General features: G+C 43.9%; 1 protein-coding gene across 3 annotated transcripts; it reads right to left on the bottom strand.

Moving 5' to 3' along the window:
• Positions 1 to 29,789: 29,789 nt before the first annotated feature.
• Positions 29,790 to 132,631, bottom strand: PRDM1 (PR/SET domain 1). 3 transcript variants are annotated; one of them, XM_072855592.1, is made up of 10 exons: positions 132,465 to 132,631; positions 131,915 to 131,939; positions 131,718 to 131,811; positions 130,935 to 130,973; positions 52,712 to 52,960; positions 45,826 to 45,945; positions 42,402 to 42,654; positions 33,475 to 34,583; positions 33,038 to 33,166; positions 29,790 to 32,628 (listed from the first exon to the last, which is right to left on the bottom strand). In XM_072855592.1, the coding sequence occupies exons 5-10, from the start codon at positions 52,892 to 52,894 to the stop codon at positions 32,053 to 32,055; spliced, it is 2,370 nt and encodes a 789-aa protein (XP_072711693.1). In that variant the 5' UTR covers positions 52,895 to 52,960; positions 130,935 to 130,973; positions 131,718 to 131,811; positions 131,915 to 131,939; positions 132,465 to 132,631; the 3' UTR covers positions 29,790 to 32,052. The 3 variants fall into 3 exon arrangements, with proteins under 3 accessions (XP_072711693.1, XP_072711691.1, XP_072711690.1); XM_072855590.1 differs by lacking the exons at positions 130,935 to 130,973; positions 131,718 to 131,811; positions 131,915 to 131,939; positions 132,465 to 132,631 and adding an exon at positions 54,519 to 54,631; XM_072855589.1 differs by lacking the exons at positions 130,935 to 130,973; positions 131,718 to 131,811; positions 131,915 to 131,939; positions 132,465 to 132,631 and having other exon boundaries at positions 52,712 to 52,993.
• Between the last annotated feature and the right edge of the window lie 10,738 nt (positions 132,632 to 143,369).

Genomic DNA, 143,369 nt, shown 5'->3' with positions numbered 1-143,369 from the left:
TTTCAACTTTGAGAGTGGAAACATTGGTTTAATTTTCTAGAAAGTTAGACACTGAGAGATTCAGTTACCAATAGCTTTTTGTAAAAGATCAAATTACTGTAAACCCATCTTTCCTTAATGAGAAGTTCATGTTTACAGTATATGTATTGGTATGCAAATGATCTTTTAACTTTGATAACAAGCAGTGAGAGATTTTAAAGTAAACCCGTGAGCATGTTTTGTCATTTAAAAACATGCACAACTTAATAATTTACAAATACTTTTGATTTGTATGCTGTCACTGAATACTCCAGTATGTTTATTATTCAAACCAGTTTTCATAGACTAGCAATGATGTAGGATAATTTGTCTCAGGATTTGTCATGGCATTTCTTTGTGCTCATCTAAATTTTTTTTTCCGTAAGAATATTTTCTTAATTTAGTTGAAAAAGTTTTAAAAAAAAAAAGTAAACGAATGTTGCAAATGATTGTATCCTGCTGTTTATTCCCATAGACTAGAAAACAGTTAAATCATAGAATGATGAACAGATGTATTGCTTTTTAACAGTTTTGAATTTTGGAAAGCTGAGGCTTTTCCAAGCTAATACTTCCTTACATCTGAGTTTAGTTTTCTACTGTGGTCCCTGAGCAATCAGTCTGAAATTTGGAAGCTTCTAATATCATTGCACAGATTTTTCCTTAGTTTAGCAGATGTATTTTTAGGTTATTGGATTGCTTTGGTTTCTAAATGTTACCATTGCAGCTGCTACTAGGACTCTACCACTTTTTTGTGTTACACTGAATTCATCAAACTGTGTGCTATATTGTTTTGTCTACAGTTTGTGGCTGTTTGTGGCACAAGACTATGTTTATAGTAGACATTATCAAATATGTCAAATATTATCAAATATAAAGAAAGCATGACATTTTTCTTTCAAAAATAGTAGCTGTTGAAGTTCCTACTCAAAGTCTTGGCTTGCAAATGTCCCACTAACTCCCAGTGCTGTTCCCATTCTGCTTTGTTTCCGTGCTCCCTTTATGGTAGGATACTTACCTGTATCTGAAAAAGAAGAAAATGAAAATCAATCAGACAAACAAAAACCTCTTTAAGAAGCAAGAGGAGAGGGATCTCCTTGGGTGAGAATAGAATTGAGGCTAAAAAAAGCCCCAAGGGCAGAAAAAGTCAGTAGACAAATTTGGTAGTGTTTTAAATGTAAATGAGGAAATAGCATTAAGGAAATGGAAGGGAAAAGGTAATAGTGAAATAAAGCTATGCTGTATTCTGCGGGTCATGAAGAATTTTTCAAACAAAACAAATCATGCTGATCTGTGTTTATGCAGAATTGAAATATAATATTCTTACAGTGGGATGATTTGGTTGAGTTATTCTAATTTCCAGTTCTGTTTGGAATTTTTGTTACAGTGTTGGATTGGCATTTGTAAACTTTCTTAGGCAGACACATCTAAATATTCTGGAGAATTTCAAAGTCCTGACAATGGATAAAGCAAATATTTTGTAGAGTCTTCATATTAAAAAAAAAAAGTCTTTTGTAGCGATAATTTTTCCATTAATCAGGATAAGAGGCAGTACATTTAAAAAACTGTAAAGATTGTATTTCCTTTGTTTTAAGGTAAGCTGGAGTAAGTCACTGGCTATTTTAATATATTCTACACCAGCATTTCAAGTATACAGCTCTCTTCTCATGGCCCATATTTGCTAGTAAATCCAACTTTTAAGGCCTAGCATGGAATTAAGAAATAGCTTGGCTTTAAAACATACTCTTTCATCTTATTTTAACTATTTAAACTTTATTAAAAAATAAAACAGAGTTTGAGTCTGTCTTTATTTCCAGCTAAATAAGGATCTTTGTCATGGAGTGACAAAAACATTTAATTAATATTTAATAAGTAGTAGCTTCTCAAAGAGCTGGTTGGGTTGTGTATCTAAAAGCACATCATCACAAAAATGAAATGGCGTCTTTGCTTTACCTGATTTAAATCACATTTTTGTAGTTTGTTTTACTTAGCATGTGAATAACAATAGCAAAAGAAGGTGCACTGTGGCTTAATTAAATATTTTTTTCTTCACTTTGAAATGCTGTAACTTCTGGAAAAAAACAGATTTGGTCTAAATTGGTCAGAATCTAACATAGTGCTCACTAAGTTAATTTCAATGCTAAGGAAAAGTGCCAAATACATGTGCACACACTCCTCTGCATTTAGAATTTAAGTGTATCTGATAAGCAAGTTAAGTTTATAGTTTAAAAAAAGAGCAAAACACAGAGCTTGTTGCTATCTTCACTGTATTTCATGTTGTTTGGCAATGGCTACCTCTGTTTTTGAATGTTCACTGAAGAAAGAGTGAATTTTCCAATGATTTCTTTGCTACCACTGGCTGTCACTCAGCCCACTGTCAGCACACAAGGCGATGCCTTTTCATGAAGAGCTAGAAATGGGTTCTTTTAGCTTTAATTTAATTTCCATTAATTCTTTGTCAAAAAAAAAAATAGGAGCATACTAAAGAAAATAAATTTGTACTGGTAAAAAGTCAGATGACATTGCCACTACTGGAAAGAATGTGAACTTGACACCTGAAGGCCTGGTAACCCTGAAAAAAGGAGAATGGGAAAAGATGTTGAACTGAATATACAGAGTGGGCATAGAGACTAAGGAGAAGGATTTCTGCGGGGAAATGAGTAGAGCTCGTACAAGGGTATGTTATGCTGCTAAAGCATGTGTAATCCTGGGTTCCCATTAGGTACAGAAAATTCAGAAAAGGGGAGGGAATTGTTTGCCTGCAGGGGCAGCAGTTCTCACATGGAATAGCGTGGGGGGTTCTGACCACCCCTGTGCGGAAAGGAGAGTTTTGGGCTGGTATAGGGACTGTGCTACCTTAGTGGCAGAAATGCAAATACTGCTGGGACTATGTATTGGTGTGATTGGGAAATCTTTCAGGAATGTGAAGAAATATTAAATCTTAAGAACAGATCAGGCACAGGAGCATGCTATGAACTAGCCATTAATAAATGTATGGAAAGGAAAACTATTGAGCTACTTCAAGTTACTTCTCCACTAAGAGTTCTGTGAGCTGTGGAGCACGCCGATGTGAAGGTTAAGTTATGAAAAGAATGAAAGCCGCTTGCCTGTGACAGCAGTCATTGGACTCAGTACTGGGAAAGTCCTTTCAGTTCTGTGTTCCTGCGTGTTTTGCTCTGACAGCCAGATACCTATCAGCTGATGAAGGCTCTTGATCATCGCTTCCAGTATTATTTATATCCTGCATAATAATTATGGCCTCTTTTTTTTTTATTTCCTTATATGGTGAATGATGTCTGAGTGACAACTCCATGTTTATAGCACTGACAATAGCTGGTGTTTTTTCAGTTTTGATATTTAGAAAAATCTGCATCTTGGCTGTACAAGTATATTAGCACACTCTTAGAAGACTTCTAGGGCTAAAACATAACTCTTCACTTTAGAAAACATTTTAAGCAAATGTCACAGCTTGCCAGTGATAATTTACCAAATCAAGGGGCTGGACAAGAAAAGGATAGATTAATCCCTTTCATAGGTACTTTCCAAATTGAACATTTTTACTTGTAATGATTTTAAACTCTCCAAAGAACCTAGATGTTAGTTTGCTTGGAAATTTAGCAGTAGCTTACAAAATGTATTTATTCATATGCTACCATATGTAGATGTTAAAACTGATTACATACTTGTATAAGTCTAATATTAATATTGATGATTACCAGATTATGCCAGAAGGAGAACCACATTAGTGATTGTGAGGTCTCCTGTGAGTGCTGTTGTTCTGGTGCTGCAAATGGATGAAATGTGAAGTTTGAGTGGATCTCTGGCACGTACTACCACTTTTTCCAGCAAAAACAAAATTACTTTGTCTTTACTGAGAAAGTAATGTTATTTTCTTGACATCGCAAAAGCGTATGTCAGGGGAAAATATCTCCCCCCTGCCCCCCAAATATTTCTGATGCAAAATTTGTGGCTGTATCAGAATAATAAGGCTTTTAGAAAGTGACTTCAGCCATTGATTTTAGCAGTCTCTGTTTATTTGGACAGGAGAGAGATTCCTGAAGTGATTTTTTTTCTTTCCTTAGGATGAGAAAGGGTATGCACAGAGGTTCTTAGAGTATCACATCACATATAGAATGGATTTCTGCATTAAAGCAGGTCGGTGCCTATTCTGCGTTAAAACTTCTGGTTTTGAGACAGGGATGGTGACATTTCAAAATGTCACACTAAACCTGAGTAATATCTCTTGAGAGAGAGGTAAAAAGATGTGAAGTTTCAAATGCTCAGAAGTAGATTTCAGATTTCTATACTTTCAAGTTACACTATCAAATTAGCTTGTGGAAGAAGAGTTTAAAATGAGAGATGTTTTCTTTCCTTCCCTTGCCTTTCATGTCTCCACGATTCAAATAATTAAGTTCTTTTAACTGTGAAATGAAACACTAGTTTCTCTAAACAATAGATTAAAGAGCACGAAAGAATACAAAACTTCTTTCAAATAGCGCTATGCAAACAGGTACATGAAGAGGAGGTTTGTGTAGTTCAGGCTTTTATATGTATGAAATAACTAGCAATTATATGAAGTTTAAAGGTATGGTTTTCCACATGGTTTTAATAGTATTTATATGGTTAAAAACCACCCAGGGTAGAGAGAGAGGCAGTCAAACACCATGTTAGGGTTGGAGGAGCCTGACTTCACTGCACTTGAAACTGCCAAAATGCGTCAGGTGTTAAAATAGCACTTTCCACTGAAAATGTTTAAAGCCTTAATCCTTCCATCATTTCATTAATATAGGTCAACAGATACAATAAAATGAATATGTTGTGGGAACAAATGTGTGATCTAGTTACTAATACGCGTTATATTCTCACCGTAGCATTCACAGTAATCATGAGTATTGTACAGTGGAAAGGGTAAAGCCGATACATGATACAGTTTGCATCTGTCAGAATTTGGAGGATCTCTTGCTAGAGTTCGGCAAATGTGTTTTGTAAGTTCACATGCACGTCTTCAAAGCTACTAGAGGTTAGGTCCTCCTTCAAAGAAAACCAGGCTGGGGGGGGGGGGGGGGCAGGACATTTTTGTTAGCTTTGTAATTACTTATGTAAATGCAAAACCCTGTTACAGGATTTTTTAATTTTTTTTCTTGTACACTGACAAAAACTTCACCTGCTTTGGTTGAAAGGCATGCAGAGAGAGTGTGCATGTGAAAGCTGATGAGGTCTTATTTCATACAGAGAGAGAGAGAGAGAGATAAGATTTTTCTTTGTGTATATCGAGACTTTGTTGCTTAGGGTCAGTAGTGCCCCAGATGCCATAAAAAGGACAACTTCTAATTCTTTCAGCTAGACAGAGGCACTCACAAGTATTTTCATCGCTACAGAACTAAAGATCAGAATGGAAACTCTCTGGCTGAAACTTGCACCTTACATGCTCTTCTAGCTATAATTAAAATAATCTGCACTTCAGAGGTTTGATTTCCATCAGTCATATATGTACACACGCCCTCACTGGATTTTTTCCACAGTTCAAAATTAGTGAAATAAGCTGGTGTTCCTTCATTTTAAAGTTTATCCAAGTCTGTACAAGGCAAATGGGAGGCTGGGACCAGGCCATGGGAGTGGCCCTCGAGCTCTGAAGTGCCGGCGTGACCCAGGAAGTTATACAGCTTGTTCATTCACTATTTCCACTGCGACAATTTTATCATACGAGTTCTGTCCCTTACTTGCAAACTCTTCTTTAATTTGCAGCTTCTCTGTTTTTAGCTGATCCTTGACCTCAGCTGACTAGAGATGAGGCTGAACCTGCCCCTTGCTCTCAAGCGCCCGTCTCTCCCTTGCGGGCTTGCTCTCAGTAACGGTACCGTGAGCGTGACTAAAAGCCCCATCTCTGGAGCACTCCGTGACCCTTCTCACACAGCTTCTCCTTCAACATCTGAGGCGTGAGTTTGTTTCTGCTGGCTGTTACCACAAACTGGGTAGCCTTGTAGGAAAACAGTGAGAGAAAGGTGCGGAGGAGGGGAGAGGGAAACGAGAAGAATTAAAAAAACGGTGAAGGTGGGGCTCGAGAGAAAAATACTTCGTGGGGAGTGAAATGACAGAGCTGGATTCTTGATCTCACCCGGGTTTCTCGTTCACTCATCATCTTACCGCTCCCACCGCGTGCTTTCCTTTCCATCCTTTCCATAAATGCAGTGGTGCGCTGGCTTTCACCTGCAAAGCGAAATGTCTGGCACCTCTGGTGTCACCGTCTGCCGTAGCCACTGCCTTGGAGCAAGCGGTATGCTCGAGAGGGTGTGTCTAACCTTGTTGTTCTAGCACGTCGCTTAAGAAGGCCTTTATTTACAAAAATTGTTTCAGAGCTTCTCCCTTTGCAGCAGATCCTAGGCCTGGGCCTCGTTCAACTGCGAGGAATCGGGAGGTCCTGCACAAAATGGAGACGCGGTTTGCACAGGCACTTCTTGTTACTCTTTTAATAGTTTGTGTTGTGGAAAACCGAATCGTCAGCATTGCTTTTTTATTCAGGGAACGGATGATGGAGTCACTCGAGGACCTTTGTGTCATGAGAATTACTGTTTCGTGGAAGTTTTACTTTATACTGTTATGAATGTTTCATACAGAACAGCAGAATACATTTTCAACATGTGTAATAAATACCAAACCCAGTTTTGGTCACAAGCCTTTTCTGTTTCATTTTCCAGTCAGAATAAGATTCCATTATATTGGGTTTAGTTATAGAAAAATATGTCGATATTCATAACCAGGTGGTATAGACAGTACAAAGAGGACATGTCCGTTTTAGTCATTAGCATTTCTGCCCTTTACATCCTGACACCTTCGATAGGAAGGCACACAAGGACTTCTGCCTTTCTGCTGAGGCGTGCTTTTGCTGAACCACCCAGGCAGTTTCTCTGCCAGTTTGGGGGATCTGCTCCCTTATGGAAACCGTCCATTTTTGTTTTATTGTATATAAATTTATACTTGACAGCTGTTGAGGAAATCACTGGAACAATAGCCATAATGGCAATTAAAAAAAATCAGCTTAATTTATTGCTCAAATGTCCTTCACTAAGAAATCATAATGTCGGTTTTTAGTGAAATTAGCGATGTCCTACTTCTGGTTGTGCATTCAATTATTTCAATGGTAAGAGGGCATGATCCTAATGGGTCAGCTTACAATTTCCTTGAAATATATTATGTTTCTTAATATGCCAATAAGAGGAACTACTTGGTCTTTATTTATTTCTTACTGAAACTTGAATGCATTCAAGGGTTCTGCTGCAATTGGCTTCCTCGGGGAGGTGCAGCAGGAGTCGTGTCCTCTCTGGCCTCCATAAATCATATTGGGGTTGCTGGTTTTTAGGGGCATGGGGGAAAATATTTCAGTTCTCTGAAGCCTACCTGCTTGCGCTCTTCCTGCCCTCCCCAAACTAGATGCCACAATTTTCCATAATCGAGCTCTTCCTTTTTCATTGCCTGCTTTGAACAACAAAGCAAGTGAACTATAGCTACTGGGCGTAATGATGAATTCTTCAGCTATCATTTCAGGGGGCTCTGAAATTTAGGTCTTTCAAGTTTTTGAGCCACACCTCTGACAGAGACTTGGTCTGGGGTAACCATGCAAGCTTCCAGCGAGATAACACAAGGTGTAAATTAAATTCTCTTTAAAAATTGGCACTCAGGTAAACGGAGCTATCCACAAAGGCTGTTACCTACCTTTGTTCACACTTGTTTCACTGTCTCTGTGTAATAAGCTTTCTGTAAACTTTCAAAAAGCAAACCTAATGGAGATTGTGTGATGGTGTATGGAAGAGGCCTATTGCACAACTCCCCTCCCTCTGCCCACACCAAGTCAATCCTTGCTTGTGTCACTGCAGGCAATTAACAGCGCTTCAAAACCACATGCGGCTCTTATTCCAAAACACCATTTGATGGTATCAGGAGGCTTGAGAGTTCAAGAAGAAAAAAATGTTCATTTTTTAAAGGGAGTTTATTCATCATTAGAAGATGCTGAAATAATCAAAGGCATTGAGCGTGCAACATCAGCAAGTAGATCTTTGCTGCAAGGTATTGTCTGGATGGGATAAAAATGCATAATTCATCTTTCATATAATATTTGCTTGAAATGAACTGTAACATATTTAGGTGTTCTGCTTTGATCATAATGTGTTGTGAGGCGCTACGCTGAAATGAATGCGGATACCATCGATAAAGAAGATCCTCATCATCTTAACGTATGGGCATGCGCCACAGTTGCCACATAATAAACAAGGGCATGAGCTTTTCAGAGCTGCCCCGATAGGGAACTTTTACCTCCTGTTGTCGCAGGGTAAACAGGTTGCTTGTGTCTCTGAGAGCAGCAAGGTGCTTTCTCTGGTGTCAGCCGGGGAGGGAGAACGTGAGGATGAATAATTACTGTGGATTTGGCGGATGCTCTGTAACCACACATGCATCTTGACCCGATAGTAAGGAATCCGAGTGTTTATCTTTACCTGCAGGATTTCTTCTGAGTGATTTTGCTATTTATATCAAACCGGATTTTCAGGGATTTGAAGTAACCTTAGGACAGGGATCTTTTCACTGACTAGCATTGGTGCTAATTATTTGAAGCTAATCGGTGGCTGGTATTTTTATTTAATTTCACTGTGCAATGAGATACGATTAAGTGTGAATGGTGTGGCTGGAAATTTCTTGCAAATAATTTGAGTTTAATTTGCAATGGCAAATAGGATCACAGGAACAAGAGAACACTACTGCTTGTGCTCTCTTTCTGGTCGGTGTTTTGGTGGATCACTGTTTGCCTGGAGTGCTGGAGTATCCCTCTGCCACTCGGATCACGTAGTCAGGGTGTTGTACCGGTGGGAAGATGATCTTCCCCAAAATAAGAGCTGACCTAAATCTGAGTCTGGTTCTTCTGAATTCTGTCACTAATGCACTCCCCAGCCTCTTAGCTCCCCCAGCACAGCCACATTGCTGCTTGCTCAGCACAGTCTGGAGCCTTATCTGGATTCATTGCCTTGCAGAGATAAAGTGTGCTATTTAGTCCAAAAAAATCCTACCTCAACAAACGAAGAGCATCTTAAAAGTTCTTAAAACTACAGGCAGAAGCCAAGAGCTAGGAAGGAGCTAGCAGCAACTCCCATGATGTACCAGAAAGAGAGGAGCTCAAATCCTGCACTTTTCATCACTTCACAAGCTTCTCGATGAAGCAGCAGAAAAAGGTTTCTCAATGAGTTGTCCAGTGTTTGGGAGGGTGGGAAGATAACTAGGGATCTTACTGCTGCTTATGTTAATGTCAGTACTGTCCACTTTGCAAGCAGAGTTTCTCAGCTTGTGCTGTGAAATCTGCCGTCCTTCCTCTGCAGGGATGAGGAAATTCAGCTGCCAGGAGAACTGTTATTTCAGTTTTACTGGGAGAATGAATTGGCAGAAGTTTGGGAATAAAAGACAATGCTTAGAAGGCTACTTAATCAGAAGGTCCTTCTCAAAGCCGAGTTTGATCCTGCTGTGGAGCAGGCGTTGGGCAGAGCTGCGGTTATGTTGAACCATCTGCTGATACGTCGGGCGAGCCTGCCAGTAATATCTTGGTGATGGTTTGGAGCTCAGAAGGGACAGGTGCTATCATATCATGCTTTGCAGTGCAAAGTTTAACGGGCGTGTGATATTGAATTCACAAGATGGCACAGTTTGGTGGTAAATGATGCACAGGCAGTACAGTTTCTTTATGGGATGACTCTTTCATAGCATGGTACTCCATTAACATGAGACGTATTGTTTTAATTATCTCAGCTGACGTTCCTCTGAAACTGCTCGGTGGGTAATTTTAATGGACGCGGTATGGAAATTGTTGCACCGGCAGGTACAATATCTGTTCATCAACATTTGCTTACAAATGTTCCAAGCAATCATGTATGACACCTTCCTGCAAATGAGGTAATTCCTGCTTGGCGCTTGGGCCTCTAAAGAAGAAAACTCTTACAATGTAACATTAAAGGCAGACACTTTGTTTTAATCACTTGCCAAAACAGCTGAAAACAATTATTAATTAATAGGAAACACTGACTTTTAACTTCACAAGCTCTCCAAAGAAGTGTCTGTGACAACTCGCATCTGGATTTATGGATTATGTGGATACAGTGAAACTGGGCATCGTACCGCAAAGGTTGACTGCTTTAAATTCATTTTAAGTGTACACATAGCGCTCTTAAAATTAATATGTTTATAAACCTAAATTGGTTCAGTTGAATGCCTTTTGTTCTCCTTCTGGCTTCATCTGAAGCAACAACAAAAAGCTGTGCTTGTTTGTGTGTTTAACCAAAATGTTAAATGCAATTAATCTACCAAAAGCACACAAATATTTTTTGAATAATAGAGGCGCCCCTTTCACAGTGTCTTTGGTATTTAGCACTATGGTTTGGAGAGTAGAAGGCAACTTTTTCACATCTCATAAATAAAATTTAAAAAATCTTTTGCTTGGCTTGTTTAATTTGAACCAACGCAATGCAGCACCCTCAGATTTTCTTGACTGCTTTGATAAGGCTGAGGTTAGTATGTATGGTTAGGGGGAGGCGGCATTCCTAGTATTTTAGATTCTGGATCTTACTTTCCCTTCTGGAAGATATTGTGTCTGGCAAATGCAGCTCCCAATAAATAAGAAGAGGGGGATGAATATTGCAGTCTGAGACAGAGCTCCTCTTTGATCTGACTTGGAGGGTGATTATGTGGGGATGCATCGTGCAGATCTACTGGTTTTGCCTCTTTTGTCAAACAAAATAATAGAATTCCTTGGCCTGTCAGAAACAGAGAATATCCAAAATATTTCAACAAGATCAGACCACAAGAGTTAGTTTGTTATCTTAATTGAGAATCTTGAGACATCCCAATTATTTTAACAATGGGAGAGTGGCTGCCTAGCCTGTCTGCTTCTAGCCAGTCCACTTCTCAGTTATTGAGAAATTCATGGGGAATGCTGTGACAAGTTTAGTAACTGCAGATTTTTCATCAGTTAAAATCTCTCTTCTAGCAAACACGAGAGCTTTGCTTTATGCATTTGCTACTGAGACTCTTAAAAAAAGTGTGTGATCTCATCTTTTATTTAAAATTCTGCTAGTCCTGCTAAACCAGCAACTTGGTCTTTGCCAGGTAACTCAATCTGAGCTCGTCTTCTGTGCATGGGACTGAGCCTTAACTGCTGAGGATTGGCTGGTCACACCATGTAGCTTGGGTGACTGACAATTTGGGTGCATCCAGAGTCCATGTCTGGGTATAGAGAGCCAGGTACCAGACTTCATCCATGTCATTTGAAGAAAGGTAATCTGTTTCCCTCTTTGGCTTGCTTACTTCTCAATAGTTTATAATGATTGGGAATCTGCATAGCTGTCCTTGTCCTTTTGATCAAGATACAACATCATAGCTATGCACCAAGCTATGGAAGACAGAGAGATGGGTCCATCTAGTCCTACATTCATGGTTAAGACAAAAACTGGCACGGTGCTCAAAGGTTAAGTTGTGCCTTCAGATAATAATGCTTTGTTTCTCCTGGTGTGTCTTGCACAAAGAGACTGGACTGGCCCTTGTTTTAACAAATAGTTAGGGCTTAAATGGCTACAGAAATGATGCTGACAACTGGTTTCCCTTTCCCTTCTCCTCCCCACCCAGTGCTGTGCTGCTGTTGGAAAGGGGAGTGGATGGTGCAGACATGTGGATGCAGAAGCTTAAAAGTCAGATGTATAGGAATGAGGGCCAGTGCCAGTGCACTGACGGAGTGACATCTCTGCTCTCGTTCATAGTGGTCAATAATCTCAATATCAGTGACCAGCTAAATATCTGGGGATTTTATGGGCTGAACTATGGCAACTGCACTACTTAAATTGTTGTTTGTACCTGCTGAAGTCCTACACATTTATCCTGAAATTACTTTTTATTACAAACGGTGGCTGTTTGCACAAAGAACTTCATAATCTCAAAGCAGCTATCTTTCTGCAAGTAGTTAGCTGGGTCATTACCAGCTTTTCCTCAAAAGAAGGGGAAAAATTGACTAGTCTGATACTTTTCAAATGCAGATGGAAAGGAAAGAGTAATTTCTGCAGTGAGTCAGCATTTTATGTACTTCTGTTCTCTTCCACCTGCTGCTTGATATACTATTCAGTCTGGAGACCAGTACTAAACATCCACCCTACCAGGCGTAGCAGAACAGTGAACTGCACTTGTGGCATCTCCAGAACATTGTGACCATTCACAAAAGAAAGCAATAGGTTGCTTCTGGTTACTCACTGGTGCATTAGATTTCTACTAGCAGAACAATTTTCAGGTTTCTAAGTGGCGTGTGGCAGGTGGAAATAATTGCTTTCAGTGTGCTCTGGGGTATTGCTACCTGAACAAGAAAAAGGCAGTCCTGCTTCCCTCTCCCACCACCCAGGGTTTAGGATATGCCTAGTTGGAGTGCAAAGAGGATCTGGGTTGGTTCCTGAGTTTCATTTTGGTGTTTTTCATTATTTCCACAGATGCAGTTGAGGGATAAATGTAAATTCCAAATGTCAACTTCCAGGGAAGGTGTGAATCTGATCTGTGGTGGCACTTGTTGAGAATGAGTTGAGAGTACTCTTATTTCTAATGCTTGGGTTTTCATGAGCTGCGATGATTCAGGGTTTGTCCACACCGGTGAGGTTCCTTTACTCGAGCATTGGTTTGTGCCTTTTGAGCAATGTCCTTTCCAAAGGCTGTGCCTCAGTGCCTAATCCCAGGCACAACCCCCAGGTAGCAGAAACTTTCCCCAGCTTTTGAGTTTCCTAAACACATTCTGGGATTGCAGCATCCTCTTATGCTTCTGCGTCTAAGAAGTTGTTTGGATTTGGTCTGTTCCTCTCCAGCTCTTTGGATCTGCCACCTCTGTGGAAATAATAGTATGTTAAAATTTAAAAATTAAAAAAAAATTAAAACATGAGGAAATTATTAGATATGCCAACCTCAGAAGACAACTGCTGATTACAGTACGCCTTTCTGTGCTGCCCTCTTTTTGACTGCTGTTTTCTGTTACTATGGTAAAAATTTGTGTTATCCTCAGTTTTATCCTATGCTTATGGGAAATGGGAATCAGCAGATATCTAGGTATAGAAATCCAGCATTAAACAAGCGATTTATGCATTTTCTGCAGTTGTCCAGAAAGTAAAATGCATTGTGCTACTGCAGAGGAGTTCTCACAGTGCTCCTTTAAATCAACAAGCTGTTTATTTTCATTTGGCCATCTTTCTTAGAATGCAAAAGTGACTGCTGAGTCTTCTTCGTGGCTTTCATCTGTATTTGTGGAGCATTTTGCAAATGAAAGCTGGGGGTTTTGCTGTCCTTGTAAACAATATTGCAAACCCCAGTTCCAGAACAGAGAAATTCCTCCCTGTCCACACAGGTGGAATTCAACAGATGCTGAATTTTGCAGTTGTTTTATGTCCCACAGCATAAAAGCCACAGTACGAATATCGAGGAAAGGCCTTTTTCCCATCAAAACTCTCAAGCAATCTTACCAGTGAAGCAAAGCTGCTCCCCCTGTCCTGAAGGGAAAATCAGTTAGAGCCAGGGACTTGGAAGCAATGAATGAATGAGAAGGTTTGGTCTAACTGGTCTTTTTCCTTCCATGAGATCAGCAGAATACTATTTGCTGTGGTATGTTGTTGAAATCTTCAGTTGTTATGAATCAGAGCTAAAAGAAGCACTAATACTTGTTCTTATTTTTAAAAAGAAAGAAAGGCTGATTTGAAGAAAATCAGTGGAAAAGAATGCAGGAAGCTGCTGATGTGGAAAATTTTCACACCATGCCAAGACCTTTTTACCACGTTTTTTTCTTTAAGGTGTCACTTTGCAAGGTTCTTGCCTATTGCATGCTGATGATAATGTTTTGCTGCTGAAGCTGGAGGAAATGAGGCTGATGAAAATTTTCTGTGTGAAAACCTGTAGAAGTTGACTTCAGAGAAATGTCCATGAAATGCAAACGTGACAGAGATGTTCCTCGGATAGATGTTTCAGCTATCAGGAATATGAACTGCGCTGTGAGCATTTCCCTTCTCAGATTTGCACAGATGGAGATAAGTTGATTCAAAACAGAAGGATTTTTATGAACAGATATTAGCTTCAGCCATAGCTGAGTAAAGAGGAAAAAAGGTAGGTCACATTCAAAACAACGGAAACTCAACAGCTTAATTATACACTACGAATGGTCCTACTTCTTCAGTCAGCAAAGATGGAAAAGTCCTTTGTTAAATGTTATCAGTACACACGAAACTGCGCTCTTCAAGCCAATGCCAGCTGTTTCTGAAATCACAACAGCAAATACTGCAAGCTACGCTACAATTTCTTTTCCTGAAATCATGTGTTTTAGCCTGCAAGTGAAACTTAATTGGGTCAAATGAAAAGGTTTGGATTTGATAAATGAGTTGGTATATATTTTATGAACTTTTGTTGCTGTTCTGCCTCTTCAGTCAAGAAATACTAAAAACTTTGGACAAGATGAGTTAGTGAAAGTAATGCAACAACTTAGGTAATGTAACTTTCATGATGGCTAAAGGATGGCTCAACATCAATTACACATGATCAGTAATAAGAGTAAGCTAAAATTATAGCCTGACAGTGCTTAGGAGGAGACTTGGAGGATGTGTGTAACATATTTCCCTCCTTCCAAAACTTGTTGGACTAGCAACCTGACTACAGGAAAATCATTGTAATTTAGCTTTTGTTAGCAGTATCGGCAGTGGAATCTAGGGCATAAATACATTGCTTTGTACATATCTCAGCCCAGATCTAACATGGGAGTAAATTAATATGGGAAAGTTTGCACTGTTGTCTCTTCTCCTTTTCTTAAACAGGAACAGTTCAGGTTTGGTCATGCTGGAAAGCAGACATGCTTAAACACATTACCTGTATTTCATCCCAATATCCTATCGAATGGAGAGATGAGCCCGTGTTTTATCTGGTCTAACGCAGGGATGCTCTGGCAGGTAGCAGGGCTGCTCGCAAGCTGCCTCAGAGGAGGCATGTGGGGGAACTCATGGTTCAAGGTTTCAGGCTGGGCACAGGAAGGCAGCTCCCATTGCACCCAGCCCCCGTCTGGGACGAAAGCAATCGCCACCCTCAGGGCTGTCCCCCATGCCTCATGTCTGACACAAACATTCCCATTTCCTGCAACCCAGTCACTGGGAAACATCTGACGCAGCTCATGAGCTTTGCTTTGTGGTGTGTCTGGGGCAGAATTTGTTTCCTCTGGTAGGTAGAGACTACAAACAAGGAGTACTGTGGGTCTTGGTTTTAAATTTTGGAAGAGTAGGGTAGCCAAGCTGTATACTGGATGCATTTGGTTCTGGCTCCTGTGAGCTAAGGAAGCACTCGTGGTGACATGTTTTGCCAAATAATTAGCATAAGCAGACTCAGGCCAGCCCCAAGTGTGCCACTGGCCGCTTTGGTGGCCCTTTTTGCCCCACTTGTAAGAAATGAAGGAATCGCTGTAATCTGAAGAGCCAAACGTTTGAGTTTGTGCCAGCGTGCACCTGTTAATAGGGCTCTGCTGAGGTCTTTGACCTCCAAACGTAGATAAGCTGCTCTTGCGGGTTAGGAGATTTGAAACCGCTGGGCTGAAATCCAGCACGTTACAACCCAAGCTCTTTACCTTTTCCTTGGTTAATAGGTGCTTGAACTATTTGGCAGGGAGCCAATGAGGTCTGCTAGGCCTGCGATGGGGCAAGGAGTTACGTTAAAAGACCCAGTTTCTAATTAATCCAGGGCCTTTGTAACTCTATAAGTGGCTTGCCCAGAGTCATGCCAGTGCAGGGTCACCTTTGTCATCTGAACGCAAGATGGGGTAGATGAGGCCTCCAGTTCTTCTAAACACTGAACTTCAGTACAGATCATTAGCGTTTTGAAATTATCCACTGAAAATTGCTAGAAAATTATCTGCGTGATTATATCTTGAGCGGCAGAAGCCAGAGCAGAGGTAACTGGCTGATGTTTCTCTTTTGGGCTGGAGTTCAGCATTGCCCCGTGCTCTCTGCTGAGGCTGTTTTTTGAATAAAATAGAACTTTGCATGGAGCTGTTCTTGGTGTAGCTTGTGTTTAGAGGAGACGAGAATGAGGGAGAGCTCATAACCAAAATTTAGCCCAAGGTTTTTTCTTCTTTCTGCATTTCTGATGGTGGGTACTGGATGTGGGGAAATTGCTTTGCTGCACCAGTCTGGAAGCGTTAGTATAGCTTTGATGGAGGTTGCGGGAGATGGCCCTTGCTGCAGATGTGCCTTGGCTTTACTAAGCCATGTGATTGTTTTTTATATGCTCTTGGTTCACGGCAAGTATTTTTCAAAGGTAATCTGTACCCTCTGGTGCAGAAGGACGTCACGAAAATATGATGACCTGGTAACTCTAATATGACAGAGCTTTTTGGTGTAGTAGTATCACAGTGAATACCCCTTTTCAGCAACTGGGATGGGGTTTGCTAGCAAAAGGCCTGATTAAACAATACTTGTATGGTCAACTGATCAACAGATTCAAAGGCATGATTAGCAGCGCAGTGCTGGCAGTGCAGATTCCTCTGCTGCTGGTTGCGACTGAAACGGCGATCATCTGCAATAAATGGTGATTCAGTGCAGACCCTTGATATACCTGCTCGTTGCTTTAACAATTCACCCTTACAGGGGATTTCGGGTCCCTCAAATTTTACTTGCTCAAAGAGAGTTCATTTAAAACAAACCAGGCCAATAACAAACCTCACACAGGAAGCTTATTTTGGTCGTTAATATAGTCTTCGTAAATATAGTGTGCTTGTTAATATGGTATAAGTTGAGTTGAGATAAAAGATCTAAGAAACAGAACTTGGGTTGCCTGAGTCCTGTGTGGTTATGTTTAATGAATTTTCACTTAATCATCCATTAATATGTATGATAAAAATAAACATGGCAATTGAACAGCACAGTACTAAATACTGTTCTGAAAGAAAAACACATTGGGCGAACTAAAACAACTGCATTTCTTAATCTACACGATACATTTCATTTAAAAGGAGAATTTATAGTGTTTGAAATATCCTACCACATACTGAAACTTTTAGTGTAAACTGCCACTTTCTGACTATCACATATTGAAATACTTGTGGCGCATAGTGAAATTTATGTTACATAGTGTAAAATATATAGTGAAACCGAACTGATGTATAATGAGACACACATGTGCCTGCAATGACTTATCAGTTCCATTATTTTCTAACTAACATTCTTTTCACGATCAAGTTTTTCTGGGTCAGAGGAAGACAATGGTGAAGACCAGGACAGGTATTACAATGGAAAGTGTAGACCCAAACTTGCACAAAAACCCCATTGAGCTGAGTTATCCTTTGTCCTTTCCTGAGGTAAATTCTAAATGCAAAGTCTGCTAATGGTTACAACATTTCTCTCTTTCTCTGCCAAAGCTTCATTATGAACATCAACATCACCCCAGCCGGAGAAATACCACCAGCCACAAGTGGAGAGGCTGAGTGCCCAGTTCTCAAGCAGTTTTTACTGGTACAAGGCTGCCACATGAGAGACTCTGGTGAGGTGTGTGGAGCCTTGCAGGAGCACCCAAGCGCAGGCTGGATTGTTCAGACCCATTCAAGTCTCGCAGGAGGGGGCAGCTGCGCATCTCGGACCTGACCTCCTTCATCCACCAGCACTCTGGGCCTCCTGTGAAGGGTCAGGGTGGATAGGCAGCACTGGTGGTGGCTGTGACCTGCAGAACTTCCTTCTCTACTGCTTAGATTTGATTTTTTCTGGCTTAAGCCAGGTCCTGACTATGCAGCCAAGCATCCCTGTGGGGTGTGCCCCACTGCTGGCAGAGGAGGACTGTGGCAGCCGGTCCGGCAGCTGGTGGCCTCCCGGCGACCTGGGGTGCTCCTCTGCGGGGCTGTCATTTCAACATGCACTTGCTCTCCAACCTCAGTGACAGTTTGGGCTGAGGATGTAGTCTCCTGCGGTCTTGGACCGGGAGGTGGACTGCGGTCTTGCAGGTCCCACCCGGCGCGAGGCTGAGGGACTTCTCCAGCCCTGCCCACTCCTAGCCAGAGCTTCCTGCCGGACTTGGAGCACAAACAAAGTGCTGCCTCCAAGAACTGGCCAAAAAAGAAAATGAGATCCCAATGCTGCTCAACCAAAAGAGGGGGAAATAAACCACAAATCTCACATCTGCTTGACCAGTCCTACTCCAAGCTCCATCGGAGGGGTTTCTTTTATGGGTTACCTTTTGCCTGGTTTTGCACCAGTGCCAGTACGACCAAAGTCTCTAACAATCAGAAAGTGGTAACAGCAATGAAGTTCCCTCTTTGTGATCTACCTCGATAGCACTCAAGTCAAGCTGTGTTTGTCCCATCCTCGCCATTGGACTACTGGCCTTTTGCTAAACCAAAATAATCTAAACCATACTGAAACTGAAAGAAGACCTTCCTACTTCACGGCTGTTGTGCAATCGATGCTCATCAAGGATGGTTGAAGGCACAAGACAAAACACACCCTGCATTTGAGGGTAAGGTATATTAACCTTTCCACTTGGAATGCCTAATTGCTCAAATATTGCCAACATTGTTCAAACTGCCAGATATGTTAGGGAACAGGCAGAACTGGAGGGACAACTCTATATAAGGGGTATGACAAATTTGTTGGGTAAATTGTATGGGAGTGCTTAACCCTTCTTTCTGTTCTGTTTTTTGTAAGGACAACTGCCAAGTAGGGTTGATCATGACTAATTCACGTGAGGAAATAGCACAGAGAAGTTAAACAGCAACAACCAGTTTAATTTCACTTGTTACCAATAAGGCCTAACTTAAGTTTCAGAAGGAGATGAAAGGTAAGTTTGCCATTTGCTCTCTATGTTTTAAAAGCTGTAGGAGAGCTTGAAGAGAGATGTGCTCTGCATTATTAATGCCACCTCTGTCTTTACAGCAGGGGGAGGAGACAAACAATTTAATGCCTATGTGTACCAGGACAAAAGGTCTGCAAAGCATTGAACTTGTCTTTTGTTTTTGTTCTTCCCCATTCCTGGCTTTTTTAAATCATTCTAGAGAGGTACGTTAGTTATCCCTGAAGCAGGGCAGAGCATATACGTGCTCCTACACGTCAATGCCGAAACTGACCAAGATGATACAGAAATGATAAAGAAGAAATTGTCTTGAGGGAGAAGGAGAAGTAAGCAGGAAACATATCTTAAGTGCCTGAGCATCAACTCTAGCAAACAACATTTTAGGCGTGAATGTTTCACAGGTGGTACAATCACCTGCTACCTCTTTTTTTGATGTATCTTCTATCTCCCCTGAATCAGAGGGCGCGACAATGGTGACAGTGGGCAGATGAGGTACTACCCATTTAGACAACATTGTAGAAGATGATTTGTCGACAGGGAAACAGAAACCTTTCATAATGCTAGGAGGAAAATCCATACAGTAATCCCAGAATAATAGATTTTTAATCCTTGGTTGTTTCCTTGTATGACACAAACTACTGAGTGTCATCCACCCCTTTGAACCCCTCTGCAACTTCATTGAGATGGACCATTTCCTTTTGAAAGATGCTCGGTCCAGACTGAAACATATACCATTTTCTTCATCTCTGTGACTAGATAGTTCTTTTACTAAAGAACGACCAGCATAGAGCGAGCAAAACCACTGCGTCTTTTCAAAGGCAGTATACAGAATTATTATCCCTTTGAGCTAACTTCAGTGCAAGCCAAGCACATGACTGAGCTTTCATACGCTCAGGCTTAAACACAGTTCTCTCCATTTAAAATACTTCTGCATAAAACAATCTTAATTTAAATGTCCACTATGTGGGTTGTAGATGAAGACTGTCCAAAATCAGGCTGCCAAGCTGGATCTGCCCTCTGCTGAGCTACACAAGTCGCTCTGAGGAGGCTGAAGGCAAATTGCTCTTGCTTACATTAGCAGCTTAGTAATTTTCTCAGCATCCATGGAAAAGCTGGTGGTTATCGCTTGCCAGTGAAGGGGACACTTTGCTAGTGTGGGCCCAGTTATTTTCTTCCGTGGCTGCCTGTGTCCAGCCATGGAGATGTCAGTGTGCTAACAAGAGCACCAGCTCCACACCACTGGGTTTTCAGCTCCAGGGAGAAGTATTAGCAAAGTAAAATGCATGAAAATAAGGAAAACCCTAAAAAAGGGAGTAATTTGGCAATATCAACCCAGCAAAACGCTGAAGGTGAGCTTTGGCAGAGTGGCAGCAGACTTCTGAGGAGCCACAAAGCATTGTGGATGTTATAGTTTGTCAAGTCATGGGTGAAATTTCATGCTTCAAAGTAAAGTCAGAGATGAGAAACTCTGGGCCTTCCAACGTGGGAGAGCTGAATCTATCAAAATAGTTTCACTTTGCATCTACGGACTGTGAAAAGATGTTCTTCCTTTTTTTTTCCCCCTTCTCTTAGTGTTTAATCTCACCCTTGTCCTTAGTTGCGTGGGTCCCCTCACTTAGGAGGCACTGAGTTTTCCAAAGGCAGCATTTCAGTGCTTCCCTCCACCAGGAAGCCTCCCTCTGGGGAGACTGAACAAGCCGGTGGCCACCTTCCCCCATGGCTGGCATGCTGGCAGGGCTGGCAGCACCGGCAGGGAGCCAGGAGCCCCAGGGACGCTCACCGAGAAGGCAAGAGGACGGGGCTGGGCGCAGGGAAGGGGAGGATGAGAAAGGTAACAGGGATGGAGAGAAAGAGCGTGGGGGCTCACCACCCACCCATGCTAGTCTACACAGCAGGTGACAGGCTGCTCCTGGCAGCAGTGTGACGGCCAGCAGAGCTGGTGGCTTCATTCATGGAAAATGCCAATCCTGCTGGGTTGTACTGACATACCCCAGGCCAGCCACGGCGCAGGACAAATCTCACCGATGCACGTGCTTTCTGAAACCCGGGAGCTTGCCCAGGCGGCCTGTGAGAACAGCACCGAGGCGGCAAGCTTGGGCACTCGGAGGTCGAGAAAAGCCAGAATTAAGGCTGTGTCAGGCCCCTATGGATGTGCGTAACGATGTGGTCTTTACAGGATGCGTGTTACCTTTCCCCACAGCCTTTGGCATTGGGAACCAAAGGAGGCTCTAATCTGTAAACCCCACATCTTGGTGGTGGTCTCTGTTGAAAGGGGTGGGGTAGACAGAGGGGCTGTCTGCGCCAGTGAGCTGGGTGCTGCCTGGGAGAAACATGTTTTTCACTGGCTGTTACCCAAGGAGTTGTGCATAGCACGGAGCAAGTCACTTTACCTGAATGTTCACAGGCTGTGTAGTATAGTACTCTGGTTTTAGGTGCTTGGTTTGAAGGCATTGAGGATTCCCAGTGATCCATGAAGTTAGGATGAGCCATGCTACAGTCAAATAACACTTCAGTTGGGATAAACTGTCCTGGGCACCCAAAGAGAATATTTGACTTACAGGTCCTGTATTTTGTTTCTTTTTCTGTCATGCATAGGGATACCACCTTCCTCTCCCACATGGACCTTGAGTGACACAGGTGAAGCCTTCAGCCACCCTCCCAACGGGCCCACCAAAAGCACCGAGGAGCAACCGGCCCTGGCTGGAGAGTGGGGTGGGAGCACAAGGGCCAGAGCTGCATGGCCAGCGATGGAGATGGGAGGAGGGGCAGGCAACCTGCCCTGTCCTGTGCAGGACGAGCATCTCCCACCTTGTGCACTGAGTGAGGTAGAAGTCCTGTGGGAAAACCAGTGCATGATCCAAAACCAGCAGCGAGGGCTGCTCCCGAAGCTTATGCGTGGATTCTGGCATTTCAGAACTTTTTGGTGCTTGACATTGCAACCTTGCTCATGTAGCGTTAATGCTGGGAGAGGTGTACGTATGCGAGCAAGTGAAAGTAGCATCAGCGTTTTGATAAGAACAAGGTTTGCATCAGATACAGACACATGTCCGACCCGATACCTGTTTGTTTCTAAGTGATGTGAAGGGAAGGCCCACTTCGTTTCAGCACACTTCTGGGGGCCCGGGCTTTTAATAGCGTGTAATATTTCTGGCAACAGATGAGAGCTAATATATTGTGTTTAAATCTGGGATGAGTTGTTGACCAGCTGTGGTCTATGTGCAGAGATATCAAATGCTTTTCTTGGGATAATGTCAGTTCCAGCCTGCAACCCACATGTGGGTCAGAGGCAGCACTGAAGACCGGCAAAAATAACCCGTTTAATCTCACGAAGCCATCTCTCTCCCGCAGTGCGTTTGGTGCAGTTGTCCTCTAACGATTTGAACATTTCAGAAAGTTCTGGGTGAGCTGGCTCCTTTTTCAGTGTTGCACGTCGGTCGACACCGGTGGGAGGTTTCTGCCCTTCTGTCTGCACCAGAGAGGTAAATTAGTTTAAGCAGAGGCACGAATTATTTGCATGCAGCTGAGGTGGCGAATGTGTTATCTTAACAGCAGAAGAGGAAATGGTTCTCTATAGATTATTAGTTACTGAAAAAGCAAAGGCATGTCTTTTGTTGCCACCACACCACTGGTCTGACTGTTGAGTAGATACGGATCAATATCCCCCCTTCCTCCTCTCCCCCCTCGCTCTTCACATTTTCACTTAGGCTGAGGTGAAGAGGTTTCACTTTAATTTATGTCATTCTTGTATTGCCAAATGCCATGCCAGAGCAACCGAACCGGGTGTGATCTGACTCTCTGTTGTGTGCTCTCACATGCAATCCCCTCGTGGGAAAATGCTGAGAGAAAATGGAAATTTAAGCTCTGCACCTAGCCACTGTGGTTTTTTGGGTTTTTAATAGTGCTTCGTTTGTAAGCTCCTTGGGGCAGAGAGAGTTTTTGTTGCGTTCAGGGTAGTCGTAGCCCATAAGTGAGGACTTCTAAATATTATGGTATTACAGATAGTACTATAAACAACCTGTTCTCTCCACAAACAACAAAAATACATGCTGTTACATATCGGAGGATCTCAAAACAAGGTACAAATATTAGTCTTACACCACAACTTACACAAGTCTTGTACCTATTCTACAAATGAGTCGGGCGTTGTATGGGAAGGTCAACTGACTTCTTCCAGACCTCACTGCCAGTTAGTGAAGGTACCAAAACCAGAACCCAGCCGACTTGGCTCCTGGGTCCCTGTCCTTGCTGCAAAACTGAGCTCTGGCCCTGAAATATGGAAATTTCTAGATTAAAAAAAAGTCTCTTTAGATGTCCATTGTTAAGATAACCTTAAACTTGGATACATTCTCCTGCGTAGATGCCCATCACTGCCTTAGTGTTTAGATTGATCTAAACAATTAAATTGAAAATTAATTAAAAAAAAAAAAAGAAATGCATTAGGAATGGCATCAACAGGCATTCCTGGACTTAAATACCCCAAATCTGGGGGAAGTGAGAACCTGAACTCTGTGGCTGGGTCCATCTCTGAATGTATTTTTGGAGTCAGATTCACATGCGGTTGAGGTGTTCCCTTGTGGCTAACAGGCGCAGATGGAGTTGGCGGGCAGGAGGCCAGTGGCAAAGGACTGAGATTTAGGATGTTCATGTCTAACAAGGCTCTTAGAGTGTTTTGCAGGGGTGTGTGCTGCTTCAGGAGAACGTGTTTGATGGTCACGGGGGGCCCTTGTTTTCTGGCCTCCTTAATTTGGACATGTAGCTGAGATTTTGAAGGAAACCAGAGAGCACTGTACCTTCAGTATGATCTGCACCTTCAGCTCTTCAGCCTGCCTCTCTGTTGGGTGCTCGCTAGCAGAATGAGGATGATAATCCCCCCCTAGACAGCAGAAGGGCCTGTGCCACGTTGCCCCTGCCCTCGAGGAGACTGGGCTGCTTGCGTGCGGCAGGGCAGAGGGAGCTGTACCTGGAGCTACTGCTCCACCTCGTCTCCTGGGCTCCTTTTTGAGCTCAAGCAGGACAAGTGACTCTGTAGCAAACGACACAGTCATTCCTGAATGTTGTATCTGGGGGGGGGGATTATAAACCTCAAGCAGATCTGTGGGAGGGAGGAAATCTGCACATTGCCCTTAGCTGCTATGTAGGTTGTAATTTCATTTCAGAAACACCCAGGTATTTTATGAACAAGGCTCTTGGTGAATTGCAGTCCATGGCACCCAAGGAAGGCGAGAAGAACCTGGGCATCCCAGGGGAACTGCGCTGAATTCCTCCTGAATGGCTCCAGATGCAGGGGGACATCTTTCTGCAGATTTCATCAGCAACTGCTGAGGCTGCAGTGGGGTCTCTCTCTGCAGGGAACAGGCTTTTCTCGAAGGTGATGGGCCACCGGTGCTGCTGCCATGGGGCCGGTGGCCACACAGGACCCCTAGGCAGGAGGCAGAGGGATGGAGGACATGGGGCATCACTCAGTCACAGCCCGTCTGGGGACAGCGGGACAAGCAGCATGGGCATTGGTGTGTCGTCTAAAAGACGGGCATTTTTAGCGAACAGATTTAAAGATAGCATTGCTCATTTGGAAATCAGCTGCATGGCTGAGCACAGGGACAGTTGAGACCACGAGTCTTTGGATCCAAACTAGAGCCGCTTCCCAAGGGCCATGGAAGTACCTGCCCTGCCCTGCCCTTCCCTTGCTGCCGTCTCTAATCATGGGCACAATTTTGGTCGGTGGCTTGAAGCCAGGCTTGCTCAGGGCCAGCCCAGGGAGGAATGGGGATGGGCAAGGCCCTCCTGCAGCTGCCCAGTGCTGGGGCATTAGTGCAAGGGGCCAGAGGAGGTGGTGCAGGGTTTTAGGACAGTGGGGATGTAAGGAACGAGCCCCAGCCCCGGGGTCCCGGCTCTGCACCCCAGGGTCCTGGCCGGGGCCTCTCGGGGCAGTGCCAAGGTTGCGGCTCTCGAGGCAGCTTATTGCCCTGCTGATTGGGGCGCAAGGGTTTTGGCAGACTGGGATGCTCTTAGATGAGAAAAAGCTCTGGTTGTCATCACACTTGCTTTTCTGTGCTTAAAGCATATTTTCTCAGTTTGCAGTGTCAGGGGGCCGGGCGCATGGTGAAGCTATTTGGATTCTGCGTTGATAAGGCGAGTGCAAACTGTCCCCGCAGCTCTCGAGAGCAGAATCAAACTGAAACTTACCACTCAGAGTAGAAAGCACATAACACCCACAGCTACAGACATGCACAAATTGCTGCAATATAGGTTAGGAAAGGAGCCCTCTTCTGCACCCTCTGGTCTCATTAAAAACACACACACATGCACACACACACACATAAAATCTTCTCTGAATGACTATAAGCACCAGTGCGTGTTCTCTCCTAAACACCCAACTAACTTGTAACGGCTTATTAAAAAGGCAAATTTTCACTTTTCATGTATCCTTGCTCCCTTTCGCACCTGGTTGCAGTTTCTACAAAATTTTTAACTTTTGTTTTTTTCATGACCGGTTGCGAGTAAAGTGAGACCTTTCAGAGACACCACCCAGCCTGGTTAACTGGGTCCCTGCCTGGGGACATGGCCCCAGCACAGCCAGATGAAACCAAACCTTCCCCGCTTACTAAAGAATTTCTGCACGGGGCTTTGAGGATGACAAGAAGAGCAGATCTTGTCTGTAAAGACATGCAAGACCTGTCCTTTAAGAAAAAAAGGTCATCTGAATACACAAGGTAGACTAAGGACAGGGGAAAGCAAATGTTGCCTGCAGTTTGCGGAGGGACTGTCCTCCCGCAGAAAGTTTTGCCATAGGAAAGCTGTAGGGAAGCTGGGAACCTAGACTATAATATCCAAGAAATCCTGTACGCACTGCTGCCTGCCGCGCTCTTCTTCCTGCCCAAAAGCTACTCCGCGCTTTGCTCACTTAAGTTAGGATTTACCGTGTAAATCCTGGTAAAGGCAGGAACGTTGGGGTGTCCCTAACCCTAAGCCTGCTATCACGTTGTGATGGCCGAGTCCTCATCACAGGCGAACTGGGAAAGAGGTCTTCAGCCTTTGATTTTGCTGTGCGTGGTTTCAATATTGCAGGAATCGCTTCTCTTCGCAATGCAGTGCAGCCACTTTGGGGCAGGAATGCTGTAAGGAATCTCACTCGCTCCTTGGATAAGGAAATGATCAAGGACTTGCCTATTCACAATTAATGGAAAAAAAGATCTGAAGGCCTTTATTAATCATTGCACAATAAGGAAGTCATACTGGTTTGGCTCCCTTCAATAGGGCTATTTGGTCACACCTACCTAAGTGGTTTGGCATCCCAACCATCTCCCCACACGCAGCCGGGGAGGAGGGAAGGGCCACTGCGCCCGTGTGCCACCAAGGTGCCTGGCCACCAGCTTGTGGGGCAGGGAGAGCTCTGAGTGCCCATGTCCCTTTCCCGGGGCGGGCAGGCATCTCTTTTTAGGGATCTCTGCCCAATGGACACACCAATGCCACCCATCCCCGTGCTCTGGGCACAGGTTTCTGGCCCAAGCCCTGGCATCAAAAAGGAGCAGAAGTTCACGCATGCCCTGTGCTGGAGTTTCCTCCCTGCCAGCTGTGGAGATCCCTGCTGGGCAGGGTCTCCTCCCAGGGGTGCGGGCCACCCACCCAGTGACCGCAGCTCCTTGCCCCACTGCTGGGCTTCTGCTCGGGGCCCTGGCTTACCTCGTGGCAGTCAGTCTGTTTAACCCCCAACTCCAGAAAGCAGTTTGCGGCCAGATGTGATGGCTGGCAGGTGGCTCTGATGTGCCAGGAGACAGACGTGCAGGTGCTGGGCTTTGGCTGGCACATGGGGCTGCATCACCCTGCCCTAGGAGAGGGTGCCAGGGAGAATTTTATAGCGAGTGGCAAGACAACATCAGCACGGGATGAGAGACGCTTCAAGAGCCCTGGCTGTTTCAGGTGCCTTTGCTAGGTGAGCTTGTGCAGGATGAAGTTTGCAGAGCTGAACAGCCCAAGCCAGCTGAGCGTGTGCTGCCTGGAGATGGAAAGCATCACCTTATTTCCCCTGTGCTGGGCTTAGCCATTCGACTTGTGCCAAGCTGCAAGCTGTCATGGTGGAGGTAAGGAAGCTTGGCTTTGAAGCAGAAGATGAGCAGAGGCGATGTCTGCTTGCACGCATCTCTAAGCAATCGACCTCTGATCCCTCTGGCACGAGACAAGAGTACAACTTTGCATCCAAAGTAGGCACCAAGGCAGCAGGGGCTTGGCGAGAATTAGCAGTTCTCCTCCCCTTCCCTTTCCACCATTGTCCCCAACCTTGTTCAAAAATGAGTGAAAGTGGAGTCCTGCAGCGTGTTGGACACTTAGGAGCCTTCAGCCATTGCCTGCAGTTGGTGTAAATGTGGCTTTGATGGGTGTGCAAATGTGCTATTTGCCAGCACTTCCAGGTGCTGCTGGTTGCAGGATGGACATTTTTCAGCATCTGATGAAAAATTAAACACCCGTGTTCTTGGGAAGTGTCACATCTTTGACAAAAAGTCATGTTTTCCCGCTGTTCAGGCAGGACTGGTTAGTGCTGAAGTCGCCAAAATTTCCGTCTGTGTCCCCCACATCCCGGCCCAGGCAGCTGTCTTTTCCCTGCCAGTCTACCCCGACCCTGCACAGAGGAGAGAGACCTCTCTCTCAGTGCCAGGGTGGCTACCTCGATGCCATCGGTGACTTTTTCTTAGGCCACCGTGACAGCTTGTGTTTTTCAGATACCTGTCCTGTGACGGGTGCATTCCTCAGCTGCACTGCATCCACTCAGCCCTGCCTCATGCAGTAATTAACCAAGTGTTTCCTGGCTGCCTTTAATTACAGCCACAACTATTTCCCTCACTCTAACGTAACGCCTCTGAAGGACGGCAAATGTTTTGGGCCCCGTCCTGCGCGGAGTGCAGTCCCAGCATGTGTTGGGACACCGCTGTGCACTGGCAGCCGCTGATTTGAACCCGAAGGGCTCATACCCCCTTGGTGAGTCACGTTTTTCATTTTCGACCTCAAGGTCGTAATTGCCCACGCTGGGAATTAGCGGTGTCTCCCCAGCACCCAGCTGAGATACGGGGTGTTATAAACCAGCCAGAAGGGCACGATCCTCCTTAAATCTGTGTTTGAGTTCCTCTCAGCTGTAATTTGCCCCATCCCGTGGCAAAGCAGCTCAGCTGGCAAAGTCTTGGGAGGAAAGTGCAGATCACCTTCCTGACCACATCACGGTTAGTCCCCCCAAGTTTTCACGCCGACGGCAGCGTGGCGGGCATCCAGCCCACCCGTGGGCAGCCCGTGGCTCTTTGTTGGGGCACATGGCCTCGCAAGGCTGTGTCTTACAGCAGCACCCAAAAGGATGAGCTTTCCCCCCCTCCGCACCTTGCTAACACTGTTGCGGTTAGCCGACCTGGTGGTGGTGGTGTTGCCATGGCTGAAACCAGCTGTATTTCTGGTCGCAATACGTGCCTTCAGCGGCTTCCAACCGGCGTGGGGGCTGCCAGAAACCAACGCAGCAGCTGCCGGGCTCAGCCTCGCGAGGCTGTGATCTATAACGTGCATTGTCTTTTTATGTAATGTGTTTTATTAAACATCTTCTAAAGCTTACAAGTGTCCCCAGGACATAACTCTCCAGCGCAACATAATGCTTTGCCAAGTAATGAAGTATGATTTATGGTGGTAACGGTTATCCTACTTTTTTTTTTTTTTTTAAATTATTACAGCAATAGCCCTGTCGAATATAGGAATATAACATGTTGCATTTGGCACGTTTATGACAACAGTGCTCTGGTTTTCTTAACTCCACAGTTCAGTGTTGGCCGTATTTCAAATTCTTGAGACAGATGTTTAAATGAATTTTTTAAGAGGACAGTGAAATACTTCTAAAACATCATACGGCGCTGAGTGTCTCAATATGAGCAGGAACATTATTTCTTTAACGTTCAGGTAGGGCAGGGCAGCACATGGCCTTTCTGGTTTAGATCTCACGGTAAACGATGGAAGTAGCAAATGTTGAATTAACTTTTCTGGGGCATCCTGGCCTGTTGTTACTTTTTGGCTGAGGTGGTGGTAGGCGAACGGACACTTGACCTTCTCCCGCATTTAGTTCGCATTTGTGTCTCGTTTGTGAGCAGTGAAAACAGATCCACATTTGTTTTGAATGCAGTTCCCACCACGTTGATACAGGACTAAGTGGTCTCACGCTGACATTTTGAGTGTGTCATTGTGGTCCCAGTGGTTAGGGTTTCGGGCCAGAAATGACAATCATTTGGAAAAATGTAAATGAGAACCCTGGTCACATATCTGCAAGGCAGATAGCATTCAAGTATTTCCATTGAAACACTGAAAATTCTTGGGTTTTTAAAAAAAAAAATTTTTTTTTTTTTTTTTTAAGGTATTGGCTCAAGCCGAAGAGAGCGGCATAATTAACAAAGCTGGGGTATTCGGCTCTGGCACTGTTGCTTGCAACTTTCAATCATGGAACATCAGAGCCCACAAAGGCAGAAGTCGGCATTGTTGGAGACGTCATCGCTCTCAGCGTAGCCCGTGTTTGCGGCTGGGAGGGGAAGGCGCCCCGCAACGAGGCTGCGCACGCAGTCAGTGCAGAGAGATTGAAGACAAGGGAAGCATCAGTAAAGTAATGAACACTTATATTTAATTTACATTTGACAATTTGCACATAAATAATGATGTAAACCAATACGTAAACATATGATAGTTTGTTGTTCTAGCAAAGTAAAAAGCCTGTTAACTTTGGTCAGAGTCTTTCTTAAGAGAGACAAAAAAAAACCCCAAACACTGTTGATTGTTGCTACATTCACATGTAAAACTTCTAAGGGAAGGGGAAACAGTAAAGAGAAGTAACAATTCTTAAAGCTGATGCATATAAATTCTTGTATAATTTGTATCAAATACAAGAAAGCACTACAGGCAAATAATAGGAAAAGTGTGTGTCCAGTGACAGAGTAGTGATACTTTGGTTTATCCTACAAGTAAGTACTATATTTATGAACTATTGCTACATTTAAAAGATGTCAGCCTCACAATTTGCAGGAGTGGAAATGTAATGAACTGTAGTCCTTCAAAAGCTGTGTTGAGAGACTTGTATTTCAGGATCGTTTGGTGTTTTTTTTAACAGAAGGCATTAAAATGAAGTTTGCTGAAAAAAAGATCACCGAATCCTGGACTGCTGAAGTAGGCGATTTTAAAATTTGTAAGAATATAACTAGACAAAAAGATATACATGGAGGGGAGGTGTGTAATAATGCTACTTATACTTATGCCAGTTGACCGTGCAACACGTCAATGGCAGGGTAAAACGAGGAGAGGGGCTCACCCCAACTCACTTCCATCCTGCCCTTCACCGTGTTTTGTGAACACACCACGCACGGGTCGTATGTGGCTTCTTTTCAAGTTCCTTCAGTTACATTTTCTGGCTGTTTGTTCACTGACCACCCGCCTCCTTCCCCCCAGTACAGACTGCCGGGAGAGCAGGGGACCGATGACCCCCACCAGGGTCATTCCCACCGAATTCGCTGAGACGCCACGTGTGGGTGACATTATTCACATAAGGTGTTTGCAAGTTCAGGGTTCACCTGGAGAGCTGTGCATGCGTACTTGCAAGTGATGAATGCCTTAGTACAACCTTCTGGTTTTGAGGTCATTGGTAATATGCAAAACTGGATAACATCTGATTTTCACACTTAGATGAAAAATAGGTTTTATTACACGGTTTGGCTCACAACTTAAGTGGTATAAATATATATACATATACATATATAGTATAGTGGTATAAATATATCTATAAATATACATGTGTTCTTTGCTACACCTCAAACATCACCATCGCATCTTTGGGCTTAGCAAAACAAAAAGATAAAAGGACGTGCATTCTATCTTTCCCTGTGCACATTTTGGTTTCTTCTCTAAAGTAGCAAAGCATTTAGATAAAACAGCATTGTCTGCACCACTGGACACAAGCACTGAGGTAATTGTTGTTCAACAACTTTGCAATGCCCTTTTCTTCTTTAATTAAATTAACAAAATGTACAAACACAAATACTGAGAAAAATCTGAGTCTTACAGGAAGGAAGAAAAAAAATGTATGTGCCAGGAAAGGACTTTGTTCCCCACTGCTACCCAGGCAAAGTGGGAGAGGAAATACAAGTAAAACCGAACCCCTTCTTTCTCAGGGAATCTGACCATCTTTTTTTTATCCCTGGAAGGCTCTGGCCAAAAAAAAAAACAAAACCAAAAACAAACCAAGAAAAGAGAGAGAGAAGAAAGAAATCTGCCAAAACCCTCGTTTTAGGCAGAATATTAAGAATATTTGTGTGTTTTGCTTTTCAACTGCTTTTGGAAACAAAAGAATGTAAGTGAGATTTTATTTTGGAAGAGCCAGTTTAAGCTGATGCATTCCTTTGGTCATAAAGTTACATGACAATTTGTGGGGCTATAGCTGTTTTCTAAAAACCTGTGGTATTGTCCATAGCAGGTAGGTGTTTGCTGTGCCACATCTGTTCCCGGTAGAGCTGCAGGTAGAAGAATCTCTCTCCTGTGCTCAGAGAGGCAGGAGTAGCAGTTTCTTCCCTGCTTGCTGCTACTCTGGGATTTCTTTTTCCCCCCCTTTTCAATCCCCAGGGGGGCGATTTGCACATAAAAGTACACAGCATTTTTTTCAAACCGAGGGATCTAGGATTCTGTATGTCAAATGTCCAACTGGCAATACAAAAAACCACATTTGTTTGAAAGACATGGGTACATAGAACACATTTACTGAAACTCCCATCTTAGGTTCTTAAAACAGATGTGCAGAAAAAATATCTACAAAGAATGGCCATAAAACAAAAAATAAAAACATTTAAAGTAAAAATTACAATGAATTTTCCAGTCATTGTAAACATTTTCCTAATTATTGCTTTTAGAATGATTAATTGCATAATAAATTATGAAGTACTATCATTGAAAAAATAATTATGGATAGATGATTGTCTTTTAGTAACTGGCGAGGCAATGCACAGTCCTTTGCCTCTTTTTATGCCCTGAGAAAACAGCAACTTTGGAGTTCCTTCTTTCAGCTGGAGAGCGTAGGGAGACTACTGTAAGCCAAGATTGCTTTGCAGCATTGAAACTATGTACAAGCAACTGCTACAGGCACCCTGACTTGCCAAGTCATAAATAAAAAAAAAATCACTTTGCCAAAAAGTCTTAAGGGTCCATTGGTTCAACTGTTTCTTGCTTGACCTTTACAGGTAACAGAGGTAGTGGGTGACCGTGAGGCAACTTCATAATTGACATATCTGACGATTCATAAAGGTTGCATCCTGAGGAGATAAGTCCATTTCCCAGGTTCCTCTGTAGAGATACTTTCAGATTAGCTCCTTCCATCTCCCTCCTGAGCATGGTCAGTATATCCTTCTCCACGATCGATGTTAAGTCGATATTGTCCTCCACTTCTTCCAACTTGTCGGCATTGTCACTGATGTCAAACTTCTCGATCTCCTCGTTGATTCGATTCAGGTCCTCCATGGAGAGGCCGGAAGCAGGGGCGACAGGGCAGTTGCCCTTCAGATGGACCTGGAGGCTGCAGAGGTGAATGTAGCTCTTGTGGCAGTGGATGCATTTATGGGGACGTTCCCGGGTGTGGAGACGCTTGTGCAGCTTCAGGTGCACAAACTGGGTGAATTTGGCCGGGCAGAGCTTGCACTGGTAAGGCTTCTCTCCAGAGTGGAGCCGCAGGTGGGTTTTGAGATTGCTGGTGCTGCTGAACCGCTTGTGACAAACCTAATGTGGGGGGTAGCAGAGAAACAGTGAATGAGTGGGAGGGGATTTTATGGTTTAAATCACAGACACCTAGGAGGAGACGGCAGGATGAAGCAGCAGCTTTTTATATCTTCACATTTTCTCACAAGGGGAAAAAAATCCCCACCTTTTTTATTTAAATATTTGCTGAATAGCATTTTAAGTATGGCTGATGGCAAAACTGTATCAGGCAGATGTTGCTCTAGCAGACTAAAGCCAACCCTGCTGTCTCACAGACGCTGCTGCACCAGGGCTGGAAAATGGCTGCGATATGGACTCCAGTCCTGAGCAGCCAGGGGTTTGTAGCACAGCCCATGCCACACAGGGTGTGCACGGGCCCGGCCGTCTCTTCGGCCTCCGAGGGAAGTTGTCTCTGTGGTGTGTTACATACCTGACACTCGTGGGGTTTTTCTCCCGTGTGTACCAGATAGTGCTTCTGGAGGTGAGCCAGCTGCGTGAAGCCTTTATTGCAAGTCTGGCATTTAAATGGTCTCTCTCCGCTGTGTACTCGGAGGTGCACCTAGGGAGAGACACAGCAATTAACAATTTGCAGTTTCCAGTACCGTAACAAAAGTACTTTCAGATGTTTCCTAAAGTTAGTGGAAGATTCCCATTGCCAAAATACAATGTTATCTAGTTAATTAGGTGGCGCCAGTATTAAAACACTCTCTTTACAACCATGCTTTCTTGCTGGGGGATGCCGTGTTAAGCCCAGACTGATAAATAGCCTAACAAGCAAGGGAGGCCTGTCCCTACTTTTCCTAGATAACCTACAGGGAGAAACCAGAGCCTTCCAAGAAGGCTCATTTCTTATTCTCCACTGCCTACCTTCAGATTGGAGAGCTGGCCAAAGGTCTTAGAGCAAACGTTGCATTCATACTTGATCTTCCCATTCTGCTTCTTCAGTGGGTATGGGAGGGTTTTGTAACCGGTCACATTCCTCTTACTTTTAATGAGATTCATGGCTTCTTCACCACCGGTGGCAGCCAACACCACTGAGGTAGGTTTAGGTTGCATTATGTGTTCTGAACTGGCTGCTGTACCAGCTGTGGGTGACCCGCTGGTGGGGCTGCATGGCTTGTCCTTCATGCTGGCAGCAGCGCCCGTGATAGAGAAGGCACTGTTAGGTGCTGGTATGAGGAAGTCTCTCGGATGATCAGGCTGCAGCAATCGACGGCCTCCTTCACTGGGCAATGAACTGGGGAGCGTGGTGGGGTTCAACATGTGGTGGGAAAGGCTACCTCCGCTGAGCAGGTTGCCATAAAGAGGATACATCCTTGGGAAGAGATTGAAATTGTTGATGCCATTGATATTGTTCAAAGCGCTCAGGTTATTACAGCTCATACTGAATGGAGGTAACAGGAATTTGGGGTAGTGGGGGTTATAGGATGGCAGAAAGGCAGGTGGGAGGTGGCCAGGGGGTGCATATCCAGGATAAGACCCCAATCCTTCTGAGCCATATGATCCGTTCAAGTAAGAGTATGGCTCTCTGTGCTCTTGGGAAGTAGGTGCCAGAGGCGAAACCGTGACCCCTGGACTGCTGTGAGGGCTTGAACTTTTTAAACTTTGGTCTGGGCTGCTCCTCCCAGAAGGACTTGGTGTAGTAGATGTCTGGATGGGCGAGTGAGTAATGTAGCTGGGTCTATCCATCCCATATGCTAAGGAAGCTTTCAGATAGTCTTCTGGAATGTGAGGTCGGATCGGGTAGACAACTCGAGGGAAGAAACACCTCTCTGGGCTGTAGTTCTTACGCAAATCATCCAAGTCTTTTTCTGGAGTAACTGGTGAAATGTTGGTCTGGAAGAAGTCTTTTCCTTTTGGAGGATTGGATTCCATTTTCAGGATTTCTTTCACACTGTGCTCCTTCTTTGGGATGCTTTTCTGACAGAGCTCCTCTTTATCAGCACTGTGCTGCTTTGGATTAACGTGGGTTTGTGCTGAAATACAAAGACAAGGTAATGATTATTTAGATATGCCACCATCATTATCTCTTTTCAAAACACAGTCTAATTCCTACATGTTTAGTGGGAAGGAAGGGCCACTCTCAGAGGTGAGCAATCATTTAACTTGCCAAAAAACTAATTTCTGTGTGAAGAAATGCCTGCTGGTATTAAGTGTTAATAAAAAGCACTGTTAATTTAAGGGACACCAGCCAGTCCATACAGATCTCGATGACGATTCATTTGCAGAGCGCCAGTCTCCACTTCGCAAACTGATTTCACCTTTCTTTCCCCTAAAATTTGACTAGCTTTGCTGTTGAATGTCTATTTAAGCAGTATTTCTAATAAGCGTGGTAACAAGCATTTGTTCACAATACAGGTTTAACAGAAGGACTTTACAGAACGCAAGCTCCCAGAAGTGTTCCTCAGTAAAATAACAAGGCATGACAAATCGGCTTTTGCCAAACCGCAGCAGTCACTTCACCAGCCAGTTCAATTACTTACAGTACCAAAAAAACATGGCTGGCTAGGATGAAAGCCTTCTTCAAAGAGAAGGTATTCTCCATCAGTAAACAGATCATTACTCATTAAATATACTGCTTAGGAACATCTACAACAAAGCAGACTATTTACTGCAGATTTCTGTGGCATTCAGTCTATGCAAAACTCCTCTGCTTACAGCTGTACTTTATAAAAAAAAATGCTGAGGCAAAGCAAGAGAAAGCAAGACTGGTTGGCTCTAGCTTAAACTGAAACGTACTTTAAAAAAAGAAAAGGGCAAAAGAAATATGCATTTAGAAGGAAATAGAAGCTAGCATCCATTCGGGTCAGTTCAGTGCATACACTGTTTATTTGTATTCAAAGACTCTACCTTGTTATCTGGACATCATATAATACAAACAGTACACTGAAAGATGTCTTCAATAGAAAAAGAAGTCTGCTTTTATCTAATCTCCTGAAGTCAGTAGTTATATAATCTTGAAATGATGACTTGTAAGATATTTTCTTATAGGGGAAAAACTACAAGAAGGTTTCATATTCATGGTTAGTTATGTGCAAGGTTTTCCATCAGGAGGTACCAGTCAATGCCAATAGGTATGTGACTCAAAAGTATCGCAGCCCTTTAACCAGATATCTACTTTTGTGACTGACTGTTCTTACTTCACTAACTGGGATGAGAAACAGCTATTTCTGAATTTTTGGAGGACCAGCTGAACCCAGTGAGGAAGACAGGAACAGGCAATGACCATGCCGCTTTCAACGCGGATTCTTTGCTTCACTATTCACTACTCTGATGGAATCTCGCATTTGGCAACATTACCCTATAAGGCAATGAAACAGCCATTTATTAAATGTATCCAAGAAAACAGCTGTTTTCAAAGCATGCTCCTACTCACAGCAATCGACTTTTACAGTAGCATCCTTTTTCAAATGGCATTAGACTAGTAGCAAGCAAATTTAGTTTGAGATACGTGGGCAGTTTGTGTGTTTTCAAGTTGCAATGAAATGCAATTGAACACAGTTATGTTAAATTAAAATATTTATGATAAAACATAGGGTGTGTTGTACAGCAAGCACGTACACACATAAGCGCGCAGAGAGCTTCCCCATTACTTCTCTTGATGTTCAAGTTTAATGCAGAGCTGCTTAAAAAATAAATTAACAGCGTGTTGCATTTTCTGGCATTAGAAATCACCTGCTTTATTTCGTCATTTTGTCTGTACTCGTGGACTGGTAACTCATTTTCTAAGTGTCCACCCAGATTTTTAGGTATAACAGAGGTCCTACTAGGTTCAAGAAGCTCCACAATGGCACTGTGGATAATATTATCTACATCTTATCAGCTGCCTGTCACCACGCCAGCGCCCCAGAGCAAACATTCCCGGTGACACTATCAGCATCGGGAAGTATCAAGACTGGGAAGTACTGAAAGCTGGGTGGGGGCGGGGGGAGGGAAGCAGGACTTGTGAAGCCTCACAACAGAAAAAATAAATAAATACCACCTTATCAGGCCCATATCAGTTTCTCAGTGGGGTCTGTCAAGCAGGAAGTTCAACTCGACACTTTTCTCTTTTAAAGAAAAAAAATCCGGGGGGAGGGAAAGAGGAAGGAGAAGTGCTGGTGCTGCTGGAAAAGTGATAGAGAAACCGGGGCTGCTTCAGCTGGAGGAATGGCTCCTTCTGTCACAAGGTTAAACATCAAGCTGGGGACATACGTGCCTTATGCGCCAGAGCAAGCCGGCAAGTGACAGAAAGGAAGCTCACACCGAGAACGTAACTTTCTTTGTGCAACAGGCTCATGTCCCCACTTGACAGACTAAAGATAATTGTTTTCTCCTTCCCTCCGAAGTTCCTCGTAAAGCCTCCCCTCCTGCTAATTTCCATGTGTAGACAGAAGTTGCAATATTTAAAGATTATTTTTCAAGTCTAACTGTGACAGCTCTTTAGTTTCCAAACTATCTTCGGTCCATAAATCCCCTCTTTGTGTTTTCCCCTATTACCTGAGCACAAGGAACACTTGGGAGCACCAGAGAGATCAAAACAAACAAGTGTGTCAGCACCATGTAAAATAAGAGAAGGGGCCAAGAAGAGGTTCTTATGTTTTATACTGAACCTGGATTTAAACCAGGGCTGAAACTGATTGAGAAGTTTACAGCCTTTCTTGTTGCTCTTAAAGGAGCCATACTTCAAAGTTAAAGAGAGAGAAATGTTATTTTTTTTTAACTTGTGATTTTAGATTTAAGTTCCTACCAATCACAATGTCTCCCTCTTGCTCTTGAAATGCATTTCTCCCTCCCACCCCCATAAAAATGTATATACACTAAATATAGGTGCATACTCTTCCAAGATCTGTCTAGTTTCTGTGGTCAGACAGACACACAGAAAAGAGGTTCATGACAAAACAAGAACAGTGCAGCTGCATTTGTAAGTTACCGATCGGGGGTGGGTGGGGCGGGGGGGGGGGGGGGGAAGAAAAAAACCCAGACGTGCCTCTTCAGGAGCCTGATCCTCTTCTCACCAGGGCCAAAATATTATTTGCTCAGATCTGAGATCAGTGAGTGTGTGCAAGAGGAAAAGGGACAAAACTCCTGTTACTTTTAAGTATTAATAAAACTTAAGCGGAGGGGCTGCTAAGTCACTCCAATGTGGGTGTTCCAGCTACAGACTGCTGCATAGCTGTAGGCTTTGCTCTCATTTCTTGGGCTCCGATCTGTAGCCTGAGAAAGACTTCATAAAAACAATGACCTGTTTTTTCTAAAAACTTGAAAAACGGTTGTAGGCAGAGAGTAATTTCAATAGTAATTTCAGGAGTGAGATGGTACTGAACACTTTGAGTGGTGGAGCTTAATTATGCCGATTCACATTTTCGATCTAAATTAAGCACCTCTTTTGCTAGTAGAAAGAGAACCTCGAAGTTGTGAAGCAGGCAAAACAAAGAGTGTTTCCACTCAAAATGAGAATGGAGACCAACATTTAGAAGTATATAATTTGATCACCTGTTTTCTAAATGTGTCTAAGGCAGGGTGACATGCCTTTGAAAACACATTGCTCAGAGAAGGTCTTTAAGGGAACCTTCAAATAATCCTCAATATTAAGTCAACTTTAGCCCCCAAATTGTTGTTTTGTGAAGTCAACCTTTCATATAATTTCAAAATCATTTTCCTGAGCCCTTTTGAAGATTCCAGGAGGCATTTTTTTAAGCAAGTGCAGATGTTTCCTCTCAACCCAAACAGAAAAGCTTCAAAACCAGAAAGTGAAACTGCCCATAAACAAAAGGGAAAGCAAGCGGCAGGGCTTAGCTAACGGCCAGCGTGTCAGGGCCAGCAGGAAGAAGAAAAAGAATAAATCACGTTTAAGAAACAGCATTAAAAAGTTAATCTTCATAGAATCCGAAAGATTTTAAATACCTCATTAAACCTGTTAATGAAACAAAAAGATTCCAAAATGTTTTGTAAATACGCAAATTGTCTTCCCCCCAACACAAACTTTTTTTTGAAGCTTGACTAAAACATGTCACCTGCCCATACTTGACTGAGGAGACAAACACGGACATGAGCAGCAGGAAGTTGCATCATATGATTGCAATACATGAACATTATTATCAGATAGTCATGTCCTGAGTCAATGTAATTGTTTGGGGTTTTTTAAATTTTTTTTTAAAAAAACTGTTACCCTCTTCACCTTCCATCCCAAAATAATCTTCCTATGATGAGGTAGGAATGAAATGCGAAACTATGTGGGACCCCCAAAGCAAATTTCCTTGGTCTGTTTCACTAGTCCAAAAATAAAATATCACAGACTAAAAGACAATCTGAAGGCCCAGTTGAATGAGGTTAAGCACATTTAACAAACTACCAAAAATTGATTTTTTGGCCAGCAGAAGATAGAAATCTTGTGCCATCGTGCTTAAAACCATTTACTGGATAACGGCACCATCTGAAGGTCACGTATCTCAGATCTTGATAGAAAACAACATCAGTGGCCTCAAAACAGGCAGGAAGGAGAAGGGGATCATTTGAACCGAGACTGAGTTTCCACTGCTGGGATAACACGGAGTCTTGCCTCTACCACTATTGTGCAATTCCTTGCAGGCACTTCAACATCCACTCGAAGTTACGTAGCTCCACTCAGAGCTAATCATGGCCGTGAAGGTAGTAGGTGTGTGCTTCAGCGTCTGAAGGACTGGGTCAAAGGCCCCAATTCAAGAAAACACAGAGGACAGGGTTAAACCCATAACTAAGTACATGCCTAATTGCTGTCTTGAATCTGGATGCTTTCCTTCTACAGCACAAATGAACTAACGCTGGAGAAGTTACCTTTAATTTGAAAGTTTGCTGTTACAGACGCAAGTAGATGTTATATGTGGATGTGTAAATATATTTATGCTCTAAATTGGTGGTTCTCTCATTCTTGAGGCCACTAATTACAGGAAATAAAGCCAGAGAAATTCTCTGATACATTTTTCCCCAGAGGCCCATCCCGCTAGGGTGCTTAAAGAGGAACTGAGGTGCTGAACTTCCAGACTGTGATCCCCAAACCCCTGAGGCACCTAAAGCAGCTGCCTGTATTTTAAGTTGGCAAGACTGAGGCCACACTAGAAGCTCTCTGTAGGTGTGTGTCCCAGGTGGCCTCTTCTGTGCCAGGCCAGGCAACCAGCCAAGGCATGGCTCTTCCAAAGCCTCCCGCGGGCACCGGCACGCTCTGCACACCCAAGACGTGGTGGAGGGAGGCAGCTGGGCACAACACACCATGGCCGTGGGCTGGCAGCACTGCTGCCCCACACTTGTGCGGGCACATGTCCCAGTGGGAGGGAGCCCTGACTTCAGCCTGCAGTGAGACCTGGACCCCAACTTTCCCTCCCTCTTCCTCAGAGGGTGCCAAAACCAGCAGCCAGGAGCTGGGAGAGGCGGCGATGCTCGCCCGCTCCTCTGAGGGAAGCCGTGCCACTTTAAACACCAAATTATTAGCGATTCATTTGGCTGGAGAGGGCTTTCCTGACTTTCTAGCAGGTGCAGGAGGTGACCAGTGGGGGGTCCCCCCAAGCAAGACTGTGTTAAGATGTTTTGATGGGGCAAAGCCCCACATCTGCAGCAGGTGCAGGATGCTAGCTATCTGGGGACAAGTCTTCTGCACTTTATTCATAAATGAACACAGCGTGAGGGCACCTTGTCCAGGCTTGCGCTAGAGAGAGAGGCTGGAGAGGCAGAGGGATGTTTGCTAATTTTAGATTTAACTAGAAGAAGTGGCCTGGGAGGAAGGGGAAGAAGAAAACTGAACGGTGCTGACATTCACTTTAAACTCATCTGGTTCCACTACTAACGCCAGAAAAACCATCCCTGCTCACACTGTTGCTACAGGGCCTTCAGCAAATAAGCATCTTGGGAAACCTCTGGGTTTTTTTCCATATTTTTCAAGAAAGGGCACCAAAACTTCAGAAAACCTCAATCATTATGGTACCTGTAGGGTTTCCAGCCTAACTGCAGGCCTTAGGCTTCAATGTGTTTGTCACAAAGATGAGGGGAAAAGATTAAAAAAGTGAGAACTTTTTCTCATTTTTCTGAACTGCTATTTTCTTTAGGTGGAGGGGGCTAACAAAATTTCTAAATGGTTTAAACAGAATTATCTTTAAAAAGAAGAAGGGATATTTCAATCTCAGCATCTGGAAAGATTGCTCTTTCGAATGTTAAGGCTGAACTACACAATTGTTGCTCAAGATCCTGTCTCTCTAAATCCACGTATTGAGCCTACTTTTACTAAAACGGATTATTCTGCCCATGTCCAGACATCCCCAGTTTTGACCTGGGTAAGAGTAACCAGGTAATTAGTTGACACTTTACAAATACATTCCTTGCTACTTCTGCAAGGCAACCTAAGATGCCAGCAGATGCAGGAAACTGAGGCTGCGTTTGCGTATCCTCCTAGCTGGTGGTCAAATGTGTCTGGCTGGATCTTTGCAAACTCCTCATCTGCAGGAACCCTTAATGCTGTTGTCTTGTCCCACCTGCAGGCCCCACGGAAAAGCCAACAGTTCATCGTATCAGGAAATAAAACTGCACAGCCAGTGGTGAAATGACATATGTGCAAAGATGATAGAATCCGTGAGATTTTTTTTTAATAGGGAATATAGCAGCATAGGACATCCCCTCCCCCTCTTCCCTCTGCCCTTAAGAGAAAGCAAATTTTCTTCTATAATTTGTTACATTTAGTAGGGAAAGACCAAAAACTGGTGAAAGGATGACATCCATGGAGGATAGAGGTACTTTTGATTAATCTGAATGTGTGACATCATCTTCATGATGTGGGGTTACATTTTAGCTCTAATGATCCCCAAAGTAACACTGATTTTATAACCCATTATTTGTTGCCAAATAACAGCAAATAGTCCTTTTTATAAAAAAACCCTGATTGCAGTTTTTCCTTCAAATTTCAGCGTAGGCGCTGGCAGAAGGACAAACGAATGCTCTGCTCTATCTCAGAGCAGCTAGCAGGAGGGGAGGCAGCCTAAGAGTCGAATGAGAAGTCAGCAGGAATCTCTCCCTCTCTCCAAGGGGCTCTGGGTGAGGTGCTAGGCAGTGATTAAGCTATGAGTAAAGCACTGAGGCTGGAAATGGTCAGCAACCGCAGAGAAACACAGAGATAAACTCCTGGAAATACCTCTTCCCCCTGCTACCAGTGCTATTATTTTTGAACAGAAAATGAAAGCTGCGATATACAGCCAAGAAACGGGGACAAAATACACTGAGCTTGAAAAACAAGTAACCAGATGAGAAGACCACAAGAGGTTTGCTCCCATAAGATAAGTAAGCATAGATGCAAGGCTTGAAGAGCATTATGCAGTCAACATATATTTTGTCAGACACCTAGACAGAGTCATGGCATATGGCCACTTCCTTGTACAGTGAAGGCAGCCCTTTGGGAGCAGGACTGGACAGCCTTTAGTATACGCTGTCCAGTATAGTCAAAACAGACTTTTGCTCAACGCCCTATGAGATCTGGACTTGGAAAGTCTGAGAGTGAACAAACATCTATGGTTCTGAAGGCAGAGAATATATTCAGGTTGTTTGTCCAGAACTCCATCAGATAAGACTCAGATTGCAAACCGGTAACTGTTCAGATTTTTTATAATCTGTTTACATTTGAACGGGCACAGGGAACTCATTCTGTTGTGCTGGGTTTTAAATTCCCCTTTTCCACTCTGAGCTACCTACGGTGACACAACAAATGATGCAGCTGTGTAATTATACAACTTATTATTAGATCGTATAGGCAGAAGAGACATTACTAGCATTCCTTGTTTATACTGTAATCCACTTACTGAGGTTCATCATTGTCAGCTCTCTGGAGAAGGGATAGTGCAGCCTCTCTGCAAAGTCTCTGCAATACCACACAAGCAGCTCTTGGTTAGCAGGGATGGGCTTGATGGTGTAGAAGTAGATGTTCATTCCATTCTGACAAGCAGCCAAGTTCTGTTCCTGAACTGAGTAGCCAGGGTTTACATAACGCATCCAGTTGCTCTTGTCCTCGTTAAATCCGTCAATGAAGTGGTGAAGCTCACCACTTGAATAGATCTGGAATAGAGAGGAAGTGCCTATGAATATATATATACACACAACATGCAACACGTGCGCACAGAGTCCAGAGGGGAAAAATGATAAGCTTTTTTTTTTTTTTAAATGAGAAGATATTACTGAAATAAGAATTCAAGCTGGGTCCCCCCCCTTTCCAACTACGATATCCTCTGTGTTAAGAAAAGAGATGCTTATTCAAAGGTTAAGTCCACAGTCACCTTTTCCATTTCTGCTTAGCCTCTGTGGCTCTGCTAGTATGGACAAATCAGACCCAAAATCTGAAAGTACTCTCCCTGCATGAACAGTCTACCTTAGAGTCCTTTTCCTGGTTCTATGATCAACAAGTGGGTGACGCTAATGACTGCAGGTCTGAGTGCATGCTTGCATTAATGCTTTGAGTCACCTGTGTATAAGACTGACTGGCTGTGCTACGTCAGAGTCTTTCTCGCCTTTTTCTATGGCCTCTGTACTTGCAGTTTCCTACCACCTCCACCCAAAGGTTTAAACTATGCAAACATCCTCCACCCCCCCAGAGTCCTAAAGCAACACTTGCTCATAGGCGGACTGTAGCCCTTTTGTAGAAAGGCTGGGTGAGGCAAAGATGAACTTCACCTGCCATAACTTAACGAAGACCTGGAGAGGGGCCAGCCGATGAGAAATCACTTCTCCTATCGAGGGACACGTTCTGGCTTGTCCGCATAGGGTAAAGAAAACATGAATCTGAAAACTGCTCAGCAGCTTGAGGGGAAAGAAGTCCCAATCACTGAGAAAAGCTACTGTTTCTTAAAGTGATAAGAATAGAGAATTATTTAAAAAAAAAATCAAGAAAAATCCAGGAGACACATTTGTTAAAGACACATCCCTTACTCTTGGGGGGAACTAGCTCTGTGCTGGATGAAATGGGGTTCCTGGGTTTTGCAAAACAGATGACCGAGCAAAAGCCAGACCTTGAAGTGGGAGCAGCTTGCACCAGCGACGCACCTCACTGAGCAGGAAATGCCTTTCCGAAGAGACAGCTTATCTCAGGGGGAAAACACTCCATGGCGTGTTCCTGCCTTTATGTTCACACCACTGTCTTTCGCACCTACCTGGCCAGGCAGCGTGCCCCGCGAGCGCCTGCCGGCCGGCTGGGACCTCTCCTCTTCTCCCTGAGAGAGCCACCAGCGGCGAGGGGAGAGGCAGCCTGGCCCTTTAACACGGGCCGTAAACACCAGAATCACTTTCTTTAAGAGTAACTTCCTGTAAACTGAGAAGGGGGAAATATATGTGGCCTCATCAAAGCAGCTTGCGAGAGATTTTGCGGTGTGTTTGTTATGAGAAAATGGAAGGGAGCTGGGCGAGTTGTGCTGCATCAAGAGGAGCCTTTGGGTTTCTCTGCTCACCCCAGCTCGCAAACTTCCAGGAACGCAGGGCTCCGGCGCTCAAAACCTGCAGCCACTTCCCAAACCGGCCCTCCACGGCTCCCACAGCAGGGCCACGGATGCTGCCGGTCGCCGTGCTCCGGCTCCGGGGCGAAGGCGCCCCACGGGGCTCCCACCTATTCTGGGGAAGGCGAGACCAGATGTGCTGAGTCACGGCACGGTTCCCAGAAATGACGTCAGCCCCGGGCGGCCCCGCTCCCCTCGTGTGGGCAAGGCGCAGGCAGCGTCCCCCCGCGCGTGCAGCAGATGTTCCCGCTCCTGCCAGCAAGCCCAGGATGCCTTTAATAACATGTGGGAAGTTATCTCCCACAATTTCCTTTGCATATGCAAGCCTGTTTCAGACCCCTAGGAAGGAATTCATTTTCAGTGCAGCAGCGTGTCTTGAACGAATCAAGAGATTATAACAGGGAATTTAACGATGCTTAGATGGCTCCTAGGATATTATTTCCGAGGATCCCTCTGCATTAAGGCTTAAAATCACATCAAGAGAATGATGTCACCTTTCTCGCTGCAATATATGAATGAAGTCCTGCAAGATGGTTAGCAGCCCCTCTTCCCAATGTTTGCCATCTTACTAGCAACTGGCAGGGCTAGGGCTGGCATACCAGTCTCTTCCTATGCTGGGTGCAAGCTCCCGAAAAATTCAGCTAAAATAAACATTTTGTAGCCTTATGAATGTGAAAACAGTCGCCTGCTTTGTAAAAACACTCATGCAAATAACTGCCTGTGCAATGCTGTATTACATCGCACAAAGACAATCCGAGAAAACCAAAATGATGCAATTAGGTAGGAAGAAAGGGGTGTGGGGAACGCTGGTGCTTGCCCTGGGTTTCACCTGGATATGAGGTCGGGATATTGCTAAGGCAGGCAGGCACCTGGGCACAGAGGCTTGGATATACTCCCAAATCCACCGATTTAGACACAACCTAAATGGCTAGAAGGCAGCAAAACAAATCCATGGAAGGAGATGGGGCTGAAGGAATGTTCTCTAACAATTAATAATGGGTCTGTAAAGGAGACTGAGGATTATGTCAACTGATAAACTGGAAGCATATTCCCCAGCATAGACTTCCCAAGCCAAAACAAATTGGCTGGTGCTCCCTTCCAGCTTATACTACAGAGTACAAATTAGGCATCAACTCTAGTGTTTGTCTGCCATTAATGGATTTTTCTCTTCACTAAGATCTGTGGGCTGCTCTTTTAACACTTTCTGAAGTGGACTAGAAAAGCTTATAACTTGAATGATATACGCTGAAGACCACCACCACTGTGTTATAGCAGTCCTATTCAAAAACCCAGGTAAAAATGTCACAAAATGTATCGTAATTCCAGAGTAAAAGATGATGCAGTACTTTCACAGCTTCTTCACAGCTGGAAAAACCAAGGATATGTGACATTTGCATAAACAAGAATGACTTTCCACTGTGAAGAAATGCAAAATAACCTGTCCCTACAGCAAGCAGCAGAACTATTTCTTTATACAATCAAGCACTGATCTGTTTTGGAAGACAGATCCGGGAAGGGCTGTGCATCTCCCCTGCTCTCTCCACGCACGCAGTCCCTACATCCAAGACAGCCATGCTTTTACTCTGCTTAGTTCACCCCACTGGCTCTGTTCGTGCCTGGCAGGGTACAGAAGTTGCCCCCTGCATTCACACAGGTCTGAAGCAGGAAGTGACCCAGCTTCTCAGCTGTACTCATTTAGTGATCTGCTTACTGCAACAACATGGTGCTGTTTTTTCCTGCTTACCCGCCAAAAGTATTTTCTGTTCGCATTCTTGGGAACCGTATCGCTGGTATAGATCTCTCCTACCAGGGGTCCAAAGCGTGTTCCTTTTGGGATGTACTCTTTGCTTATAACTCCAGTGACCTACAAGAAAAGCAGCACAGGATCAGACCATCACCAGTAGAAATCGAAAAGTCTTCCCTCATCTCCCCTGTCCCCCAAACTTAACAAGGTAAAGCAACTGATGCAAGAAATTTTTATTGACAGGTCAGCAAAACGGAAATAAATTAACAATCGTGTTGGGTATGGTACGACCAGCTTTGTTAGATACTAGCATCTTACCAAGACACACGGAAGCCAAAGATGAACACCGCCTGAAAAATGTGTTTTGTGGAAATACATTTACAAGAAGAAACAGTAAGCGAAATGTACAGAGACTGTCAAGTATCTTCAGAAGTTATTTCTCCTATCAAAGGCAAACCCCAAAAGTCTAGTTCCAGCAAACAAAACTATTCAATAGCTATCAATCACTTCACTGCTACAGAGCTCGCTTTTCTAGTAAGTTAGGAACTGGAATGACTGCTCCTCCAGATCAAAATGAAACCTCCTGCCCCACCCCCCCTTCTTCGCTCTATACCCATCCAGATAGCTAAAAGGAGAACAAAAAGAAAAGACAACCTACAATTCTCTCACCAGCATACAGTGGCATACAAAACAGAATATGAAATGGCTTTGGGACATGTACTCACAGATCACCCTCTTTTATATAAAGGAGGCAGCAGTTCCGGTAACATGTCAAGTGGGTTTGGTCAAAAAGGCGTAAGGGCTTTGATGAAAATGCTCCACTATGCTAGGTCTAAGAAATGTACTCTAGTTTTTCAGCTTCCTTCTTGACAGTAATTATACCAAAAAAAGTCACTGACCACAAATCAGGAAGCAATTCATCATTATTCAGAAGAACGTGCCTTGGAGTAACCCTTTGCAAAACACTGCTGAGTTATTGGTTTTGTCTCTCTCTGTTCATCACCAATCTTCTAAAATTTAATGTATCCAAACAATGTTAGAAAACCAACAATTTTGTAAACCAAAACCCCCAAGCCTTTGCAAGATTGATCCTGCTGCTCAGACAGTGGAAAAAAGGAAGGTAAAAAGACCATTAATTGGTATTATAACCAAACTTTCATGGTAAAATGTATTAATCATATTCCTTTCACACATCTTGCCACTTGCCTTTTTGCTCACCGGGATTTCAAGAACAAGACAGGAACAGAAGTGGTTGATGAACACCGAGAGTTGGGATTACTGCTGTCTGTAACCCCACAAGGAATCAACGTTCTTACCAAAGCAGATTAGCACTCATCAGACCCTGCAGATAGCTCACTTCAGTGAGCATTTGATTTTCTTCATAACAGTCCTTCACAGCAAAGGACAGCAAAAACCCTGGACTGTAGACAGCACTTCACAAATTAGCTAAGCCTTGTGATTTTCTCACGCTACATTTTCTTCTGTTGTATCACCCTTGGTGTGAGAGAGGGAGAGGGACAGACAGATAAATACTTGCCTGTGGATTGGTCAAGATTAAAAATCCCAGCAAACAACTAATGCCTAGCATAATTTCACATTAAATGTCAAAATAAAGGGGACAAATAACAGCCATGGAATCAAGGAGGTAATCCACCCGGAAACAGATTGCTGGGTGTGCATGGTGGCTGTTTGCGCTTGTCTGCGTTTCAACATGTGTTTCAGCACACTACAAAAAAATTAAACGTCAACAGTAGAGGCAGTTAAATGCTCCATTGATCTGTGCATCTGGACTGAAGAGAGAGAAAAGGGACTTCCAGAAATTTTCCTACACCTACCACAAGCTGAAACAAGCTCAGTGGCTCAGTTTTATTTTTGTCTTGCTTGTACATTTCTCATAGAGAGCTGAAAAAGGCAGATGTTCTTCTCATCTTCCCCATATATCTTCATTTACATCCATCTGCCCTCTCAAGAAAAGTTCACAACCAAGCTACAGCACACCCTACCAGTTTTACTGCATGGTAGCTCAAGTTTTTTCATGGTTTTAAAATATCATGGCCTTAATTAAAACAACTTTAATGAAATTCTCAGAATCTCTAGAAATCACTCCTCGAACTAGTCAACTTGAAACACTGCACTGGTGTCTCTGACACAGCAGATACTTTCTGATATCCACCTTACATGCAGTGTTTGTTTCTCCCCCAGTGCAGCTGAACACGAAGACGATTTCTCACCCTGTACCCATCAGAAGGTTATTTTGGCAGAGGATGTTCTGCACATCCGTGTGTGCCAACACTGAAGTTCTGTTAAACCAGACTAAAGCTGTCCAGACGACTTTTAGCTGAGGGTGGCTTTCTGGTCAGCAATTCTTGGCCTCCGTTATGCCCCCACAAGCTCAGCTGCTGTGGTCGAGGAGGGGTACCCTCCAGGAGAGGGGTGCTGGCAGTGCCAGGACAGGCTGTCAGCAGTCCACCTGTCACAGCCAAAACGGGCTCCTGCCCTACTGCAGCTTAGGGGCGGGTGGCTGAACAAGAGGCCACAGAAGTACAGAGCTGCCGAGGGCTTGTAGGCAAAACAGTGAAGGAACTCCACGTCCAGAACTGAGGGGAAGCCGCCGCCGAGCTGCCGAAAAGTTGTCGCAGAGAGGCATTTCAGACTTGTGTCCACCAGGTGTCCTTCAGCACATTGCTGCCTCTCGGCGACGAGACCTTCCGAAACAGCCTCGTGGCAGGGAACCACAGGGGAGCATGACCTGAGCTCGCTCCCCACAAATAAAAGCCTACTGCCCTTGTGCAGCCTCCTGGGTCTAAACCATGCCATAAGGGAGCAAGGCGCTATTTTCAGAACAATTTCCTCTCTACAGACGCTTACCCCCTCTCCCTTCAAAGCTCCAACTTTCAACACTCTTGCAAGCAGGCCGCTACCACATTTTTCCTTGCAGTAAAACAGCATTTCTAGCACGAAGATGAAGTCAAACGTTTGCCTGAAGCCGCAAGGCCGGTTCCTGGCGCTGCGGGCAGCTGTGGCTCCTGCCGAGCCCGGGCTGAGCTAACCCGCTCTCCCCTCGGTCTGAGCGGGACGGGATGCGCCGAGAGGGGCCGGCTGGCGAGCGGGGGCCGGCTGCAACCTGGAGGCGCTGCAGCGGCGGCGGCCAGCCGGGCTGGCGGGGAGAGCCCGGCCGCCTGCGGGCTGGCCCGGCGGGGGGAGCCCGGGGCCGGGGCCGGGAGCAGCCCGGGGCGGCGGCGGCGGCCCTGGAACTGACCAGGGTCCTAATGCGGCGCCGGGGGCCGGGAGCCGGGCGGCGGGCATGGGCATGCCTGGGGCCCGCCAGGCCTGCTCAGCAGCCCGGTGGCAGAGCACATCCATCGCCCTGCCCGCAGCCCCCGGACAAGAGACGGATGGGCCCCGGTTCCAAATTTGATATGAAAAGGCGCTTTGAAAGACCAACACTCCTATGTCTTTGTTTGGGGAGAGGGCACTGGAAGTAAACAACGACCCCTGTTAATTCTGCAAGGGGAGGATATTTTGCTTTTTGCCACTAAACTGCTTTTAAAAAAAAAAACCCACACCGAACAAACTCCTACTGGCTTCAGTGAAATAACAGTACTCTCCAAACGCAAACAGGGAAGGCCATCATGTGTCCTGGAATAACACTGATTCTTTTTTTTTTTAACTACTAGTTCTACAGTTACACAAGCCCGCATAAATTTTACCCCTTCGTTCAGTGATCAGTTTTCTAAAAGGGATGCCGTGAAGTAGAATGCTTTCAGATCACTTCCTCAGTAATTATATATAAAAGAAATAAAATAAAAGTGATAGGGGAGAGCAAGCGTCTGAGGTCAGCAAGGCACGCTTTGCAACAGCTCAAAATCACTGCTTTCATTAAAATCACTGATCCAGAGTCTGTCTCTAAGGAACAGCCTTATCAGAGAAATGCAACAAGTAGTGGGTTTGCTGAGATATGTTCCTCTCTGTCAAGCTCACAGGCAAGGATGAGGCACTAGTAATATTCAAGACAGCAGAATAACTGGCACTTTGTATCAAGAAGGGCTGTTCGGGCTTTAAGGACTGAGACCAAAGGGAAAAATTATTGAAAAAAATGTCTTTAAATGTCTTCATGAAAAAGATTATTCACATATGGCCTTCTAGAGTGTGATTTTGGCACTGCGTTTCATCATTTTTTGTCAATTGCTAAAACTGGAGGAAAGGATAAATAATTCACGCATAGAAATAAATAAATGGCTTCATGTAAATCCAGCAGCCTAAAATGTTACGAGCAGTAGTAACTCATTTTTTAAAATGCTGACACATACTGTGAACTCATAATGAAAAATGTGTCCTTCAGAAAAATCCCCGATCAAGATCCAAGAATAAACAAGAGTATGACGTGTCATGGACTCCCTTGCAAATTCAATAAACCTTTACAGAGGAGCTACTCGCTTCGCAAAGCATGCAAGGAAAAGAAACACAAAAAGCAACCCTCCCCAAACAACAGCAGTTGTACTTCCTCCCTCCTAAGCAGGCACGCAGTACTTTTCCTACTCCAAGTGGAGATATAATACTAATCGTGACAGCGCTAGCATTTCATGATCTAATCATGACAGTATTAGCGTTTCACAAGCAATGTATTATGTATGTTTTTGTCAATAAACTGACTCAGCATTTAAAACTCTCAACCAGATGAAGCCACAGCTCTCCCCAAAGTTAACAATGGGGACAGCTCACATCTGAAACCCACTGGCAAATATGCACGCATGCATCCCCCGAAGTCTTACCTCATCCTTTCGCAAGTGAAAAAAACCCACCCTATCGAGCTGTCAGGACTCCAGTGGTTTTCCATGAGGTCAAAACGAGAGTCAGGCTCTCTCGCTGACCCCACAAACATTGATGTGCAAGAGACACACACACCCAGTCCTGACTCCGCTGAACAAAATCAAACTTGGAAGGCAGACAGAAAAAAAAAAAGTTTCACGTCAGAAGTTGCTAGAACGCAAGCGGATTATGCCATCTGCAACAATTTCACCCTGCAGACAACTAGCAAGCGAGTGACCTCTCTGTACATTCACAGGACTGTAGCTTTCACTGAAGGGGGGGAAAAAAAAGGATCAGATCGGCCCTTTCTTTCAGAGCTACCTTAGAAAGAGCCAGGGTTCCAAAGTTCCTATTGCTCCTTATGGTAGGTGTTACTCAGCGCAAATAGAAGACCGGGGGGAACTCTGGAGAACAAAAGGAGGATGTCCTATATTCAGACTCCCACTAGCAGGGAGCTGCACAGGTCACATTTTACAAGGAAGAACCAAGGATCTTTCAATGACTTCTCTCTCCCCCCACCTCTTATACAGAGATGGCTGCAATCCTCCTACCCTGATTCACTGACCTGAGCTATAGCGTAAGGAAATTACACCTCGGTGTTTCCAAACACGGCGCTGGGAATTTTGAAAGCTCTTCGGACATCTCCTGCCACAGCAGCAGGACTAAATGCACGCAGAGAGAGCAAGCAGTCTGAGCAGCCAATCAGTCACCAGCCGGCTGCCGAGGATCTGCCCGAGCTGTCACGCTGCAAGCTCATCCTTCAACCAAGAAATCCTTCCGTATCACACAGCGGAGTCGCAGCTTTATCTCCCCCCACTCCCCTGCCAAAGTAAGACCTATCTAACGATGCAATAACACAAAACAAGGTTTCACACTTTTTTCCTGGAGCGTGTCCTTTCTCTGCCAAAGTTCTGCAGGGCAGGGCGGATGGGAAGAGAAGAGTGATTTTACAGGAGAATTTAGCTTTAACCTCTTACCAAACCTACTAGGCACTGTATTAGGCACTGCCAAGCTGAATTCCACGGTGCAAATACCCTCCAGCTGGGGGTCCAGCCCTATTTCTGTATGCAGGATAAAACAAGTGCCTACTTGGGAAGGAAACATTTGATAGGCACAGATGAATGTACCTCTTCTTTTCAGCTCTGTGGTCAGTGTGTTTAGCCAAAGTAGAAGCACAGGTAATAGCTGCTATACCACAAGTCTCAGCTCAAGGAGAAATGAAGGGTTGTCCCTTGGGTTATTACCCTACCGAACATCACACCTAGCTATAATAGCTACTCTATATGAAGGAGTAAACACAAAACCAAATTGCTCATCCGGGCTCATTTCTTTCCAACCCTTCTGAAACAACAACAAAGAATGTACCCACTCCAGGGACAAGGATAGGACAGACTCGCACGGCTAGCTACCAGTGAAGATATTGTCCCAGATAAACAAAAGTTAATTCAAGCTACGGCCACCCTTCAGTCAAGTTTGCTATAGTTCTACCATCACTTCCTTAACCGGTATGCCGGAGTTTTTAAGAATTTAGGAAGTCAGGAATACGGCAAGCTCACAAAAAGAATAAAGCAATTTCATAACCAAAGGGAAAACAAAAAGAAATAATTAAACACACTTCCAGGAATTCGCTTTTTTTTTCTCCCTCTACTTTTTTTAAAACTATTTATTGGACAACTGAGGCACTTTAATCTCTGAGCCAGAGGCAATGAATGGTCCTGGCAAACAGCAGTCTAGAAATTGGCACAGAGAACTACCCCACAGTTTAAATATGCTTATTCAGATGCTGTTCAAATTGTGTGAAAATTTAACTGTTTGCGAATTGGTACAGAACCAGTTTCAGGGATAGGCTGGCTGTGATCTCCAGTGAAAATATTACACAACAGATGACCAGCTCACAGTTTCTTAAAAGACTTATTAGGGTCCCATCTCAAAAGCCAGCGGGCAACATTTGTTGATGGGGTGGGTGTGTGTGTGTGTGTGTGTGTTAAAGAATGGAAGCCAGGGTGAGCACACACTTTCCAAAGCGCTGTGATTTGGCTTGTCTGACTCCAACCTTCCCCAGAGCATTGCCGCTTACCTCTTTGCAGTTAGATGCATATTTGAAAGTCAAGTTCCTTGGCAAGGAAGCCTCTGCCTGAGTTAGGGTGCCTCCGTCGGCACTGGGATCCAACGGGTGATCATTTACAATGTATGTGCACTTCTCTTCAAAATCAGCTTCCGTCCACAGAGTCATGTCAGCATCCTCCATGTCCATTTTCATTGTCCACTCTCTCCCTTTCACCAGATTCTTGAAACTCACAGCGTCCGAGCTACACTGTGTGGCAGCCTGGAAAATAAGAAAACAGCCTTTAATCCTCATTGTCCTTCAGTGTTGTGGTTTCCGTTGAGACAGCGTGACTAATACAGTAGTCTGTGACACTTTAAAAGCGTATGCAGGATAGTTGGTACAGTTGAGTAATAGCCAAAAAGCAGTGTAAACGAAGCTGCTCTGACTGAAGCAGCGTCTTAAAACGCCAGCCTTGGTAATAATGAGGAGGGAAAAAAAACAAAGAAGAAAAAAATCACTAGGCTGACAACCGCTTTACCTTTTTCAGACCCTTTCCTTAATACCTCAGAGAGAAAAAAAATATTCCATGTTGAAGAAAAAGTGGGGTCATGGACGCAAGACCACTTAGTCGCCTGTGGAAAAGCTGCCTCAGAAAAGTGTCACAAACAAGGAGAGGAAGAGGAAAGGAGCTGCTGTCTGCGTCTGAATGAAGCTAAAAATGGAAAGCGCATGTTGGAAGAGCGGAACCCAGCCTTGCCTCTTCCAAATGGGGAAGCCTGAACTTTCCCACCGGCTTTCAACACACAAACAACTTTCAAAACAACCTGGCCCCCCCCACCTCCTCCTGACGTCCCCTTATCCTTTGGCATGGAAGGCTGAGAAAGCCGACATCCTGCCAGCATCACTGCAGCAGCAGCAGCAGCCCCGCACAAAGCACTGCAACACGTTCCCGGGGGCCGAGAAAGAAAAGAAAAGGACCAGGGGAAATAAAAAAAATAAATAATTTTTAAAAGTTCCTCTATCCCTTTTGATTTTGATGGTACCTCCGAGAATTACTAGCTCAAAGCACTGGACAGGAACCTCACAGGACAATTCCACCAAGCCCTTCATTCAGCCCCTCTGTCTATTCAGGAGAGAAGCACTGTTATCAAACCTATCCCCAAACAGGTCCTAGGTCGGGCTCTTTCCGTAAGGTTCATTAGGGACCAAAATCTGTGCCTACGCCGGTAGCTGGGAATGACGTTCAAGCCCGGCATAAAATCCCTTCGTTTTTCCTTTTCGGATACGCGGCTACTGTGAAATTCACACCCCTCCTCCGGGAAAAACGAAACGCCAAGACTGAAAGAGCACGATCCCCGAGGAAGAGGTTAAGGGCTGACTGACTCCGCGTTAACGGGAGACCCCCGAAGCCCCCCCGGCGACCGCCTCTCCCGCGCCGGGGAGGCACGGCCGGGGCGCCCGCAGCCGCCGGCAACCGGCCCGGAGAGGCTGAGCCGGGGGGTCGCGGCACGCAGCTCCCCCGCCGCCGCCTGGGGACCAGCCCCCGCGGCCCGTCCCGGCGGCAGTCGAGGCGAGCGGTGCGGTATTTACCGGCTCCCGGCACTAAAAGGGGGAGCGGAGACTAATAGCGAAACTCGGGGGGTGGGGGGGTGACAGCTGCGCGGCGGAGCGAAGGGTTAACGCTGAGCGCAGGAGCGCTCCCGGCCCGGGAGAGGCGACGAGGAAACTTGTGCCCCGTCCTCCGGGCGCCGGGGCCGGCGCGGCCGGGGAGGGCGAGAAGAAGCAGCCGGGGGAGGTGGGGGGTGAGGGAGGGGGGGTGCGGCATCGCGCTCCTTACCGGGGCAGAGTCCGCGCGCGTTTCCACACCGAAGCCCACCGTCGGCGGCAAACCTGGCTCATCTCTACAGAGTAAACATCGCTCCTTCCTTCCAGCGGCTGGGTCCCCGGGAGACTGACTCACACCTCCAGCCGCCGCTCCCCTCCCGCTCCTCCCCCGCTGTCAGACAGGTGCTGCCGCGCGCCCTGCTCTTGCCTCTGGGAAACGCTGGGGGGCCGCCTGCCACAGCGCCGCGCGCCGCGCCGCGCCTCGGCCCGCCCGCGCCTCGCGCGCAGCCCGCGCGCCGCTCGCGCTCACGCACCGGCCCCTCCCTCCCTCCCTCTCTCTCTGCCCCCGGCGCCTCTCCACACAGCGCGGGAGGTGGGGCTCTACCTGCCCGGCGCCGAGCCCCCACGCAACCCACCGGCACTGGCTTTGTTTGTTTTGTTTATTTTAATTCTTAGGGTTTTTCCTCCCCTTTCGACCGAGATGTGACGCCCGGGGACGGCCTCTGCGTAAGCAGGGAGAGCCGGGCCGCTGCCCAGCGGCCTGGGTCTGGTGGGCGGGCGCGCACCTCTGCGCTTCACGGGAAGCGCATGTGAGACAGTTTTTACTAGAAATCTATTTCCGTACTATTTTAAGCTCGAGAGGTCAACACGTACCCGCCTTCGTTCTCCCTCAATTTGACTAGATAGAACACTATCAAAATTACAATTAAAATGACTCCCAGGTTCCAGAATAGTGAGTAAAACCCGATTTAAAGCGCTTACTCCCAAACCTTAACAATTATAGTACTTTACTTGATATGACCAATTTGGAGTTCCAGAGTTTTGATTTTATCCCTTTCCAGAGTCTCCTTCTAATCGCCGGTAAAAGGAATTAGGAAAAACATCTCGGTTTCCTCCTTCGAATAAAATCTTCCCCCTCTCCCTAAGCAGTAGCAGGGAAGCTCGCAAGAGCAGGGCAAGGCAGGCAGCGTTTCCAAACTTGATGCCTCTTTTGCAGCGTGGTAAGAAAACGAGCGCTGATCTTGCGCAGGGCAATATGTAAGTGACCCTCCGGGAGCACGCTGGTGATGGAAGGAGGATTGGTATAGCAATTAGCAGACCCTGCACCCCATTTTTTAGCTCCGATCCAAGTCAGCATGCTGGCTGAAGGAAGGACATCCTGTGATGATGGCATACAATGTCCTGTTTGTTTATTATTAAGAGCATTCCTGCTTCTCATTACAAAACAACCAGATGCCTTACTTCCTTCAGTGGTCCTGTCTCTTCAGCGAGGCGTCCTCGGGCCGAGAGGAACAGTGATGCACAATTCCATTTATAGCCATCTACAGCCCAGTGTGAACGCTAGCTGCTTCACTGTGAGGCAACTCTACTACTTTTCCTTCTTCTCCCACGTCTGCGAGCGTATTTCTCATCGCCTTCCCGGCACTTTACGTGGCAGCTAGTTTCACATTCTTTTAAACACACACACGCTTATATTTTGGGGTGATCTGGGTGTTATGTATTTCTTCACAGGAAAAAGGGAGAAAGAGGGAAAAAAAGCACATTTTATGCAATCAGGTGCCTGTCTGTCTCTCTGACCGGTGTACACACATCCCTTTCCCTTAACCTGCTCCTCCTCCCTCTGATAAAAAGACGTGTGGAAAGGATTATTTGCCATTTTCAGTCTGCGATGCTGAGAATAGTGTATCTGTGTAAAGACCTTCCATATGCACTAACACAGGAGGGCTCATGGCAGCAGACATAAGTAGGGCAACTGCTTGCAAGTGAGTGTCCTGGCTTAACTTCCACCATGGCGTAATTCCACAAGAGAGGTGGCCCGAGCACTGGGCTGAAGGATATAAATGTAATTGGATATACCCGGTAAAACCGAGGCGCATCCAAAATGAGGTCTAGGAAGGCTCTGAAGTAGGAAGAACCATTCATTAAAGGAGAGAAATCCGGCCTACTTGATTGGGTTAATTAACTGATGCTGAGTCACACTGCATAGAACAGAAAAACAATGTAGTCATACTGAAGGTGATTATTTTACTGAAAAATAGTCTCACTCTGAGAGGCAGCTGTTTCAGAGCTTTTCACTTCCCTGTTAGTTTGAAAGAATAAAAAAAGGGGAGGGGGGGAGGGCAAGAAAAAAGGGTTGATGTGTTTCCTTCAGGGGTTGATCTTCTTAATGTGAAGGAGAGCAGGAAAAAAGCAAATCTGCCTTTCAAGGAACTGAGAATGCTTTTGGGCTGGAGAAGAAGAGGAAGCAGAGATTAGATCAGATCAGATGAAGTGAAATACTCGGCAGGAGGATGCCAATATCCCAGGTCAGTGCGGCTCTCTCCCCGGAGCCTGGGGAGGCGAGTACAGCCTATGAAGCCTACGGACTTCAAATAACTCTGTGGCACACTCCGAGGCTACCCTGAAATTAGCTCCAGGTGTCTCAGGGAAGCTGAGCCCAGAACTACTGTAGCGCAGCAGAAGGGATTTCACTGGTGTGCAGGTTTAGCCTAATGGTGCCTGATCTGGAATAAAACTAAGTTTATCAAGAAAGAAGAGACAGAAACAAATTGTTAAGAATGTGTACTAAAGTAACAATCACAAAGGAAACTCTGCCATTAAAGAAATATATAGACTGACCTTCTGACCTTCCTCCTTAATAGAGAAACATAAAAAGACGCCCTGTTCAACCAGCAGTTTTCTGCTCTTTTATAGAAATCTTTCATACCAGTAGCCACTATTGTCTGGAATGTGCAATCTCAAAATGTTGTTCATTTCAAAAAGAACATTTTTAGTCATATTTTCATTTTTTCCTTCTCGCTCATAGAAAACCTCAATTACCGTATTAATCAGCATTTCTCAGGCAGCTCTCTCTGCAGCAGCTTTCAGCCTGGCAACAAATCATGAATGGCCCTAACAACTCTGATCTCAGAAATCCCCATCCATTTCCTTTGATGCTATCACCACTTCAGCTCAACAACAAGCCTGCGCGACTCAGCCTCAGCTGCTGCTGCTGCTGCTGCTGTTCTCCCTGCGCCTGCAAGAGCTGTAATGCTAAGGGGAAGACAGAGGGAAGGGAGCTGGCTCTAATAGATGAAACTTCTTTAGAAAGTTGGAGGGGAGATAAAATGCACACAAGAGATTAAAGCAGAGTCTCATTTTCACATCCTCCCCTTCCCCTTACCCAAACAAGGTCAGTGGCAGATTGACCACATCAAGAGTAACTACCAGACCCACCCCCATTTCCCACTTCCTGTATGTAGGCATCCTTGTGCTGGTAAACATTTGGGGACCAGTTGTGGTCATTACTCGGAGAAGGTACATGATGTAGTTGCACGATTCCACATCTTTTAAAAGCCAACTGAGAAATCAAACTCAAAGAAGAACTTGCTTTCAAGTTCTGCTGAGATACACTTGTGTTTTGGGGCCATGTTTCTGAAAACGTGGTTGCTGTCAGATTCAAGGGAAAGAAAGAGACGCAGCACGCTCTAGCGACTGTGCAACATGAAAAGTTAAAGCCTTCTTCTCACAGACTGGCCTGTCCTTTACAAAACACAGCCTATAGGCTTCAGATATGATCTCAGAGGCTTTGCATGCCCCAGACTACTTCAGCATGGTATTGCCTATAAGGAGAGAAATTAAAATTGCACTTGAATCTACATGAAGGTTTTTGCAAGGGCATTTGGGGTGGTGTATGTTGTAGCCAGGAGGCTTTTGAATTAACACACACAGCTTTCAGGGACTGCCTTTAATTACAGAGCACCCTGGTCATTGCCTCCTAGCACTTCCAAATGCCTTTACGTTTATTTTTGTCTCGGCTGTGCAATACCAAGAGCAGATCTTTTGGCTGTGCTCTCAGCTACTGCCTAGTGCAAGCCTTAACATCTCTTTTGATTTCTGTTGTTTTATCCTCTCAAGAAATTTTCCTTAAAAAGAGAAAAGAGGAGTCAAACTAAAATACTGTATCCCTTTTTTTTTCCAGCTAGGCGTTATTAAAATACTGCTCAGATGACTTATGAATAAGCCAAAACAACCCTCCTCCAATGGAAAAACACATTCTTGCAGCACACAGAAGCGAGAACTAAGCTTCAGCCATTTCCTCTTGTTGAGGCTCCAGTTTGAGAAGAAGGAGCCGAGGCTGTCTGGGCCTGCTATCAGGAGGGCAAGAAGTCACTGTGAGAAGTTGGGTTTCTCTTTGCTGCGAACACAGCTGAGCAGCAAAGACGAAACAGTCTGAGGCCACTCGCTCTTGTTTCCCAGGAAGCAAGCTGGGGTGAAGGTATTGAGAAAGCAGCAGCAGCAGAGGCTTTGTCACTGCACTTTTTTTTTTTATCGTGGGAGAAGGCAGCAGACTTCAGGATCTGGACTAAATGTAAGGAGCCATCTCCTTGTCCCTTATGAGAAGGGAAATGCGTCATAGCAAAGACCACAGATGTTCCACTCTTGGTTACCATCAGCCTTCCCATCCCACTTCTGAGCGATGGTGGTCTTGGGAAAGGTAGGGATGATAGCCAAGAGCCCATACAACAACACTTGCATTGTCTCTGCATGTTTCTACCAACCCAAGTTTATACCAGACAAGAAACCCTGAGCACAAAAACCAACCTTCTACATCCCAAACATGGACTTTTGAATATTCTGTCCATAGCAACTGAGTCTGAGGAAAAATGAATGAAAACAGGCCAACCCATTCCATCCACTTTCCAATCTTATTGGTGACAGAGGACGGAAAAAAGGGTGTGCTTTGGGAAATCTTCCTTTAAAATAGGCTGATTTCCAGATTGTTATGGAGGAGGGATGGGATGGTATACATATATTAGAAGGCTCACTCCTGTGAATATTTCAAAGACATCAGCCCCGCAACAAGCTCACAGCAATCTGAAATAATGAAGCCACCTCAGAATTAACTGCATTAATTCAACTTCCATGTCTCTTCCCAACTTGGCAGTCGTGACATTTTTGGGGGTATTCTCAACCTGCCTGGTAAGTCACAGTGATATGAACCACAGTGAAACTTCAGACTCTGTTGCTGTACAATTCAGTTTTCATTTCAGATACTCTCCAGGCTGCCCAATCTCATGGAGTTGATGAACACAGCGGAAGGAGGGTGAGATCCATGGGTGGAACCATGCCACTTTTCTCAGACAAAGAACTGGCCACGGAGCGCGTTTCAAAACAGATTAACAAAAACAACAGCTACACACCATGACAAAGAGCATATGGTGGAAACGAAAATATTTACCCACAGATTATCACAGATCCAGCAACGTGACTACCGTGCATCTAGGACCAAAGGAGTCGAAATACTGACTGTATGTTTAGAGCTGATTAGGGAATCTGGCAGGGGTGGGCTGAAGGACCACTTTTTAAGCTTCTAAGAGTACAGTTGTCATTTCTCCGCCTTTCCTACCCCACGGTGGTGAAATAACAGTCTTTTCATACCTGTGTGTTGGCTGGGGGAGGGAAGAATTCCTCTGCTATTAAACACAACTTCTCATTAAATAGTTGACACCTTATCCTTCTTTAAATGTTGTAATGTTTACTTTGCAAAACCCAGGAAAGCTTTTAAAATAAAGATAGCAGAGAGATTCTTAAGCCGGGTGTCCTTGCTTATCTGCTCTTTATCAACCAGCTATTGTTTCTGGAGGAGCTCGTTGGGGAAGGTGGAGCAAAGGGGGTTAATGTTCAATAGGTATCTATCAGTTCCCCTGAAGGAATAGGGCTGCTGACAGAAGAGCAACACTGGGCTCTCAGCTACTTCCTGCAGAATGTGACAAACCAGAGCGAAAAAACCGAGGGCTGCAGCTACTTCTTTTTTTTCCTCCCTCTCCCAAAACAACTAGTTTTAAGAAAGACATTGTCCTTAGGAGAGATAATCCCACAATAGAGAGTCCATTAGAGGTATTAAAGCATTGGCAGCGCCTGATCTACAAGAAGGGCTCTGTCCTGACAATAGACAATTAAAGCTGATAAATCTGCACTACTTGTTGCCGTTCTAATTCCTCGTAATTGTATGCTACTTGTCCCTGCCTCCTGCGTCCAGGGATGAAGCATGCTTCTTTAATCTCCAGAGCACCTGACCTAGTTCCTATGTGGTCTTTTCAGGACCTGTTTTCTTCCCATCTGGACTTCTTCCCTCCTACTCTCCTTTCCTGCTTCCCTCCCCTAAGCATTAAGAAGAGGTTACGATAGAGGGCACAGAAAACACCAGAGCACAGCACCCGGATCAATAATTCTGGAGCCCCAGACAATGCACTAATCTGCAATAACAGCTAATCATGGTCAATTTGGCACACCAGTGATTAAACTGTACTTTTCATTAGGCTCAACAAGTAGAGCAGACGCACACTGACAATTCAAATTGCCCTATCAGTAAGAGCTGCCAAACTCGTGCGCAATCCTGGCATTTGTAGCTGCTGCATGGCTAGTCTTGCCAGACTAGGTGCTTTGTGGGGGCTTATCTTTTTCTTTTGAGGTTTTATGGACTGCAACTCTTAGCTGCGTTTTCTATAAAAAGCAAGCCCCTGCCTCACTTTACTACAATGAGTTCTCCTAGTTAAAGGGCTCAGTGGGTGAAATTGTGATGTGCTGTGCAGGACACTGAAAAACGATCATCCCAATTACATGTTCCCTCCTAGTGCTGAAAATATTCTTGGTTTTATTTTACGTCTCAAAGATATTTGGTGTTTTTCTCAAAAATTTTTTTTTTTTTTGAAGAAAGCTTGGAAGCCTACTGGTGACAAAGCAGAAGCATCAAAATGTGCATGACAAGACTTAAAAGAGAAAGTAAGTAAAAATTACCTTGCAGCTATTTATTTTTCAAACTGAACTGTTCAGCCAAGCTCACAAAACATTTGAAAACTGAAGAATGGTTTGTATTTTCTTTTTTTCACCAGTAGGTGAACAAGCCACTTCTGTGTCCGCTTTAGAAATCTACACTGTTATTAACCCTTACATGCCATTTTGATAGTGACCTTCCCATCACCCTCATAGAACAATTTCTTCTGACAACAATTTCTTCTGGTTATAATTGTACCTAGCAGACCCGTTTTGCAAACTGCCCTGAAAGCCTCACTCAAGAGTTTACCACAATCTTTAAAGCACAGCACCAAATTCCAGGACTCCTAGAGACCGACCCCACACACTCAGGGGTCTCCTTCTGTTTAACTTTAGCTTATCATCCTTGTATTAACTTGAAGAAGTGTTAAAACTGCACTCCAAGTTGCTCTTAAAAAAAAAAAAAAGGGCAAAGAAAAAAAAAGAGCGTGGAAGATGTCAAAGGAATGCAGGAAATGTCTATTCTACTATTAATATTAATGAATCCCTAATGCATTTGCAACCCACTTGAGGTAAGTCAGTAGAGTTCTTCTGACAGCTATTTCTCATCAAACTACCACTGCTAAAGATGTTGATGCTTTCTCTTTTGCTTTGTAATCTTTAAAACAAGTGTAAATCGCACCACAGCCTACCACAAAATAATGTATTTCATCCTAAGTGAACACAAAGTCCTGGAGACAGAGGTTTAAAACAGCGCACATGTCCGCTCAATTTATCATTTTCAGATAGGAAGCTGCCGCAACAAACAAAACACCTCCTTGAAAGTGGGACAGCAGCAGATTGCGGTGCAGAAAGCTCTGGGATCTTTTGTTTTCCTGGAGAGCAACAACGAGGCTTTGCAGAGAAAGACAACAGCCTCCCCTTGCTGAAATCTAAATCAGTTCATATAGGAAAGCCTGCCAACTGCTAGTTAGATGGTAACAAAATATTGCAGATAATTCACTTTTCACGATAAAGCAGAAACAAGCAGGCATGCAGCACCCAGCAGGGGCTCGACTGATAAAACGGTGTCAAACTCAAACCATTTGTCAATTGGGAGGGAAGAGAGCAAGCTGAAAGATGGACTCAGGAAGTAGATTTATCTAGTGCGACACATTAACTAGTATAAATACTAAGGAAAAAGTAAACACATTTACGCAACAGTATCTCCAGCCAGCAAAGAAAAGGCTTCTGAGCCTCAGACCCACGCTGGCCATCTAACCACTCAGCTGTCAGCTACAACAGCAGTAGCATTTTTCTTCTTGTGCAGGATTGCAATGCCATTTAATTCATGGCACTAAAATGTTTTATTAAAAGCGTACATTATAATTAAAAAGACAAAAGCGTGACTCCTCTGCTGTTCTACTCTCCTCCCTCCACCCAGCAGCCAAAACAATAAAACCACCTTGGCAGCAAACAAGTCAGGTAACATACCCCGGAGAAGAGCGCAGATTTGTTATATAATCATTTACTTTGCGCCTGGCTTGCTCAAAACTGCCTTATGAGAAACTTCTGTCCCGGAGGCTCCCGAGGCAACGGAGGGGGCTGACAATGCAGGTCAGGCACAGTAAGTCGCCAGCAGCGTAATGTGGGGCACACAAACAAACTAGAATAATGCCGGGCAGGAGGGCTGTTTGGATGTATGCTTTCCATTGAAAAGACTAAACAAATAACACGGTTTATGGGCAGCACTACTCTGCTGCAACCACCGGGAAGAAGGAAAACAGTTCAAAGGGATTTAGGATACCAACCCACAGCTATGTACGCACACCTTGTGCTGGCAACCCGTAATATCAAAGGATGGCATGTCACATCAGCAAACCATTCTAACACTCATTCTAACACGAAACACAAAAATTAACAGCAAAGTCAGTCATCTGCATCACGCCCCCCCAAAAAAGAAAAAGGAGTTAATTCATAAAGCAAAATACAGCACAGTTCTTTGTTCAGCTGTACCTTCACGTGTCCACACAGCACAGGTTCCCCACCTCCAGCTCATGCATCTCAGGATTTTAGTCCATATGGAAAGTCTGTCATTCACTCTCACACCCGCACACACCCCCGCACACACGCACGCACACCCGTACACGCACACCACACCCCCGCTCTCGCTCCCCAACACACACTGCCTGGAACCGCTCCGAGGATTTTAGAATTTCCTCTTGCTGGCAGATTCCTCCCTCCCCTCGCATCCACTCCACCCCGTTCTGTAATTAGGCTTAACAAGAGCAATTAACGAAACAAACTCCTCTCCGCCTGGTGGCCTGATAATTCTGATTGTCATAATGTATTAAGATGTGTAAACCAGTTTAAAATAAAGGTAAATTACAACATTGCACAAGAGCCATTTTGCCCCTATTTTTACTGCTTTTATCATAGGGATAATGAACATTCAGCCACGCCTTTAATTTAAAACAGAAAAACCATAACTCATGTCCGAACAGCAGAACTCAAAATTGTCGCTTTTGGACCAATGAGAGTGTATTGGGTTTTTGCTAGTTTATTAGTGGGCACATCCCTCCTCCTATGCACAGCAAACTCCGTAGAAACATTATTTTTCTTTTTGGAATTACCTAGTGACCCTAAAAGTTCTAAGACATAAAATCAGGTTTAAATGCATCTTCTGGCTTTACAGACATCCATGAATCACTGTATTGTAATTGTTCCTTTTTCCCTGCCTGGTGTCTAATGGCATGATATGGGAGGCTAAAGCCTCAAAATTTTTCTGATGTTTTGTCCATCCACTTTCAGTTCACTTTCCTTCAGCAATCAATTCAAAGAAACTTAGTGTCAGAATCATCAAAAAAACAACTGAGGACTAACTGATTTCAGGCGGTCAGCAGAGCAACTTTGATGTCCTTTGATTTCAGTGAGCTATGGGTCCAACCCACACAGAAAATTTACACACAGCCTGAATTCATTTGGAAAACATATCTAGTTCTTGTTCTGCTTATGCACTCTGGGAGCATGTAATTAAAACTGTCAACATAAAATTAGTAAACATATCAAAATCATAAGCGCACAGAAAATTCATGAGCAGAAGAGAAGACCAGAAAATAAAAACCAGTTTGGTATGTGATATGGACACAGGTTCATATGAACTGAAAAAATATTCTGCTCCCTCAGATATGTATAACCTGATTCACAACACCATCTGCCAACTAACCACAAACAATTGAGAAAAAAAAAAAAAAAAGAAAAAAAGGAAGGCTGGTGTTGCTAGCGTATTGTTGGAATCCTGCAGTTTCTGATAAGCTAGATATGTTTTCCTAAGTCAATGATTTCATCTCTGCTGGGTGTCAACATTTGCACAAGAATAATTTTGGGGGTCAGAAAGACATGAGCAAACGAGATTTCAAAAGGTTTCATAAGAATGCAGATTGCTCAAACACAGGGAAAGGAGGGTTTCAGCTTCCAGAAGTTCACTCTTCTGCTTCTTCATTCCTCCTTCCCTGAAGCTGAGTCAAAGTTCTGTAAAAACCTACAGCAAACCATCAGATTTGCAAGACAACAGCCTCACATAAAAAGCCACACTTTGCAGTGAGACAAATGCTCCAAAATGACAGTAAAGGAGACTATTACGGTGCAAAATCAGGCACTCTTTCAAATGGTAGGAGATGCCAGGTGTAGAATTGCATACAGAAACTCAGTTCTGCACTCCTGGCATACGACGCACCATCTTTTTTTCCACCAGATCTCCTCCTCATTCAGTGTTTAGAAAGAAGAGTGCTGAAAAAATTTTTGCAGATCTTTTCTCTCTTCTTTCTCCTTGAAAGGCCCAGTGCCTTACTTTTACCGCAGACCGTTCAAATGGAAGACAAACCAATTTTGTCTTGTATTTTTTCAATTTGCTCATCGCAACAGCAGCACTTGAATGCCTCACAAAGATCAAATAATGACTAATCTGATTTTCACAATACCTCCCCCATATGCTGATGAAGATATTATTGCTATTCTCATTCTGCAGAAGGGGTATGGAGACACAATGACATTAACATCAAAAGTGTATATTAATTTTGGGATGCAGAGCAGCCGATTTACTCAGCACGGCGTATTACTTTCTATGTTCAAAGCACTTCTCTTCCTCGCATCTGTGATGGCTCTGTATTTTGCAGGGCTTCACATCAGGCACCCAGAGGGTGTCAAAATTAATGACCACCTGCAAAAGGCTTTGCTGAGGTGAACTGTCATGCATCTTATTCAGAATCACAGGCAGAAATAATACCTGGTTCTTCAGAGCAGAGCTCACCTGCCCCGAGAAGAGCAACACTTCTTCCTACCACGGCCGTTTTACTTCCTTACACTGCAGCGAATGAGATGGGGGGAAGAGGTGTCTCAAAGATAACATTTTATTACACCACCCCAATTCATCTCCCCTAGCAGGCTTGTCTGATGCCTAAATGAGGCAAGTAACCAGTAGAAAAAACAATAATTAAATGAGTAATTAAAGACTGTATCATAATGCATAAGAGGATCAAATTGGGGTTAGGCAAACAGACTGAACTCTGGGGAACCTGAGTTTGCAATTTTAGTAATGTTCTTCAACAGTTTTTGTGCTGGTTTTTGAAACTGCAAATAGAAAAAGCAGGCATCCCATGACCTGGCATCACACTGACACCCACATGGATCATCAGCAGAGCTGGGATATTCCGATCTGCCACGGGCAGACTTCTGCAGGGAAGCTAGCAGACCTGGCTCAGAGCAACCGTACGGTTGTTTTTGGCAAGGTACGCACGAGCACTGGAAGGGATAGGACACTTCTGCGGGTGGGCTTCCCCAGGTGACGTGCTGGAAGCAGAGGAATGACTGTTTGCAGGCATCTCTATTTCACGCCAGGTTTGGTGTGGAGTTTCTCTCTCCTCTCCTCTCCTCTCCTCTCCTCTCCTCTCCTCTCCTCTCCTCTCCTCTCCTCTCCTCTCCTCTCTCCTCTCTCCTCTCTCCTCTCTCCTCTCTCCTCTCTTCCTGTCTCAGCCCATCCTCCAGACCTCGCCTCAGACTTCTGACTGGTTTCCTTGCCCAGCAAGTCCTCACCTTGTTCCTCCTGACCCCTCTTGTAGTTTCCCTTTCCAGTCACTCCCATTTTCCTCTCCCACACCCAGGCTCCTTGTGCCAAGCCTTCTCATCGAGCCAGTTTCAGTCCCTCCTGGTTCCTCACCTGCACTGCACTTCTCTCCCTTCCTGACCTACACAACCACAGCGCACTCTCCATCCCTGCCTGCCCCTGCCCGCTGACGAGCAGGCCTGGCCTCCACAGCCCGAACAGGTGTAGTTGAGTCTCCAGGCACCTCCTGGTGCTCCTCTGCAGGCACGTAGCGGTGAGCTCAGTTCACACGTCGAGCAGACACGGTGTCAAGCCAACTGGAAGTCCTGTGACTATGTTAGTATGGCACTGAGCCCGAGCTAATAAGCCCTGGTGAGAAGCCGGATATATTAGCTTGGGCTTAGCACCGTGCTAATGCAGGCAGGCAGCTTTTGGATCAGAGCTGGCTTACATCCCACCCGCTTTTAACACCGAGCTTGCTCGTCTTCGTCTACAATAACCCATAAAGATAAATCCCTTGGTCTTGTACCAACCTTACTCTCAGTTTCCCTCCTCCCTGACACTGCTGATCTCCAGGCGCAGTCTCTCCTCCTTCACAATCCCCTCCAGGTTCAGCTCTTGTCCATAGGCTTTTAAAAACAGCTCCTTTTGATGACTCTCTGGCCTCAGGACAGTTTGCAGTAAGCATGCACCGAACACGCACTCTTCTGCTCTCAGTTCAGGCACTCAGTTCTAGACCCAACAGCGTTCACTCACTGAAGCGAGCCGTGATGCCCTCCTACAGCTCCTGGGGGGGCTGCTCTGCCAGTCATCTAGGTTGGCTTCTAGCTCAAAAGCAATTATCCTGGGCGTGGGAGTCAGGGATGGAGGTGGGGACAGGACTGGTGTGTGTCCTGGTCTTGCTCTAACAGAGACCCGATGTCAGGGAAGCACGTGTGCAGATCCAGGAACCGGGAAGTGCTCCTGGCAGAGGGACTGTATTCGAGCATGCCTGATAACAACGGCCACCACTCTCCCCTGCCACATATGGTGTCCTTCCCCGGGCCACTGAACCTGCCATTCAAACTTCTGCGCCAAAAAATGGGGGCTGTCACGGTGGAGATTACTTTTCAAAAAAGAAGTCATCACACTCTTAATGTTAGCAACACGATTTTTGGCATAGCCAAGTTCTTGGAAATGGCAGAATAGATTTTGGGGGAAAATACAGCCTGAGGAAAGTAAAATGTAAGAAACAACTGAGCCACACGTTTAGAAATTGGTAGATTTATGAGCACCTAGAAGTGGGATCTCCTAATGCAAATGGTCTGTCTATCTTAGCAACAGGTGATGCTACCAGCCCTGCTTATGCTAGAGATCAGTTTCCTGAGCTTAATTTTAGGGGGATGTTATTGAACATTCTCCTTTGTATGAGAATGAGAATATTACCATTGCACACAAACCACATAGAAAGCACCTGCACAGATTTAAGCCCTATTTCCTTGGCCTGCTATTCCTCTTTCAGTGGCCCACGCCAATGCACTAGAATTGTATTAGTTATGCAACATGGCAAGGTTTGATAAAGACAGAGAGGATGCTCCTGTTCCAACAAGTTTACATAAAGTGCTCCTTTTCATATACTATATCCTACAGGACAATGAAGACAACAAAAATGCTGATGCTACTATTTTTCATCACTGTTAAGATTAAAAAAAGAAACAAGTGGCTATCTAATTGCAGTAGTTTGCTGTAATAAAACCAGATCCAAAAGTGACTAATCTCATCACGAAATAATAATAATAAAAAAAATTTCTGAAAGATTAATTTGCACCAGTCTGTTCCGGCATAACCCTCATCTAAAATTATTAGCACTACGTGCACACAAATCAGGCACCAAGGAGTAAGGGAAGCTTGCAATCAGACCTAATGTCTTCCCTTCCTCTTAGCCCCCAGTACAGGACAGCCACTTCCTTTCTACAAACGCTTCGCTCAGATCTGTACACAAGACAGGCCACATCTTCCGGGGAGGCTCAAAGTCTTTGCAGACACACAGTTGCCTTCAAAGCATCACTGGAAATCTGTGTGGGAAGACTCTAAAATGTTAAAACCATCCTATACTCTTTTCTTCTAAGCCAACAACAAACCCCCTCTAAACTTATCTATCACTTCTCTGTTCAGTTTATTCCGGGCTGCAGAATAAACTTTCTGACTACTAAAAAAGATGCACAAATACATAAGCTGCACCACATGTGCAAAGGAAAACAACAGAGAAAATCTGTATGTCCTTTCCAGAAAGACAGTTCTCTTCTAGAACATTAAAATTATGCATAAGCTTTTCGTCTACTATCAAAAGCAGGCAAAAAGAAGGCTGGTGTGAAAATACTGTGCTTCAAAATGTAGCTTATCTGTCCTAAACCTGAACTGACTTACCTTTTGGATCAACACTCTGTTACCATCTTGCCTGATTTTCTTCTCCCAAAGGTAACCGCTTGCCCTCGGGCAGATTCACAAGTTATTTAAGCCATGATCTTCAGTCGTAAGAAATCCCCAGCTGAAAGTTTGCTACGGCTCTCGTAACCACAGCCCAGCAGCGAGCAGGACGCGACACTGCTCTTCCTCGCGCGGCACTCAGGCAGCCAGCCCGTGCTTGCTGCCTACAGATGAGAGACTGTCATGTTTTCTCAGTTTCCCCGTTTCTAACCTGAGAGCTACCCTGTGCAGCGGGATGACTTTCAGAAGACACATGCTTTGTACCCTCTCCTTGCAGCCAGATGTCCTCTGCAGCCAGTTCATGGCTTTTGCTTTGTATTTCGCAATAGCTTCACAATTTCGGTAAAAATTCACAGACCACTACTACTGAAAAAAGTATGTATTATTCCTAAAGAAGGCGGAGATGCCAAAAGATCTGATCTCATTTAAATCCTCTGAATTTCTCTCATTTCACATTTCTTTCTGACTGTCAAAGCCAGGTTTTTGCCGGTCTTATGTATAGATAACTGGATCCCTTTGAAATATGGTCTAGCTGACAAGGTGTGGGGCAGTACAATCGAGATGCTATTTCCCTGAAATACCTGGGACATTTGCAGTGCGCTAGGACACCAGAAGAGCGTAAATTATCACAACTCACTGTGCAGAGAGAAGAGTGCCCTAACAGACCTTCGGAGGCTCATGATCAGTTTCTGAGGATGGATGCTGTAACCCCACAGATAACAGTGAGGCTGGGTAAATCGGTTTAAGTCTAGCGAGGATCTAAAGACAAACAGGTACCAGAGATTCTGTGTATGTATGTGCTGGTTACTGAAACAGACAAGACACATGGAAATATTTTTTCAGATTAATTTACATAAAAATAGATTTGACTTTTGGATGTACAGTAGACATGATTTTGCAAATCACCACGTCAAAGAAATCTGAACGAAATCCATCTGCATGCTTATAAACATGTAAAAGTGTTTAAGGGACACAATATATTAAAAAAAAATCAACAATAATGCTTAGTCCATGCTTCCAATTATATTCTTTCTTCAATTAGTCTTGAAGAAACTAACACCTCTATTAATCATTTCAATTAACTCCACGCACCACATGACATCCGCACCAGCAGCCCATATGTTGCGTTCCAATCACCCAAATATTAAAGCCTTTTTAATTGATTGATCTAAAGAACATTCAACAGGCTCAAGGTGGCAGCCAGCCAGGAAATCCCAAAAGAAGATGACAAAAAGGTGGGGGTGCTAAACCAGCTTCCCAATTTGTTTTTCCTCTTCCTCCAGGGTTCACTAAGTTAATCCAATCACAGCCCATAAAGCCCCTTTTTAATAAAATAAATAAATAGATAAGAGAACACACATGTTGGCTTTCCCCCAGAGAAGCCCCCTCCGCTAAAGCCCGAGAGCCATCCTGTTAAGAAAGTGCCGCATACAAGGGTGCATTTTTTATCCAGCAGAAATATTTAGCTTGGCCGCCCGCCAGGGAATGCTGAAAGAATAGACTGAATTAGGGGATTTACCTTCCACGTGTTTGGCACGCGTCATTAGAGGCTCTGAAGAGCCTGACTCTTTCGCTCTCTCACTCTCTGTTTTTTCTCCCCCCCCGCCAGAGCTTTGATGCAGAGAATAAAGTAAGAGCTATAAGAGCAGTTGATGTGTTGCATTTCTAAGTGTTGGCACGATGGCTTTTGTTCTGTCGAAGAAAACTGATGCCCAGTTTCTGAAGGTAAATTATTTTTTTTATTCCAGTCAGGTATGGGATGATAAGTTTCAAAAGCATTCACTTTAACACAGGAAAAAAGCATGCTATTTTTCTTTCTCTCTTTTCCTAAAAAAAAAAAAAAAGTTTTTGAAGTTTTTCGTAGACAGCTTTAAACTTGGAGAAAGTGGCTTAAAAGTAAATTCCTTAAGTGAAACTCCAACCACAGAATATTTTAGGAACTCATTTGAAAGGTTAGTTTTGTAACAATAACCCATGAATTGCTCTGTCATTTGACTTTTATATGCTGTCATGTGGACTTATGTTATTTTAAAAACCACTTCTTTACATAAGTACTTTGGTCCTGCAAATACCTCTTAAGATCTATAACCAGAACACATTAGTCAAGATGGTTGGTCCATACCTCAAGTAATCCATGCACCTTCCCAGAGTTTCTAATTTGTGAAGGGAAAGACAACATTGTAAGTTAGCCTCTGCCCCTCTTAACTTACAGAGGGGAAAAAAAAAAAAACACAAATGAAAAAAACCCCCAACAGTTTCCAGCTGAATAAAAGCATGGAGGCCCTTACACCAACAGTAAATGCAAACATTTGTGTCTGGCACACATGCCAACCCTGTTTACAGGGCAGAGTTTTGCAGAACAACTCCCAGTGCCACCAACACCCATCCGCTGAACCAGTGTGAGCACCGGGCAGAGAGAGCCCTGCTGCAGCTGCCTCTGCTGTACTGTCTCATCACCGTATCAGATAAACGTAGGCCCTATTCACACGTGGATTTTATCATTATTGATTCAAGCAAATCAGTTTAGAAGCTATTTGTTGACATGCTTACTCAAAGCAAGGTTCAAGCAGAGTTTCTGAACTGGTGCTGGCTGTATCTTTATCCCGTCCGCTTGCAAATAAATCTGGGTCTGACTTTGGTTCGGCTAAATTCATGCCACCAGATGACAGCATGTGATTTTTCATCTCTCTTTCAGTAAAACTAGTTCATTGTGCCTTACATATCAGGAGATCCCAGGGGCTACAGAAAAGCAACTAAAGGGAGAGATACCAGCCCTCAACCGAAAATACAAGATATTAACTGTAGCGTCAGAAGGGTGCTGAGGACCACCTCCTCGCTGAATGTAAAACACCTCAGTTGTAGGGACCTCCTCATAGCTGAAGGGCAGGCCCATAGTTTATCACTTCTTAAATAAATCATTCATAATTCATAGCCAGGTTGAAAACCACACAAATAATGAGCTCTCAGTATTACTCAGCGGAAAGTGAGAACTGGAGTTTTCCACCCAAACCCGTAAAGGCTGACAAGCTCAGACATGTTTTTGTGAGCTCCTTCCTGGACCTCACGTTTTTAATTCAATTTAAAGAAAGCTAGGCAGCCACTTCCCCCTGTCTTTTAAGTAAAGATGTTAACATCCGTGCTAATAATACAACTACCCCTTCTTTCATCAAAGGCTTCAGCAATTGCAGAGGCTTTCTTTTCATCACAAGACAAAACTGCAAAAATAAAGCTGCCTAGTTCTGCTGCTAAGAGGGCAGGTTTGGCTCTATACACTGCGCGGATGCCAGCCCGTGGCTGAAGCAATGCTATATGTTTCCCGTAGAGCATCTTTGCTGCTATCTCCAAGCGACTGGCCATGCAGCACTTGACTACTGCACGCCAGTAGCAGCAGGAACTGCAACAGAGAATTCCCCACCGGTTGTTTCCACTTTATCAGAAAACAGTAAGTGTTCTGGACTGACAGTCCCAAATGGGATAATTCCTCTGCGGAAAGACTGCAGGTTTAATAGAAAATAATTGTGAATTAAGGTGCGGGTGCTGCAGGCTCACATTCCACGACAAAGCACCATGGGGCAGCACACGCTTTTCCATGCAAACCTGTAAGCAAAGGCGTTTGGTGCTCCCCACTCCCCGGGCACAGGGCTGCCTTCCTGGAAAACGCCCGCCAACACAAAAGGTGCATCTCTCTTATCTCTGCCCTCCGTCATGTACGATCACAGGAATATCCGGGTGTCCCCGCCTGCGACTGGGAACTGCCTGCCTGCTTTGCCTCTTGAGTGGTTACAGTGAAGCCAAGCGTGTTTCAGTACTGACTGGTATTTTGAAACTTAGGCCAAATAACAGAGAGCATTGGTCGGACAATAGCAGTTCAGTGGCAAATTGCTTGATGTATTTGTCATAATTGCAACAAACTTGTTGTGTTTAAACACAGCCTGCAACGCTTATCATATTTACAGATTAAAAATATGACCCCTTATAAGTGAAATAAAAGACCTCTTTTTTTTCCTCCCTACATCCCCTCCGTGTTTTTAATTAAAACCACGAACCAGCACATGTATCCATCCTTCTTTCTGTAATAGTTTGGGATTCCATGCTCAAACACTATACAGATAAAATGAACCTGTATGTGTTAGCAATTTGCAATGCAGTAAATTCTCCTTTCCAAACCTGCCGCCTTCATTAAAATCTTATTTGCTTGATAATCTCCTTTGATCGCTAAAGTTATAAGAAGCCCCCTCCTCTTCTTTTGAGACTATCAGTGTAGCTTTTGACCAGAGAGCGTGATGAATTAAATGTATGACAGATATGACAGGTGAGGAGTGCTTGGAGAGGGCTTAAACAGCAGGGATAAGACAAAGCCCCCATTTAAGAACAAAACCCCTACCCGATGGCTAGCCCATTAATGACCAACCACTCTATTTGTCCTGGTGGATGAGGAGCAAGCTGATACTACAGACAAAGCTTTGTTAGCCACGGGGCTGTTCTTCAATCAGGCCACACAACCAACTAATTGAAATGCCCAGTTTTCCCCCCTCAGGATTTGATATACAAGCTAGGGGTTTTGTAGGTATACTCTTTTTTTCCCCCTTCTTTTTTTCCCTATAATGTATTAATTCAGCCACCACAAGTTTACAGCTGGACTAAGTGGAATTACAGCATATAAACCTGAAAATCTATCTGCAGGGATCCAGCTAAGCCCTGGAGAGAGACAAGTCCAGCAATACAAATCCAAGGAATTTTGGAAGTCAATCCATTAGGATTACTAGGCCTTTGATTTTTGGAAGTCGCAGGCTCAAAATATGGAAGTGATGAACTCTCAATCTTCCTTCATTTTAGCCTCTTTTCAGAGGACTTACTGACCCCATTTTTTTCTATTAAAACACATTGATAAATGTGGACAGAATTTTATTGTTTTTCCACTATATTTGCAATGAAGGAAGACAGGAAAATATCTGCTTTCCTGAACTCATGGTTAACATGACCTTTAAAATTTAATATGTATTTTCTACATATTTAGAGTTGTCACAAGCAAAACTCATCACCCTTCTCATCAGCTAAAGACTGCTCTCCCCCTCTTCAAAGTTCATGTTAATTTTCAGCACACTGTGCTGTACCTAAACGAGGAGTTTTAGGCTCTAGTTACTTTAAACTACGGGCTGCCTCCCAGAGGTGAAGAAATCTGTGCCCCCCTGCAGACCAGGATTATATTCTCAACGGGCAGTCTCTTACTTTAGCCTACCAATCTGTGGTTAGCAGTAGGCCAGCAGTTTCCCAAGTTAGGTGCCAAAGCGATATTCATTGTTAAACCCAACTGTTAAAGAAAAGAAAAATCAGATTATAGGGATGTAGCAATGAATCTGACTTTATCTTTGCTCTGGGTATAATGGAAAACACTAACTGAAGCAAGAAGAATTTTCACTTTCAGAAGAAATTCAATTTTTATCTCTTTGTTCCTTCCTGTCCTGCCCTCCCAGTGTGCTGTAGATGAATCACAGGTGCTGGTATCAGGAAACCTGCATTCTGTTCTTAGCTTTGCCACGGGCTTCTTACGTGGCTTCTGGCATGCCTTGTACCCTCTCCGTGCCTCAGTTTCCTTATATAAAAATGCAAATATTCCTACCTATTTCAGAAAGAGTGTGGTCTAGTGGTTAAACCACAGAATCAAGACATCCGAATTCTCAAACTGAATACAGTATCAATTTCTGCTGTGGCTTTGAAGCAACTACCCTTACCTACCCAAGGGGTCAGCTTCCCCTGGAAAACGTTGAATGGCCAAAACCCAGGCTTCCCAGTAGAATATGCTTGCTGCTTTTCAAGTGAGTGATGTTTCTGGCTGGATGAGAGGCTCAGCCTCACCTTGCAGCAAGACTGCTTACCTGGAGCGCAAAAGAAAAGACGGTCCGCAAAGCTTTTGGGAGCTGCTCTCACTAGCAGGCTACGGTGACCGCCTCTCCGAGCGCCTGTCCCCAGGCCACCCAGCAGAGCTGGCCTTACTCTGGCCCAGCCATTACGGTCCTAATTCAGCATGTGGAGGCGTGAAGCTAAAGTCCCAAATCTTCACCAAGCGGGACAAAGGGCTGAAACAATAGCTTTCCCCTTCCCCAGGGACCACTCTGTAACTTTTGGCTATTTTGCAGCAGACCAGTTGGTCTCTCACGCTCTCTCCTCCTCCACTTTTCCTCCGTGAAAAACTCCCCAAAGTTTTGAGTCCATTCCACTCAGAACAAGTAGCAATTTGAAAACTTTCACAGGGCAGAAAAAGCATTTCCTGCCTGGCTCTATCTCATGGCTCTGTGGCTCACTGGACATTTGCAAAGGTTAATTAAATAATGCTTAGATATTCATAATATACTAAGTCCCAGACAAGTGATAAGCATTAACATTACGAAGCATAAAAGGGTCATTCAGAGAGAATAACCTTACAGAAATCTAGAGGAAAATATTGTTAACCTCACAGAAATATGCGTTTCTTCACTATGGACTCCAATAAAGCTAGTCAAAGTTGTTACCAGTATCATCACTAACCTCATACTGAAAAAGACAGACTGATTTTCAGGAAAAGACCACAGGGACTCAGATCAATAAATTAAGGGGGGGGGGGAACTCAAAAAGCATTAATCTCGGGTATTTTGGTTTTGAACGTGCAGATCTGAACGGAAGCTGTGTTTTTTTAGACAGCTTTCCAATCTCCCTATTAGATATAATGTTATAGTCTTATTACACATGTTGCCTACTAGATGTGCTCTGACTTTTATAGATGTCAACCCCATTTCTTAATTCAAGACATTTGTCTCTTGTGATCTCTGCGCCTCTGGGTTAGAGTTCCAGCCAAAGAGGTGAGCCAGCTCGTATCTGCAATGCAGCCATAAAATCCTCCGGCGCTACATCCCCGAAAGCTGCTGCCGCCCTGCGAAAAGGCCTGGATTTTGTCTGTCTGCAGCTCAGCACCCAGAAAGGACATTTTGCAGAAGGGCTCGGTGGACATCCAGGAAAACTGCTTTCAGGACCTTATCTGAAGGACAATACTTAACTTTCACCACCTGGGCCTGGCCCCTGAAAGGAAACAGTCACACTCAATTATTGTCTTTTTCTAGACAATTACTATTTAATCAAACCTCCAGCTGATATTAACTGGTGGAAAAAAGGCTATTTTTAGTCAGGACAGTGATTCCCCCTCACTCCTTTCATCTATGAGTAATGTATTTCCTTTTGCTCTCAGTACCACAAACCAGTCCACACCAGATGCTCAGTATTAAGTAAAATTAAAAATGTGGGCATCATACCCTTTGAAAGATGCTTTGAACTCAAATTAATATACCTAAACCCACTACTTAAATTAAAGATATCCTGTCTCTCTGCTGTGTAGTTTTCCCTTTTATCAGAAGGGGAGTTTTAGTCCATTTAAAGGTTTTTTGGTTCAGCTCCACAGACCACACTTTGACTTAACAACACATTGTAATTTCCTTTTAGCCACAAGAATAAAGAAAATGTATAGAAGCAACACCATAATCTTGTCAAGCACCCTCTTTTGTTTCCCTGAACAAGCCTGATCGAGAAAATGTGAAGCCTAAGATTTTTAAGATGTTTAGATCATGGAATACTTTTATTTAAAACAGACATATGTATTTTTTGCATCTACTGATGTACCCCCAAACATAAAAGATATGCCTACTAAATTCTCTTATGGACAAGAACAGAGCAGTCTGCAACCTGCAGAGGTTTTGCAGAGTTCAGTCCCCTTGCCTCAGCATTTTACCTTTTCCAGACTTTTGCCCAGAATCCGTGTGGACACTCGAGCAAGCTCCACCAATTCTCACACCCAGGGAAGTAACAACCAGGGAGCGCCTGCACCCAGACTCACCTGTGAGCAGGGCTCTCTAACTGCTGTCAGAAGCAAAAACGTGGGAGCAATGTGAAATACACTGATTTCTCATGTACCTCTATGGATATATAAGAAATGGGCTCCTGCGCGGCTTGTGCCATTTATTTGCATCTTTAATCTTTTTCAAAACACAATGAGTTAAATGCAACTGCTCCATTTCTGGAGAGCTACAGGACTCGATGCAGTCTGCTGAACATACTCAGACTTTGCATTTTATAAGCAAACACCGTCCACCTTCACATTCAGTCTATCCCCTCTTGATGTCACCCTTGATGTCACCAGTGACAGCACTCAGAGGACAGGCAGGGGTGTGAGAGCTGCCTCTTCCCTGTGGCCCTGAGCCACGGAGATGCAGGTGCCACGGCAATGGGGAGCTGGCCTTGTTTTGGGTCCCGCGGGACCGTGAGGCACGCCCCGATACGCACGGCAAGCCCTGGGGGCACCCACGCGTGCTCTGCGGGCACCCAAGCGTGCGCGGGATGGGGATGCTGCTGCCTCTGCAGACCCTGAGGTCTCGCTCGCGCCCTGGCAGCTTTGCTGAGGTGCCGGTGAGGCACGGGCGGGCAGCCCGGCCCTGGCCGCAGCACGGGGAGAGGGACCTGCCAGGAGAAAAGCCAGCCACCAGGCTGGAGGAACCGCTGCTGAACCCGCTGTACTGAGCAAGGGGAGAGGTATTAGTTGGCGGAGCTAATGATGCCAAGAAACCGTACTTCGGGACAAAGCAAAGGGGCAAGTTAAGCATCTGCGAGTTCTCTCGGTGCGGGTTAGACAGTGATAGTAAGGCAGTGTATCCCCAAGAGCTTTCTCCTCGCTGGAGGTGTTGAGTTAACCGGCGGTGACCTCCCACTGACCCAGGGGCAGCATCTGCAAGCGCTGGGCGGCGGTGGCGGCCAGGAAGCACTGCTCCCCACCAGCGCCCTTCCCGCACGCCACTCCAACAGCAACAGCCGAGGTGACCCAGGAGTCAGCCGCCCAGCCCCGTCCAGCACGGAGGACGTCTTCCTTCACCCTCCTGGGGTTTCATCCATCTTCATTTGCTTCTTCTTGCTGCCATTTCCTCTGACTTTTCAAACTTGGGACACTGGTAGCTATTATTCATTCTCCTGTTTCTTACCAGCCGCGCGGCAAAGAGCTGCCGCTTTCTATCAATAAATACCACATCGGTGCTTATTAAGCCATTATTTTAATTGCTGATTTTTTTCTGCTCAGGTATCTCTTGAGCAAAAGAAGGTTTTACTGCATTATTACAGTTTAGATTTCTAAGAGAAAAACATCTCGATGCAATTATTAAATGCCACTCTGGGTAGCCGCAAAATGACTTGCTAATGAAAACTCTGAGTAGGAATGAAAATACAACTGAGGTATGAAGAAAGTAACTGCCCAAACCATTTGAGGTTAAGCAAGTATGAACAAACACCTTCATTGTGCACCCTTTTTGTCCATAAAAAGGGTGAAGAGGTGAAGCGGCAGGATTCATCCCTTCCACCATGAACAATCGTGTAAACACCAGAGGCTCTCCAATTTCCACCTACAACAGGTCATTCAGCTCTGGGTAATTCCAATAATTTTAGTCAGCAACTTGCAAAACTGCATAACTTGTACTCAGCTGACATCAATTTGAGTAATTTTGTTCCCATGGCTGGTCAAGAGCCAAATGTATTATCTGTCTCCACAGTGGAGAGGGGGAGAGCTAGCCCTTCTCTTCCTCTCCACTTCTGGGTGGTTTGGAAGGGATGGGGGAGAAAAGGAGGTGTTGGGGAAGGAGAACTGGGGGAGAGATGGAAAAGTGAGGAGTCCTCGTAGCAGATTTGGGCATGGGATCACATTCTCCATTCTAAGAATGGACCCCAAAACTCCCATACCTGGACCCTCCTCCCCAAACATGAGAAGGCAGGCTGTCCAGCTTGCATTAGTGGACAACGATGGTGGGGAAGGCATACAAATATGTAGCTGGTAAAGAGACTCTCTCCGCTCAATAGAAAAGACAAAAAGAGTCAGAGATTTTGCGTAAGAGGAAGAGATCGAATGACTTCCCCAAGGTTTCACTGAAAGCAAACAGCGGGGAGAGGAGCTGAACCCACGCATCCTGAATCACAGCCCTTTGTCTCAATCACAAGACCCTCCTTCCTGTTTTGCGCTATCTAGGGTAATCAAGAAAAAGACTGCCTTGCCCTCCTAAATCAGGAATTGAATACTGTACCTATAAATCACCTAGAAAATTGAGACGTCTTGACGGAAGGGCAATGGGTTCCAAAGAAATAACAAACCTCACTATTGCTCCAGAAGGAGGGTGTCACTTCCTATGCTGGTCATCCGTGTTGAATCAAGATCAATTTAGATGGCAATAGGTTAGAAAATGCAGAGCCTTTCTTAGAAAAGATGCAAAAGAGCACAGCTACACCATGCAGCACACTTGCTGCAGAGCCGGCTCCAAGCCTGCTGACTATGGAAATGTAGTGTTGTGAGGGGCATCACTGCATCAAGAGAGCAGTGCAGACACATTAGCAGCTAAGTTAATAAGCCTTACAGCTCAGAAAGGCACACAATTTTAAGTCCAGGGTCATACTTACACTATTTCCAAGGCTACCTCAATCACTGTTCATACTCTTGAAGGCCATGAACCTTGTTCCATTATGCAATGCAAGCATAATCTTTCTCACTTTCTGGTTTTGCCAAGGTTGGGAAAGGATATGGTTGTGCTCTATAAATATGTCATGGGGTAAACAGTAAGGAGCTATTTCTTGAGCTTTTTCAGCTGAAGATTTTCACAGAACACAATTGACCTGTGCAAGTTCGGGCCAGAAGTTCTTTAGTCTGTGAGGGGCTTTTCCATCACAGCGGTGGGACAAAAAATCCTAGCCTTGGTAAGACAGGCCTTGTTCATGAGTAAAACGATTTTTTTATCAAGTTGCCTTTCTCATCAGGAGACTGGGCTGAGTGATCAGGGAGACCTCCTCTAGACTCATTTTTCTAGGAAATCTTCTAAGATATTTGTAAGAAATATTACAGTGGTCTAGACGTTCAGATACTTCCAGAAGGATGAACTAGTAAACCATTACGCATACATTTTTCAGAGCAGACCATACATAATAAAACAAAACAGAATTTTCCACCTTTGGAGAAAATTCTAGCTGACTGAGTAGTATACATGCATGTGCATGCCCATGAACACACACTATTTTCAGTATCAAGACCATCTTCAAGCAATTTCTCACTCTTATAATGTATTTATTTTATGTAAAACAGCTGCATGTCTTTGGGGTAGGCTTTGTCTTTTAGTCTTATATTGTGAACATCCCTTTTAATTAAAACGGGAAATACAAATTTCCTCATCTAGTTCCAAGCCTGAAGCCCACTAGCACAAGCAACCATCTGCAGATTCAGCTGGAATCCTTTCAGCATCCCACAGTACGTCTGCTGGTTGAATTCAGGATCTTCAGACACGGTAAATCAGTGCAGCTCCACTGAGCTGTGCCCATTTACACCAGCCGTCAAGAAGCTGACCAAGTAGTGATGTATCCGGCCTAAGTTCCTTAAACAAGTCCTGACACTCCATCACAGATTGTTACATTAGTACTATTTAATACCTGCACAGCTGATGAGAATGCCACCCTTGGTGGCACCACCTTTTAAAGTCACTGCTACGTGCTGTGCCTAGTGGGATGAAGAACAACTAAATGAGAAAAGTAGCACACATTACAAATGGAGATTATCAAACTGCACTAGAAGTGAACTGGGGGGAAACGCTGAATGATCCTTAATGCAAAATAATTCAGACGTACCTTTCTAATTAAAAGTTTTTTTTTTTTAAAAAGTCTTCCCTTTTCTTCCCGTACCCAAATGAAGGCGGAAGCAAGCATTTCCTTTCCCGATGATGGAAGTGATACCAAGTATTATGTTAGTATTAAGTGAACTTCCTCCCATCCATTTCTGTTGAGTTAATGTCTGACTCAAATGCGATTAATAAAAGCAGGCTGTTCAGTTCTGACAAACTAAAGCCTTCCAAGTTTATAGACACAATTGCTTCAGGCTCCCCCTATGGCTGATCAGATAGGGTGTCTTTTGAATGGACTCAAAGAAACACATTTTCACACCTGTCAGGCCTAGATTAATATCCCTGCTAATTGCACTTTAGGAACGGCCAATTAGTTCTAGTTATAGAAGCTTTCATGGGTAAGGGGAAGCAGCAGCCTGTTATCACCATCAGGACTCATTGTTCCCCTGAACAGATTTGTGTCCCAAACTGCGTGTTCCTGAGCGGTTTGACTGGAAGCCCTGCTGCATGCCACCGCAATGACGCCTTTATCCTAGCCCCGAACCCGCTTCAATGACGATGGAGACAGCAGAGGTGACCATGATCGTAAAAGGAAAATAAACTAGCGCTACGCTGAGATTACAAAGCCGAACACCCATTTTCAGGCCAGAAGTGGTTTGCTGAAATTTCCGACTTATCCCAATTCATTTTTTGTCTAAGAGAAAATTTCCTTTTTGCTCTGAAGGGACAGCACTTCATTTGTAATAAAACACTTGCTCCTGCAAGGAAAAAAATGCCCAGTAATGTTGCTGAAGTTGCAACATTACTGGGCATGCAAAAGGGGGATAAGTAAAGTTCTGGCCTTGAAACAGCAGCCTGAAGAGTGACAACCACAGCGCCAACACCACCAGTTGGACACTTGAAAACAAGTCAGGGACCAAGGGTTAGTCCAGCCATTCGAACGTGACAGGAAGGCTAGTTAATAAACACCAGCTAACCCCTTCAATTACAGCAATAAATTGTTCAATTGGTTAAATGTCCACAGGTTCTGCCCCAAACACCGCTGCAAACTGTTTAATTAGCAAACTCTTGCATCACTGGACAAACAGATCTTGGCGAGCACGGGAGGGTCGCCTTTGCAGGGCTCGCTCGCCTTTTGCAGGGCTCACCTTCACACCACGCAACCCGCAATGTTTTAACAGCTCTGAAGATTATTCATTCATTGCTGCCTATTTTTCAAAACAGAATGAAGACTGTACGGGCCAAATACGGCTCAATCACCATTCTTTCCCCATCAGTTTTCTGTATTTCGATAAGATGCCCCACAAATTACAGCTTGTCACCTGCCGCAAGATTAGATAGCCGTGCACACGATACGGGTTACGCAGCACAGGAGATACTGAGTACCTGGAAAGTGCATGCTGTACAAAACAGACCTGCAGATTAAAAGTCAGCGGGCCTATTTCTTGAAAATATTTAACACACTAAATTTGAGATTATCTCACTAAGAGTTAAGAACATTCGAAGCCTTGTAAAATGATTTATCATCAAGATCACTGCTGGCTACAAAGGGTATTTAGAGTATACCCACGAGGCATATACCATCATAACATTAAAAAATTCTGGTACAAAAGAAGTTTTTTGTAAAGCTATTTTACAAAAAAAAAAGTTATTTCTGGTGAATAAAACGACAAGTTTATCACTGAGGATCAATTCAGCGTTAAAGACGCACGTAAGTTGCCTTCATTAGAGCTTTGATCACTTTGATGAACCACTGATTCTATATACTCTGTTACTAACTAAAAACCACACACTGGTGCAGGGGAAAAAATGTGTGGTTTTTTTTAAATTTTTATATTAATTAGATCCATTTACCAGGAATTTCATGTCCGAAAAACAACCAGTCAAAGGAGATAAGTACTATTTGTTATGTTTACACAATGAGGAGAAATTGCATTTCCCTGCTGAAGTTTTCTTAATGAGCTAAAACAGAGGTAAATTTATCACAGTTGGGAGTAAAATACATACCGTGTTTGCCTGTGGGAAGCTGTACGTGATCGCTCCCTGTCTCTCTAGTAAAAGTATTTATTTGGAAAAGGGCTTTAAGCAGAAATGCTCGTTTAGAACCAAATTTTTTAATAACATTGAGGAAATCTACCGTTTTGCACTTCTGCCTGAGAGATTGAGCCTGGACCCTCAAAGGATATCCAAAGCATAGACAGGCAATTCAGTTTATTGGGGGGAAATGGGGTTGGACTATGTCCCATCCTCCACTTTGCAAAAGGATGCTTCTGTCTGAGCTTGCTGGCTCCTGGGAGTCCTCTCCTGAGCACTGTCTTCTCCCAGTAAGCCAGCTGGAGAGCCTCAGCACCTAACTCAAGCTTGAAGATTCTCCCCCGGGGACCTACCATAAGGGTCCAGATCCACTCTGGGAAACCTGTAGGTTGAGCAGTGTGTTACTGCGTCACGTTTAAGGACATAAATGGTCTTATTTGATTTAGCATGCACATCTCGCAGAGCTAAGCAAAGCAAAGTCTTAAATTCCGATTCACAGAAAGACTTCTGTTGACTTCAGTAGTCACTGGGTCAATCTTGTACAGAGTATTTTGAATGCAAATTTTAATCTTTATGTTGCCAGACCCAACGGAGAAAAAATGCTGCAAAGAGACCCTTTACTGATAACAAATTACATGAGTTACCTCATGTCTGTACGTGGTGCTTAATGTTAAAGAAAATAGTTCTCTTAACTCAGTGTCATTAAAGCTGTGCGCTCACTTAAAGAGCTTGCTGAATCCAGGGTTTTAGCATCTGTGCCTCAGGAGTGGACAATTTAGAACTACTCTTTAACTACTCTTTTTTTTTTTTTTTTTTTTAAATGTTAAGTACTAAGCGAATTAACATCTCTGAAAAGTCTCGGGGTCTCAGGACAGGCTTTCAGTTGACATCGATTAGCATAGCCTCACTGAATTAAATAGACTGAAGCAATTCAGGCCATTGAGAATCCACGGGGGCAGGGTGGAGAGAAACTGCAAATTAGGAAAAGAATAGAGAACACAATACCAGCACTGATGTCCTGGCACACAGGCTTTTATTCTGGAGATAGTTTACAAGGAGTTCGTAACCTTTGGACTCCAGACAGTCTGTAGAACCAACACAAGGAGGTTCAAGATTTGGTCTGAACTTTCCATCCAGCCCCAGCACTGTCAATATTTGGAAGGTGCACTGGAACTCATAAAGTCTCCATAAAATGGATGTTCATGAAACAAAACAAAAAATATTTGCATTCATAAAGTCATTTTAGACTTTATTACTTTAATCAAAAAAGCTGTTAAGGAGATACATATTTATAACTTTGCTATGCTTAAAAGAGGAATTTCCCAGCAAAATAGCTAATGCATTTTTGTTTAACAAACACGGACTCCAAAACCAGCCTCTTGTTCCAGATTCCTAAGTTCAGATTCACTTCAAAAATTTTGATTTATAATCTTTATAAAGATTTATAAACTTTCTGCAGTTAACAGAATAATTCATGGAAGTGATCCAAGTGTGATTTTTCTGCCTAAGAAAAAAGTGACTGGAGAATTCACAAAACAAAATCATCTATGTTTCAGGCCTGTCAATATTTCATTGATCGGTTTAAAATATCTTCACTTTTATTTCATTCTCCATTATAAATCAATTCAGTTATCATATCAAACCATACTCATGCATGAATAAGTCTGTCAAGAAAAAATGATTTTAACAAAATAACTTCAGGCTACAAATGAAGGTTTTGTTCTTTGATAGTAATTTTGAAAGACTGAATAAGAAAAGATTTACGGCTATGTATTTTATTTTGTGAATGAAAGATTTTAAAATAATCATTATTTACTCTAGAGGCTTTCATGACATGTTAACTAGAAAGTGACATTTACTATTAACTTAATTGACAGAGCCTTTGTGCAACTAAAGTCAAATGAAGTATACTGTTAATAAACTACACAAAAATAAAAGAGAAAGGGTTATCTTTTAATTCTCTCATCATTTTGTTCATCACATGTTTAATGCTCTAAGTCACAGGGAGCTTCACTGAATTAAATGTACTTACACCAGCACAAGGATAACCTAAATGAAGAGGGAGCTGAATGCCCAACAATGTTTAACAAAGAATTTTTATCTGGTCAATAAAAATACCTTAAATGCATCAAATTCTACACTTCTGTCCTGAACAGAAGCTTCTATTGTGAGCAGTAGATGCTATACAGTTATAAATCCATTACTTTATTCAAAACTAGCAGTGTAGAGGTAGGTCACTTAATTCATCAAGGGAGGAAAAGTTAGTCTGTAAAAATAATCACAAAGAGACCATTTCTGAAGTACTTACTATATCTCCTACTGGCCATGGTAAAAAAACCTGAAATACCAACTTACTCTGCCCATAACTGTGAAAATACATTGGTTTTGCTCTAGATGTGCTTTTGAAGCCTTCCACGCTGAGTTCTGGGTTTCTACCTGTAGGAATGAATAATTTGCTTATGCCCAACAAAAGCCTACTTTTCTTATTTCAAATGCATAGAGGGGATTTGCGTTTGCCACTTAAAAAAAAAAAAAGAGACAATTACAACTCATCCAGAACCAGTGTTTTTCTAACAGTTCAAGAACTGTTCAGATTAAAGATACTAACTCAACCCATTTATAAGCCAAGATGATTAATCAAGCTGTCCATGCAATGCTATCACTGCAAGAACCGTGCTTGGGTGAGAGGTCTCTCCTGTATACAAAATGTAAATTTTTGCCTTGGTAAAAGTTCAGAAAACAAGATCGTTATCCCATATGCCTTATGACAAGCAATTTCCACAAACTTTTCAAAGCCCCCAGCATACAAGCAAGATCCACAGAGTTTTCACTCACCTGATCTATTAGGGTATTGCCTTGTACAGAAAGCTCAAAGTTTCAGCACTATCTTGCCCCTTCATTCACTGTACAGAGTATCTCCACACAGTAACCACCTACGTAAAGCATGATCTTGCCTATTTCTCTCCCCTTTCTCAAAGCGTGAAAGCAAAGTTACGCCAACTATCCTGAGAAGCTTTATACTGCATCAAGCACCTGTTCAGACAACAGTCAGTTAAAAAGACAAAGTAACAGCTGAGTTGAGGTCAGCCATCCTACGAACTTCAGGACATATTCAGAGACCCCACTACCCTCGTCCCTCCTGTCTTTATTTGAAAATAGCAGCTCTAGTAACGTGATGCCTTCCTTCCCTTCCCTGTTTGAGCAGGCAGTGAAAGCCCTCCTGCTGTCTTCTACTCTTAAGAAAGCAGTAGTCTCCAACCTGCACTACGCCTGTCTGCAGAAATAAGACAACTCATCCCACACTGATAGCGTTTGCTTAAGGAGCACAGGTTCAACAGAGCTGGTTAACCATTAGCTAGCACCCTTATGGATCGTATTACACTCACTATGCATACTTGTTAACATATCCTTAAATGAAGTTCAGTTTAAGATGAGCACTTGGGTCAGTCAGTCTTCTCTAAGCATCGCCAAAGGGTAACACCAGCTGCCCCAACACAGAACACCATGATGCACACTGAGTCAGCCTTGGGCACAAGCTCCACGCTTGTAGAAACAATGGTGGTCAAGTACTTCACTCACACAACTCAAACGTGTATTATTGGTACCAAAAACTGCTCAGAAGGAATTCATGGGCACTAAGAACACATACTAGAGGTTTGCAGATTTAACAAACGCCCCTAAAACCAGTCCATGCAAAAGAGGTTTCGTTCCCATACATGCATCCATATGCAGCTCAACTCTAGAGGCTGAAAACAGCAGCTGTCTTCCTAAAAAATAGTGGGAAGTTACCACGCTTCTTCGAATCTTTTTTTCTAGAGTCTCACAAGTTACTCATGCTGGTCAAAAAGATACTTAGTGCTGCCATTATTTTGTATTAACCTAAATCTTGACAAAAACTTTAGCTGGAATGATACTCTGTCATGTCACATAAATTATTCTGTCAAGCCCAAACCACAAGATTTATTATTATGGGCTTTTATTACAAAACCATCTAGAAGCCACAAGCAAGAGTGCCGAGCCAGGCATCACGTAAACGCACAGAAAGAAACCTCACTGCCTCAAAGAGTTTGCAATCAGATAGAGAAGGGAGACGCAACGTGAAAGAAGGGAAGTGGCATTACCTTTACTTCACGGGACAAATAGATGTATTGAGGCTTAGAAAGACTAAGCCCCTTCTCCTGCAACTTTAGACTTAGCATGGCAGCTATTAACATTATAGGGCTTTCTATGCATGCCAGGGCTCACCAGCACCAGGACTAAAGCACAAGGGATTGGCAATCTCCAGCAATTTAGTCTAAAACAGACGTAGGAACTGAACGCACATCTCCTCTATGTCCTACCCACGATTTTAACAACTCCAGCTTTACCCCATTTTTACACCTACACACCCTTCTTCTTGTGACAGTTGGTGCCACCCTGTTCCTGGTTTATATTAATTCAAGATCCAAATCTAGTGCCTAGCTTTCCAATCTTTGTAGCACAAATAAGATTAATTTTTAATTTTAAGGCCCTGATTCAGCGAAACATTCAACTACGTGCTTAATTCTATCCCTATTCAGTAAAGTACTTAAGTATTTGCTTAATTCTCATTTACTCCACTGAGACTTGAACATGTGCTTAAAGATAAGCCTCTTCTTAAGTACTTTGCTGAACTAGGGCCTAAACTGTGACCTAGGAGCCAGGAAGAAAAGAAAAAAATAGATCAATAATGTCCAGTGTTATTGCCTCACAAATATTAGGCTACTGAAAGGAGAAGATTAAGAAAAAATAAAAATCACTTTGATTCAAATAGTACATAGAGTTAGTACAGTTGTTTTATGGGAAGAGACAAACTTTATAAAATCCTATTAAGAAATAGCTCTTTAAAAATTCCTTCTTTTTGCTGATTTATGTCAACAAATATGCATTATAGCAATGTGTTGAGCCAACCACTCACTCTCAGTTACCTGACAGGAATCTTAAAGTTTTTCAAGCTAGGTACCTGATATTTAAGTATAAAATAAAATTTAGAGAGGAATCCAATTTAATGAGTACAGTGGAACAGAATTCAGTTTTGTATTACCTTAAGACAAAAATAATGGAGAAATTGGGAAGATGCCAGGGAAGGGACTCCATGGTAAAAGCAAAAAGTAAAAAAAAGATAGACTCTGGTACTCCACTAGGAAGAAACTGCTGGAGTTGAGTCATCATCAACAGAAATTATGCAGACACGGTATAATACATTCACTTGCAAAAAAGTCTCATCATGGGTGGATCCTTGGGCCAGCATGGAAATAATACAAGATGAGGATCAAAGAAGCCCTTGGCAGGTAGGGGAAAGTGCGTCTACATATCTAAGCTCAGGCTTAGATAGTAGAGAAGGCAAAATATTACATTATTTCAAAAAAGACAAATGTATTTGCTAGTGGCTTATTTTCTTATGCATTTACCTACCCTATCCTTATGACCCTGAATCATTCCATAAAGCATGCTTCTCCAGTGGTAGCATCCTAAACTGACCAAACATACCCTTTTCACTGCAGGTTCAGTGTTCAAACTAAAGCTACCTTGCCTGTTTCAAGGATATCAGTATCAATTCAACTGACACGGCCAGAAAATATTGGGAAGCTACCAGTCAGGAAAAATATCCGCAGATGAAACTTATGTTCTATTTCTTCCAACAATGCATCTCTGTCATTTCAGTGGCAAAAAGTTTGGTCAAGCCCAAGTACTAAAATGGTATACATACTGCTAAACTGTAGAAAGATGCTTTCACTATGAGTGTGCCCACGCAACTGGAACTGGATGCCCCAGATGCCTTCCATCCTTGGAGAAACTGGCCTGTTAGCATTTTGCCAGGAGAAGGGTCCTTCTCACAAATGAAGACCAAACACTTAGGTGTCACTGGCAGGACTTCTGTTGGCAAGTCTTTCACGTCAGCTGCTGCTGCTCTTCCTTCAAGAACTGCTGTTCCTCTGTAGCTGGGGTCACTGTTTTCATCTACCTTTTGATTTCTAGCAAACAGGAATGCTATTTAATCTTTGCAATTCCTAACTTACACATATGCTTAACTTCATGCACTGTGAATGGTTCCACTGAAGCATGAATTACAGTACATAAAGCTAAAACATATGCTGAAGCGCCTGCAGGATTGGGGCCTAAAAACCTGAGCATTTACTAGCTATTACCCTTTTGATGGATCCATCCCACTATAATGATGGATAAAAGTGTTTATAAAAAAAGCTTTGAAGATGAGAGATACTCCGTAAGTACATGTGTGGGGTAGGGGAAGTGGAAAGGGCTAGAGACAGATTGCATTGGCCATCCTCATGTTTGCCATAGAAACCACACATCATTATTAGCAGCTGTAGGATTAAGAAGCCTATGTGGTTGAGGAGGTTCCTCATATTTTGGACAAGCACAGCCAGGTAGCAGAGTTGTAGCTGCAGTTCCTCAGCTCCCACCTCGGTTCAGTCCTCAAAAGGAAGATGCCCCACGCGGACACACCGTTCCTTGGAAGGCTCCGCTGCAGCGATGCCCACGCTCACCCCAGCACACACAGCCGCCCCCGTCAACACGGCCTTTGTCTCTCTCCTGCCCCTGCGGCAGTGGTCATGGCCAACGGCTAAGACAGAGGATGGCAAAGGGAAGAAAAATGTTTAATCTGTATTCCTGTTGTCAGAAGGGTAGGAAAGGTCACCCGGCGCTCCCCTTCAATCACACGCAGAGCCAGGTACCTGCCGTCCCCTCCTGAGCTGCAGGGCTGTGGAGGTATAAAATACTTTCTAACAAAAAGAAACTGGATCACTTGCCTGGGGGAGCCATAACGTTTATTCTGACGACAATGAAAGACGGCTTTGATCACCGCAGCGGCCATACGTCTCTGATTGCAGACGGCAAGCCCACCTCAACACGGTTACAACGTGTGTACCGGCCTCCTTCCTCCCACCAGGCTGGATGTCAGGCTAATCAGTTTGATCTGACAGATTTTAATTAAATTAATTAAGGCCTTTCTGAATGGACTTGATTAGTGTTCCATAGAGGAATCCCTCATGAAAAGAAACCCTGTCAGGAAAGGCACTAATATTTTTCTCCTCTCACAATGAGAAGTTTTTTGGGTTGTTACTGGATTTTTTACACCATTAATAAAAGTACTTTATAAACACAGAGTGTATTATGGTTTTTGAGCTTGACACGTGATTATATTGAATTAACAACAGCCTTCTACAAACAAACAGAAGATTTTCATGTCCTCCTTCAAGCAATTTTGCTACTCTGCAGTTACTGCCAACTCCAGCATTTCAAATACGACCACTTATTCTGATTTAAACAGAAATATGCAAAATCAAGATGCAAAACAATCCTGGTCACTTCCAATCAACCTTCTCAGAGTGGCTTCTTGTACAAATATTGGAAACTCAGCATGTGTAGAAATGTGGTGTTGCTAACACTGTGAGAGGCCACCAGAGGTTTGTGCAGGAACAAAGACCATTTTTGTTCCGCAGGACTTGACTGAGGTTGTGTTGACATCATTTTGAAAGGGTTCAATATGGGCAAAAGCCCCTCTGGTCCACAGAGATACAACAGCATGAGGGAGTTAGAACGCATCATCTTGCTTCCCACACCACATCTGTGATCTGCAAAAGCGCTGAACTTGGAAATCCCCTGGCGCTGGTAAACGACAAACAGTGGCCACAGTCGCACCGTCCACAAGAGATGTCCCACCACCCAAGACAGGCACAGCTGGTGCACGCTAAATAGCAGGTCCTGCAGCCAGTAACGACCATGGCTGTATCACAGCTAGTTGAATGGACATGTGCTTCAGAAGCCTACTAAAAAGTGACACGAAATTCTAAGTTTACAAATAGAAGAGCTAATTGTACTGTATTTACAGTAAAGGCATCCTCGACTAGATGATAACCATAAAAATGCAGGTAATTCTTATGGCTAGTTTAAATTAAATGTACTTTGAAAAACAAACTCACCTCTAAACCTTTTTTTAATATTTCCTTGTATACCATGCCAAAAGTGGACTTCTCTACCCACTTTTCCTATCTCCTGTTTCTCCCCACTTTGCAGGTTTAATTTAATAGTAAATGAAGCTTACCAAGGGTTGCAAAGGATTTGGAATTCAACTCGCGAGGAAGTAGCAGTGATCTTGTTGTGAGTGAAAGGATTCTAAGAGCTCAGGTGCTGAAAAACCACTAATTCATCTACCAACACTTCCTTTTCCTCTAAAGCCAGAGTGGTCATTCAAAACACTTGATCTTGGAATGTCAAATGATGGTGAGCCCTACAATTTTTTTTCTGACACAGTCTGAACAGGGGAAGGGAACTCTGAGGTGGGAAGATACTGCATTTGGAATGGAAGTCAAAAATGAAGGAAGAAAAAAAAAAGCAATAGAAAAAGGATAGAAAAAGGAGGCAAAAAGGGTGGAGCAGTAAGCTAGAGAGAGATTAAGACACAAGGTACTCTGAGGGAGAGAGTGAATGAGATAAAACAAGAGGCAAGGCTGATGTCCTCCAAAGAAAGAAAAGATCCTGAAAAAGAGAAAACAGTGTTAACAGGCACTTACTTTATTAAATAAGAAAGAGGAAAGAAGAAAAAGAAAAGGCCATTATAATTCTTATTCCATGCCCCTCTCTTTGTCTTTATTTTTTCCATTTTATTTTCAACATACCTGTTAGGCTATACATGTCACAAGAAAATCCTGTGTTTTGCTAAGTCAGCACCCATTTACTATAGTGTTTCAATAAACAAAAGCTATTCCAGCTTATCTGCTGGTTAGTCTGAATCCAGCAGACCTAAATGCGTTTTCTGGTGCTATTTTGATTAGAGTCTCATGGTTTTCTGAAGTTCAAATTCATTTATTCTGTGCATGAGCCAATAACTAAGGTCTTCTTACTGTACTGAGATTAGATTTACATGTCGATGTACAAATTCTACTCTCAAAAACATACCTGGTTGCAGCATCTGTTGCAGTTTTATTCTCACAACCACACTCAGACAAGAAATATAAATTGGCTAGAGTGTAATTCTGTCTAGTGATTTCAACAGAAACATCTATTTTGAGACTTTGGGGGCTATTTTATAAATGCTTCAAGGAAAGAAGGGAGATAAACAAAGAGGGATAGATTTGCCTTTGCAGGAAACAGAAAGGGCTTTGTTTAATAAATTATACAAAGAAAGATAGGTTGCAATAAAAAAAGACACATCCAGGAAGAAAAAAGAATTCAGAGTGACTGACCTTCAAGTTCCCTCTACTCTTTCATTAACTGTCCACTGAGGTGATCCCTGGCCAAATACAGGCAATTCAGAGCCTGTCATAGAATTACAAGATGAATTAGGGACTGCTGCCACAAATTTACAGCTACCAAGGCCTCTGCTGATTAAATTTTCCCAGACTTGAAAGTAATTTCACTGGAAACACTCTTAATGCGGCCCCAAGATCAGCATCACGACAAATGAGGAAGGGGAGTAACACTTTTCCCTTCCAATTATCAGGTGATTTTTTCTCCTGTGTGATTTGTAAGCAAATAGACATAATTTAAGCAAGTGTGACATGAAAGTGCCAGATCTAACATGGATTGTTTGCATCCTAAAAAACTTCCCAGAAAAATCTCAGTTTTCAATTCCCTTAAGGAAAGGTGACTCCTGTATTTTCTTTTAACTTCTGACTTGCAGAGCTCATTAAATAACTTCAGTTATCACACTAAACAATTACTGACTCACTGCAAAATCAATCGAAAAGCTAATGTAGTTGAAACTGTACACAGATACGCTCACTACAGGTGAGTAACTTCACATGCATGAGTAGTGTCACTGCACTCGGTGGCATAACTCATGTGCATAACTATTTGCAAAACCAGGGCCTCAGACTGTAAACTCACTGAAGCAGAAACCAGATCTTATCTGCCTGTAAAGCACCTGGCACTGCACCTATCTTTGCCACTACATAAATTAATTATCATTAGCATCTGAATTTTGTCAGCTCCAGCATTCTCCCCTAACCTCAAACACCGAATTTCTTCCCAGAGCGATGTTTGTGCGCAGTGGATGATAATAATACATCCGTGGATATTTAACTCTTCTGTGATTACTTAATGTAGGGTTGTTTCAAAAATTTCAATACAAGATGAACATGTGCAAGACATCTGAAAAGCTTCTAAGGTCTAAGGTCTGGGTGGGGTAAGGGAAAACTTTAAAGGTAAAAAATATACTGAATTGAAATCCTGAAACACTTTGACCTTTAAACAGAACCTTCCTCCCCTCCTGAGGTTTAAGATAAGTTCAGCAAACAAAATTTCACCCTGGGCTTGACACATAATCTGCTAAATTACTAAAGAAATAAACAAACACTTTTTCCTTTAAAAAATCTCAACATAATTTTAGGGGAAAGACAGACCCCAGTTCTTCTAACTACTTGTGATGGTTTCTACATACAAGCTTACATACAAGGTAAAGCACTATTGGATTTTAAGACAAAATACAAACTTAGACAGAAACAGTTGTGAAATAGCAGCTCGAAGATAAGGAACTCTGAACAAGATGACTTTTGGTCATCTGAAGAAAAGAATAGTCGTCTTCCTTAATCATTTCAGACTGATTGCTTCAGTTTGGTAATCTCACATTTCAATAGGTTTTTACTGCTGAACCTACAGAAACGGGGAGGGGGGACGGGAGAGGATGGGACTGGAAGTGCCGGGTCAGTTCACTCAACCCTTTTGGTGCAAGCACCTCAGCTAACATTTTTTAAAAGTTCTCCAGTTTTTCCTTCAGAACGCCAGCTGATTTCATTTCCAATGGCAAAAAACCCAACCATGAGCAAGTAAGTCGAAAGGAAAACAAAAAAAGAATCTGGTGGTGTACAGTTCTCTTTTTTTCGCAGGAAAAAAGCAAGTTGAAGGGAACATTTCCATGTTTGATAATTTGCTGTTAAGCAAATCTTATTCATCAAGACAGCAGCTGGCTTTGATGCATGTATGGGTCTTCAGTGCCATTCCTTCTGCCTCTGCTTTCTCTTCTGAGGTCTAGCCTTTGCTAGTGGACTATTTAGACAGCTCCTTCAACAGGTAAAAAATACTGCAGTGAACAGTGAAAGCTACTACATGTTCACCAGACTAAAACGAAACTGAAATGGAGAAAAATAAACAAAAACAATCAAAAATAAGAAAAAGGAGTAAACTCTTCACTCATTCGTTTAGGTGAGACAGAAATCCTGACTTACAAATCACATGCCAACAAAGACATTAATTTTAACTGTAGTCACAAAGACTCTGATTAAATTACATGTTACACAAAAAGACTGTCTCATTAAAATGAGAAAAAAAAAAAGGCATTATTTTTTATTCTTGTCTGAGACCTGCTTGGATATGTATGCACACAAGAACTCTTTACCTGCTACCTTATGACACCACTGTCTAAAAGCTATTTTTCTTTTATTGTTCCATAAATCACAGAAGCTCCACAAGTCAGTTTCTGGTAACACATCTTTCTCCATATTCTTAGCTGGGTCCATAAAAAAAAACTTGATTAAATTTTAGTTGTGTTTACCATTTCTGTAGGCAGTGTGATGCCAAGTTCTACAGTGTAGAGCAATACTATTAATTCTTAAGCTTTAAGTCAAAGAAAGCAGCATGTTTTTCAAGTCTATGATAAAAAAGGGAATGTCAGATTAAATCTGTCACAAAAAGAATTACAGAAATAATATATGATTAAAATACAAACAATTACAATGAAATCTAACCCACTCTAAATCTTCACCTCTTTCCCTGCTTGTGCCGTGTAATAGAAAACTGAATACACTCCCAATATCCCACCCCAGAGAGACGAGTCTCTCTTCACACAACATACACCACTTTGCATCTAATAACTATGTACATTAAAAAAAAAAAAAGTAATTTAACTCGGAAGAATGACAAAAAGTACAACTGATACTTGACAACGTAAGCACTTCCGTAAGTTGTACATCATCTTGGGGGCTGCGCCCACCTCAAGAAGCAACCCTTGGTGGCAGCTACTTACTCATACCTCTTTCTTCGCATTGAAAACACGAAGTGGAAACCTCACCTTGGATATAGGTCAGAACATAAAGCGTAGTCTGCTGGCCGGTGCCTAGGGCAGGTGTGAACAAGGGCCGGCTGCCCGCTTTCACACTGAAACCCGCGCCAGCAGTTCAGAGTCTTTATGAAGTGAGAAAGTAGAGCAGAAGCTAAGAGAGTACATCTTTTAAGCAGGATATTTAGGAGCCTCTGCAATCCTTTTACCAGACACGCAAATGCAACCTGGCTGCTTTTTTTTTTCCCCTCCACTCTAAAAATACTAACCCTTCTCCTGAACTAGTTGGAAGGGACTTGCGAAGGGGTGGAGTAAGGGAAATCAGTGCAGCAAGTCACCTTTCAGCCACCTATGACATCAGCCTGCTGCCCTGATTCCTTCATTAATACCTTTGAGCTGAAAACAATGGGCCTGCCATTAAGCACCACACAGTTCGAGATAAGAAAGCCCTAAGCAGATAATAATCGGTGCATTTAGCTGGATTTCAAACATTCAGCTGCTTAATCATTTCTTCCTCACTGCATGCTACCCAAACACACGGGGAATGCTTTGGATGCCTTGGGCTAAGGAAGAAGGAGCTGGGGTGTGGGGAAGAGGAGAGAGAGAGAGAGCGGAGCCACAGGATGGGGACTGGGGGGGAGAGGGGGGGATTTCATTGGCAATCCTCTCCCTGGGAAATGAAAACATTTCTTAATTGCCATTAGGGAAATAGGTTAAATACAGGCTTGGTAAGCTGCTAGGGGCTGGCTAACAGATTAGAGCGGATGGCTGTTGAAGTATACTCATTTCCATTATATGACAGAGCAAGGAATTTTTATTTTCTTAATAGTCTTCAAAGACTGTTCCTGTCAGGCACTGGGTGTGAGACTGCTAGTTAGATTTTAACTAGTCACCTTCCAGCTGATGAAATGAGGCCCAGTTCTCTGGCCCTGAAGTGACTGCTTTACTGCTTCATCCAAGGAACTAGAAACGGCAGGACATGCTGATGAGGAGGGTATTGTAACATCTGCCTGCTTTGCTCACACAAACTAACAGTGAGTAATCACAGAATCAGAGAAACTAAAGACATGATGCAGCATACCTGCCACACCAGGAAAAGAAGGATTTTTTCCCTTCCTGGGAACTCCAGTTTGTACACAGCTGTACAAATTTCCCTTCCTGGCAACTCGGGATCCCCAAGCACTGAACAGACTCATGGGCTGAGCTCAGGCTTAGCAGCAGTCCTGCCAGGTCTGCGTAACTCCTCACCTCTGACACCTTGGGGCCCATGTGGGTGGGAGTGTGGGCAACTTATGAAACTCAAATGCCACTGCTTGCCTGATAAGATCTTCAAAGCCCTCTCCTTCCCTACGTTCACCCAAAGCACCTCCTTCTGGTGGGTGCCCTTCCCCTTCACCTGTAGGTTCCTCAAAAGCCCCACCTCTAGCCTACAAAGAGAATGGTAAAAAAAGTTTCCAGCAAACTGAGCGGGAGCAAACAGAAACCAAGTTTCCCTCTAAATGGGGACAGTCTTCCTCACCCACAAAACTAAAAAGCGGCTACAAGCAGCACACGCTGCAAAGCTGAGACACCATCCCGTAATCCTTCGTCACGCAAAACTCCCTGGGGCATGAGTGGGAGTTTTATCTGAGTACGGTCTGAGTTTTTTAAGGAAAACCTTTGTTCTGGGGCTCCCTGAAGCCAATATACCGAACTATGCAAATGATCATGGATTGGCAGGTGAAGTCGACAGGGGGTCATTTGAAGAACAAGTTTCTGGCAGCAATTCTGGTTTAAAGCAGTTGCTGCCACCCCCCTCTTTCTACCTGCAGACACCTTTACCTTCCCCCACCCCAGTCTTCCCCAATGACAAAGACACAAGCATTTGTACAGCTGTGTACAAAATGGATCAAGGAACTGCTCTAGCTGTAAACTACCCTGGCTGGGCGCTCTTCCATAAGCTTTAGCTTTGCTCATAAACAACGCCGAGGCAGGGAACACTATGGCCATCATTTAATAAACAAGGAATAGGGACACACAGACTACAGCCACGGCTGCAACCATTCTCCAGCACTGCAGACTACTCACCCAGAAGGGCCTATGTCCACCCTACCAGCATCTTTTAGCCTCTACAATGGGGCTGCATCCAAGTCACCTACCAGCAACAACCCCTGGTCTGTCTTTTAACACCCAAACTATGCCCAGGAATTGTCCAAAAGAGTGTTGGCTGGGTCAGGCCAAAACTGCTAGCAACCATCCCCACCAGTCAGCAGCACAGATTTCCAGCACCTAGGGCTCCTATGCCCAGTATGATAGCATCATTAAACCAGCGGCTCAGAGACTGATCGTTAAAGGTATTTTGTCTCCTCGGGGAACAGAGAGCAGCCTAGAGTGAAATTTCCACCATCTTTTGATATGTCCAGTGTGTATCCATCTGCATCACTGGACATCTTAATGCATTTTAAAGTCTGGTGCTAAGTGTTAGTTTCATCTGACTAAATGTAAACCTCTCTGTTGCAGATGTCCGAAAGAGATTGATAACTGTGTTGTAAATGTTGGCTGGTTTTCTCCACAGACAGTAAAGAGACCTCTGAGAGAGCTGACTCAAATTCAGGCATAGGAAGCTGGGTGAAAAATATGCCACCCCAGCTCCCTGCCCAGAATCACACTGCAGATGAAGGGACAGCATGAAATTCAGTTTGGATGTTCTCTCTTCCAAGTCAACATGCTTGCCACAAGATGAGACTTAAAGCACGCTTACCTGTGTGTACAGACAGATACAAGATCACTGTGGAGCAGCAACCATATTGGTAACAAATGCTGTTGAGGGGCGTTTGCTCAGCTGTTCTGCTATCACAGATGCAGCCAGCATGGGCAGAAAGCCCATTCATTTACATAGCACTAGCCGGTGTTTTTCACTTGGCTAGTAATCCTCTGCACTTCATTTGCATGGAGTGTATTTCCCAGGAGCGCACTGGATCTTGATCTGAAGTCAACAAGAAATTGAAAACTCAGCACTTTCCTTGTGTTTATCACCTCTCATTCAGAAATGTTTGCCTGCTTCCCATACATATAAAGCATCTGTGAATTGACATAAATCCCTGGGCTATGGATAGGTATTCTTCCTGGATAATCCAAGAATTGACAGGAATATACACACCAGGGCAACTAGGGAACCAAGGTTATAGTATGCTTGTTTTAAAGAGCCTGGGACAGATCCTTTGCATCTGCCAGTCATTTCAGGTCAGAAGTTTTTATCCATGTTTTTCCTGTGACCACATATTTAGCCACAGCCAATCTAAACTACCCACAGCATTGCCAGAAAGACAACTGAATAATAAAAGTATGCTTTTGCATGGTGGCTGCACATTATATCCCTAGCAGTTGAATGCAGCCACGCTGGTGGGACGTAAGAAACACTGGTTTAGGTCCATGGAAATCAGTGGCAATGCACCAAGTTAGGCAAGCTGAGAATGTGCCTTTTGTATGAGCTTCTGTAATAACACTGAAATCTCTTTTTTAAAAAAGAATTATTAATACAGTGTTCATTTATGCTATGTCTCCATTTTTGGTAGAGAGCGAGCAGTGGGGAAATAACAGAGGTTAATAGAGGTGTCTACTGTTATCTCAGCTTTCTTGTCAAGACTATTCTTTTTTCCAGCATAGGTACAGTTCAAGACCATGCACCCTTTAAACTATTTACATCTGGACGTGCAAGCGTAAGCCTCACATGCAAGTGTAAGCCTTTTCAAACACATGACTATGCTGTGGTTCAACCCTTTTTAGCAAACAGCATGCATTTATTCTTGTTCAAGACCATCTGAGTACCTCTGAAAGGCACTGCATGCTAAGCCAGCACAATCCTGGTTCCCAATTAAGAAAAAAGATGCTGTCTTAAATGTAATAGAAGGTCAGTTAATGTGTTTTTTCTGTCATTAAGGAAAGGAGAGGTACTGTTTTGAAGTACTAGTACAGTGGCAATGCACTGGACACGCTGTGCTTTACATCAAGTACTTTCCTTGACAACATAAGTAGCATACAGATAAATTGGCTCTTTCTGCAAGTTACGACAAGTCCAATTACTCTGAACCCTACCTTTGGTTTAAGGCACTCGAATTCTCATTCCATAAACCCTCTAGCATGCGCATTCCTGTAATAGAACAAATTCTTTTTCCCTGCTTATTGCATAAACATACTATATTTAAATATAGAAATAATGTATCTATATTAATGAATAGTCTTCAGACTAGTATCATGACATTAGATGGTTATCCTTTGACAGCATAAAATTAATAAGGTCAGTGGAAGAAGCAGCTTTATGGCAAGGATGGGGACTATTGCTGCAAACAGGGCTCCTGATTCCTTATATACTAAATAAAAATAACTCCACTCTTTTTTTTTCCAAAGTTATTCTTTACAGCCTTTTTTTCTTTTTTTACATCTTGCATATCTAAAGAGAGCATCTCTATTACAATATCATATTCTACAGGAAGGAAAATTAACCTCATCAGCCATTCTGGAATCCCCCACGTTATGAATTACATCTCAAACCACACTTGGCAAACCAAAAACACTTTGAGGAATCCTGGACAAGTAGTTGGACAGAAGTCTACTTATAATTATGTAAATATGTTGTGCTGGGAAATAAGTTGCCTGTGAATTAACTATTAAGGACAGACCATTTTTCATCAAGATGTTACTTACATCCAGTAGCTTTACACCAAAGTAGAATGAGGAGCAAATGGACCATATTCTACAATGGGTGAAAATCACCTTCTCAGCTACATTAGAGGAGCTCCACTGCAGCCCAGTACAGACACATTAGCAAGAAACTGAAACTAGATGAAGTCATGGAGAAATAAAGTGGAATTTTAAACATTAAGTTTTATTTTAAATAAATAATAACAAAGTGAACAACCTGACGGGGGGCTGAGGGGGTGTCTGCATTACTTAATGCCTTTAAATCAAGATTAGATGGCTTCCTAAAAACAAGCTTTAGCACATTCATTTAGGACATGAGATCTGTGCAGGAATTACTGGGTGATTTTCTGTAGCTGATGTTCTGCTGAAGATAAAACTACCTGATCATAACAATTTTAGGCTTTAAATTCTATAAACCTGGGAATGTGACCCACCATTACTTATGATGTGACAAAAGAACTCCCTCAACTATTTATTAGAAAAGGAAAATTAATTTTAAAGACTATTAACTGAGCTTTTCATTATCCAAGTAAAATTTTTTTTGCTGTCACCCTCCTCTCCCCCCTTTTATTCAAAACACAAATACACAAGCCTTTTTCAAGACGAGACCAAATTAATGTGGGACTGACTTTGTGCATGAAAGGAAAAGAAGCCTGAGTTCCTATAAACCTTTCAAACTTTCATTCCACCTCCCTTCCCAGTTTGCACGGAGGAGTCTATTTTACAACTTTATCCATGTAATGGTCCTGCAGATCGCTTCTTCATGCCAAAACTTCTCTTTGAAGTTTGCTCTCCCATTAGTGTTTCAGTGTAGGTATTCGAACTGATCGCGCGAGCACAGCAGAACTCCAGAACTGTCCACGTTCTGTTGAATACAGTTGTTTCATGTTGCCTGTGATTTACAGTCTTAATTAATGCTCAAAAGAAGAAGAGCACATCTTTGGTGGAGCGTCCCCCCTCCACACACACGCATACCCCTCCTCCCCCCCCTTTTTTTTTTTTTTGGTACAAAACAGCGCTCTCAGGGTTTTGTTGGACATTGTGCAGGATGGCTTTGCCAAGCAGAATGGAACACACTTAATACTTTTCCTTTATAACCTTTGCAATAAATCAGCTACCACTCCACTTGCACGAGAACGGCCATTAGTGTCCTGTCCCCTCCCCCAGCACTTCCCGAATTTTAAACAAAGTAGGAATAAACTGAAGCTGAGCAGAGCCAGTGAGCCCAGTAAATCAGTTTAATGAGAACTGAATCAGTTGTATGAAGTCCACTACTGAACAAATAAGGTGGACAGGAGAGGCTGGGCTTTCCACGGAGGTATTGGGGATGGGGAAGCGGGAAAGCAGTGCTCACATACTTGATCTTCAGCAGTGACACATGTCTGTTGTTAACACTCTGTTCTTTAAAATCACATTTGCTGCAGCTTGCTGGTGCAATTCATTGTTTAGGTTTGGCTATTTCCTCTCCTGTTTGTGTTTTTGTTCCTCCATGTTTTCCCACAGAAGTGGAGTTTTCTGTTTACCCATTTTCACCACTTATCTCCTCTGAGATTCACTTTGACTCTTCATTTATCCTTCTCAGGTCTCCCTTATTCCCACATTTACTGTAAGTGAACACATCTACACATATATATGTACTACTGTTCCTTTCAAAAGCTGGAAAGCAAATAATCTTGTATTTGCAAGAATGCAAAGTATTAAAGAAACCACATCAATGTTTGTATATGACAGCATGTAGACTCTGGGCATTCAGCATTAAAAAGACCTTCTCAAAAGTGTAAACACCCCCCCAAAACAAACAAACAAAACATAACAATACACATTGGTTCAAACATTTCCTCAAACCAGAGGCAGTAACTTGCACAAGTGGGGCCAAGTATGGATTTTCTTGGTCAAAGGGAACTGAGGCCTTTTACTTCCCACACATCAGTCCCCATCTCAGTGCCACAGCTTCTCCTTGTCCGCTCAGTCTCATGCACTCAGAAAAAGGAGCTGATAAGATGTACTGATGAGCAAAATTAGGAATTAGTATGTCCCCTTTGCACAGTGCTGTGCTACCGTCCTGCTCCAGCCACAAAAACTGATGGACAAGGGAGGGCATGGCCCAGCCATTCAGATCACCTCTGCGTCTCTTCCTCGGGACTGCCAAGCCTCCTTCGCTTGCGATGTGGTAAGACAACCTCATCCTATCCCAGGTGCCCCGACCCCAGCTGTAACTCTTTTCTACTTGAAATGGTCATCCCTTTTCAAAATTAAGGGCAGAAATATGGATCACCTTTTCTCTTCTGCCTTCTTACCTCCTCCAGAAAGAGCAACCAGAGCCCACTGACCACTTGTGAGATCCTGCTATCACATGAGTCCCAAAGTTTGGACCAAGATATAAGCCTACAGCGCTTATTTGCAAATCTGGTCCTGTTTCCAGAACATTACTGTCTTCACTGTGAGCCTAACAGAAGAGTGGAATTTGATTCATCTCTCTGAAACAGTTAAACACCATACAGCCTTACTTTTAATCCTAGCAGGCTGGTCAATGAAACCCACTAGAGCATCCTCTGCTGCTTCTCTGCCAGCGCATCGATTTCTCAGATGCACTATTGCCCGTTCTTCTGGATTACCTGAAAAATTTCAGTCTCTATTCAATTTCCAGACTTGTCAATAGGAAAACCTGTTATTACAGGCACCCCTCCACCATCTCCATGGCTTCTGGGAAAAGAGAAGTAATTAGAGATGCTAAATAGAGAGGCAGACAGAGCCCACTTTGCACCCTCTTGCCCTCTGCTTTCTCCTTTCTCCGTACAAAGGAGAGAAGAGGACACACCTGGAGCTGCAAACCTGGCCTGGGAGATGGAGAACCTCTGCCACAGCAGGCACAGCAAAGACTATTCTGTACAGTTAAGGGTAGCAGGTGCTCCTTAAGAGTTTATGAGCATAATATTTAAGGATGTTAAGATTATACCTATTAGATGAGGTGAGGAACAGAATGTATTTATTAGAGTTAATTTGGAGACCCTGCTTATCCACCATCAGCTTGTACTTTATGCAACACTGATGCTGTGAGCTCTTAAGAATTCCACCGTGAGTCTTACAAGACAGGCTTTTTTTAAAGCCTTGTATTAAAAAATCATGTGATTTTGTGGGAATCTCAGCCTTCACGAGAGGAAGAAATTAAGTGTCTAGTCTTCTTGGTGACAAAGAAAAGCCTGAAACTGAAATCTAATAGCACTAAACCCAGAAGACTAATTAAAGAACTCAAAATATAACTTTCATAACCTGTGATTTTTAAGCCAACTTTGTGACCTTAGAGCCTGACTTACAGTTCTTGGAAGCTGGGGTTTGATTATATTACAACTGATAATCTAAAGACCCCATATTCTCTGCACAGATTTAAATTTTTTTCTTGGCTTTTCTGCAGGTTAAAAACACTGTCTTGATACTCTAACTCATAATAAACTCCTTTCTCCAACCTCTAGACCAATGCTTTGCTCTTCGTTGCGTTTAGCAACTCTCTTCTAGTGAAGCCTGTGGTTTTCTGACAAAGCAAGCGCGCTCTGTGTCCACTGGGCTCAGTAAAAAACCCCAAACCCAAATGATAAAAAAGCTGGATGCAAAGCATATGATACTAATGAATAAGCAGTTTCAAGCTTCTGTTCTGCAAAAGCTTATTGAAGAACTCAATATTTAACACATTAATTAGGACAAACTTTGAATTTTTCTTTCAGTCTCTACTGTTTTCTGTCTCTTCTTCTGTGCCATGGGTATTTAAACTACCTGGGATGACCTATGGATTCAGATAATCCAACAAACTGAGCAGTTAAGTAAAACAAAATAAAGCAAATGAAAAGCATTAGAAGTCCTTGGCACAGCTAATTCACTCTTTTCATTCTCAATGGTTACATATATCTCTAATCTTTGTAAAAACAGAGAAGAAAAGGTACTGTATTCAGAGTAGAATAATAAGACAGTCCATAAATTATAGTTTCAAAGAGTTTGGAAAAGAGAAGATTTCACTGGAAGGCAGCTGAAGGTTGTTCTTTTCTTTCTCCTCTCACCAAAACTTTGCAGGCATCTGTAAAACAGGAATCTAAAAATGATTTATTGTAACAGACCATCATTCTGGTCATAGTAACCAATGGGCCAGATCCAAAGCCCTCTGTAATGAGAGTCTCCCTGTTGATTTCATGGCTTTGGATCGAGACCAATGTTTGTCCATTTCTTTCAAGGAGCAATTTTTCCAAATAAGCCGGGGTTTATTTGGAATTATTCCAAGGGCTACGTGACACTTGCAAGAGTTTATATTCATCCAAGTGACTTTTAGGAGCCAGTTCTCTGTTTTTTTTACATGGAAAAAGCTTGGGGGAGGAGGGGAGGGAGAGAGAAGCACTGTTTGAGTCCATCTAGGGTTTTCTAGATCCTTCTTTGGAAGGTGTCCCTCAGGTCTGGCAACACAGGCGGGGCAGGTGGCAGCACACCATCCCATCCCTTCCTGTCAGTCTTTCCTGAGGAGCAACCACAACCTACTGAAGCAGTTGTGCCCAGGGCTGGTTATGAGGAGGGAATTAGTCGCACTGTCCTCCCTAGACATTTTTAGGGCTGGGGACTTGGCTCGTGCTACATTTGCTTCACATGTCCAGAGTGGGGCAGGTGGGAGTGTGCCTGCCACAGAGTGTCTGCCAGGTGGGGTAAACCCAGCATCTTGCTGTCCTTTCTGCCTACAGACCTACGTAGGGAATGCCCAGCGCCACGGGCATTGCTGCAGCATGGCGATCCTGAACTACCAGCGCAGCTCCTTGGGCACCGGCACTCCTCCAGAGCTGAAAGAAATCCACTTCTCCAGTTGGCTTCTGGTGCCCAGTTTTTCAGAAGTGCCAAGTGGCTTAGGCAGGACCAGTCCTATGGCTGCTGCAGCTCGCGTGGTAGGCTGAACCAGCCCTCAGCTGCTGCCAAGTGAGGAAGAGGAGGGAGGGGAGGAAGAAAGGAGATGTAACATCTCCCTGATCTTTCACTTTCCCTGAATGCTGGGACATCAGAGGCTCAGAGCATTCACTGTGGGGCACGCTGTCTCTCAGCACAGAAAAACTCTTATAACTGCATTTTGATCAGTATCTCCCTCTTTACTAGAAATAAGGACCATCATGTGCCTCACCATCTTCAGAAGAAATGTAAAGGGCTAAAGTCATTACGTTTGCCTCCCCACAACAATATCAAAGCAATCTGGTATCTGCTCTAAAGCATGAACAAGCAAAAATGAAACACCCTTTCTCACAGCCACGGGGTCTAATTAGAGGTAAGGCTGAAGGACAGAAGTCCCACTCACTGCAAACACAATTTTTTTAGTGCTTAGAAACCCTTGTGATATGTTTAAAATGAATACCCAGCTACAACAGTACTGTTAACATTAAAATTATGTGAAAAATTCCTTGGCAGGCCTCCGGGATCTACCCAACCAACATTCAGTACCAGAGCACTTACAGATACATAATTAACACAGCTTGAACCGTTCAGTACAAATGTTAAGCAGCCTGAAAATTTACAGTTTTACAGCAGTACTTCTGCACAGATGGAGTAATACCATGATTTGTTACAGCAGCAGCCTGATAGAATAGCAGTGAAGACAAGACAACATCTTTATTTATTGAATCACTAACTTCTGCACTGCGCTTTTCCTTCAGTGAACACAGGAAGGTATTTAGGCCCTTCAATGCTGGAAGGGTATTCAGGTGGGCTTTAGGGCCAATATCCTGAGGTAGTTAGGTGCTTAACCTCCCTTGAAATCAAACAGTTTTGTTAGTATGTGAGGTACTATATTTTGACTCTTTAGCAGCTTTTTATAGTATTCACTTAGGAAACTTTCTGCCAAAAAGTCAGGCCAAAAAGCCCTGCTGCATACAGAGCTAGATCTACCAAATTTATATTACTCTGAGCAGAAAATACTGTGTCCATAAAAAATTAAAAATGCCTCGATTCAACACGAGCCGTTGTATAGACCTGCTCTTACTCACTTTGCGATTTTGACTGCCTCTTGCAAGCACTACTGTGAAAACTCAAAAGCACTTTTTCAAATGAAAGAAAATCAGAGTATCTAGTGTCGGCAAGCCTTGTAAAGTCCATACATGTTTACACTTGGCATCAGATTACACACATTTGACTTCTTGATTTAGTGTGCGCACTCGTGTTTTCCCTTCTTTTGTCAGAAATAAAATACAGCTATTCTTAAGAGAAGTCTTTGTTTTTAAAAAGACCTAATTTGTACTGTATGTTAGGAGAGTTCACTTTTCGCCCCACCCAGAGAGAGAGAAGCCTGACCCAAATACGGGGCAGGGGGGAAGCTAAACTCAGAAGAGGTTAATTTGGGTAATGGCGACGTCTGTTTGCGAGACGTAAAAAAGAGAAAGACAGAGAGAGAGGACAAACAGTGGAGTCCTTGGACAGGTTTTTTTTTTGCTGCATCACAAAAGCAATTCTGCTGAAATCTTACTCGGAATATCGCCTGAGTAAAAAAGAGAAACACAGTTCTTAAATTATTTTGTACTTTCCATGTATAGAGGAACAGTCAGAACTGTATGGGGTTTTACGCCTTCTTAGTAGCCAGCTTATAAACAGCGTAGCTACTAGTCTTTCCATAAGAAAAACAATGTTCTGTGGATAATAATAACATGACTAACTGCTCAAGCTTCAGGGGCAAAGAAAGCCTTCTACCTAAATAACATGGTATCTGGCCATCTATTAAGTAACAGACAATTGATAAGTAATACAAATAATCAAAAAGAAACATTAGATGAGAGTCAGGAATTGGGGAACAGTCTTACACAACTGAAAAGTTTGCACAAGTTGACCTTTCTATCTCTTATTTCTGTGATTCTCTGAGAAGAATATTACATTAAAATTAGATGAACCGGAAGGGGTTTTTATTTGTACAATGTGTGTTAACAGGCCATCAAGTGGAACATTGGTACATGAGCATTTGTAGAATCAAACTCATAAAGATAGCAGTAGCCACAACAAAGTGAGTAACTAGGTGAGACCTGAAATTTTCAACATGTTTTTATGGATATTTATATGCAGGAAAGGGAAACTCATCTAAATGTAGAAACCAGGTCAAATAAAAACAGTTGTATGATTTCCAGGCTAATTCAGACATTACCCTATCATTGATCATTATGTAAATAAACAGCAAGTTAAATCAAACACCATTTGTGCCTGTTAATAATTTGAGGGAAACCCATAATCCAAACCATTTTTTCCAAATGTAACAAAGCAGGTTTGCCTCAGAACATGGCGTGATGCCCTCTGCACACAGCCAACCTAAGATCAGCCCCAAATAAACCATTTATGAGCAAGCAAGCAAACAAAACACTCCGTTATGAATCCTGCTCTCTCTCTAAATTGCCTACCTGACAAATGAGTATACTTAGCTTTGCTGCCATGGGCAATCCTATTGAATGTTTGCAGAACTGGAGCCTTACTTATATTCCCCCTGTCATCTAAACACAATATATTAATCTAGGGGAAAAAAAAAAAAAAAGAAGAAGAAAATAATGCTTTATATGTGCAATACACTGAACCCATACTTTTTCCAAAGTGTGTTAACTCCACAGCATTTTTCATATGTTTCCTGCAGTACCTCATATAGAAATAAATAGTGCTTCTTATGCATAGCTTCTTTCATAAATCTACCACAGCTCAGTATCAAATTAACTGTGACAGAGAAATGTATATTTTCTTACTTCTATGACACTTAATGTTGGAGGTTGTGCTGTTCAGAGCTACTGTGAGCGCATGAAACAAATTCAGGCCCACATAAAACTTCCCTGACAATGCTGCAAGTGATAAGCTAAATCGCCTTTATATGATTTTTGTGTGTCCTGTGAAATTGTTGATAGCTTAAAAATTTGCATTAAGTCATGATCTTGCCTCGAAATCTCATTACTGAAAATAAAATTCATGGTCTCAATACAAAGCCAAGTTAAAACTGTATTTTTCCCAATTGCAATTTTGCCCTTTGTTCAGAGCCAGAACCTAGGACCAAACTTGTAAGAGAGAACACGGACACAACCTGAGTACATTATTTGCAGAAATCCATGGAAAAGAAAACTTTGGAGTTTTGTTTTCAGCTGAGATGTGAAATATTGTCCTGGGAATTGGTATGAGGCAGCAATTTGGGACCTCTAGGTTCAATTTGCAGAGTTATTATTTAGGCTCAGAGGCTACCACAATAAATAGCAGCCTTACGCCTTCTCAGGAATTCTCTTTGTGTTGGTAGAAATCTCCACTCGGGCAGTCACCCCGATGCTGGGGAAAGCTGCAGCTTTGTTATTCACCACTCTTTCCTCATCTAAGAGATCTTAAACCAGTAGTATAGCATAGCATGCAAACAGCTTGTAGAAGCAGAGAAACCACATTCTAAATTATATATATCAGGGTTCATTTTAATGAGTTTCAAAGAATTTTTCCCATCCGTTTTATTAGATTTTGGAAAATAAACTGTGTGACGTACTGATGAAATCCAAAATAGGAAAGTGACTACAGTTGCCTTGTTTACATGAAGAACAAGAATGTTTCTCTTTAGATTAGCGAAAGAGAAAATGGCATTTATTGTATAGGAATTTATTTTTTTATTGCTGATGTGCAATCATTTTAGCAACTGAGCCGTGTGCTTGAATTTAGAGAGGCTGCTTGTCTGTTTTAATAACTATATTAATTATAGCTTTATGCTGAATTCTCTGGAAAGTAGAGATGTTACAACAGTAGAAGAGCACACTTCCTAAAGTGGCGATCCTCATGGGGAATTTTGATGGGGCATGCGGAGGAGTGCTCACAGACCCTGGCACAAAATCCCTAACTACTTTAAAATTTTGTTTAAACATTTTCAAACAGAAGTGCACTAACTGGGACCTCCTGCAAATGTGGACCCAGCTGCTTACAAACCAGAGCTGCCATGGTACACATTCCTGTGGTGGCTACTGCTTGGCCAACACCAGGCATCATTCCTAAATCACTGTAATCTAGCACCATCTGAGATGGCTTGCCGTTTTGGTCACAGCTTCTGCAAGGAAGCACCTTGGAAAGAGGAAGCTGTGTAAGTCAATGGACACCAGCCAAGGATCAGTCTCTCTCTACCCTGCAGAAAACAACTCATGAAAACCTCACTGCCCTCTGCTTTGCACTTCCGCTGCTTGTGATACTCGAGTGCTGCATGAGCTGAGGACCTGTGAAGCTTTCTTCGCTCATGTTTTTTCCCTTTTAACAATCTTCACTTTCCAATGTCTGTTGACATCTTTTTAAACTAAATAGCAAGGATATTTCCAGTTTCTTTGTCGTCAGGATACAAAGATGAAACTGCGTACGGATGGGACCCTCCCCAAAAGCTCATATAAGACAGGTGCTGTAAGAAATAGTCCATGTTTAAGCACTACAAGGGTCCACAGGAGACACTATTTAAAAGTGTGCTATGTGTCTTGCAATTGTTCAGCTATGGTTTCTGGTTAAGAGCTATAAGTTTTTAAAGTATTACGGCATTTCTATGCTGGGCAGGATGCAAGAGGAGTAACTAGGATGTAAGACCTGAAAGTGTAACCAGAGAGCTTTGCACAATTGATACGGTCTTTGCGGTTCAGATACTAAATTACAATTTGATTAAACTACTTCGCAAAGTTCAGATGATAAATGTGACTTCGGTGAAATGATTTTGCTGGAAACAAAAACTTGTTTAGACTACTTAAAAGACATGAGGATGTTAAATACTGTTACTGTGATTTAATGAGTCTTTGGTTTCACTGCGACACTGGAAAATCAAACAAGACAGTTTCAGTTTGAGCTTGAGTAGATTCTGATCAAAGGCTTTCAGTATTTTCAGTTTTAACAAATTTTGTAATTTTTGTATTGTTGAATTTTGTTGAAATTATTAATGAAAAGTATCTGTATTGTAGAAAGTCTGTGTCATTTTCTTTTCCTAACAAGGTGAGTGGATGCCAGCTGCCAAGCCTGTCCTGTACAGCTCACACAAGGACATGCAGGGTTTGCTTAGCAATTGAGATCACTTGGGGTTCCTCAGTTTATGCTGAGCAGTACCACGCTTCACACACCAGCCTTTCAGACTGCGCCTCTACAGATAAAATACTTCAGTCTTTGTACCTCCCTCCTATCTATCTGCTAAGCACTGGCCATGGGGCCAGTTCGTTTTGTTCTAGCGTTTGACTCTTTGACTAGCTTGTGCCTGCAAGACCTCCACCTTCCAACCAATTCCCTGTTGACGTACAGTGCACGCCTGTGCCTGTGGCTTTTGGAGAGCAGCTGCTTTTAGCCCATTACGGCCAAGGCCCTTTGGGCGGTGATTTATTTCACAGTGCTGTGTGACAAGGACTGTGTAGCTCCATTGACTGTTTTGGTAGGCACGGTCTCACCTGGAACCTCCAAGCTCCAGTACAGACAAAGAAAAGTAACTGAGGCAAAAGAAATACAGCAATTAGTAACACTAATTTCAGGAAAACTTTGAGGCAATTGAGAGTGCCTTAAAAAAAAACGGAAAAAAGAAAAACTTTTACGTAAAATTAGCAATCGTACAGAATACCTCCACCATGGTAGCCACATGACAATGAGAAACAGGAAATCTCACTTACTTGCCTAAGCGAGAAAGGCTGGAGACCTTTAGTAGTCTAACTATAATTTCCAGTATTCTGTATTGCTCACTTTATGGAGCCAGAAATAGACAAGAGACCCCGTGTAAACATGAAGCAGTATTACAGGAAACATGCGTTTTTCTTAATTTTAGGGAGCTGCTTGCCACATTTGTTTACGGAATCACTCATTCTGTTTACAGGGACATTAACTGCATGAGTATCATTCTTCCTCTCTGTGATTTTTATACACTGTGCACTCATTCTGAAAGTAAGTCAGCGGACCCTGTTTTATGCCGTTCAAGCCTAGCACTACATTACGGTGCTTCCTACATGCATTAGTTATTTACAGGGCTGACCCCAAAATAAAACGACGCAAATCACATTAGCGCTCAAACCGAATGCCGCTGTGCTGGGAGAAACGGAAAGGCACGAGTGCGTCTGCGGCACCACAACAGCAGCGGGGGGCTGCTCAGCCAAGCTGCAAAGTCCTCTGTCAGGGCTGGGGAGGAGGAAGCAAGCCCAGGGCTGGCAGCTCGGAAAGGAGGAGAGGGGGGACCAGGGGATCAGGCATAATCACAGAGGAGAAACGAAAAGCAAAAGGCAGAACAAGAGAAAATACGTGCTAAAACTTGAAGGAAACCAGAGTGAAAGAAACAGGTGTGGACAAGTAGATAAACGATGAGGGGAAAAAAAACAATCGGTCATCATTCTTATTTTCAAAAATAAAAGAGTAGATGAGAAGGGCAAGCCCACCCTTTAGATAGGACACAGGAAAAGGAAAGGTGAGAAGGAAGGTCAACATGAAAAATGGAAAAGGAAAGAGGGAAAAGGGAGAAAATCCTCAAGAAAAATGAGAAAATTGTGAAGCTCCCCCCCCCGCCCCCAACAAAAGTTCTCCCTTGTCTTGTTTTTCTCTTGGCAAAAAAAATGCAGACTGGAAGAAAGCAAAAGGATGATTACAGTCTCACGGTAAGGAGATAAAGGAGGGGAGCAAATTGGATATCAACCGTATTCATCAGAGGATATGTAAGGGAGTAGCTGAATTCAAGAACACTGCAATGCAAAAAGAACATTTCTTCAAGGAGGAAAACTATCTGTCCAGCAGAATTCCTGAAATATTACTGCAAGCCCACAACTTTGTCCAAAAACCAGTAAATAAAACTTCTGTCTGAAACTTTTCCCACCATTCCAAGACAGTTGGTATTTAATCTAAATAACCTCCTGCTGAGTGTTGACCGCAGCCTGTAGCTCTGCAATCCAGCCTCATCACAGCCCAGTCTAAATAGAGCTTTAATAAATACTCAGCTTAAATTCACTCAAATTCCAACTTGTTTAGAGTATGATCTCTATTTCCGAATCCATAATGGCTAAACTGAAAACTGGAACTTCTCGATGTTTGGGGAATGCTGAATTTTCGTGTTGGATCTCCAGCTTTAGGATTGTTGTGAAGCCACTGCTGTTTGGTGTATCAGCAATTTTGGCTGGAAAAAATACATGTTTTCAAATATATGGTAAGTCTACAGCTATGGCCAGACTACAGTATTGAGAATGCCTTGATGGTAGGCCCACCAGCACTGCAACTCAGGTAGGGGCCGTTTTCTAACTGCGAGTGTGAATCTGCACTGTGGGAAACAGGGAAGGGAGACCAGAATTGTATTTGTTTCACCACAGGTGCTTCCCACCTCACCCCAAACGCTGCTTTTGCAACTGGTGTGCTTCTGCTCCTCTGTATTCCTTTTAATGGTGTAGGCACCTCACTGCCTGTTCTGTGCCTACCTTGAATCCCACTGAGCCACCCCCCCTCACAGCAAATCCTCACTGAACAGTAACAGGCTTACGGACGTTCACAGGGGTCCAAACATGAGAAAATTAGATTTGTTCAAATCCAAACTTTGGAAACTGGAGCCTAAAAAACTGCAGGCCCCATTTCTATTTACATGGGCATTTTTAAGCTCCCTAGAGAACCTACTGCCCCACTGACAAGGTATTTTTTCCTCAAGGAAAAAAGGGAAGCAAATTAGAAGGCCTCACCCAGCCCTCGCTTAAATGCAAAGCACTTGCTGCTGCAAGAGAGCTGGGACTGCAGTTGCTCCTTCAGCCAGATACCTCATCCAAAATAGCCCCTTCCCACCTGCCAGATCCAATCAGCGACCCGGAGGAGGGCTTTTACGGAGTCCAGCTATCGTTTCCTCCTGCTTTAGATCCAGTGACCCAACACTAACACCATTCCCCGCTACAACATTACTGCACTGACTGACAGGGTCAGTCCTTGCTAGATGTCTCTAAATCAACATCCCTCCAGGGTCTCTTTCCGAAGGGAGAATACGTTCTCTTGGGTGACCTTCGGAGTCCACAAGTGACTGACGCAGAAGCCCTGCGCCATCCATCACTCCGGCAGGAGGGGACATTTGCAGAGGGTCAGAATGGCAGGGGACTGCCGTGAACTTCCTGCACCCTGCTTCTCCGCATACCGAGCCCCGCTGCTTCCAGTGATTCATTTCTCCAGAGAAGAGAACAGAAGGTGAAGTCAATGAAGCCGCAGCGCGCGCGGCAGAGGTCAGGCCCAGGAGGGAACCCGGAGCGCGCACACACGCATACACAAGAGAGACAGAGAGAGGGCAAGCGTGTTTTCTATTAGCTGCCTGCTATAAATATTACCTTTCAGGTCAAATATTTTGTTTTGAAAATAGCCAAATCCCAAGGACTGCTTCCACCCATCAATCTAAAAGGAGGGGAAAGAAATGTCAATGCTTTCTTCATCCGAAAACTAGCTCAAAACAAACAAGGTCACGGCTGCTTCACAGCTAACAGCGATGAGTGACTTCTATCAGCTCCTCTTTTGTTCCTTACCGAAGTAAGAGAAAAGACAGATTTCTGATGCATGGAGGAGCAATTCCCAGGACGATGTCTGGAGGAACAGTCCCTCATGTGAGCTGTGATCTGAAGTGCCTATACACTAGATCTAGCAGATCTAGAATTGACCAAACCGATTTGCAACGTGAACATGCGATACAGCTAATGCTCTAGCATACGAAGATATTAAACCATATAACCAAAAGTAAAAGATTACAGGGTGGATTAATTTGCCAGGAGGTATGAATCTCCTTTGATTAATACCTCCTTTACAATTAATAATTGCCTTGTTTAAAAAAAAAAGGAAAACAATACAGCCTCCTTCACCTTACATTACGTGTTGCTCTCTGAGGAATATTTGGGAAAAACCAACGGCTCGGCTGACAAGTGACACCTAAGGCTTGATAAACAGCCCTGTCTCCCTTAACACAGCCCTCATCAGGGTTAGGAGGAGTCCTGGGGATACAAATCAAGAGACTGCCTTCCGAATTCCCTCAGCCTGTCCTGTTTCGGTAGCTGTAACAGCTGACAGCCCCAGCGGCGGGCAGGCAGTCACTGGGAGCACACCTGCTGCCCACATGCCAATGTGGGAACCACGCTGGTCACCTTTTCCACTGGTGTTTTCTCTCTCCATTTGCTGAGCAAACGAGGGGGGGGAGGCCTGCGTTACTCCGCTCACAGCCACACAGAGTGATGGGGGTCTGGGCACCACGGGTATCTCAAGTTCGCAATTCTCACTTGTAAGAAACCCCCGTTCGAAGACACTCCTCGGAGAGCTGAATTTTCACTCATTCACACTAGGTGCTGCACTGAGTTTTGTATGGTAGTGTGTAAACATCACAACATCAAAACCCAAAGCAACTCACTCCCCTCTAAATGCACTATCACCAGCTTCACAAAGATGACTTTTTTCATTCTGGGAGCTGCAATTATATATGATAACTCCTCATAGTGTATTTTTTATGGCCTGGTAAATACTCTTCAGCATGTTTTGAAAAGTAAGAGAAGGTTAATACAAGGAGACCATACTATAGCCTGGGAGCAGAGTGTCCTACCTGGCATGCTAGCTCTGCTCCGTGAGCCCGTGGGGTGGGAGGAGGGGGCCCTAGGCACACCTCACCCATCACTTCCCATCCTCGTACTCCCCACGGCGAACGCAGAACAGGCAGCTTGGTGCTCAAGTTCCCTTCTTGAATCCAAATATATGCATTTTCCTCAAACACAGCCATGCTAGCAGTTAGGCTGCATAGCTGGTCACTAATGATTTTTATATACCGGTATAGCCAGGACTGTCTCGGCAGAGCTGGTATTCCCAGCACTTTCCTGGGACAGAGAGGTAAGGAGCAGGACAGCAGAAATAGCTATTGCCACCGCTTTGCCTGGGCCGTGCATTAGTAACTTAGCAGTTGAAACACCATTACACCCTAACCGGACATCCAGACTTTGGAGCCAGTGAAAGCGTTTTTCCAGTGCAGGCCTGACACCCCGCTGTGCTGTGCTCCGGCTCTGGGTGCAGTGGGGATCCGGGAGGGCAGGGCGTGCGGGGCCACCCTTCTGTGCCGCAGCACCCCAAGTCACTGCAAGAGAAAGCACGCTGATGCATGCGCTGCAATAGTGGCTATTCTGCTGTGATAATATGTGGGACTCCTTTAATTTTCAATAATCAAGTTGAGCATGTCCTTAAGTAACTGCTAAATCCCATTTTCTACCATCTTTATAGGCAGCCTGAAATCTGAAGGAAGTGAAAACCCTCCCATGCACGTGCCTGACCAGCTCCCCCAACACAGGCGGTACCTATGCAGGAGCTGAGGATTTCTTCCCAAACCAGCCAACACCGCTTCATGGCTGAAGTACGAGGACCAATGATCCATGTAACAGCTTAATTACATTGACGTGACTGGAAGGATATTTCTTACCTAGCAGAATACCTAACCCCTTTTTTTCAAAACATAAAGCTACTTAAAAGGCAGTGGCAGCACTGAAAAGAGTACAGCAGAAGGGCAGTGAAGTTGCCCCACTAGAGGCTCTTAGTTATTTCATCCTTCACCATTTTCCTACCACGTCCACTGTCTACAAAAGACAATACTGGAAGGTTTACCATATTCACATCTCCGTGTATATAAATCTAACCTGTAAATAATTATGACTGAAAGAGGGGCACTGTCCTGTCCTATGCTGCCAGATCAGGTATACCAAAACTAGCTCCTTTACGGTGACAAAACGCCTGGGCAAAGGAGGACTGTGCAAGAGGAAAGCGTGAAAGAGGGACCCCTTAGGTACCTACTATGTAGGTCTTGCCCCAGGCACAGAAACAGGTAAGAGTAGCAGTGGGGTGAAAGGCAATACTAATATTAAGAAGAAATATACATTCAGCGAAAGTATGAATTGCTCTAGGTAAAGGAACTGCCACATGCACTGGGAACCAGAGGGAGACACCGAGGCATCGTTTGCCACCTGACGTGCTACTCGTTGGGCAGCAGTGTTTGAGGTCCCCCTGCCTCCCCAGGCATCTCCAGTGGGTGTATGTCTGCAATAAGCAGCTGCTGCACAATTGTTTATCGCTGTTGTGGCTGCTCTGGTTTATGCACTGGAATGGGATTATCTGGGGTTTTTAGGTGATTGGGCTGGGATGATGACTAGCTGGCTGAGACTCAAGCCAGCCAAAACAGAGATCGCCAGAGAGGTGCAGAAGGCGGGTGGGGGTGGAGACAAACAGGAAGGATAAGCCTGTATCAGCCCTTCCACCCAACAGTACAGCCTTTTATACACAAATCAAGTTTGCAGCGCAGAGGTCTTGTTAGAGACAAAGCTGATACTACACTACAGCCACATCAAAGAGCCTTTTTTCTTTGTCTGCGCTTGGTAAAGAGCGTGCGACCTCTTATTTCAGATGTGGATTTCTGACATTTACCATATTCTGGTCACCTCAAGAACAGGCTACTGTGGTGGTTTTACTTGCTCTGGTCCTTAAGATCACTCAGAAGCTGAAGTGAAATTTAACATACAACAGCCTTTAAGTGTGGTTTTATGATTACTTATGCATGAAGTTTTCCAGGTTGAATTTAATTCAATGGTATGGGGTTTTAACTGTAAATGCTTTCAGTTTCCCCGAGATACATGTCTGCCTATGCTGCCACAATAGAATTCAATGGCACTATATGTCTGCATAAGATTTTTGATATGCAAGAAGCAGCATGATCTAAATGCTAATCTTTGGTTTGTAATCAATTCACTGGGGAGGGAGACTTCTCTTGAAATGTCTTTTGCTGTTTTTGTATTCTTCTCTCAATTCTTCCTGGTTTTGCTTGGTTATTGAGACTGTTGGCTTTATATTTCTTAGTAGAGATAAATTTTACATTAAATATAACCAGGCACAAGGACTGCTAGTCTGTGCATCTCTGAAGTAATAATACACACGAACCTCTTATAAACTGTTAGGCACTGGACACTGCAATTCAGTACTCTGAATTCGGTGGTTATGCTGTATATACCTATTATATACAAAAGTTACACTGTATGATCATACAACTTTCACAGTTCCCTCTACAGTGAGATGAGATGCAGTAAGATAACTGCTTCTCACACAAAATTCATGCCTAGGAACTATACATATTTAAATATACAAAGCTATATCACAGTCCCCAAGACACATCTCACTGTAAAGTAAACTCAACATTTCTCCTCAATATAAAATAATATAGAAGATACTACCTCTACCACCATAAAATGTTTTTTCTCTTTCCTATCATCATCATTCTAAAAGGAAAGTGCTCAAAAATTTAGTTTTTCTGAGAGGAGTTTTCCAAAACAGAACAGTTTACAAACTTCTAAAAAGTTCAGTAAACATGCTCGTGGACACAAAGACCTCTGCAATGTTTCCAACGTAAATGGTACAGCAAGGTGCTGGTGTATGAGGACCAGAAAGTGAGACGGGTTACAATGAACAACTTTAATGAGATGTTCTCAATTGAGAAACACCTGGGAAACAAGCTAAAAGCCTAAGTAACTAAAGAAGTAACAAACTTTTTATTCCACGAAGAAATACACTTTTGTAAAAGATATGCAGTTTATTATTAATTTTAATTTACTACCAGCTCCGAATGCACGTTAAGTATCTGCTCTTGCCAAGCTGACCAGTGCCGAGTGCAGCAGTATAAACAAGTTTACTTTTTCAAGTCAGGAGACATTCTGCTACGTTTCTTCCCTTTATTTTTTGCAAAACTCTGGAAAGTTTGCTTCAGTAACTTCGAGCCACACTGAGATAGCAGACGCTCTACTACTCAGATCCAAGAAAGGGACATAGAAAACGGGGTAGAGGAGAACAGGAGGAGAATTGTCTCAAAACCAGTTAAGAAGGCAGGAGGGGTTTTTTTTCTGCACAGTGAAAAAGTTTTGTTTTGGGACAAATGAATAGTGTTAAGCAATGTGAAACAACACATGTCTCATCAAGGGTTCCCAAAGAAAGTCAGCGTATTTTAAAAAATACATGTTTTATTTTGAAAGGGACGCTCTGAGATGATGCACTTTGAGAATGATTAAAGAAATTAAAAGCTTAAAAAAGTTTCAACTGAAAACTCTCCAACTCGTAACCAGAACAACAAATTGAATTCATAACCAACCAAGTTAATTGCTTTGCTTTCCAGAACAGCACATTTTGGCAAACAAAATATTAGTCACGAAAACCTCTTTTACCCAACTCTAGCTAAAGAGCACAGGACTGTTTCCCCAAATTTAAGGGATAAAAGAGCTGCTGTGACTTGGTTCAGATCACAGTATGTCCCTCTGGCTGCCAAAGGCAGCCGGTGCTCTGCAGAGCTCCAACTACACCTTATTTTCCCTTCGCTCACTTTGGAGATAGGATAGCCAAGAGATAAGGGAGAGGCACAGAAATTCCCCCCCAAGGGGAGGAAGGCTGGAGGGAGGGGAAGCATGCCGGGAATTTCCTTCACACGAGGTGAATTTCCTGGGAGCTGCACAGGCTGGGGCGTTTGCACGAAAGCCATATTCAATGGCTGCAGCAGAACACGGTATCAGCCTTCTTTCCATGAAGGGGAACCAGTAACATCATTGCATCAATCAAATCTGGTTTGTGATGTACTTCAGCCACAATGTGTGTTATCAAGTTACCTAATTTTCTTGCATACTTCTCGAGTTATCTTCCCCCAACAGCCTTGACATACATAACTTCAAACCACTGGCCAGGTAACCTCACTGATCACGGCTGCTTCTTAATCTCTCTCTGCCTAAACACACACCACTCCCCATACCAATTTCTTAAAGCTCCACTTAAGTAGGAGTCTCCTCCAGTTTGAGAGCTGAGGACTATTATCATTCACCCCCTATTTTTTTCACCTGTTTTAATTCATGACAGGACTTTACCACTACACTTACTTTAGTACCTTTGTGAAAGATTGTATCAAAACAATATCCAAGGGTTTCAATTTTTGTTTTCATACATTTCTTTTCCCCTATTTTTGCTTCAAGAGAATCCAGAACGCCCAGCAGCACGGTGCACCTCACAAAACCCGTGCTACTACTCGTTGCCTATTACACTTCCTCCTTTTACTTATTAGTTACCATCAGTCAGCAGGAGCAGAGATTCATTATGCTGCTGAATAATTCTTAGGAACATTCTTTATGAATCTTAGGGGAAAAAAGTGTAACTTATATTATACTAAAAGTCTATTGCTCCCTGTGTTAATGCTTTACAGGAGAATTGAAGGTGACTATTCTTACACCTACCACAGCCATTTAAGTCGCTTTTCACTATCTTTAGAAGTCTCCACAAAAAAAATCCAAACTTGGGTATGTGTACTTTGTAAAACTTTTTCATTTCATTCTTTGGGGGAAGGAAAAAAGGGAAATTTGTTGCCTTTTTCCAATTCCTCAACTTCATAACTGGCAGTGAGTAACTCCAGGATGGTTATTTCCCTCCATCATCTATTGTGGGGAAGCTGACACAGTCATTCCTAGCATACAGTTGCTAGGAAAACCCCCACGATGTGTTAATTTTCATTATACAGTGCTAAAAGGATGTGCAACTGCGGCTAAGGAGCTATCACCTAAAGTATATTATAGCTTCAAGAGTATGAATGATCCCACCCATTAAACCAATACCTCTGACAGAAGTTATGCTGAGGATGCCAGGGGAGGGGGTGCCAGTACTGAAGAGTAACTCCGTGTGCCCAAGCTGGATACATACCTCTCCTGCATCGGCAGGAGCGTGACATTGCTATAAAAAATACTTGCCTTTACCATGTGACTCTCAGTCACAAATGCACCTGCACTTTTAAGCTCAGTTGAAGAAATTATAGCAAACATTTAAAGCGTACGTTTCCCGTTCCGAGGACAGCCAGAGTTACCGGAGTACAAATCTGCTGCCGCTCAGGCTGAGGACTTCAGAGCTCGCATCAGCACTCTGTGATGCAAAGAAAAGTGAGGAGAAAAAAAACCAAACCCTTCACGGATTTTCGCAGATAAAGTTATTGCAAGAGGTGCCAAAATAAATCATTTCGAGCCAAACAGTCGGTTTGATGGCTCCGCTAATTACAGGCCAGGGCTGGTCCTGCTGCGCTGAAGAAGGCCAAGGCTTGTTGTCGCGCAGACAGATTAGCCACAGTTGCCCATTAAGACCACCGCTTGAGTGTAGACGGAGACGTGGAAGGAAACATAAGAAGGCTGCCTGTGCATAACCAAACAGGCTACCTTGCTGAAAAGAAACCCCCTAAAGCCACATTCTGCTTCATTAGCACATGAAAATAAGGTAATTGAATACTTCATTCTCCCATCCAGAGCCAAGATCCATCACTCATGGAAATGGAGTTTTGATAAGGTGGGGTGTTTAAATGAGGCAGAAAGAGTCTTTGAGTGTGTGTTACTTTGTTTATCTGAGAGAAATCCCACTTAAATATAAGTGAAAAAGACATAAAAATCACTTTATCCTATGAATCACTGGAACACAACAAAGCCCCTCTGAGGATGACACTTAAAAAAAACCATTAACATTATTCTGAGGACAGAAGCCATTATGTTTGTTGCTTTTTGTGTTTATTTTTATACGTGTGTTTATTTTTATATCGAAATCCACCTTTCCCTCTTGCTGGTTTTTTTTCCTCGTCTCCTTGAACTCTCCATTTCACTAGCTATTTTTGCTAGTTTTTAACATCACATATATCAATAGACAAAAACTTAAGCAATTGGCAGGGCAAGGTATTTTAATCAGACTTTTGTTGCTGTTTTTTTTAAGTTATGCATGTCATACACTCAGGTTTTGGGATTTTGATTTTTTTCAACACTTCAGCTGATGACCAAAAAAAGAAAATAAATTTAATAAAAACTTTATAATTCCCAATTCCAGACTCAGACAGCTCCTACTTTAGTTCTTTAGCCTTGTTTTAGGAAAAAAAAAAAACGGGGAAGATAAAAAATTCTCATATTTAAAAGGCAGAAACATAAGCAGAAAGTGTTTTATCTTCTTTAGCAAGCTAAACAGCAACAAACTCATTTTCTCCCACTGGCTGATCACCTTAAGTATGAAGTACAGTGAGTGGCATTTCCTCCAGAAAAATATATTTACGTAAATACTGCAAATAGACTCCTTGCCTCAGCCAAAAATGCCTGCTATGGTATTGCCAAGTCTTTTGCAGAAGGCAGGAATTAGAGAGGCATAGAGCTGGACACATTGCACCCTTGTTCCTTGGGTTTAAGTTAAAGTGGTATAGTTTCCTAGTTTGGAAATTGCTATCCTGATATATTATCTCAAAACATAAAGAAAAATAATATGACAATACAGACCAGCTCTCAGTCACTGGCAACCACAAGGATTTTTGATAACGTTTAAAACAAACACACCCCCCCTCCAGGCTCTTTAACAGTATGCACAAAATGTCCCTAACTTTTGTCTTGTTCTCTCATGTGTACAGACGTGCTAAAACAGTGAAAAGGCTTTCCTGCTTAGAAATATGTGTAATAACCACAGTGCTAGGAAAGAGCTGCATTTTTACAACACTTTCAGGGTAACTAAACTGTGTTGGTGCTAGGGCCGTGCTACCATTCCCCCTTGTCCAGGTTGTCTGCTCCCACCACATCTTTGCTGCTGCTGGTGGAGTGTGTCCGCTCCCGTGGGAAGCCAGTTCAGGGAGCTAACCCTGCAGAAAGCTACTTGATTTTCTGTGGCTTAGTCTGCAGGCTGAGGGCTGTAAGGTGGCTCATACGGGACCATGTGTGAGCCAGCTCTAGAGCGAGGGAGAAGGCAGGAACTGGAAGGAAAGAGAGAGCTTAAACTGTTGTGGACCTGCACCTTTTGGAACAATGCCACTTTGGCCAAATGAGCGAAGATGGTAAACCTGAAGGGCTGGGGCAGGGTCCAGTAGGTAAACAATTTACCACCCCTGCTTGTAGCCAATGTAATGGTGGGAAAATTAAACAGGTTAGCATCTGAAGGCAAACATCCTTCACACCGAAGCTCCAGGAAGCGACCTTTAAGGTAACTAGGTCCTGCCACATAGCTTTGAAATACATACAGCAGCACCACTTTAAAGTCAAGTCACAATTTCATAGCTTGCCAACCCAAAAAAAAAAAAAGAGGGCTGACAGCAAGCATACAGTACCACCGGCTGACAAGCAACCATGCTGCTGCTTTCCAAATAAGTGGTGGGCAAGCAAAGGAGAAGCTGGGCTGAAGGCTTCACTGCAAGGGAATTAATTACAATAGTCGAGCCTCGTGATCGTAGCAGCACGTGCTGCTGTTGCACCACAGCTGCCATAGGCAACAGCAAGGCTGGTAACCCTTTTTTGTGCTGATGGCTGAATAGACCTTCTAAGCAAAATTAGCAGGCCACGAATTAACACCCCCTTTAGTGCCTGCCAACAGAAAGCAAAAATAAAATAAAACCATGTGGCCGAGGGTTGTGTGAAATGGTGTCACAGGCCTTACTGCATATTTTCCCCACCCTTCGACTGGGAGAACACACTGTGAAAACTGTGCAACTAAAGCAAACATTTGCAAATTATACCCAGCTTGTGATCTTCTGTGGAATCAATCTGAATAAAGCAAAATGAGGACTCAATCTGACTCTATCTCGGAAAGAATATCTTAAATCAAACTGTCCGAACAACAGTCTATCGCCCAGTAAGATACTGATTTCCCAGGCCTGAGTACAGTAAGCAAACAATGTGCCCCAGGAATCCATCCAGAGCAAACTGGAGCTGCAGAGCCCACAGGGAAAGAGAAAAATGTGTATTATCAAAGTGCTAATAACTTTCCACAACATGTTGAGAAAAGATTGCATGAGGTCTTATGCACATTGAGCACGGACAGCAAGCTAAGCTCTTGATGACCACAGTTACCCAACACCCCTGGCTTACTACTTCTTACCAAACGTGCCCCAAAATCAGACACACGAGTAGTTTCCCTTAGGCCATGTCTACACTCAGATTTCCATGTAAAATTCTTACAGTGCTGCTGCTGGCTTCATTGAGCCAATGGAAAATTCTTCCTGAAATTCCCTGTTGCTGACAAAGCCCCAGCACTGAAGCAACACGATAAATCACATCATAAGCTGCCAAGACGTCTATCATGACCAAAATGTTAATGCAACAGAAGCAGAAAATTACTGATGACTCTGGTGAGGGCAGTTTTGACTCTCATGTAAAACACCTTTGTTATACAGAAATCAAGTCAGATGTGTCATGGAAGGAAGCAAAAATTTGACGGTAAAAGTCTCTCTACCTTAATAAATAAAAAAAGCTAGTATTTCTGATTTAAGCAAATTCAGTTAGAGAAGATGAGAATTACTGCCAGGTGGAACAGCATACATTATTATGACACAAATATGTACCAACACAAATCCCACATAACCTACATAAAAAGAAAGCAAGTGTAGTTCTACTTATTCTGCATATCTAAAATTAAATCTAAATCTTTTTTCTTTTTTTTTTTTAAACTGCGCTTAACAATAGAGGAAGATTTAACAGGTGTCATTGTTTCTCCCAGGTGTAATAATCTTTTTCATTTGCTCATGTGAGAAAAGAAAAGCCATTCAATGAGCAGGCTGAAAGTGATGATTAATTAAACAACTTCCAGGGCCTGGGGGATCCTCCTCCATTTGGGATACATTTCCTTTAGCTGTAAGCAAGCTGGAAGGCAAGAGACAGACTCCTCCTCAGCTTTTTGTTTTAGCTAGCATGTAGTTGTAAAGGGTCGAAGATGCTTAAGCTGGTATGTGTTTGTAAAGGGTTGAAGATGTTTCTCAGCCTTCTTGTCAGCCTTTCTGGCATCAGTCATCCAGGAGTAACACTCACTGCCTCAAAACACAATGGCTTTTTTTAAGTACTTGTGACAATATCCCAGTGCTGTCCAATGCAAGATTGGGCATCAGTTTTGATATTTAAGTGGCAGTACTTGCTGATAGTATTTCTTCTTTTAATCACTGAGACCTGCATCTGCTGCTTTTTGAACTCAATATCCATATGCACTAAGTGAACCCCTGAAAGTAAGTCACATCATCGAAGCAGGCTCATGACTGATTTTCTAGTGAAAACTTGCAAACAACAAGGAAGACGACAGGTCAGAGTTGGTAAGGCATGTGGCCCCTTTCCCTTTTTCTTACTACAACAACACCTAGGGGACCTTTGATCTGAATGTCAGTGGTGAAAATACACAAACAGATACTCTCTTATTATATACTCACAGGTGTACATTCCTAAAACTGTTACATTCCATTACTTTCAGCTGTGCTGGAAAACAATACCTTCAGAAGTTGACCCCTTCTCTCCTCTGATCGCACCAGTATCCAAGTACAAAGCATCACAGCAAGCACGGTATTCTAAACACCGGCAATGATCACGCCAACAAATTCAAGCAGCACATGTAAGGACCGGGCCAAAGTGCTGGCTGAGGTTCGTCTGTATTACTTACACTGTGCACCGCTTTACAACTCACAGAGAAAAGGGTGCTTCTCATGCTCAGCAGGAACACTTCTGGGCCAGGCAGCTGTAGTTTTGATGCTGAGAAGGCTGGATTTAAGGCTAACTCGACTCCATTTTGCCAGTGCAGCAAGAATTAGAAATCTTGTTGAAATAGATACAGTCCCTGTGGACGTTCAGATCATTCCCCATAACAGCATGCAACAAATCATTTGTTTGGGCTGGGGCTATTGAATGCAAAAGCACATCCCATCTTCGTAGAAATAATGTTCCTACTTTTTAAAAACCAGTCTCTGGCTTTGGCAGCTTAACATAAGAGGCAGTGCTCTTCTCCTGTTACAAATATGCCAGTATACGAGTAACTGGACAGGAGGAAAAAAAGAGTGAGGAATTTTTCCATTTTTCTCTGATTGTTCTGCTCGGTGTTTATCAGCAGGCTGGTACTGCATCTCCTTTTGTTAGAAAATTAAAAGTTGGAACTGCAAGCATAAAAGCCACCATGAACCATGCAATAACCTTCAGGCATTTTAAGAGCAGCAGAGGTTAGAAGGGCAGCTCCTGACTCTAAACAGCACCTATTGTTTCTCTTTCTTCTTGAATAACAAAAGCAGAGCTGAAAGCTATTTACCTGGTTTTACCTCAGTCAGATCTCATTTCCCCCTTTATTTTCGGTAGATGATCTTATCAAATAGTGTCATTTCTAACAACTGCTTTGATCAGATTTTTTTTTTTTTTAATTTCATTAGTAAGTTCTGTAATAGATAACTCGGCATACGAAGTCGCACAGCAGAAGAGCGCTTAGAAGACTTTAGGATTCTGTCAATGCATATTTAAATTAAGGGTAACTTTTTAAGCTTATAGGTTAACATGCTTTCATTTTGAAATCATGAAGGCCAACTTACAGTACAAGGCTCTGATCTTGCAAACACTCCCACGCGAACAACTTTCTGTCTGCACCATCCCATGTGTTCCCCTCCCGCTGCAATCAGATTCATACAACTGGACATTTAACTTGCGCAAACACGACTGCCAAGCAAGGGTGGAAGGATAAAACTCCCGATCTGCCAAACTTGGGTGTTCTGCTGTTCAATGTAGTGTGTCCAATATATTACTCAAATTGTTTATAATGCAGAAGCAAAAAAAAAGTTTGATTTCAAAACAAAAACCTTACATGAGTAGGCATCATGCAGAGTTTTTGTGACTGGCCGGGAGTGATCTGTAGTTAATATATAAAATCCTCTGAGATCTAGCCTTAAAAAATCCTCGCTACAGACAAAAGCAATCCACAATATATAATTTCTTCCACTGTTTTACAATATTTATAAAACTTTAAAAGAAAAAAATCTTTTGGGGATGTTTTTCTCTTTAGGAACAAAGTTCACACAAAAGCAATAATTTCTAGCTTTACTGATCTTCACTTAAAAAATTATTTTCTTGTTTTACTTTCTCTAAATCACTTCCCAACATCCACCTCTTGTCTTTTGTACACTTCTGCAATTTCATTAAAAAGGTAAAAAAAAAATAATTACTTGAAAATATTTAACAGAAATCATTCTCCAATTCATAAGCTGCTGTTACAATCTTAAGGAACTGAACAGAGAAATTATTCTATTTTAGCTATAAATTAAATGCCAGTGAAGTATTTGCAACCCTAAAAACACCATTAGACATAGCAATCTACAATGCAAGTTTATGGCATTTGATTCTTCATCATTAGCTGGAGTTTGTAAATACCATACAGAAGTTTAAGAAAACCATTAAAAACAGTGAAATAACAGGACTTCCCTCTCCTACGAAAGCATCTTATAAATTTGTATTTTTAGGAAATTCTTGGATAAAAATCTACAAGTTCAATTTTCCTCACCATAACATGCTATCTATGAAATCTGACTTCATTGGATGTTACATTAGCAGGACCAGGCTCTCAAGTCAGTATTATATCAGATCCTCAGCTGCTATAAACTGTCATAACTCAACTGGAGCTGACATCCCACTAGGACTAATTTAAGACCTGCAAAGTGTTTCTGACAATAAAATAGATACAAAAAAAGACTGAAAACATGTCATCTTGCACAAGCTGGAAGTATATTGAAGAGACACACATTTTTGAAAATGGCTAACTCTTACAGCCTTACAGTCGAGTTTAGAGTTTTGTTAGAATATTTTCACTTTCTGCAAAGACTGTATCACTGATAGAAAATAAGACAGGCTCTGAAACGTGCTTTACTTTTTTGGCATCAGCTCTTGCCCTTTTGCAGCCCTGTTTCCATCCAAAGTTTCTCCTAACTACAAACAAAAAGGAAATCGACATCTGAGTGCCTGTAAGAAGTAAAATTATTGCATATATTATTGGTTTTCTATGTATCTTTATTGAGTCACTTGAAATGTTGTAATTACATATATTTCCTGCTTTAATAAAATGTTGGTGAAAGGTTTAGTTACTACGGTCCTTTATAGCTCTGGAAGAACTGGCAAGCTGGAAAGAGGAAAGTAACTTTCCAGTCAGTTCAAAGGAAATGGAGTATGCTCATTTCCACTTGCAGAATTCACTCTTTATCAGGCTCTACAGACACTTCTATGTGACCTTCTGCAGTGCAGCATCTGGGCACAATATTTTCATCTTATTACTTCTTTTTTCACTGACAATGTTATTAGTTTATAAAGCTCAGGAAAAACTGGGCATAGGGTGAGAAGACGTTTGAGCAAAAATGTATGATTAGGCAATTAATCATATTCTCCTCATAGCTGCTCTGTGTGTGTGCGTGTGTTAGGATTTATGATTTCTCTGTTGCTTCCAAATCTGAACACACACACACACACACATACTCACAAGTATCCCATCCTTCTTCAAAACCATCAATTTTCAGGCAATCATCTAACAATCTTGATTACTTTTCTGCATTACTTAACAAAGCAAGTTTTGTTAAAAACATTTGTGCTGAAATTCTAAAAATGGCATTATACTTCAATAGGAAAGAACAAGATTTAGCTTGAACTTTTGAAAATGAGTGGCCCTCTACTCAAACACAGTTTTCCCATGTCTAACAAGAACTAGTTTACTAACACTGCCTTCAAAAATGTTTATTAGAGGCTTGGAAGATAAAGAAAAAAAATTTATTTATCCTCTTTACTGCCCAAATATCATTTGAGTCTTCCCACCACACAAGATGTACACACTCAGCATTTTCAATTACTTCATATGGATGATGCAGTTTAGTAACTAAAACATTAAGACACTTGGCAGACACAAAATTATTCTGGGAAATAGATGTGGGGGGCAACGTTTCTAAACTTCTTCACGTGACACAAATTGCTACTAAGAAGGTTACTAACAACAGTATTCAGGAACCTTTAAACACAAATACAGTATGATCGGGAAGCTATTTACAATACACCTGCATCTGGCAAGCTAGACAAGACTAAAGTGTTTCTGAATATAATTACACTCCTTTTCCGGTGTGATTTTGAGGAGGACAGGCTTGAAGGGGAGACTAGAGCATATATAACTAATAAAGCATCATCATCACGCAAAAGAAAAGCCTTAGAGCCTTAAAGGCTTAAAGGAGGAGAAAAGTAAGGAAACATTATCCCATCTTCATTCCACACTTCTGGAATGTGGGCAGATCATAGTAAAAGTTTAAATGGCAAGAAGATTAAAGGAAAACTGTTAAAGCCAAAAAGGACACTCACATAATCTGGTGTAAGTCAGCTGTGTCTCTACAGACTTCAGTGGAGATACACTGATTTACACCAGTTGATGTTTTGGCCCAACAGCTTCACAGAAGATACTATCGATTAAATGTGTGTTCTATTTCGATTAAAAGCTTCTCTCGCCATCAGAGCACATCTTGCCCCAGCTGGAAGCCACTCTGGCATTCTTCTTTTTGCTAGAAAGTACCCTATAGGCAAATTCCAAAATAATAATTAAAAAAAAAAAGTCTACATAAATTGTCAACTACTGTTTGTTATTATTTATCATTTTTTGGCACACACAGACATGCCAGGCACTTTACAGAAAATACTTCGAAGACAATTCCCTGCCCTGCGGAGCTTAAAAGACAAGGGCTAGTCCATTCTGCAAACACAGGGCACTGCTTCACTGAAAATTATTCCCATTACTCCAGTGACATTCCTTACAGTAGTAAGATTGTACTTATTATGCATGCTAGCAATTTTAGGTCTTAAGTGATGAACATGGCAAACAAAGGAGGATAAAAAAGAAAGATATTTAGAGAGAAATGGTTCAGATGCACTATATCTGTAAATCTTTCTGAACCTGAACACTTCTTCTGTGTATTTAACATGCCCAGTTTTCACCAGGAAAAAACCCAAGTCTTCAAGGCCTTATCTTTCAAAATGTCATTATGCAAGTACGTGATCCTTAGCGTGTGGTTTCTAATGTGATACATTGCTAATGAAGAGATCCTTAGCATTGGTTCTAATAAGAAAGAGGAACAGGGAACCGTGGCAACAATTCTTGAAGAGAATTGAACACCCATATGGTTTCAAGCCCAGCCACCCAGCCCTGCACGGAGCAGTACAACTGCAAACCCTGACAAGCCTTCCACCCAGCCTTCAAAGCAAAAAGAAAAGTGGAACATGAGGCCAACTGTGAAACTGAAAGAGCTATTACGTTTGAGGAGGGCTGCAGGGAAAAAACTCATAAATTTCAAGGCTTAACAATGAAGATAACTTTTAACTTCACATCCTGAGTATCAGAAAGCCACTATCATAATTTCAGAACATCCAAAAAGGAGGAGTGACCTATCAACTATCAAAAACCATTTCTAGAAATACTGTGCCTTCACATCATCCAGTATCTTTCCACATGTTACTTGGAACCAACAAATATTTAGTTTTAGTGAATAGGGCAGATCCATACTATCAAGGAATGACTGAAATTAACATATCTAATATATAGTGAATATATACATAAAGGCACGCTCCCCTCTTTGCCCCATTCTCTGAGCCATAGGAGTTTTATGACAAGATTTCAGTACCACCTCAGGTTGGGTCTTTCACTTTTACAAAAGCTAACACTTAAATAACTTTCATCGTAGCTATACTATGATTGGCAAGACATAAAATAGAATTAAAAAAAAAATCTGTCAGACTTCATTGTACAAGGCTTTTAGGGAAATAAGTGACAATTTTTATTATGTATCTATTGTTACTTTTAAGACATAGGTAGAATCTCGTTAGTTTTCACTAGCCTCAAAGGAATGAATTTTGCAAACAAAGCCACAAGAAATCAAACCTGTGACATTAGACAATCTGCATTCATGTATTAATTTTCAAAAATACAATCTTGGCCATTAAGAAGAGCATTTCCAAACTTATCAGTTAAGCACACAGCACTGTATTTCAGTTACAGCCACAAGACATGAAACACTTATTAAGCGCTTTAGCAAGCTCTTAACAGCTGCTGAGAACATGAGCATTTCTACGGCTTTTGGAAAGATTTATCAGGTTTGGAAATCAGGAAGATGAGATCTAGCAAAGATATTGTTAGGATCAAATATCTGAAAAAATAAAAATCATAATCTAAGCAATCATACATGCAATTTGCAGTTAAACTGTCAATTGTACTACTCTCCCTCTTCTTCTGTAGTTTCATATTATGTCATAATCTTTTAATTCTACAAGGGGAAAGTCAGTATGAGTACTAGATCTACTCAAAAAACTTTAAAACTCCCACTGTGAAACAGCTTACTGTTTTGCCAGTGTGCATACTTCTGAAATTATATTAACTGCTTTATAAAGGTTACCTATTTCAAATTGAAATTGATGGAACACTCATTTTCACTGCCATCCAAAATGCTTTACAGGAATTACAGAGTGTTTTAATTTGTTAGATATATTATACTGGCTTACCTACTTTATGTAAAATTATTTCCTCTGTTGAGGTGTTTGGTAAATATTCATTTGAAGGATGCAGTGTCCCACATAAATTTATTACTACAGAAAAACTTAAGAAAATGACACTGCTAGCAGTAAAATCCATGGGAACAATTTAGCATTAGAAATTCTTTCAGATAATCTAATTGGCTCTTACTTGCCTGAAAGAAATCACATATTTAGAGGAGAGAGGTATATTTTGCAAATTCTCATAGTTCATCTGGAATTAGCATTTAATATTTATCAGTCAGAGCAAAACAGTATTCATCTGAACTGGAGAGCTAGGACTCAAGTTAATTTGTCATCCACGATTATCACTTGGAAGTTCACTGAGTTTATTAAAGACAACTACTGTGTGATAAGGACAGTAGACACTATTAACCATGTCATTTAAATTGCTTGAGTTGGCATCGTGCCCAAGTCCTTCAGATTCATATATCAACACACTTGTTGCTGGCAGGGACTCATTTAAAGCGGGGGAAGAGGAACTCCCTCAGAATTAAGTGTGCTGTACAGATTTCTACAGTAACTCATGAGAATAAGTAGCATTACTCAGTCTTTGTATTTTCGATTCCTAGACAAGAGAATGACAAAATAATGACAATCAAGTGAAAGACTCTGTTCTTCCTAAGAAAAAAATAATGGGAAAGCATTTTTACAATTTTCATTTGAAATTACTTGAATTTGCATTTACTGGAACAGCATATTTTGCTTGTAACTGCAATGCTGACAAACTAACAAAGACACCCCCCCCAACCACTTGCTCTGCCAAATTTTATGATCCTGTATCTCTCCCACCCTTGCCTCCTCCCCAAGATCTCCCGCTTTCACTTCATTAAGCCTGTAGGAAGGAGAAAGTTCTGGTGGCTGGACACAGTTTATTTTCAGAAGTAGTAAGAGTCATTTCATTTCACTTCAGACAAGAATCATGCCAAAGTAACATAACAACACATTTGGGAAAGCTGCAATTAAGAAAGTACAAGGATTTTTTTTCCCCAATTCATGCCGAAATCATCTTTGATCATCATCTAACATCTTTGTTGGAAACAACCTACATGTTAAGTTAGGCATATTACTTCCATGTGTAGAAAACAGTCGGAACAGAAACTTTTTCATTGTACTCTTCATCTCCTGTTTTCCTAAGCTATGTCCTGATTAAGAAAAGAAAGGGTATCCCTTTTTTGGAAGGGAGGAATTCATCAGCTTAACAAGCATCTCAGTGCGTAAAAGCAGCTTATTTGTTTGCTAAAAAATGCTGTGCTTCCCAATATCCACACCGTGGCCAGCAACAGCTCGGCATTCTCCTATTTATCGCTTCCCAGCCACGAGTGTGCTGGTACTGCGGGCCTGAGTGGTAGGCAAATACTCAGGTATGCACCATACATGGCCCCAGAGGATGTAATTGTTGGGGAAGAGGCTCTCTTACCTTCCACAAATCGTCCTCCGGCGTCTTCAAGTGAACGATCTGGAAACACAAAACCAAAACCCCCTAAAGTAAGAGCACAACCCGCAGCCAGCCCCGCTGCTTTGCCGTCCCCACACATGCACCCTCCAGACCACTTTCCCACCGCTTGCACTACAAACAGCAACTTTCCCGTGGCATTTATTTTTTACTGGTGAGCCATAAAATTGCCTGCTCGCCCAATTAATGCGAGCATCATCGTTTTCATTTACCTTTCACCATCTCCAGGAAAGGAAAGCAGAGGGGGGGGAAACAGAAAAGCAAATGCATAAAAGAAGCTTCAGAAACACGAGTTTCAACTCATTTACGATCCCAGATAAAGGTTAACAGTTAAACTCCTTCCTCTCCCTCCCACCCTCACAATTATTGATGCCCTTCAAGAAATGAAATGTTTTTTGTTCTCGTCTACCAGAGGCTAGACAAACTGTCAACATCTCCACTTTATTTACGGGTTGAGCAAGGGCAGTTCCTCAAACATCAACATTTTTTACGTTAATCCTGGAGAGAATCCACTTCTCTAAAACTACAAAAATTGCCAACTTCTGTAGTATTTATTTTTAACGAACGAGAGCGAGAGCCTTGAGCTATCCTCCCTGCCCTCCGAGGAGAGGAAGGGGGAAAGCGCGGCTCCACTCTCCCAACTTTAAAGCCCTTCTCCCCTCCTTCCCACACCACTCAGCCCCTCGTCACTCTCCATCCCATTACCCCCTCCCACCCCCCAAAATCTCTCCCCTCCTGATCCCCCACCTGCTCCACGTCCAGTGGGATTTCAAGGGAGGAAACAAAATCTGCCAAGTGGTTCCTTTCGGGCGACTTCTTCAACCCGTCTGGAAGTTTAAACCTGAAAAACAAACACCTCTATTGAATGCAAACTAAGCTTTGGGGGTTGCCGAGTTAATTCCTCGGCAGACAGCTACTCTCAGTGTCTGGTTACACAAACATACCTACAGACAGGTTGGAGGGGAGTCCCTTAGAAACCAAACGAGGGGGAGAAAAAATAAATCAAAATAGGCACAAAGGTTGGAGGGAGGGGGGAACCCGGGAGGGCAGCGGGGTGGGCAGACTGGAGAGAGGGAAGACACGCAGCAGGAGACAGGTTTAATATTGGGATGGGATGGGATGGAGAGAGTTAAAGCAAGGGACGAGCCGGGAAGGGGCAGAGACCTCAGAGGTCTCAACTGGGGATGGGGGGAAGGGAGGGGGTGTCCTTTTGGGTGGCGGTGATAACAAGTTTTTATACACAGCCTAAATAAAACAAAGGAAGGCACAGACCCGGCCGGCCGCGGCGGCGCGGGTGAGGAGCGGGCTGCTGCGGGGGCGGGCGACGGCGGGGTGGGGGGGCCGGCCTCGGGTGTCACTGCGCACCGCCGCCCCGCTCCGCGCCCTCCCCGCCGCGGGCGAGGCTGCCCTCCGCACCGGCACCTCGCCCGCCCGCGCCCGCTGTACACAGCGGCTGCCCTGCCTGCCTGCCTGCCCCCCGCCCGCCCCGCTTACCTGCCGCTGCCCCAGGGCGCCGCGGGCCGGCCGCGCCCGCCGGCCGCCGGCCCCTCGCCTCATCGCGCCGGGCACAAAGGGGCGGCGGGGCAGGGCCGCGCCGGGACGCCGGGAAGAGCGGTGAGAAGAGTAACGGTGAGAGCAGTGACAGCCGCGGCGGCGGCGAGGAGGAGGAAGATTAAAAATAATAATTAAAAGGAGAAAAGAGAGGGAGACGACCACCCTAATAAGCCGCCGTGACCATGCCGGAGAGGCGAGTCCCTCCTCCCGGGGGCAGCGCTGCGGGGCGCGCTCCTGCCCTGCCTGAGGGGGACGCGGCGGAGGGGAGGGGAGGAGAGGGGAGGGAGGGGGAGCCGCCCGCCCTGCCCTGCCCTGCCCTGCCCCGCCGCCCTGCCCGGCCTCCCGCGCCGCCGCCAGGGACGGGCGCGAGTGCGGCCGCGGAGGGAGACTCCTGCGGTGCGGGACCGCGGGAAGGGAAGGGAAGGGAAGGGAAGGGAAGGGAACGGAGAGGCGGCGCGGGGCCGCTCGGCGCTACTGCCGCGGCGGGCTGAGGGGGGGCACCGTATCCGTTAGAAATCATACCCCCCCCCGCCTCCCGTTAATCGCCCTCCGCAGCTCCGTGCGGCCGGGCTGCTTCCCGGCTGTCACATGGCTCCTGCCGCCACCCCCAAAGGGTTTCGGGAGTCGCTTCACTTTCACTTTGGCCCTGCCGAGGGGCTCCCGGGGGGCCGCGGCGCTTGACAGGAGCCCCCGCAGCGAGGGGCTCGCCCGCTGTCCCGCTCCTTCCCCTGCTCCAGAGGGGGCTGAGGGGGGAGCGGGGCCCCCCCACGCCGTCAGGGCGCGGGGCCGCGCAGGGGCTGCGGCCTCCCCTCAGGCCCGGCGGGGTGCGGGGACGCCCCTGGGCCCGCTGCGGGGGCGGCGGCGGCAGTAACGGCTCTGCGCGCCCAGCGCTGTCAGCCGTCCTCTCGCTTTTTAAGTAGGAAAAAAAGAATAATAATAACAAGATAACCGCGTCTGTGGGAGCTCCTGGCTGGGGAAGGGCATGTAACGCTGCAGCAGAGGAGTGCAGCAGGGGGACTCTTAGGAGTGGGGCATTCCAGACCTGCAGGCAGGGATGCTTTTCCCAGTTTCTAGTAGGACTGATCTCGTGTATGTCCTGTCCCCCCTCAACCTGCTTGATCCCTTCAGATCTTGGTGAAAATCCCGCTGGAGAGCCAGCACCATGCCTTGCGCCGGGCACGTCGCCTCAGGCTATCTCCAGAGTCCGGCACGGGGACATGGCGGTGCCTCCACAGGTCCTCTCCTCGCTTCCTGCCAAAGCACTCTGCCCCCACACCTACGGGCACGGACTGCTCGGGTCCAGCAGGACACCCCACCGACAGCAAATCCAGCGACCCACATTTACACCAGGGATGGATCTGTCCCAGTGTTGTAGTTTTTTAAGCTCAGAATAAACACTTCCAGGGTGGGAGGTGCACTCAACACAAGTACATCAAATACCATTGCCTCCCTACTTCATTTTGAAAGAGTAATTAAATAGGAAAAGGGATTTACAACTTCTGTCTTGCTCCCCTCTGTCACTGTAGGCACCCCAGTCTCGTGGACGTGGCCCTCCTGTATGAAGGAGATTTTCTGTGAGCACCTCTGGTCTAAATGTTGGTACTGTTCAAACCAGAGGGGAGAGAGCCGGAAAAGAGCAGTAGCCTCTTCCAGAGAGGCTCCCTATGCGCCTCCTGTGAAAGGCCCATCAGCTGCACGGCGCTCGCGGGCAGGTGGTCATTAACCATGTAACAGAGCTGGTGGCTCCCAACAGCTCCCGGAAGACACGGCAGCACTTACTTCACTAATTATGGCTTCATGTGCTCTGTGCAGAGACAGTGTTGTGCCGAGTGAGTCAACTGGCATTACATCCTTGTTAATGCTTTTATGTAAGCTCTTTCACTCTGGTCTTCTCTCAACAGTCATCAAACATGGCACAACACACGTTCATCGTCTTTAATGACCTGGCCTGTAACCACCTTCTCCTGAGCCCTCGTCACAAGCACGGCAGCAATCCCTTGGGTTTCATCGAAGCTCGGCTGATGCCAGGGCTGACCATCAGGCTGTGTGTGCTGTGAAGCACTAGCACATGCTGGTGTGTGGTTCCTCTGCACCTCAGCTTGCTCTCCCCAAATGTCTGGCGTGTTTTACGCAGCATGCACAAGCAAAATATAATTATAGTGGGTTTTGTTTTGGGGTTTTTATTTTCAAAGTGCAGTTAGATAAAAGATTACCACCCAGAATATACATTCCAGTGACAACAAATGAAGTCCCAGCACCACACGTTTTAGTATTCTGTCCTGAGGTTTCTGTTTCTGAACTACAGCCATTAGCCTTGAGATTCACTGTTAAATGGAACAAAAATGACCGTGACATTTCTGTTTGTGTTTCTTCCTTTCCTTAGTGTTTATCATGAGGCAACAAGAAGCACTGATAAATCAGACTGTGAACAAATGCTCTCTCAACAACCATCCAGTGCATGGCCTGTTATTCTGAGTATTTGCTAACTTGAAAATTAAATTGCCATTTGAGACTATTCCATATTCCATAATATTCATAATCTTTCCTTAATTTTCACTTCAATTACAAGGCCGAATTTGACCCCTTTTATCCATTTTTTTTCTGCTAGAAACCCCTATGAAATCAAAAGCACTAGACAGCAAGCTACTGCTAACTGGCAAAATATGTCAGAATCTGTCCCCAATTATATAGTTCCCTCCTCACATCCCCTCTCCAGTGACAGCATGCTCACTATCCAGGAACAATGGCCAAAGTTAAGAAAGAAAACATTTTACAATAAGTGAAATACAGGCAAACAATAGCTTAATTTACCAAATAAGAATAGTGAGATATCATACCTGAAAAGAGTGGCGAGTAATCCAGATAGATAAAAGAAGAGAGAGTGAAGAGATGATCACGCGGTCATTCAGGCCTGTCTTCTGATGCTGCCCAAAGATTAAATCTGTTCTAACAAAACAGAGCAAGGGCCTGGAATAATGTTATCTATCTTCCCTCTCCTCCCCCTGTCCCCGTCCTGTCCTGTCCCGTCCCGTGTCCGTCCCCCCCCCCAGCTGCATTTTTATCAAGCTCTATTACCTTCGGATGCCCGGATAACAAAAGGAAAGGGCAGAAAATACAGAAAGTGAGAGGAAGCAACTTTACTTTTTCTTTTTTAGTTTAAAAAGAGGCAGGAACCTATTTATTTGCTATCACACTTTCATCACAGGGCATTTTAATTTAAATATTTGCAATTAAAAGAGCATCAGTTCTACTTACAAAAGGCTAGAATTAAAGGAATATCAAGTTAAGTGTCCATCAAGTGTCCATGATGTTTTAAGTAAATTGGGGGGCTTTGCTTGTTTGTTGGCTTTTTTAACATCAGAAAAAGTGGTCTCAAACAAGTGAAACACATTTTTAAATCAACTGACTAAACGGCTTTCCATCCCCAGAATCACAGGGAGGAGTGCTGCCTAACAGAAAAACATTTTAATGATCAATAGCAGAATGATCCGAGGTGACCAAGCCTGCGTTTGCATGTCAAGGTACACAGGGAACACATGCCAGGGTGCTGAGCAGTGAAGGGACGAACAAGCGAACTCAAAGCTGTCCCTTTATGTAGTTTTCACAATATGCTAATTTACCAAGGTTTAGAAGTAAAAAATGAGAAGGAAGGATAAATTGAAATGTATACTTGGCACACATTTTTGTTTCCAAATGCTTGCGCAAACTGTGATTTAAGTAGTTCTGAGGTTATTTATGATAATGGTATGCATGAGTCTAAATGGCATCCTGTTCTGAAGAAAAGAGCTGACAGAAAAGTGCTTTGGGGCAGTCTACACCCTTTTTTGTCCTTCGACGGTAAAGACAACTGATATGGACAAAATGTGACAAAAGTGCGGTGCTGTGTGAGGTGGGCTGGCTGGATTAAATACAGTGTGGAAAGGTGGTCTTGCTATGGAAATTAGAGAAGAGCTTTCTGTTCCTGAACTAGACAGGCTTCTTATAACCTTGGGCAAGACATTGTGACTTACTTTTTCTGTACAAGGTAAATAATATTTCTGTGTGAAGCAGTCCACCGTATCTCAGCAATTGTAACGACCACGGCTTTCAGGTTTGTAACCTGCTTCAGCTGTCCCATGTGGAAGGTGCTTGATCCGAAGTGGCAAGGAGTCTAGTTAAGAAATTTCCTTCCCTCTGAAATGTCAGTTAGCAGAGGTATGGGTACTGAAGCACAGTCCGTACTGAGGGAGAAATTACTGTATTAGAAACCTGGAAATTTGCTGCCTGTTTTCTTTCTAAGCTTCAAACAGCTTGGATTTACTGAACGTATTTTCTTTCAGGGTACAACCTTCCTACTTTTTCCTTTGCCTAATTCTAGGGTGTTTGGAAGGTGGGTGTTTGGAAGGGCAAAGAAATAGTGTTGCAGGTCTGTAAGGGTAGTTTATGAGTGTCAGTGGTTGTTCTTGGCTTTATTTAATTTGAGATTTTTTTTTTTTTTATTTGTTAGGTCACTGTATTTGTCCAGGGTACTTAGAACACAGGATATGCAGGCACTATCTGATATTCTGCAAGCTGCCCAGATGTGTTAAATTAAAGTTATTCTTATTAAAAGTTAAGGAACAAAAATAAGAGTGGAACTTCTCTCTTTGTAGTTTTAAATAAATTTATGTTGCATGGTTGTACTCTTTTCTAGTTCCACTAAAAACAAATGTAAGTCCCAAAATTAGAACACAAATATAAAGATTTCCTGTAGCAATTACTCAAATTGGAAGGGAAAGTCAAACTGACTCTGCCACACGTGAAGAACCAGACAAATGGTCATGATTCTTATTTTGAATAGGTCAAGGAGGAAACAGTTTATACATTACAGATTATTATTCAGACAGTAGGTAGGTAATGTTTTTCAAAAGCTCCCAAGTCCCATCTTCAAAAATCTGGAGACTTAATATTTTTCTGACAGTCAATGAGACATCCTAATTCACATAAGTGCCATAATAACGTGGAGAAAAGGATAGAACATTATTTGGTTTGTGCTACTTAGTATTTTAGTGTCATATTTGGTACTTCTATTCTGTGAATTCAATTCCAGACTCGGTGCTAGCAAGCAAGGCTAAAAACTGTCCAGGAAAGAAAGCTGTTCCAGGAGAGATGTAAAAACATGGGACCGGTCATACTAGCTCAGTCCAAGGTGTATCCAATATTCAACCTCAGACTATGGCTGCTAGTGGCTACTTCAGAGGAAGCTGTAAGAACCCAAGAAAAGCATTTATAGATTAATCATGTAACTCTGTCCTGTTACTTAGAGATTAAGATTTGTATTGCTTCTAAACATGACAGTATAAAAATACTCTTATCTGAATTAGGAATATAACTCTCATTATCCATATATAATTTTTCCTTGAATTCCATCAAGACCTTGCTTTCAATGGCATCTTATGACAGTGTGTTCCACAAGTTAACTATGCCTTGTACAGAAACTTCCTAAGATCTCTTTTCCATTTCCTCTTGTCTTGTTTATGTATTACTCATACCAGTCATGAGGGTGGCCAAGAAGTTCCTAATCTACCTTATATAACACCCATTACATTTTACACATCTATGTTATTCATCTTACCCTCTGACTGTCCCATGCTCCCCAAAGCAGCCATGGTCTTTTCAAATATCAGTGTTGTCTATATCACTGACAATTTGTGGTGCTTTTCCCTGAGCCATTTTATTTCTGCTCTTTTCTTTTTGAGATCCTATTCCTGGCAGGGGCTTCCCGCTGATCTACATGATGACAAAGCTTATGTAAATCTTTCTCCCACGCTTGCCTCCCCTTTCCTTTGCTATCCAATATTTAATTAGCTTTCTTCACTGTTCCTGCCCTTTGACCAGAGGTTTTCACTGTGTTATCCACAGTGATGTCCAGATTTCCATCCTGAGTCACTACAGCAAATTGAGAGGCAGATCAGTGAATGTGTTTTTCAAATCCGGTGTCTGCTGTTTAACATTTGCCAAGCTGTTACCCATTCTTGTGGCTGCCTTGGGCCTCTCTGAAATGCCTCTCAGTCTGTCAAGCATTTGGCCAAAGTAACCACTTGCGCCATTTAAGATGGATACCACTTAGTTGCACTTATCCTCCTTTCGTCTGCCAGAGTGTGGGCAGACTGGGGTTACTCGACTGAGTTTAGGAAAGAAAGTGAAGGAGAGCTGTGAAGCCTGAGCCATCTTTGTGTCAAAGGGCCAAACTTTCATCTTCCGATTACGTTCTTCCTCGTTAAACGGAGGTCCCTTGGGAAATGGTGCCTCCTCTGCTGAATGGGATTGTAGGAGCAGTTGCATTTGCAGCCTTTTGTGCTGTTGGTTTGAATCCTGCTTATCACCAGCTAGAGCATGGAATTTGGAAACAATATTTTTTTAGCAGAGGGCACACTGAAGTGGGGTCTTTTACTTGTTCCAAAATGGCCTTAAATATCAGAAATACTAGAAGCGATTGAATGACTCTTTTCCCCTTCTCTGTTTGGATATATCTGCTACAGGCACAGGAGAGAGCCCCTTCCCTCTGGATTAGTGTTAAAGTGAGAGACATTGTTAAAAGGCTAATAAAAAATCAAGGACCCATAAATACTAAGTGATTTTTAAGTAAATATGTTTTTTTTTCCCAAGGAATGCTCAGCTGTTAGTGTTACGTTTGACAGCTTGTAAAAAGGTGAGTTTTCACTGAAGAGCAAGAACAGGTCGAAGAGAGACACAGGCATGTTCTGAGATAAAGAAACCAAGGCTAGCAGAGGTATCTGCTCCACAGATTGAAGGTGTTGCATTACTCTGCGCAATGTCCAGAGAGGGAGAAGTCTGCACAGCAAAATGGTCATAAAATACATTTTTGTAAAGAAGACAGGAAATGTTTCAGTCAAAAAAAAAAAAAAAAAAAAAAGAAGAAGGAGGAAAAAAAAGCAGTCCCTCTGGTGCACTTTTCCCATCTGGTGAAACAAAGCGAGACAGATATCTCCCCCCTTCCTAAACTGTGTATGGCAAAACCAGCCCTGCGCCTTGTGGCAGCAGTTTCAGGCCCGAAGGCACCGTGCTCCGGGTCCCCCTGCGCTGCGGCAGCGGGAAGCGCTGCCAGCCCTGCGTGTGCCGGGACAGCTATGGCACCTTCTCGGGCAGCTGAACCGAGACAGGGCGATCACACAGACGAGCGCTGGGCTGGCTGTAACATCATGGCTCGTTTAAGTATGTAACTCAAAGGTCACTGCGTTAGCTCTGAGAAAAAACACTTGCTGTCTCATTCTTCCCTCAGGGTTTATTGCCAGCATGATTATATTTTCAGGAGTGACAGGGAGGCCCGGATCTATAAATCTACGGGAGATAGAGAGTGAGCTGATTATCAGACACCTCCTTCCCCACTCCAAAGTCAATAACCTCAGCATCTTGCAAGGTTACTTTCTGGAGGAAAACAATCTCTCGGCCAGGCTCTGCCTGTTTGCATCTGCTGAATTGCATTCAGCCTGTCTTCCCGATAGCTGGGAAATCAATTGCTTGCCAACCATCCCAGAGCCCCAACAACCCAATCTTTTTTGTATTAGTGGGAAAGAGGCTCAGGTCCTCACTGGATTAGGTGAATTGGGTTCGAAAGGTGTGATACAGAAGGAAAGTAAGTGCTTGCTTGAAGGAAGATTGCTGTTCCCCACTCCCAAAATCCAGCACGTGTATCTCTCCCCCTGCAAGCCCCGGCCTCTTGTCTTTGAACCCCCCCAAATAATTCCGTGGTGTTTGAATGACCAGGAAGCCACTAGAGACTGTGCAAAAATGTTACATTTAGGACAATCCAAGGAAGACATCAGCAGCCTCCCGGAATCTCATTTCCACCCCCGGGGTGAGTTTATTGTTAGAAGGTTACCGTCGCTTTACCTCAAAGGGAAGTGGTGAACTCAGACAGCCGATACTAACAGGTCATTTAGCTTCTGAGGAGCTGCTTGCGGATGGGAATCGGGGTTTATAAACCGTGTATGAACGGACGCATTTGAAGTAGCCCCGGCGAGGGGCTCCCAGCGCCGCAGAGCCGCTGAGGAGCGGCGGGGCTCGGCCCGGCTCGGCTTGGCTCGGTCACCTCCCGCCCCTCCCGCCCCCCGGCACCGCGGCGCGGAGGAACGAGTTAACTCCTCGGACTGAATCTAAACCCTTTGCGGAGGGAATTCCTGTTTTATCATAAAACCGTGCACTTTAAAGGGATTTTTTCTTTTCACATAAACCTCCGGGAAGAACAAGAAAAAAAAGATGCCCACTCTCCTTCCCGACACCAGCCCGGCTGCGTTTCCTGAGCATCAGGACTTGCCCCGCCGGTGGCTGATTCACCCTTCAGCACAGGAACCACCGAAAGTTCCCTGTTTGTGGTGCGCACTTCAGAGCAAGCGAAGCATACGGCTGTGCCGGATGGCCGCGCAGTTATTCCGCCAGCGACCGGTGCAAGGGAAAAAAGAAAAATAGCCCCAGATCGGGCTGGGCGGTGGCAAAACGGAGCCAGCGACCGCTCCGCTCGTTGCCGCTCCCGCCAAGGGCTCCGCGGCCGCCGCGCCGCCCCGACAGCCCCGCGGCCGGGGGGGCAGCGGACCTGGCCCGGCCGCGGGTGCGGCGGGCACCGGGGGGGCGGAGGGGCTCCCCGAGACCCCGCGCCCCACGGGCGAGATGATGTGCCCCGGAGCTGGCGAGATGATGTGCCCCGATGCTGCCGCGCCGCAGCGGCGGAGACGGGATGGGCGCGGAGGAGAGGATCAGTTCGCCGCGTTAGCCATCTCTCCACCTTCGCACCGCTCCCCTTTGAGCAGCCCTCGCCGCGGCCCCAGTCCGCGGGGGACCGCGGGGGACGGCGGCGGCCCGTCCCGGCCTGGCCCACCTGCTGCTCCGCGCCGCCCCGCGCACCTGAGCGGCCTCGGCGGGAGCCGCCGGCGGGGCTGGAGCCGCTGGCACCGGGGCAGCGGGAGCGGCAGCCGGCTCTGCCTCCCCGCCGCGGCGGCCCCTGCGCGGCTGGCGGGCGCGGGGGGCTCCGGCCGCGGGAGCTTTCCCCGGGCCGGCGCGGAGCAAACCCGGTCGGGTTTCCACCAGCCGCCCCTCGGCAGCACGGAGAAAAGTACATTATTCCGAGCGTGTGGTATTTTCTCTTTTTTTTCTTTTTTTTTTTTTTTTTTCACGCACACCCAAAGCGCTAGGGCGAAGAGTGCGATTTAAATGTGAGCTCCGCGGTAGTCCTGGCACTATCAAACCACATTCATTTTCACATCCTTCCCAAAATCTTTTTGCCTCGGCTCCCTTGCTGCAGTTTGCGTAAACAGCTTTACTATGTAACTATCGGGAAACACAAATACACGCAAATAAATAACAGAGCAGCAACCGGAATGAATAACCCTGGGCAAAGCGGGCAGAGGAGAGCAGAAAGTAAAGACATTATCGCCCAGAATGTGTGGTGGTTTTTCTTTTTTTTTTCCCGCGAGCAGGGCGAGACAATTTAATTAAAATACAGGTATTTTTTTCCTTGTTTGATGTACACTCGCGTAGCAGCAACGTCTTGAAGAACAAGACGAAGCAGACGGATTCGGGCGCCGCTAATTAGAAAGCAACGAATGCCGGCATTTAATCAACATCTGGGCGGCCGGTGGCGCAGAAGCAGCCACCGGAGGGGCAGCGCTTTCCGAGTGCCGAGGGGCCAGCGCCGAAACGGCTCCGCGCGTGGGGAATTAGCGCGGTTCTCCCCGCCGGGCTGCGGAGCCGAGCGCGGAGCCGTGCGCGGGCAGCCAGCCCTGCCCGCCGCCCGCCGCCCGCTCCCTGCCTGCGCGCACCCTCCGCGGGGCGCCGCGGAAGCCGGCGGGAGAGCCGGGATGATTTATCCGCGGGGGGAACTCTCCCCTCCCCTCCCCTCCCCTGCGCCGGCTTTCGCGGGGGTCTGCGCCGCTGCCCGCCCGCCCGCGCACCCTTTCTTTCCACCCGAGGGTCCCGCTCCCGTCCCCGCCGCGAGTGGCCGGCGGCAGCTCCGCGCACCCCCGCGGGTCCCCGCTCCGGGCGGGGCGGGCGCCGCGCAGCTGGTGACAGGCAGAAAGCCCCGACCTCCCAACCCCTCCTCAATCCATCTTCGGCGGATCGCAGCGGACAGCCCGAACGGGTTAAAGCAAAAGGCTTTGTCACTGCTGAAAAGGGGGAGAAGGAGTGGGGAGAGGAGAGGGGCAGGCAAGAGAGGTCTGATGCTGAAGAGCAGTGATACAGGGTGGGAGGGGAGCCACCTGGAGATCAAGCTGCGAGGGGAGTTAAACATGCTGCCGTCCCTCCCTCCATCCATCCATCCATCCATCCATCCCACTGCCATGCCCCGGTGCTTCACCCCCGTGCACCCCCAGCAGTGTCGCGAGGTTGGGACCCACCTGGGGAAGGTGCGGCAAGGCCGCAGGTGTGCGGTGCGGTGCGGTGCGCGGAACAGCGTGGAGCAGTGCCGACCGGGGAGGAGAGCTAAGGGCAGCTGGAGCGGGGGCGAGGGTCCGGATCTGCCCATACACCCCCAGCACCAGTGGCCTCCATGGATGGAGCGTAGGGGGTTCACCTCCGTGGGCTGGGACCAGGGCGGGTGAACTTTTCCCCAGCAGCAGAGCCCGGGGCGGTGTGAGGAGCTGGCAAAGGAAGGGTTCCCCCCGCTTGAATTACACTGGTTTTGCTTGTCCAGCACAAGGGACTGCAGCAAGTGGGGAAACGAGAGCCAGCTGAGCCCTCCTGCCAGCCTCACCAGAGCTGAACTTGAGGTCAGTGGAGCACAAAACTCCTCCAGGGAAGGAGGAAACAAATGCTCATGGATCGGGTATCGACAAACTTGAACAAGTGGGAGGGAGAAGAGGAGAAGGGGCA

The sequence above is a fragment of the Ciconia boyciana genome, chromosome 3 (genome assembly GCF_034638445.1).
Source record: "Ciconia boyciana chromosome 3, ASM3463844v1, whole genome shotgun sequence".
NCBI lineage: Eukaryota > Metazoa > Chordata > Aves > Ciconiiformes > Ciconiidae > Ciconia > Ciconia boyciana.
Note: the sequence above shows the minus strand (reverse complement) of the source record. Positions and strands in the feature narration are given on the sequence as shown.

Coding starts and splice junctions, on each gene's coding strand:
- PRDM1 (XM_072855589.1), bottom strand. CDS start 52,993: ATGAGGATTAAAGGCTGTTTTCTTATTTTCCAGGCTGCCACACAGTGT. Junction 45,946..52,711: donor ATGCATCTAACTGCAAAGAG/GTAAGCGGCAAT, acceptor CTTTTCTTGTAG/GTCACTGGAGTTATAAGCAA. Junction 33,167..33,474: donor GCCAGCTCTCCAATCTGAAG/GTAGGCAGTGGA, acceptor GTCTCTCCCTAG/GTGCACCTCCGAGTACACAG.